The following is a 137274-nucleotide window of genomic DNA, read 5'->3' as shown; positions in this document are numbered from 1 at the left end:
CTCTAAATCAAGGTTTTGGGTTGGAGTGGAAGCACATGATAACTTTCTAGTGGTCAGTGTGGAGACAACCAGACTACTACACTTGTTATTGCAAGGATCAACCTGGACAATTAATTTTCTAGCCAAGATTCTCCAGCTAATGATCAATCCCCAAGTATGTCCTCTTCCCTGTCATTATTTTTTGGGAAAATTGTTAGATATTAGTTACAATACTAGTGGAGGTCGGAATCCTTGATTAAAAAGATTTGTGTTAAATTTGTTTATCACAATCTTTGTTTTTAATTAGATAGTTAGATTAGTGGATAGATTAGGATAGTTAAAGGATTAATTTCCTTATAAATATAAGGGTTAAGGTAGAAGGAGCAGCAGCTTAAACAGCAACAGTTTTTCAACGTAGCAGCAGAAAATTTCCAGCAGCAAAAATAATAGTAACAGACGAAATAGCAGCAGTAGTTCTAAACCCAGCAGAATATCCAGCGACAGTGTGTTAAAAAAATAATTCAGCAGCTGTTTTAACAAATAAATTAATAATTATTGTTGTTATCTATTTTTAGATTTCTATATAAAAAAATAAAAATATATATATTTAGAAGAAAATAAAAAATATTAGGAGAAGAATACGCTGGAGCACCAAAAAAACAACTAAAAAAATTTAGTCGAGGGATTCAAAAATATAAAAATTAAAATTTAATAATATATTTTTGATTAAAAAAACTGTATCAACAAAAAAAAATTCAATTTGAAATCTAAAAATAATTAAAATATCATCCTTTTCCATTACAAAACAACATCTCCACCACATCTCTTCCTTTCTTCTTCTTTTTTATGCATAGTAACCTTTCTTTTCCATTACCATATGACCCAACAAAAACCAAAGTCACCCATCAATCTCCTTTTCGTGAATAGCTTCTTTGTCGAACAAACAAAATTTTAAGTCATATACATACTATCTCTAATTTCCTGCAGTACTTAATATAGGATTTGGATCACTCTCTCTCTCCGTAGTGAAAGATCTTTTTGGAGCTTAAAACATGGATGGAGTTTCCTTGGCTTCACTTCTACATTAACGACCAGATAGCTGCTTTCAATTCCAGATTCTCTTGAGACGGTTTTTGAATTGATTTCTTGTTTATAGATTCTTTATTAGTCCTGGATTACAAGGGAAAAAATTGACAGTGGGTGTTATTTATCAGTCCACGTCAGCATTAACATCTTGATTTGGACAGAAAGACTTCTTTGAGTAATGAATGGTGAGTAGAAGGGCCACGCTAAAAAAAATCAATTGATAGGGACGACATTAAGAAGATTATAAAGGTTGAAGGATCTTTGAACTTGTTAAACCACCCATTCTATCTATACAAGTCTCCCCTGGCTAGGCAAGCAAATCAAAATTCTCAAGGAAAGATCCTAGTAACCTTCCAATTGACTTCAACAACTTTTTAGTGTCATCATACGGAGATATTTCCTCGTGACTTCTGTCTTATGGAAAGATCGTAGCTCGCTCATGGAATCCAGTGAAGAAACAAATTATAAATTCAAATACATTAGACAATTCTGGATAAATAACCTCTTTTCCCATCTAAATAGAAAAGAAAAAAAATAATAATTTCACCATAATCTCTTAATTCATGTTTTTAAGGGTAAATATGAACTTATATCTCACTAATATAAAATGAGAGCTTTGAATAATTATAATAGAATTTATTTTTATACTAAATAATTTATCATGAACTTAGTCTTACTGTTGCGAGAATTGTTTTCAAGACAAAACTATCATCTATCTTACAAAAAAACTATTGAATTAACAATAAAAACAAAAGTCAACTATAGCCATAACCAAGTCAATAGTCATGTTCTAGACAATCACTCTCCCATTACCACCACCAGTACACCACCCTCTTAACCTTCCACCATTCCACCGCCAGCTGCACAACCCCTTCTGATTCCTCCAACAATGCACCCCCTCGTCACCACCACCACCTCTTTCCTTCTCACCCTCTTTCTCTCCCTCCACTTAACTTTTATATAATAATGTTAAAATTTTTAAGCTTTGAGGTTTGCAAGTTTCTTTTATTCTTGTTCTGTTTTTCAAATAGAGAAATAAAAGTCAACTGTAGGTAAAGAGATGTTGGCTAATAAGTATATAAATTTTCTTCTTGTTTATAGCTTCTCTCCATAGAGATGTAAAAATAATATTTTAGTAGAAGAAAAGGTAATTTAGCTATTCAAATAATTATGTCACTGTATCTGTTAAAATTTAAAGTAATAGCTAAAATGACTCTATTGCTTTTGATTCTCAACATCTTTCCAAACAATTGACTTCAAATCATAATCTGGATGACAAAATTTAACAATGAAAGGCATAATAAAAAATAATCCATGATAAATATCATATTAATAGCTTTGCTTTAAATATTTATATTATTTTTTCACATAAAATATACCAATTAGCAATTTCAAGCTGCAACATGTACAATTTCTACGAGTATTTCACGAATCTAGACGAAACAAACCGAGTGGTAAGTGCTGACTAAAGAGGCACAAGATCTAGCCAAGCCCAATATTTTATCTTCTTCTGGTATCTTAGTAACCAACTTCCAAAGCCCTTTTCTTTCCTTTTATTCCAATGACTTCGAATTTTTCCCGGTTTCTTTAGGTCAAGAACTCGTACTGGTAAGTTTCCTGGATTTTCTTACGGATCTTTTTCTTACACTGCAAGGAAGATGGACTTTCGGTGGAGAAAAAGTAAAAAAAGAAATGAAAGGGATATCGAACGCGCATTGGGCAGCAGAGGTACCGTCCTGTCAAGAGCAGGGGTTGGGCCACACACATCAGCTTTTTTTTTTTTTTTTTCCTGTGAACATGTTACACGAAGATTTATTTTTTAAAAAATATATAATAATATTTTAAAAAAGTATTTTAAAATTATATATGCAATAAAAAATTAAAGATCATGAAACTTTATTTTAAATGTGTTATTATGTATTTATAGCCTACAAATTTTATTTTTTTTATAAAGAGATCTTTATAATATTTAATGATAGATAAATATTTTTTATATTTATATTAATATTTGATGATATATAATGAATCCTCGTAAGATTTTTATACATTTAACCTAAATGATATTTATAAATTAAAATTCAAGAGAAAGATACTCTGGCGGGAGAATACAAAGCACAATGAAAAGATTGAGGCATTCACGTTGAGCTATCACTCTCTTATTCCAAAGTGGTATTCATTTTCAGATATTAAGAAAAGGAACAACTCATTTAACAACAGATTAGATCAAGGGGGATTTGATGGTATATACGAATTAAGGGAAGTTGCTAGCTAGGTGGTCGTCTTGTGGCAGTAAAAGTCCTCACTAAGTTAGAAACTGATGAAGAAGAATTTATTAATGGAGTTGCAAGCATTAGTAGAACTTCCCATATAAACACACTTTGTCTTTTGGGTTTTTGATATGAGAGGACTGAAAGAGCCTTAATCTATGAGTACATGGCCGATGGATCTCTCGACAATGTAGTGTTTGGCATGGTCGATAAGATAAAACAGGATAAAAAATTCATTAATTCTTTTTATATATATCTTTTTTTTTGTTGTTGTTAAAAACAAGATTATTTTAATTTTTTCTTTTAAATTTGGATCAACCTAGATTGATTTTATCAAATCATGAGTGCTCAGGCCTTACCCCTGATCGATCCTAATGTTAGGATTTAAAACTATAAAGAATAACCATTTTTATCTTTATGATGCTTTGAGTTAATCCGAGTTGACCATCCCAACCCTTGACCTGGGCCCTGCTCTTGGTCGACTTTTTAGTTGAGTTTTAAAATTATGATAATAATTATATTTATTCTTACGTTAACTCGGGTCAATGGTCGATCCAGTCCATGACCCAAGTCTAGTCTCGGGTCAACCCCCAAGTAGGGTTTTAAAACTATGATGATAACTATTTTTATCTTTATATTGGCCCGGGTTAATGGTCAACTCGACCCGTGACTCGAGCCTAGTCTTGGGTCAATTCTTGAGTCAGGTTTTAAAATTATAATAATAATCATTTTTATCCTTACATTGACATGAGTCAAAAGGCAGTTTGGCCTGTGACCCGGACCTAACCTTAGGTTAACCTCCAAGTTGAGTTTTAAAACTATAATAATAATAATAATTTTTATAATTTTTATCTTTATGTTGACTAAAGTCAATGATCAACCCGACCTGTGACTAGGCCCTGGTCCCTAGCCGACCCTCAAGTCGAGTTCTAAAACTATGATAATAACCACTTTTATCCTTACGTTGACCCAAGTTAATAATCAACCCAGCTCGTGACCTGAGCCTAGCCTCAGGTTAACCCCTAAGTTGAGTTTTAAAACTATGATAATAACCATTCTTATTCTTATGTTGACCCGAGTCAATGGTCAACCTCATCGTGACCTAGACCTGGCCTTGAGTCGACCCTCAAGTTGGGTTTTAAAACTATAACAATAACTACTTTTATTCTTATGTTAACTCGGGTTAATGGTCCCAACTCGCGATCCAGGTCTAGCTCTGAGTCGACCCTTAAGTCGGATTTTAAAAATATAACAATAAACTACTTTTATCCTTATGTTAACTCGGGTGAATGGTCCTGATCCGTGAGCCGGGTCCCGTTCCAAGTCGAGTTTTAAAACTATAATAATTACTTTTAACCTCAGTTCGATCCTTGAATCGAGTTTTAAAATTATAATAATAATTGTTTTTATTATTGTCCAAGATATCAAACACTACCTTAGTTTATATCTTATAAAGAATTCGAACAAATAAAATAGAAAGCATACCTTGATGAATAACAATCTATTTAAGAAAATGCAGTCCTGAATTTAATTTGATGAAAAGCTTTGTTTCTCTTCTGAACTTCAATTATTTTCAAGTATGTTTTGATGAAAAAAGATGTTCGATAAAGATCAGTTTTCTTAATAAATTTCTTATCCCATACATTCATCAATAGTTATAATAAAAAAACCACTTTTCAAAATTAATCATGGAAGAGCCCATTAGCTATTTAGCTTATCTATATCCATCACATCTTACACCCAGCTTTCAATTTCATGTTATTACCATCATGCCATTTGACTTTTCCAACCATGCTAGAATATAAGCAGTCTTTGCTTGTCCTTGCAAGTCTCCTTGACCAACTGTGTTCTGTATGTTCCGAGAGAGTGATGTGCAGTACATAGACTTTATTTTTCCAATAAAAGCATAGCGGAGATTAATGTGCTCATACCTTTGCATTCAAGTCACCTGAGCATATATTAAATTTTAAATAATGCATTTATTTTTTATGTATTTATTTTTGTTACTCATCTCTTTATCCTATGAACTTTCCCAGAAACAACCAAGCCCATTTCGCTAACACACAATTCCATTTTGAAACCCAATGTCACGCAATCGGTTTCAACCTTCTATTTAATTTAATTTAATTTAATTTAATTTCTATACATCTATTTCTTTGTTTACTATCCCAGTCCATACTCAATGTGCGTTTTTTATTTGTCATAGCACTCCAATTTGATGTCCAATCCCTGCAAGTTGTGGCTTGTGGGATATCACGGTCCAATTTTTTTAATATACAACATTTTACTGACATGACCATACCTTTAAAGCAAATAATTCAATTTTACCGATTTTTTTTTTACTCCAAAAGGTTTTCTCAAACTAATCTACAATTTTCTCAGTAATTGTTAATTATAAATACAAGTTTGACAGTTGGAGGAGGGCTTGTAATAGTTATTAACTAGTTTGTTGGCACCTATATAAAAACATTTAAAGTAATTTTTTTAATTATTATTAAACTTGATTTAATATGTTAATCTTGAAATCTTTTTACCTAACTTCTTATCTAACTCAAATTTAAAATTAATCTACATAAAAATTATTTCAATATGACCTGATTTACTTGTTGAGTTTAAAAACAAATAAGATGACTAGTAAAAAATATGATTTGGATTAAAAAAAAAATCGAGATGGTATTTGTTTTTTAATATTAAGACACTGGTATATTAGATTGACCTGAATTTTATAGTTTTACTCGTCAACAAACTTGTGATTTAGATTATAGATTCTATTGAGTTTAACAATTTTTGTTTTTTTTTAATATTTTTATATGATAACAAAAATAAATACTTTTAAAATTGAGTATCAATCAAATATGAAAATATTTTTTTATAACTATGATAATCTTATAAAAATACAAAAAAAAATTATAAAATCAATTCAAAATAACTCACTTGTTGAAGAATTATATATATATATACGAGATAAGATGCCCGCGCGTTTCCGCGAGCTTATAAAACAAATGCACTTGATAGTGTTATAATTATGAACCAGCGCTAGATAAGTAATAGAAACTAAAGGTATGATGGAACAAATATTTCATGACGGAAAAAAAGGTTGTGTTGGTGATCAAAAACTTAGAGACTGAACAAAATGATTTGTAGCAATCCACAGTGTTTTGTGAGGAAAGATACAGTGCTTTTGCCACATGATTTAGCTTTTCTGTTAATAAAAAGCAAAAAAAATTACAAAACTAAATTCTCTACCAATTTAATATTAAAAAAAAACCAACAAAGATATTTTTGGAAGGAAAAAAACCCATAAGAAAAAACGTTGTAGCAATTGACAATGTTTTGTAAGGAAAACTACAGTGCTTTCCCCAATAAAATAAAATAAAAAACTATTTAGAGAAATACTGTAGCAATCCACAGTATTTTGTGAGAAAACTATAACGCTTTCCCCATATGATTTAGCTTTATTATAATTATAATTCTTAACCAACTCAATATTCAAAAAAAAAAAATCAACAAAGATAATTTTGGAAAAAATCATATGGGAAAACACTGCAACAATTCACAGTGTTTTAAAGAAAAAAAATTACAAAGCTAAATTGTTAATTAGCTCAATATAAAAAAATAAAATCGACAGAGATAATTTTAGAAATAAAATAAAATAAAAACACCAAAAAAAAGGGAAAAAAATCATGTTAGAAACACTGTAGCAATTCACAGTGTTTTGTGATGAAAGCTACAATGTTTCCTCACATGATTTAGCTTTATTTGTAATGACTTGTAATTGTAATTCTCAAACAGCTCAATATTAAAAAAATAAAATTGACAAAGATAATTTTGAAAAAATTATAAGAAAAAAAAAACCCTGTGGAGAGATACTGTAGCACTCCACAATGTTTTGTGAGAAAAGCTACAGTGCTTTCCCCACATGATTAAGCTTTATTACAAAGTTAAATTCTAACCAACTCAATATTAAAAAAAATAAAATCGACGAAGATAATTTTAGAAAAAAAATATTACAAAAAAAGAAAACACAAAAGAAACTGGAAAAAAATCATGTGAGGAAAAACTGTATCAATCCATAGTGTTTTGTGAGGAAAAACTTGTATTTACTTGTAATTGCAATTCTTAACTAGCTTAATATTTAAAAAATAAAATTGACAAAGATAATTTTAGGAAAAAACATAACAAAACAGAAAAAAACCATGTGGGAAAAAACATTGTAGCAATCCACAGTAATTTACGAGGAAAGTTACAGTGCTTTTCTCACATATTGTAACTGTAATTTTTAATCAGCTCAATATTAAAAAATAAAATAAAAAAAGATAATTTCAGAGAAAATCATAAAAAAACAAAAAAAAACCTTGTAGAGAAACACTGTAGCAATCAACAATGTTTTAAAGAAAAAAAATACACAACTAAATTCTTAATCAGCTCAATATTAAAAAACAATCGATAAATATAATTTTAAAAAATAAAAAAAATAAAATAGAAAAACGAAATTTTTAACCAACTCAATATTTAAAAAGTAAAATCAATAAAAATAATTTTGAAAAAAAATTAAATGAAAAAAAAGAAAACAGAGGAAAGTTGAAAAAAAAAAAGTAATTTTGAAAAAAAAAAAACAGGAAAGTTGGGAAAAAAAATAAAAGAATGCAAAAAAAATAAAATAAAAATTTAAAAAGCGAAAGAGGAATGCACACTTCATTGTAATCCACGTTATATTTGGGTGTGGGGAAACAGTGATTTCCCCCACACCTTTTGATCTATTTCTATTAATAAGTTGGTTTGTGATGATATGTTATATCCATAACCATATCTGCCTATCTGGAATTAAACCAACGCAAAGGGTCTCAAACCATAGATAAATTCTTACTTTACAATATTCCCGATTTCATGTTATTATCATCAACCACATATATAATTTATTTTCCAAGCTATGCGAGGATTTTTTTGCAAATAGAAATAGATCATATATTTGACCGATTCTGTTCTCTTCTTTTAGTCCCCAAGACAGTGATGCATCATAGCATACAAGATTTCATTTTGCAAAAGAGGCCTCGTAGAAAGAAATTCATGTGGTAGCCCTTTCCCAAGAAAAAACATAAATTTAAAACTTTGAGTCCACCAAGCATTTAAATCCAAGTATTGCGTTCCCATCTATCCCTTTCTGATGTATTTATTTACCTGAAATTGATAATTAGCACCTCAAGACTCATCTCTTTATGCTCGAAACTATCCCTCAAACAACCAAGCCCACCATTTTGCTACCACACAATTCCATTTCTCCTATATGCTTCTTCCTCTTGCCAGAATGAATTCCTCGGCCTTTTCTTTTCTTTCAGATTTTGTTCTTGTTTTGTTGCTCTTCATTCACGTTCCTTCATCCTCGAGCAACGATGACCTGTTCACTGCCTGTAGTAAAAAGTTTGAATGTGGGGATATCTCCGCGGATTTTCCATTCTGGGGAAATGATAGACCACGTGCCTGTGGCGTTCCTGAATTGGAGCTCAGGTGTGAGGATAATATCGCCAAGATGAATATCAGTCAGGTTGCATATCGTGTTTTTGAAATCTATCAGCATGATGGAATTCTCAGGATTGCAAGAGATCAGGACTACTTTGTTGGATTGTGTTCACCTCAATTTATGAACAGCACGTTCAATCCTAAGGTTTTCGAGTATGTTGAAGGTTACAAAAATCTTACATTCTTCTATGGTTGCAAGGATGCTCCTACAACCATACCTTTCACTTGCAAAATAAATGAGGTTAATGATCAAAGTGTTTATATCCAAGTAGGAGATACTGGTCCTCGGGAATGCAATCGTAGTGTCATAGTGCCAGTTTCTACAACAAATTGGCCACCGCCACAAATCCGGAATATGCAAGCTTGGGAAGAATACCTGAAAAAAGGATTTGAGGTAAGACTGAAGGTCGATTGGAAGGCGTGTTTGGAATGCTTCAACTCTTCCGGAGCTTGTGGTATTGACAAAGTAAATCAAACAACTTGTTACTGTCCAAATCAATCAAGAGGATCAAAAACATGTACTATTCCATCTCGAGGTATGTACCTCAACTTCTCCTCGAATCAGTTTATGATGAACTCCAGTCACTTGTTGATGCTTCACACACCTTAGTTCCGTTCCTGTTTTGTTATTTTAACTTTATTTTAAATAGACTTGGACAGAAGTAAAAATCAATATGATGATGATGATGATCTCTTAGAGAACCCACTTGAATAGTCGACTATTAGGGATGCTCAAACTGCAGAACTAGACCACGGGAATAAGGGACAGCTTTCTGGTTAGGAAACGGTCACACCATAGTTAAATTGATTCCCATGGTGTCTTATCATACAACTAGTCGTAGGAAATCTTGATGGCATGTTCTGCAGAATTTTTGAACTGACAGAGAAAATTATATTTGATTTTTGTCAACTAATTGATCATAGCTAAGAATTTAACTTGTCTGCTTTAAGAGTTGCCTAAATTATTTATTCAGTCCTCGTTTTATTAGAAAAATAATTAGTTAGTCCATCTGATTAAAAAAAAAAACAATATTATATCCCTATGTTTCATTTCCATGATATTTTAATCTCTTCACTAAGTGTTTGTTAATTAAGAGTTGAGTCGTCATCTATATAACTTTTTTTCTCCAAAATATCCCCTTTTGAATTAAAATAAATTTATAAGACTCGATTTGAGGTCAATCTTCTTAAGAATCAAAGCTTTTTTTTTAAAAAAAAAAATATATTCTTAAAAGGAAATTGTTTTAGGTTTTTTTTTTTTAAAAAAATAAAAAACATCATTTAAAAAAAACTGAATTCTCCTATCAACTTGGTCTAGGTTAAGCCTCAAGTCAGCCAGTTATAAAATTGACCTAGGCCGAGCAAAAATTATAACTACGGATTTTTCCATTTTTAACATGCATGTGATTGTTGGCTCGTGGAGCTGTTCATATTCCTTGATGGCTGGACCGGCAAAGTACCAGACAAAAACATACAATAACAGAGGATTTGTAAATTCTTGCACCAGTCAGGGGGGGCTCGGAGAGTGGTGGTCCGAGACTCTCTGGCATATTTTTACCTTAGGGGAGATGAGATGGTGATTTAGGAAGGATCTCATCTGACAAACAACCTAAACCCCGAAGAAATAATTTATTATTCGATTGGAATTAACAAATCTAATCAACATAAGAACATTTGATAATTAAAATATGGGGAAAATAAGGTAGGATAACACCAGGAAATTCACAAGGTGATCCAGAAATCGCGTCCACATCAGAGACTTGGTCATTTTCTTCTTTGTTCTGTTTCCTGGAATAATCTTTCAACTGAAACTTCAAATTCCCACCTATGAAATTAATTTTAAATAATTCACACGTTTACTCTAGGAATTTAAACACAGAGCACCGTAACATCACAAAATTCTTTTTCCTTGATTCGTCATCGTGCCATATAAACTTAATCAGCCAAAATAATAGCACAAAGGATATCAATATAAGGTTACAGCAACTCATATTATTACAATAAATTATATTTAATTTTTATATTTTTATAATGTGAAAGTAGTGATGTGTTTATGATTCTTTTTTTTTAAATAGATTTTCATTTAATAAATTCAATTAGGATCTTAAAAACTAAATAATCTAAAGATATATCACGAAATTTCATTATTCAATATTTAACGTGACGGTTTACAATTCATGAAACTAAACGCGATAAAAAAAAAACTTAATAAATCTCAGATAAACAAACAGTTTGGCTAAAAAACCTCATTTTAAAATGAACACACCGATGCTTTAAAAAAAATCATACAACTAACTATTTAAATAATTATTTTATATATATATATATATATATATATATATATATATATATATATATATATATATATATATATATATATATATATATATATAAAGGCTTCTAGCAACAATGAAAACAGGAATAGACATCTCTTTAGCGCGTGCCACAGAGACGATTAAAGTAAGAAATGGTTTGGTGTATAAAGGTCTACCAAAAGTGCTATGCAATCGCTTGTGTCAAGTGGCCACATCACCTTCCAATTTAAGCCAAACTCAATAGTCAGCTCTTAAATTCTTGACGAAGCCTGTTCTCGGTATTTTGTGAGTTCCGTTAACATGATTTTCTAGCTAGCTCTTAAAAGTCATAATCATTTTTTAGTAATAAGATTTTAATATTACATATACAAAAATCATTTTAATTTTAAAGTAAAATTTTAAAATATAATTTATATTATTTTCTAATAATAAATTATTTATTCAATAAAAAATTCAACATCATTCAGTCAGGCAACTATGCTAATACTTATCAGTATAAACATAATATAGAATGGTTTGAAAATGTAATAGTTATTATTTTTTAAAATGTTTTTTATTTAAATATATTAAAATAATTTTTTTTATTTTTTTAAAAATAACTTTTGATATTAATATATTAAAATGATCCGATGATATTTTTTTAAAAATAATTTTAAATAAAAATAAATAAATTTTAACCACTTATGTAGGAGTTCAATCCCAAATAGACTTTTACTCGCAACATTAACAGTACTGTTATGATGGGATACTTTATAGCAGCCAACCTCTCTGTCATTAGTACGACTGATCCCAGCTTAATCAGCTACCTGACAACATGCAACAATTCTACCCAATCCCACAGTTTCTTGAAGCTATTAATCAAGGTTTTGAGTTGGAGTGTAGTGCAAATGATTCATTATGTGATACATGCAAATCTATGTCCTACTCTCCTTTCCAACACCTCTTTGAATCCAAACCTCTTGAATTACACTTCGGATCATGGTGAGGTAACACTGTTCTATGGTTGCCCTAGTCCAAGCCCACCAGCGTTATCATCTCATTTTACTTGCAACATTAACGACACTGTTATATATGATGGGATACTTTATAACAGCCAACCTTAGTGGGACTGCTCCAAGCTTAACCAGCTACCTGACAACATGCAACAATAGTGTTAAAGTTCCTGCCCTTCAATCAGCTGTTATGCCAATTCTAGCCAATCCAACTGCAGCACAGTTGCTTGGAGCTATTAATCAAGGTTTTGAGTTGGCGTGGAGTGCAAATGATTCATTATGTGATACATGCAAATCTTCTGGTGGTCTGTGTGGGTACAACCAGACCACTACAGCATTCACTTGTTACTGTGCGGATCAACCTCAAGATTTTGAATGCTCAGCATCACCACAGGTACCTAGTCAATCTACAAGTATGTCCTCTTTTCTTTCTTGATACCATGACTGGATAGATAGAGATAGCTGCAATCTAAGATATGCCCTCCAGGCTAGGTGATGTAGGAGGACCTCTGGTAAAAGAAACAGGTGTGAATCGTTCCTTTGAGTAGAGGGAGGAACCTAGCTAGCTATTAGGAATTGTTCAAAGCTCCATGATCCTGAAGAGAACACCTTCCTCGACCATTTAATTCCAGTATATCAGGGAAACAAAGACTTCGATTAACTGACAAAGACTTTATAAAAATAATATTTTATAAAAAGAGATACAATAAAATAACCTTTTCGTTTAGTCAAGTCAAGTGAGGCCTCGTCTCTATCACTGAAACCCAATGTCACGCAATCGATTTCAACCTTCTATTTAATTTAATTTCTATACATCTATTTCTTTGTTGACTAGCCCAGTCCATACTCAAAGTGCGTTTTTTTATTGGTCGCATGTGGGAAATCACAGTACAGTTTACTTGCATGACCGTAGCTTTAAAACAAATAATTCAATCTTACAGACTTTTTACTCCAAAGGGTTTTCTCAAACTAATCTACAATTTTCTTAGTAGTTGTTAATTATAAATACAAGTTTGATAGTTAGAGGAGGGCTTCTAATAGTTATTAACTAGTTTCTTTGGATCGGATCAAAATGTTTTTGAATATAGAAAAATAATAATCTCAAGCCACATCGAAGTTACATTGTTATTAGTTCTGTTCGGTATTTTTTTTGGTTATGTTATTAATTTTATTTTTTATTTTTATTAGTTAAAATAAAAATTTTATTCAATTTTATTCTTTATTATTATTAGGTTAATGACAAATCATTTTTTGTAGTTTTTATCATAAAATAAAATAAAATAAAAGATTAATCAAGTTGAGTTCATAACCTTGATCACAAGTTTGACATATTGACTAAACATTAATAAAAGGGTCGGGGTTGGGGTTTTTTGATATTTTTTTATATATATATCTTTTGATTTTTTTTTTGTCAATTCTATTATTTAATGTGAGATTTTTATTAAATTTTCTCATTCAGTGTTGGGTTAATAATAAATTAATCTTGGTATTTTCTATCTCATAATAAAATAAAAATTAATTCGATCTAATGGAGTCCCCAATCCAGGTCACGGGGTTGACAAACTGACTAAATATCAATAAAAAAAATTGGATAGGAATTTTTTCAAGTTTAAATTATTATGCCAAGTTTAATCACAATACCACAAAGTTCTGAACAATCTAAATATGGTTTTTAACATTTCAAAAATTTTGTGTTTAACCCACACCAAAAACGCCGGTTGATAAACCAATAGTAACCAAATCGATGTAGCATATGTTCATTTTCTAGCTTTACGTCTTATTTTGTATGTAAATTAAAACTTGCAATATCATTTTAATATTTAAACTTTATGCTTTATAAAAAACAATGAGCTTTTTATTTTTCAAGGATGTAATTCGATTATAAATGAAGTGAGGAGAGGAGAAGTATATATTTTGAAAATAAAATATAATAACGTCAAATTTAATGTAGTTTTAGTTTGAATGTACAAGGTTACATATTAATAATTCAACCTCTAAATGAATATACCGTGTCATATATATGTCATATAAATAAATCTAAGAATTAACATTATTTGATGTTACAGAATCTTCTTGGAGTCGTGGGCAACTACATATTGCTGTAGGTAAATATTATCATAAGAAATCCAATCTTCTCGTTTGATGATGATGGTATTTTGATGATGATGCATCTTAAATTACAGGCATATCAGCAGCTGTGGCAGCGATAATAATTTTTTCCATAATTATAATATGTCTCACTAGAAGAAAAGGTTCATTTAATGCCGTCATAGCAAAGATCATCAGGCCGAAGAATTCGCAACATGATGACAGTGTTGAAACATTTATGATGGACTACCATTCTATTACTCCCAAGCGTTATTCATATTCAGATATCAAGAAAATGACAAGCTCATTCGTCAATATACTAGGTCAGGGGGGATTTGGTTATGTATACAGAGGAAAGTTACCAGACGACGGTCGTCTCGTGGCTGTAAAAGTTCTAAAAGAGTCCAAAGGTGATGGAGAAGAGTTCATGAATGAAGTTGCAAGCATCAGTAGAACTTCCCACGTGAATGTAGTTACCCTTTTGGGTTTCTGCTACGAGAGGAATAAAAGAGCTTTGATTTATGAATTCATGCCCAATGGATCTTTAGATAGGTTTATATCTGATAAAGGATCCCCACTTACAAACTGTCGTTTAGAATGGAAAAAATTATATGAAATTGCAGTTGGTATTGCTAGAGGTCTGGAGTACTTGCATAGAGGGTGTAACACTCGGATTGTGCATTTTGACATAAAGCCTCACAACATTCTTCTTGATGAAGACTTTTGTCCAAAGATCTCAGATTTTGGTCTCGCGAAGCTATGCCAGAGCAAAGTAAGTAAGATTTCGATGATAGGTGCACGAGGGACTGTTGGTTACATAGCACCTGAAGTATTCTGCAGATCTTTTGGAGGAGTAACTTACAAGTCTGATGTGTATAGTTATGGAATGATGGTTCTTGAAATGGTCGGACAAAGGAAAGACTTTGATATGGGATCGTTGGAAACCAACGAGATGTATTTCCCGGATTGGTTTTATATGTATCTTGAACCAGGAAAGATTTCAACACTTCATGGAGGTATAACGGAAGAGGAAGAAGAGATTGTTGAAAAGATGATCTTAGTGGGTTTGTGGTGCATCCAAACCATTCCATCACATAGACCGTCAATGACAAAGGTGGTAGAGATGTTTGAAGGCAGTCTTCAGTCTTTGCAAATTCCACCGAGACCTTCCTTTTCTTCTCCTAGAAGGTCCGCTCAAGAGCAATCTTGCACTGTATCATCACTGCCTTGCGTGTCATCGCAGGGAGATGAGGTAAACAAATTGCCTGCTGATGGAAGTGACTTGTAATCGGAAACTGAAAACTTTTTGTCCATGATGATAACAAATTCTAGGATGTACTTGATGTTCAATATGTGGGAAGTGTAGAATTGATCTCTGTTCCTGCTTGCTTGTCATTGTTTATAATTTCAAGGTTTAGACAAGACCAAGAGGCCGAGCTTTATTATTGCTTATGGTTAATGTCGTCGAGGCTTCATTGCAATTTCAAAGTTTAGATAAAACAGATTGGCGTGTCGTCGCAGGGAGATGAGGTAAACAGATTGCCTGCTGATGAAAGTGACTTGTAACTGGAAACTGAAAACTTAATGTTGCCTGATAAAATTAATCAAACCGGTATTTGTTCTTCATCTAAGAGCTGCTCTAGGCTGAACTATTTCGACTTTGATATAGCTCATGTACGAGAGGACACTCGGTCAGTGCTGGTAAGAAAGACTACCCTCTCACCTTCTCTCTCTCTCTCTGTTTTTTTTTGTCAATGATGTAAACCAATTCTAGTTTGCACTTCATGTTCAATATGTGGGAGGTGCAGAATTGATCTGTTCCTGCTTGCTTGTCATTGTTTACAATTTCAAAGTTTAGACAAGACTCAGAGGTTGAGCTTATTATTACTTATGGTTAATTTCATCGAGGCTTCATTGCAATTTCAAAGTTTAGATAAGACTCCGAGGTTGAGCTTATTATTACTAATGGTTAATGTCATCAATGCTTCATTACTCAGATGTTCAATATATTTCTTACTCGTATTCGTATTTTGCTTGAGCAGCTGAATTAGAATGGAATCGTCTATGTTCGAAACTATACCACAAAACTTCAGGAAAGTGAACATAAATCTTCTACTCTTCATCAATAAGTTTCCTGTAGTCATTCATGTGAAGAACCGATACCAGTGTATGTTTGTAGGGAACATAAATCTTCTACTCTTCATCAAAGGCTTGTGAAGATCTTTCTGCTGTGCTTATTGGGGTCAGAAGTAGTCGTTCCACGATGAAGTCAATTTGAGCTTTCGGAATGTGTAACAACCAACCAATCTTCCCTTGGTAACATTAATGCCAATCTAAGCAGCTTCTTGGGATGTGTAGAACTAGTGTTATTTTCCCGGCATTTCAATCAGCTGCTCTGCGTATAGGTAGCAACACTACTGAAGCAGATGTGATCTAAGTGTTTAATCAAGGTTTACTGTGTCCAACATGATATCAAACTTTGCCAAAAATCATCATCATGTTATTATAGTTCAGTTCTTTTTTTTTTCGTGAATGAGTGATTTCATTTATCGAAGAAGAAATGGCAGGAACCAAACCCTGCTTACAAGGCTTCAGGGAAAACGAAAACAAAAGGAAGGGAGGCTGTAAAAGCACTTTACAAATAACCGTTCCTTTTCACCTGCACCTGACAGGCAAAAGAAATAGGGTCAAGAAGCTTGCTGGTAGTAGAATATAATTCAGTATGACATCTAGCTAGCCAAATGAAGTACAAGTACTTCAATTAATTCTTCAGGGTTTAATTTCTGTACTTTTGAACAGACATGCGCGACTGTAATACAGCCATCAAATTTCTATCTTCCTTTACCCTTTTCAATATCCAATGGTGGCTCTCACATTTTCTTCTTTTACAGTTGTATCAGCTACTGTACGTGGTAGTGTTATTAGCAGTCTATGTCATTGGTACGTTTCACTAAAGGAGAAGGATTATTAGCGGCGAGACAATGACCCTCTGGCGGAAGAACACGAAGCACAATGAAAAGATTGAGGCATTCATGGTGAACTGTCACTCTTTTATTCCAAAGAGGTATTAATATTCAGACATTAAGAAAATGGACAACTCATTTAACAACTAGATTAGATCAAGGGGGATTTGGTGGTGTATACGTAGGGAAGTTGTTAGAAACTGATGGAGAAGAATTTAATAATGAATTAAGTTGCAAGCATCAGTAGAAACTTCCCATACAAACATAGTTAATCTTCTGGTTTTTTGCTATGAGAGAACTAAAAGAGCCTTAATCTATGAATCCATGCCCAGTGGATCTCTTGTATCTTATAAAGGATCCGCTCAAATAAAATGTCATCTAGAATGGAATACGTCGCAGTTGGAGTTTCTAGAGGTCTGGAGTACTTACATAGAGGTTGTAACACTAGGATTGTTCATTTTGACATAAAGCTTCACAACATTCTTCTTGATGAAGATTTTTGTCCAAAGATCCCTGATTTGGGTCTGCAAGAGCAAAGAGAGTAACCTTTCAATGGCGGTTGCAAGAGGGACTGCCGGCACCAGAAGTATTCTGCGAAACTTTTGAGAAGTTTTTTACAAGTTCGATGTGTGTATTTATGGAATAAAATATAATTTTAAAAGTATTTTGAAAAGTGGTTAAATAAAACTGTCAAACAGAGATAATGCTTTTGTCATCTCTTTCCTGCCAAGTTTTGGTTCATCATTTTTCTAATAATAACCCTTCTCCATGCTACCTTTGCCAATGATGACGAGCGATATTAGTTATCCTTTCTGGGGATCCAATTGGCCTGCATACTGTGGCTATCCGAAGTTGGAGCTCAATTGCAGAAACCAGGATCTGGAGATCACAATCAAGCAATTGACATACAAAGTCCTTCACATACAAAAACCAGTCACGGACTCTCAGCGTTTCCCGGTCAGATTGTGCAGAAAACATCTGCCCGACACTCCTCAGCACCACTTGGATTCCCAATTTTTTGGACTACACATCTGATGATCATAGCATAACGATCTACTTTGGTTTCCCCACTCAAGGTTAACCAACTTCTGCGCTTTAAACTCAGTTTCCCTGCAACATAAACACCACTGAGATGACGGGGGCTACTTTTTACTGAAACGGCCGACTTTTCTGCCCTTGGTAGCTCTGCTTCTAACCTGATCAGTTAGCTGGCATCGTGCAACGATAGCATTGAAGTTCCAGTGCGTTAATCAGCTCTTAAGTAAATTATAAATAATCCAACTGTAACACAGTTGCAGGGAGCTCTAAATCAAGGTTTTGGGTTGGAGTGGAAGCACGAGATAACTTATGTGATACATGCCAACTTTCTAGTGGTCAGTTTGGAGACAACCAGACTACTACAGCAGCATTCACTTGTTATTGCAAGGATCAACCTCGACAATTAATTTTCTTGCCAAGAATCCACAACTTATGATCAATCCCCAAGTATGTCCTCTTCCCTGTTATTATTTTTTGGGAAAATTGTTAGGTATTAGTTACGATACTAGTAAAGGTCGGAATCCTTGATTAAAAAGATTTGTGTTAAATTAGTTTATTACAATCTTTGTTGTTTAATTAGATAGTTAGATTACTAGATAGATTAGGATAGTTAAAGGATTAATTTCCTTATAAATATAAGGGTTAAGGTAGAAGGAGCAGCAGCTTAAACAGCAACAGTTTTTCAACGTAGCAGTAGAAAATTTCCAGCAGCAAAAATAATAGTAACAGACGAAATAGCAGCAGTAGTTCTAAACCCAGCAGAATATCCAGCGACAGTGTGTTAAAAAAATAATTCAGCAGCTGTTTTAACAAATAAATTAATAATTATTGTTGTTATTTATTTTTAGATTTCTATATAAAAAAATAAAAAATATATATATTTAGAAGAAAATCAAAAAATAATAGGAGAAGAATACGCTGGAGCACCAAAAAAATAACTAAAAAAAATTAGTTGAAGAGATTTAAAAATATAAAAATTAAAATTTAATAATATATTTTTTATTAAAAAAACTGTATCAACAAAAAAAAATTCAATTTGAAATCTAAAAATAATTAAAATATCATCCTTCTCCATTACAAAACAACATCTCCACCACATCTCTTCCTTTCTTCTTCTTTTTTATGCATAGTAACCTTTCTTTTCCATTACCATATGACCCAACAAAAACCAAAGTCACCCATCACTCTCCTTTTCGTGAACAAACAAAATTTTAAGTCATATACATACTATCTCTAATTTCCTGCAGTACTTAATATAGGATTTGGATCACTCTTTCTCTCCGTAGTGAAAGATCTTTTTGGAGCTTAAAACATGGATGGAGTTTCCTTGGCTTCACTTCTACATTAACGACTAGATTGCTGCTTTCAATTCCAGATTCTCTTGAGACGGTTTTTGAATTGATTTCTTGTTTATAGATTCTTTATTAGTCCTGGATTACAAGGGAAAAAATTGACAGTGGGTGTTGTTTATCAGACACGTCAGCATTAACATCTTGATTTGGACAGAAAGACTTCTTTGAGTAATGAATGGTGAGTAGAAGGGCCACGCTAAAACAAATCAATTGATAGGGACGACATTAAGAAAATTATAAAGGTTGAAGGATCTTTGAACTTGTTAAACCACCCATTCTATCTATACAAGTCTCCCCTGGCTAGGCAAGCAAATCAAAATTCTCAAGGAAAGATCCTAGTAACCTTCCAATTGACTTCAACGACTTTTTAGTGTCATCATACAAAGATATTTCCCCGTGACTTCAGTCTTATGGAAAGATCGTAGCTCGCTCATGGAATGTGAAGAAATAAATTATAAATTCAAATATATTAGACAATTCTGGATAAATAACCCTCTTTTCCCATCAAAATAGAAATGAAAAAATAATAATTTCACCATAATCTCTTAATTCATGTTTTTAAGGTAAATATGAACTTATATCTCACTAATATAACCAAGTCAATAGTCATGTTCTATACAACCACTCTCCCATTACCAACACCAGTACACCACCCTCTTAACCTTACACCATTCCACCACCAGCTGCACAACCCCTTCTGATTCCTCCACCAATGCACCCCCTCACCACCACCTCCTCTTTCCTTCTCACCCTCTTTTTCTCCCTCCACTTAACGACATCGCTTCTTTCCAATGACACTAGTAATCTTTCAAACTGCAATCAAAACTTCTCCTGTGGTGACCTCACAAACGTCACCTACCCGTTCACTGGTGGCCTACGTCCATCCCACTGCGGTCCACCGGAGTTCGGCCTCACATGTGACGATGAATCAGTCACCATCCTAAAAGCTAACTCACTGAGTTACCGAGTCACTCATCTTGACCAGACCAGCCAAACCTTAAGACTCTCACGTTCAGACCTCTACGACGACGGAAAATGCACCCGCCAATTCACTAACACCACTCTGGATGACAGAATCTTCAGTCTTGGTTCCAGCCATGAACTTTATTTGTTTTATGGATGCAAGAAGATTAACGACTCTGGCATGGGATCAGATCCGCTGCTAAAAATCTCTAGGTTCTCTTGTGAAAATGATGGAGTTACAGAAGAAGGGTTTTTCTCGATTGTTTACCCTAACGGTACTGAATATTCTTTTCCGAATACGTTTGAGTGTCAAACTAATATTCGAGTGCCAATTCCTGAGACTCGGGCACAACAGCTTCTTGAGAACGGGTCATTAGTTGGTGAGGTTTTGAAAGAAGGGTTTGATGTCAGTTATGGTAATCCTTACAGTGCTAATTGTACAGAGTGTTACAAGAAGCACCCTGGTGGGTATTGTGGATTTGATACACAGTTGGGTAAACCTATTTGCATTTGTCATGATCAGCTCTGTCCTGGTAAGCAAAAATCTTTAGTTTTCATGAGTTTGTTTGGTGAAACTTATTGGGGAAATTGATGAGAGGAGGTTCTTATCAAATTATATAATGCTTCACTGATTTCAAGAATTGATGCTTGAAAAGGCTCCCAAATCCATTAATTTTTATTTATTATTAGTAATTAATCAATTATAGCATTCCTGGTTATTTGTAATTTGTTATGAGGTTCAATGTTCAAATTAATTAGGCTTTTTTGCTCAAGTCTTGTGTTCACTCTGCCCCTTTAAGGTCAATAGGGTTATAAGGTGGATTCAACGATCCACTTCTTGTTCATGAGATGTTAAGTAAATCTTGTTTAAGCTGAGAGAACAAAATTGAAATCAGTCACAAAATTGGTTCCAAAAGTTGTGTTAAAGATCAATTTTTTTTCATGTTTGAATGCTTATTAATGAGGCTTGATCTAATTTTTTTATTATTAAAAATTGAAAAGTATAAAATACTATAATTTTAAATCTTTAAGTAACAGTATTTCATAGTCTTTGCAAATGTTAACGCTCATAGCAGTCTTTTATCTATAGTGTAGATAATGAGAAAAATGAGGCTGTAACCATAAAATATTAGTCTATTTGTTTGGGTTAGAGACGGTAACTATCTTTGTATACAAGTTCTTTTGAGTGTAGTTCTAACTTGGACAACTCCCTAACATTATTTGATGTCATGTTACAGGATCTTCTAGGAGTGGTAGGCGACTACAGATTGCTGCAGGTATTAATATAAATTATATAATTATAAGAAATCCAATATTCTCTTTTGATGATGATGATGATGATGCATCTTAAATGACAGGCACATCAGCAGCTGCGGCAGCGATATTAACTTTATTCGTAATTACAATATATCTCACTAGAAGGGAAGGTTCCTTTAGTGCTGTCATAGCAATGACCTTCAGGCTGAAGAACTCGCAGCATGTTGGCAGGGTTGAAACATTTATGATGGACTACCATTCTCTTACTCCAAAGCGTTATTCGTATTCAGACATCAAGAAAATGACCAACTCATTCGTCAATACACTAGGTGAGGGAGGATTTGGTAATGTATACAGAGGAAAGTTACCAGACGACGGTCGTCTTGTAGCTGTAAAAGTCCTAAAAGAGTCCAAAGGTGATGGAGAAGAGTTCATGAATGAAGTTGCAAGCATCAGTAGAACTTCCCACGTGAATGTAGTTACCCTTTTGGGGTTCTGCTATGAGAGGAATAAAAGAGCTTTGATTTATGAATTCATGCCCAATGGATCTTTAGATAGCTTCATATCTCATAAAGGATCCCCACATACAAACTGTCGTTTAGAATGGAAAAAATTATATGAAATTGCAGTTGGTATTGCTAGAGGTCTGGAGTACTTGCATAGAGGGTGTAACACTCGGATTGTGCATTTTGACATAAAGCCTCACAACATTCTTCTTGATGAAGACTTTTGTCCAAAGATCTCAGATTTTGGTCTCGCGAAGCTATGCCAGAGCAAAGTAAGTAAAATTTCGATGATAGGTGCCAGAGGAACTGTTGGTTACATAGCGCCTGAAGTATTCTGCAGATCTTTTGGAGGAGTAACTTACAAGTCTGATGTGTATAGTTATGGGATGATGGTTCTTGAAATGGTCGGACAAAGTAAAGATTTTGATATGGGATCGTTGGAAACCAACGAGTTGTATTTCCCGGATTGGTTTTATATGTATCTTGATCCAGGAGAGATTTCAATATTTCATGGAGGTACAACGGAGGAGGAAAAAGAGATTGTTAAAAAGATGATTTTAGTGGGTTTGTGGTGCATCCAAACCATTCCATCACATAGACCATCAATGACAAAGGTTGTAGAGATGTTTGAAGGCAGTCTTCAGTCTTTGCAAATTCCACCGAGACCTTCCCTTTCCTCTCCTAGAAGGTCCGCTCAAGAATATCACTCTTCCACTGTATCATCACTGCCTTGCGTGTCGTCCCAGGGGGGTGGGGTAAAGACATTGTTTGCAGATGAAAGTGACTTGTAACTGGAAATTGCAAATTTTATTTGGCCTGATAAAAATAAAAAAACAAACCTGTATTTGTTCTTCATCTAAGTGCTGCTCTTGGATGAATTAATTTTTCTATGATATAGCTCATGTACAGCAGGAAACTCTCTCAGCGCTAAGAGACACTATCCTCTCACCTTCATTTTTTTTTTTTTTTTGTCCATGATGCTAACAAATTCTAGTATGTACTTGATGTTCAATGTGTGGGAAGTGTAGAATTGATCTGTTGATGCTTGTCATTGTTTACAATTTCAAAGGGTAGACAAGACTCAGAGGTTGTGCTTATTATTACTTGTGGTTAATGTCATCAAAGCTTCATTGCATTTTTCATAGTGAACTTCTATGTATTTCTTACTCGTATTCTTATTTTGCTTGAGCAGCTGAATTAAAATGGAATCGTCTAACTTCGAAACTTTACCAGAAAACTTCAGGAAACTGAACATAAATCTTCTACTCTTCATCAATAAGTTTCCCGTAGTCATTCCTGTGAAGAACCGGTACCTGTGTATGTTGGTAGGGAGCATAGAGGGAAGGTCTTCAAAGGCTTGTGAAGATCTTTCTGCTGTGTCTATAGGGTTCAGAAGGGGTCGTTCATGACGAAGGCAGTTCGAGCTTTCAGAATGAGCCAGCATCTCATAGGAGCCTGTGACAGCAAGTGGAAGAATGGTCGGAAATGGAAGGCTTCTAATTTTCCTCCTAAGAAAACAACAGAGACCTTTAGGTTACCAAGCTGGTCATGAAATGAATATGAGATGCTCTAGGTTTTCTTCTACTAGTAGCTTGACCACCATGGAGCTTCTCACCCTAGAACAAGTCACACTACGTATTTGGTAACCATTTTATAATACTATGTGATGAGTGGCCTTTTGATGTCTACTTGGTTATGACTAAAAAAAGGTCAATTTGCTCTAACACCTGCAAATTGTCCCCGTAGTCTCTCTTTATCTGTGAAAATGCAATCCCAGCTCTTTCCAGCCATGTCTTTGTTCATCATAATCATAACAATTGTTAGAAAACGTGCTTAGAACTGCTGTTGTTGGAGTCATAAACATTGTTTAGTGGTTTGAAATATTTCAAACCTGTTCCTTTTTCTTTGTTTTAAGTTATTTCTTTTGTTATCCATGATTGTGATCATGGCGTAATCTTAGGACCATGATGTTAGTGGGTTGTTATTAATCAAGCTTTAAATTGTAATGCTTCAGACGTTAATTGTATTCAATTTTTCAGCTTCAAAATATATTGCTCTCATTTTCTATTTTCTTTACTGCAGCAATACTCTGTTTCTTCTTTCTTTATTCTAAAACAACTACAACAATAACCTTTTTCTTTGTTCATCTCTTACCCGTCACTGTTTATAGCTTCAAATTAATTTAGACAAGAAGACATGGAGTTTAAGCTTTATTATCACTCATGATCAATGCATATATCAGCGAGGATAATTTAGTTTTCACATAGTTTAATTCCTGTCATAGATCTGATATTCTGTTCTGCTGCATCCGTGCGAATCCTCACTTTTTTTCTGCCTCCACTGTAAATGCTGCATTTCTACAGTTAATCCGTCACTGCATATCTGCCATTCTGTTATCTCAAGGCTGTTTTTATGCAAGTTCGCAATTCTCTTCTGCAATAATCCAAGTCTTGTAATTTATGCAACTATAACCTTTTTTGCTATTTTTTTTTAAATCAAAGAACTTCCTTAACGTGGTTGAAATTGTGTTTTAGACCTGTCGAGAACTAATATGTAATGAATTCTTTCCATTAAAAATAAAAACTTTGTCAGGATTCCATGAATGACGTTTGGATAAATGAAAGAAACACAAGTACTACCAAGAACAAATAAAAAAGGTTAGCTGCCAGGCTCAGCAGCATTAGAAAAGAGAGTAATCTGCGTGTTTTTAGCAGTAATATCATTTAAGATGAGTAAAACCCAAGATAAAAAAAAAAAAATGAACCACGGTGAACTATCACTCTCTTATTCCAAAGTGGTATTCATTTTCAGATATTAAGAAAATGAACAACTCATTTAACAACAGATTAGATCAAGGGGGATTTGATGGTGTATACGAATTAAGGAAAGTTGCTAGGTGGTCGTCTTGTGGCAGTAAAAGTCCTCACTAAGTTAGAAACTGATGGAGAAGAATTTATTAATGGAGTTGCAAGCATTAGTAGAACTTCCCATATAAACACAGTTAATCTTTTGGGTTTTTGCCATGAGAGGACTGAAAGAGCCTTACAAAGGATGAGTATATGCCCGATGGATCTCTGGCTAAGTTTATATCTTTTAAAGGATTCGCACAAATAAAGTCATCCATGTTGTAAATAATTCTTTAAATTCCAAAAAAAAACAATTAAATATAAATTTTAATATTCAAATAATTATTTAGAGGAAGCATACCTTGTCAATAACAAGCTTTTTAAGAAAATAAAATCCCAAATTTAATTTGATGAAAAATTATGTTTCTCTAATACCCCTCAATTATTTTCCCACATGTTTTTGACGAAAAATATTTTTGATAAAAAAATTACTTTTCTTAATAAACTTTTCATCTCGCTCGTTTATCAAATGTGTACTTATAATAAAAAATAACTTCTTAAAATTTACCAACAATTTTAACATTCATATTTATTAAACCATTTAATAACCTATTAACTAATCTATATCAATTATGTTTTAAAACTCATTTATTTTTGTATTTTAAAAACGTTTTTGAAAAAAATAATTTTTAATGTCTTAAATTAATTCTTTTTTTATATATTTTCATATCGTTTTGATATGCTAATATTAAAAATTAATTTTAAAAATAAAAAGAATATTATTACGATATATTTTCAAATGAAATATACTCTAAAAAGCAAACACTACCATAATACTAAACGGGTTACATAACTTTCAATTTCATGTTATTTCCATCATGCCATATGACTTTTTCATATATGTAGTGTTTGGGATTGTAAAATTAGTGATTGTTTTTTAAAGTATTTTTTTATTTTTTTTAAATTTATTTTTTATCTCAGCACATAAAAAAATTAAAAAAAATTAATTTTTTTTAAAAAAGAACCTAAAAACAATCATACCCATGGTCTCCTTCACCAACTGTGTTCTGTATGTTTCATGAGAGTGATATACAGTACATAGACTTCGTTTTGCAAATAAAAGCATAGAGGAGAATAATGTGCAAATAAAATATACAGAAGACTCTTCAAATCAACTAAGCAAATACAATATTTTATAATCACTCTAAATTTTAAACTAAGGAAATGAATTTTTAATTTTCTTTGTTCTTTTATATCGTAAGTTCAATATTCTTTTTCTTTTAATTTTTTAATTACAACCTAAAATTCTACTTCACAAAATCAATTTTTAATTCATCGTTGGAATATAGCTTGACACTTCATATATGACAAAGGAAGTAAAGTGAAAGAAATCTTGACACATAAAAGCATGCTAATTAAGTTGGTATGATGAGATTGCCAACAAAATTAATAATCAATAACTGAAATAAAAAAAATTAATTAAAATATGCTAAAAGAGGTCGAGGTTTCCCTGTAGTAATTTTTATAGTTGCTTTAGACTGTGTGGCACTATGAATTGGAACGATAAAAGATTATTTTGCCTTGTACAGGCCCCACACACGAGCTTTTTTTTAATGGACTAGTTGCTTGGCTGAAATTTTTTTTTTTAAATTTTTCTTTTTAAAAAGATATGATTTTTTTATATGATGATCACTGGAGGTTTTCATGATCGTTAACTTGAGGGCCCGTTGAATTAGTCGAGCTGCGCGCAAGCTGGCCAGACACTCACGTTAGACTAAAAAAAAAAATAACTGAAATAAAAAATTAATTAAAATATGCTAAAAGAGGTAGAGGTTTCCTGTAGTAATTTTTATAGTTGCTTTAGACTGTGTGGCACTATGAATTGGAACGATAAAAGATGATTTTGCCTTTGGTAAGGCCTTGTACAGGCCCCACACACGAGCTTTTTTTTAATGGACTAGGAACTGGTGTTTTTTTTTTTTAATTTTTTCTTTAATCATGATTTTTTTAAATGTATTTTTTAAATAATTTTTAAATTTATATTGAAATTAATTCCCTTTCTCTTTGAATTTTTATTTTTTGTATTTAGTCTTTTTTAAATAGTGGTTGTTTTAAAAAAAAATTGTATGTGCTTAACTTTTAAAGAGATTATTCTAATTCATCTATAATCTTTTTTTTATATGTTTTATATAATTAAAATTTATTTTTAAAGATGAAAAAAATTTAATTGGATAGTATTTCTAACGAATACAACCTTGCAAGATATTTTTTTCTTTTAATTTTATTCAATTAATTTTATGTGTGTATCTATTTTTACAATCATTTGATTAAATAAAAAAATAATTTTAATAAACAGAGTTATTGAACACTATCGAGTGAATGAATTGTGTTGCAAAATCAAATATACTAATTTACATCAACCTCTCGACTTTTTCATATACATATTTAGTTACTGTTAATGATTATTTATTTATTTATTAATATAGATAGTTTTTAATTTATTTAATTAGATATCTGTATAAATTTTTTAATTTACATTTAAAATTATTTATATAAAAAAATATTTTGTAATTATCTTCATATTTTTTTTATATAAAACAAATTATTAGGCCCGTGAAAGACAAGCATGATCTGCTGGCCCAGTTGAGTTCTGTATTTTCTTTTTATTGGAATGTTCAATGGGCCTTGTTCTTGACAATTGAGCAGCCCTCTCTCGTGCTCAAGCTCTCTTATGTCAGATTTCAGCAACTTTCAATTTCATGTTATTACCATCATGCCATATGACTTTCTCAACCATGCTAGAATATAAGCAGATATACAAGTCTCCTTGACCAACTCTGTTCTGTATGTTTCATGAGTGGTGTACAGTACATAGACTTCGTTTTGCAGATAAAAGCGTGGTGGAGATTAATGTGCATGACCTTTGAAATATATATATATATATATATATATATATATATATATATATATATATATATATATAGAAGACTTTTCAAGTCAACTAAGCATTCATTATTGTAAGTAGTGCATCATCTAGCTATATCGATCGCCTCTTGATGTATTTATTTTCCTAATTTTGATGGCTATCATGTCGCTACTCATTTCTTTATCCTCCAAACTTTCCCGGAAACAACCAAGCTCACTTAATTAATTACACAACTCAATTTCTCCTATACTGCTTCCTCTTTGCCAAAATGAACTGCCCAGTTTTTTCGCTATCTCCTTCCCCTTCAGTTTTTGTTATTGTATTGTTGCTCTTCGTTCAGGTTCCTTCATCTGTCAGCAACAGTGCCCTGTTCAATGACTGTAGTAATAAGTTTGTGTGTGGGAATATTTCCGCGGATTTTCCTTTCTGGGGAACTGGCAGACCACCTGCCTGTGGGATTCCTGAATTGGAGCTCAAGTGTGAGACTAATATCGCCAAGATGAATATTAATCAGGTTGCGTATCGTGTTTTGGACATCAATCAGGATGATGGAATTCTCAGGATTGCAAGAGAGGACTTCTTGGTTGGATTGTGTCCGCCTGAATTCGTGAACAGCACCTTCAATCCGAAGGTTTTCGAGTCTGTTGAGGGTTACACAAATCTTACATTTATTTATGGTTGCATGGCTGCTCCTACGCCCATTCTTGTTCCTGGACTATTCACTTGCAAAATAAACGCGGTAAATTATCAAAGTGGTTATATCCAAGCAGGAGCTACTGGTCCTGGCGACTGTTATGGTAGTGTCTTTGTGCCAATTTCCATTACAGATTTGTCACCAGTCGTTATTATGCCAGATTTGGAACAAAGCTTGAAAGAAGGATTTGAGGTAAGATGGAAGGTCGATGGTGAGGCTTGCAGGGAATGCAACAGCTCTTCAGGAGTTTGTGGTATTGACTCTGTCACTAATCAAACAACTTGTTACTGTCTGAATCAATCAAGTGGATCAAGAACATGTGCTCTTCCTGGTTCGACACCAAATGCTGATCCTGCTATTCCAGCTCCAGGTATGTGCCTCAACTTCTCCTCAAATCAGTTCATGAAGTACTCCAGTCACTGCTTGATGCTTCACACACCATGGTTCCTTAATTCCCTGTTTTATTCCTTTAATTTTATTTTAAGTATACTTGGAGTCTTGGACAGAATAAAAGAAATCTTTATCATGTTTTATCAATATGACGATGATGATCTCTTGGAACCACTTGAATAGTCTATTAGGGAGGCTCAAACTGCAGAACTAGACCATGGGAATAAGGGACAGCTTTCTGGTTACGAAACGGTCACACCATAGTTAAATTGATGCCCATGGTGTCTTATCATACAACTAGTCGTAGGAAATCTTGATGGCATGTTCTGCAGAATTTTTTAACTGGCAGAGAAAATTATATGTGATTTTTGTCAACTAATTGATCATAGCTAAGAATTTAACTTGTCTGCTTTAAGAATTGCCTAAATTATTATTCAGTCCTCGTTTTATTAGAAAAATAATTAGTTAGTCCATCTGATTAAAAAAAAGACAATATTACATCCCTATGTTTTCATTTCCACGATATTCCTAAGTGTTTGTTAATGGATTGTTGAGTTGTCACCAAATTTTTTTTCCCAATATCACCTTTTGAATTAAAATAAATTTACCAGGTCGATCCTCTCAAGATCTAAGTCGTGGGGGTTAAATAAATTGAACTTGGTCAATCCAAGTTTTTTTTTAAAAAAAAAAAAACCCAGATATTATAACTATGAATTTCCCCATTTTTAACATGCATGTGATTGTTGCTTTCTGGAGAAATGCATATTCCTTGACGCTGGACCGGCAAAGTACCGGACAAAAATATACAGTGATGAAGGATCTGTAAATTTTTATGCCAGTAGTTGTTAATTATAAAAACAAGTTTGATAGTTGGAGGGCTTGTAATAGTTATTAACTAGTTTCTTGGGATAGGATAAAAATGTTTTTGAATATATAAAAAAAAAAACTCGAGCCACATCGAAGTGACATTGTTATTAGTGTGGTTGGGTTTTTTTTCTTAGCCATTTTTTTTTTTGTTATATTTTAATTTTTATATTTATTTTTTTAGTTCATCAGTTAAAATGAAATTTTTATTTTTTATTATTAGATTCATGACACATTATTTTTTATAGTTTTCATCATAAAATAAAATAAATTGATCAAGATGAGTTTATAATCTTGATCACGAGTTTGATATATTGACTAAACATTAATAAAAGAGTGGAGTTTAAGGGTTTTTTGGCATTTTTTTATATATATCTTTTGGTTTTTTTTTTTTTGCCAATTCTATTATTTAATGTAGGGTTTTTATTGCATTCAGTATTGGGTTAATGATAAATTAATCTTGGTATTTTCTATCATATAATAAAATAAAAATTAATTTGATCCAATGAAGTTCATAACTCAGTTACGAGAATGACAAGCTAACTAAAAATCAATAAAAGAATTGGATAAGAATTTTTTCAAAGTTTTCCAAGTTTAATAATAATACCACAAAGTTTTGAACAATCTAAATATGGGTTTTAACGTTTCAAAAAATTTGTGTTTAACCCACCGTGAAAGTACAGGTGAATAAACTAGTAGTAACCAAATTGATGTAGCATAGGTTCAATTTTTAGCTTTACGTCTTATTTTGTATGTAAATTAAAACTTGCAATCTCATGTTAATATTTAAACTTTATGCTTTATAAAAAACAATGAACTTTTTATTTTTCAAGGATGTAATTCGATTATAAATGAAGTGAGGGGAGGAGAAGTAGATATTTTGACAGTAAAATATAATATCGTCAACTTTAATGTAGTTTTAGTTTGAATGTACAAGGTTGCATATTAATAATTCAACCTCTAAATGAATATACTGTGACATATATATATTCCATATAAATAAATCTAATAATTACATTTCCTATAAATACACAATCTTCATTCCAACAATTAACGCAGCCCCAACGAGAACAACTCCCTAACATTATTTGATGTCCTGTTACAGGATTTTCTTGGAGTCGTAGGCGACTACATATTGCTATAGGTAAATATTATCATAAGAAATCCAATTTTCTCGTTTGATGATGATGGTATTGATGATGATGCATCTTAAATTATAGGCATATCAGCAGCTGTGGCAGCGATGATAACTTTTTCCGTAACTACAATATGTCTCATTAGAAAAAAAGGTTCATTTAGTGCCGTCATAGCAATGATCATCACGCCGAAGAATTCGCAGCATGTTGACAGTGTTGAAACATTTATGATGGACTACCATTCTCTTACTCCAAAGCGTTATTCATATTCAGATATCAAGAAAATGACCAGCTCATTCGCCAATATACTAGGTCAGGGGGGATTTGGTAATGTATACAGAGGAAAGTTACCAGAGGGTCGTCTCGTGGCTGTAAAAGTTCTAAAAGAGTCCAAAGATGATGGAGAAGAGTTCATGAATGAAGTTGCAAGCATCAGTAGAACTTCCCACGTGAATGTAGTTACCCTCTTGGGTTTCTGCTATGAGAGGAATAAAAGAGCTTTGATTTATGAATTCATGCCCAATGGATCTTTAGATAGCTTTATATCTGTTAAAGGATCCCCACATACAAACTGTCGTTTAGAATGGAAAAAATTATATGAAATTGCAGTTGGTATTGCTAGAGGATTGGAGTACTTGCATAGAGGTTGTAACACTCGGATTGTGCGTTTTGACATCAAGCCTCACAACATTCTTCTTGATGACGAATTTTGTCCAAAGATCTCAGATTTTGGTCTCGCGAAGCTATGCCAGAGCAAAGTAAGTAAGATTTCGATGATAGGTGCACGAGGGACTGTTGGTTACATAGCACCTGAAGTATTCTGCAGATCTTTTGGAGGAGTAACTTACAAGTCTGGTGTGTATAGCTATGGAATGATGGTTCTTGAAATGGTCGGACAAAAGACTTTGATATGGGATCGTTGGAAACCAACGAGATGTATTTCCCGGATTGGTTTTATATGTATCTTGAACCAGGAAAGATTTCAACACTTCATGGAGGTATAACGGAAGAGGAAGAAGAGATTGTTAAAAAGATGATCTTAGTGGGTTTGTGGTGCATCCAAACCATTCCATCACATAGACCATCAATGACAAAGGTGGTAGAGATGTTTGAAGGCAGTCTTCAGTCTTTGCGAAGCCCACCGAGACCGACCTTTTCTTCACCTAGAAGGTCCGCTCAAGATCACTCTTCCACTGTATCATCACTGCCTTGCGTGTCGTCCCAGGGGGGTGGGGTAAACACATTGTCTGCAGATGAAAGTGACTTGTAACTGGAAATTGCAAATTTTATTTAGCCTGATAAAAATAAAATAAAAACAAACCGGCATTTGTTCTTCGTCTAAGTGCTGCTCTTGGTTGAATTAATTTTTCTATGATATAGCTCATGTACGGGAGGAAACTCTCTCAGTGCTGGTAAGAGACACTATCCTCTCTCCTTCTTTTTTTTCTTGTCCATGATGTTAACAAATTCTAGTATGTACTTGATGTTCAACATGTGGGAAGTGTAGAATTGATCTGTTCCTGCTTGTCATTGTTTACAATTTCAAAGGGTAGACAAGACTCAGAGGTTGAGCTTATTATTACTTGTGGTTAATGTCATCAATGCTTCATTGCATTTTTCTTAGTGAACTTCTATGTATTTCTTACTCGTATTCTTATTTTGCTTGAGCAGCTGAATTAAAATGGAATTGTCTAACTTCGAAAATTTACCAGAAAACTTCAGGAAACTGAACATAAATCTTCTACTCTTCATCAACAAGTTTCCCGTAGTCATTCCTGTGAAGAACTGTTGCCTGTGTATGTTGGTAGGGAGCATAGATGGAAGGTCTTCAAAGGCTTGTGAAGATCTTTCAGCTGTGTCTATAGGGTTCAGAAGGGGTCGTTCATGATGAAGGCAGTTCGAGCTTTCAGAATGATCCAGCATCTCATAGCAGCCTGTGACAGCAGGTGGAAGAATGGTCGGAAAATGGAAGGCTTCTAATTTTCCTCCTAAGAAAACTACAGGGACCTTTAGGTTACCAATCTGGTCATGAAATGAATATGAGATGCTCTAGGTTTTCTTCTACTAGTAGCTTGCCACTATGGAGCTTCTCACCCTATAACTAGCCACACTACGTATTTGGTAACCATTTTATAATACTTTGTGACGAGTGGCCTTTTAATGTCTACTTGGTTATGACTAAAAAAAAGGTCAATTTACTCTAACACCTGCAAATTGTCCCCGTAGTCTCTCTTTATCTGTGAAAATGCAATCCCAGTTCTTTCCAGCCATGTCTTTGTTCATCATAATCACAACAATAACTTTTGTCTTTGTTCATCTCTTACCCGTCACTGTTTATAGCTTCAAAGTAATTTAGACAAGAAGACCTGGAGTTTAAGCTTTATTATCACTTATGATCAATGCATATATCAGCGAGGATAATTTAGTTTTCATATAGTTTAATTCCTGTCATAGATCTGATATTCTGTTCTGCTGCATCTGTGCGAATCCTCACTTTTTTTTGGCCTCTACTGTAAATGCTGCATTTCTACAGTTAATCCGTCACTGCATATCTGCCATTCTGTTATCTCAAGGCTGTTTTTATGCAAGTTCGCAATTCTCTTCTGCAATAATCCAAGTCTTGTAATTTATGCAACTATAACCTTTTTTGCTATTTTTTTTTAAATCAAAGAACTTCCTTAACGTGGTTGAAATTGTGTATTAGACCTGTCGAGAACTAATATGTAATGAATTCTTTCCATTAAAAATAAAAACTTTGTCAGGATTCCATGAATGACGTTTGGATAAATGAAAGAAACACAAGTAGTACCAAGAACAAATAAAAAAGGTTAGCTGCCAGGCTCAGCAGCATTAGAAAAGAGAGTAATCTGCGTGTTTTTAGCAGTAATATCATTTAAGATGAGTAAAACCCAAGATAAAAAAAAAAAAAAAAGAGCAGCACAGAGTAGCATCAGTGAGAAAGGAAATACAGCAAAAACGTAAACAGTGAAGAATCAAGCAAGCCGACTTAGTTGCAGCAATAACAGGTTCTTAAGTAACTGCTTCATGTGTCAGGTAAATTTGGAGAACCAAATCATTAAGTTTTCCGTGTTTCGTGTCATTTGATAAGATGACACCAGAAAGAGACTTTTCTTTTTTCCACCAGGAGCAATACCAAGTGGCTCTGATAGCATCATCCATGCCATTAGCAGAATTGTACTTTAATCAAGTCAATTCTTACATAAAAACTAACATTTTCTTGTTCTTCTTTTGACTGAATATTTAAGGATTGTTGACCTGAATTCTGATCAGGTGGCTGGTTTGAATCCATTGCTTGCACACAACGCCAATGTATGAGCTCTCATATTAAAATTTGTTTTTTAAGTGAATTTGTGGAGATTTTTATTGTTTGATTTTTTTCGTCTTACCACGAATTCCATCAATAAACTATCTGCTACGCTTGAAGTCAACAAAGGAAGAGTGATTTTTCCTTCCCGGTAAATTGGTGAGCCAAGTTCTAGGATAGGAATGGCAAGACAGAAATCTGAGTTGTCAGATTGAATGAAAAGAACATTTTGTTTTACACTTGGAATTCAGTAGACCGGTTGGAATTGAGCAACCAGTTAAATTAAATAATTTGGTTGAATAGTTCAAAAAACGATCAACTAGTTAAGTTGGTAGAACTACGTTTACTATTCAAATTATGACTTTCTTTGAGTAGTTTAATTCTTTGTTTGTCTAGAACTTGAGACCTATAAATAGGCTTGGTATAATCGCATTGAAAGTTATTTCTTAAAGAATAGATTTGTAAAATGTCCACATAAATATACTATTTATGTAAAGATAAAAGAGAATGATAATACTCTTATTGTATGTTTGTATGTGGATAACATGATCTTTACAGGAAATAATCCAAAGATGTTTGGAGACTTCAAGTAAGCAATGATCAAGAAGCTTGAGATGACGGATATTGGTCTTATAACATACTACTTAAGGATTGAGATCAAGTAAGGAGAAAATAGAATCTTTGTGAATCAAAAGAAGTTTGCAAAAGAGATTCTTAAGAAATTCAAAATAAAGGATTGTGTAAAAGTGAATACTCCAATTGAATATAGAGTGAAGATGTCAAAGAATAATGAAGAAGAGAATATAAACTCTACAACATTCAAGAGCCTAGTTGGGAGTTTGAGATACTTGACATGCATTCTTCCAGATATTCTCTTTGGAGTAGAATTTGTGAGCAAATTCATGGAGACATTAACTATAACACATTTCAAAGCATTAAAGAGAATCCTTTAGTATATCAAAGGTATTGTTGATTTTGGCTTGTTCTATGGATACTCTAACAACTTTGAACTTGTGGATTATAGTAATAGTGATTGGTCTGGAGATATGGATGATAGAAAAAAAACAACATGTTTTGTTTTCTACATGAAAGACACAACATTCACATGGAGTTTAAAAAAACAACATGTAGTCACATTATCATGGCTAAATATGTAGGTACTACAGCATGTATTGTCATTTTATATGGCTAAGAAAATTATTGAAAGAGTTGTGAATACCACAAGAAAAGCCTATAGAAATTTATATAGATAACTCAGCAACCATTACTTTAGCTAAGAATCAAGTATTTCATGACAGAAATTAAGCATATTGACATAAAATTTCATTGCCTATAAAATTGCATTATAAACAAGGTAGTTAAAGTCTGTAAAGACTCAAGGTCAAGTCACAGATATTATTACAAAGCCACTCAAATATGATATTTTTATCAAGATGAGAAATATACTGAGAGTCATAAAGAAATCAAGTTTAAAAGAGGATGTTGAAAGTAAACTAGATTTCTAAAGAATAAGTTAAAAAGGTTGACCACTTGGGAACCGATAAACTGATTAGAATAGAGCAACCAATTAAATTAAATGAATTGGTTGACCGATTCAAAAAATGATAGAATGGTTAAGTCGACAAAACTATGTTTCTTATTCATATTAGGATTTCATTTTAGTTGTTTAATTCATTATTTACCTAGAATTTAAGTTCCATAAATAAACTTGTAATTAAAAATATATTTAATAAATATAAAAAGAATCCACGAGAGAAAAACACTTAATAAAATTATCTTTCTCAAACTTCTTCTTATTATTTAGTTTTTCTTATTGCATTGATCCCGTTTCTACCACACTAATTTTCTTTCGACACTCTAAACGATCTCTTTACCTATCATACTCGTAATTACCATAATCACAAGTCACATGCCAATATGAATCTGGCTACCTGATGAGAGATATCTAAACTGAAGCAGTTCATTTGAATGTGGAAACATTCAGGGCATTACCCATCCTTTCTGGGGAATGGACCACCCGGCATACTCTGGCCATCCAGGATTTCACCTTGATTTCAGCGGTGATGCCCCATTTATGAAAATTTCAGAACTTTCTTTTCGAGTGCTTAAGCTCAATAACGTGTCACGTACTCTGAAGGTTGCTAGAACAGATTACACAAAAAATGTGTGTTCTATCTTCCCTGTCAACTCCCTTTTAAATCCAGAAATTTTCAGTTATGCTCCAAAAACTATAAGAATATAACACTACTGTGGATGTCCAATAATTCCAAGTTAAATTTCACAAACTATAGGGTATTTCAATAACCATCTCAACTCAAAAAATTAAAAATATTTCAAGAAATTATTTTATATTACTCTGTAGCAACTTGAAGTTGTGTAATATAAACACTATTCTTCCGGCATCTAGATCCGCTCTTCAGTCTATGGAGACGAGGCCAGACATAGAAAGTTTGAATTTTGCTCTCGAACAAGGATTTAAGTTGCAGTGAGCTGCAAATGATTTCTTTTGTGACGAACGTAAACATTCTGGTACTGGGCAATGTGGATACAGTACCAACCCGAACAAATTCACTTGCTATTGCCAAGATCGGCCTTATGCAACCGCTTGTGAGAAAGGTATGTGATTTCCCCATTATGTTTGTGATAGAACATTAATATTTTTTAAAAAAAATGGTCTTAAATGATTATATTAAGTGATCTTATGAAATTTTATGGCCCTAAATTGGTTAGATCGGTTTTCATACATTGCAAAATTCAGAAATGTTTATGCCATGCCAGTTATGTTTTCTCTGCAGTTTCTGATTGACCAACACATTATCATATCTTACATTTTCTATTTGTGCGAGAGAAACTTCAGGACTACTTCCTCTTGATAACGTAAGACCCTTTTTGTTAATTAACATGGTCTTGTATGTTATCTGTGAATGAGAATAAAGTACTGGATGAGCTGTCCATAAAAAGCCTTTCCTATATTCTCCTACAAGATCACCTGAAATGGAACTTTACTCAACATTTTCAACACACTGCACATTTTCATAAGTAGATAAAGGATCTTCGTAATAGATACATGTTTAAACTGTAACTATCTGCTTGATTTCCCATGATTTTGTGTACCAATTGTTGTTCCTATTCTTAAAGTTCAATCTCCATAAATTGTGATATAGGACTGCCATTTTAATGTCCTTGCTTTTCTAGTTTTAAATCATTGATAAGAAGGCAAGAGAGCTTAAGCTTTACAGTATTTAAGAATATTACAGAACTCGAAAATATAATAAATTCTTACTATGATCCAGCACCTGAAAAATTGGAGCTCGCAGAATAGCATTTGTAAAGTAGAGCATCTAGAAACAATAGAGGATAGTTGGGGTGGCACAGCCAGAGAGACTAATAGTGGCAGCGTAGAAATAGAAGAACACCAGAGTTAATATATTCAGCAGAAGCAGTACGCAACACATAAGGTTTTTATCGTTATAATAAGCTTCAAATCAGCATCATTTGCCTGATGTTTCTCACTATACAAATTTATTAGTCATGTGGAGAAAAGAATTCTTGTGGTTGACTATATGCATAAATAACATAAGTTTTCTATGTTTCCTTGTCATTTGCTAAGATGGCACTGGAAAAGGACTGGCTTTTATATATATATATGGCTTTTTTTCAACTCAGAACATGATCAAAATAACTAAATATAACACTGTTTATGCCATTGACATTACTATATAGTAATTGAGTAAATTATTTCCTATAATGTAACATTTTCTTCTTTTTTCTTGCTGGAAAATTTAACCAGTGTGGACGAGGAAGTTGAGGAATATTTAGACAGAACATTTTATTTCAAACTAGACTCAAGAAAGAGTGTTTTCACAAAGCTATGCATTCTTGCTGAATTTTCTTGTCTTGATAGACAAGTAAATCATAGTTAATTGAATTTGGCATGTTTCAATGCAAAAAGAAATCTGAAAGTATATTAAAGAAAATGCGAGTCTTGTGTCATTCGCATTAGAACTCCAGTGAATGAACAGGAAACTTCTTGTTGCAGACTAAGTCATATTAGTGAGTCAAGAGTCAAGAGTCAAGACATCTGATTATCTTATGTTTATGAGAAATAAAACCTAGTTAGCTCCATCTGCTCTCTCAGGATTCGAGAGTTCTATACCTGCAGCCCCTTCCCCTCACCCGTAATCTCCAGAAATGCATCCACATCTCCTTCAAACCATCTCTTTACCTCTCACAGTAATTACCATCATCATTATTGCAATTCCAATTTCTCTATGTGAACCTGATGAGCGATATCTAAGCTGCAGCAAGTCATTTGAGTGTGGAAACATTCAGAATATAACCTATCCTTTCTGGGGAGTGAATCGTCCTCAGTACTGTGGCTACCCAGGATTTCATCTTGATTGCAGTGGTGACGCCCCAGTGATTAAAATATCGGAAGTGGCGTACCAAGTCCTAGAGATCAAAAGCATGTCTCGAGTTCATCTCATTTCAACAGAGTACACAGACAACATTTGTTCTATCCCCCCTGTCAACTCCACTTTTGATTCCGACCGTTTCAGTTATGCTTCAAATACTAAGAATATAATGCTGTACTATGGATGTCCAACGATTCCAAGTCAATTTTTACCAACTTTAGGGCTATCCTATCAGTTCAGTTGCAACATAAGCAGAACTGATATGGTAGGTTACTATCTGACAAGGAACCTGAGCATGTCAGCCACTGGTAGCTTTGCTGCTAACATAAGCAGTTACCTGGAGTCATGTAATCACAGCGTTCTCATTCCAGCATATGAATCCGCTGTTCGATCAATAGAGAGCCATCCAACTGCTGCAAATTTGACAAATGCTCTTCATCGGGGTTTTTGGTTGCAGTGGACTGCAAATGATTCCTTGTGTAACAAATGCAAATTTTCTGGTGGGCAGTGTGGATACAATACCGATACTAGTAAATTCACTTGCTATTGTCAAGACCAGCCTTATGCAACTACTTGCAAGAAAGGTATGTCGTGTAACCTTTTATTTTTGTGAAAGAAGATTAACTGTCCTGATGTAGACAAAAATTGGCCCAAACAAGATTTATTGGATTTCTTTCCCTTATCGCAAAATTGAGAAGTGATAATGCACTATTTTCATTTCCTCTATTTTGCTGGAAAGAAAATTCATAACAATTTCCTTATTCTTTATTTAATTAAGATGACCTTATATGATATGTGATTGCATGTAAAATATAGAACAAGTCTGTACTTAAAATAAGGTTGCTTTCCCTTGCAAGTTTCCTATTTTTAACGAAGATAATTAATATTTAAGAATTTTCTTTGTTTTAAATTTCCATTTCCAGGGAAAGAGTACTTGACAAAAACCTTTTGAGTTAAGAAATTAATCAATTTGTTCTTGTTTTGGTCAATGGTTGGATTTTGCAACCAAAAGAGGTCTCTTGTTCACCTAACATTTTGGATAAGAGGGATCCTTAATAAATTGACAAGACCAGATGACCCCGTTAATATTCTACTTGGCACCTGAAATTTGATTTCAAGAAGCTGAATTTTCATGTTTTAACGTACTGCTGTAGCAGTAACAAGATACTTCTGCTCTGTCGTGCGTGACTGTAATTTGGCTTGGGAAAGTAAATGTATTTAATTCTGTCTTCTTGGGGCTACTGAGTGTTGATATGATTTGATATCTTGTCATAGATAGAAAAAGATAACTAGACACTTCAAATATAAATCAAGGGTAATTTCATGCTTAATATGTCAGGAAACTGAGTTATTTGCTGTTTGTCTTGCAGAGTCTTATAGATGGGAATATAAGCTTATTAAAGGTAAGAAAACCATCAAATACCCTTCTTTTCTCCAATCATTGCATGAATATTTAGTTATGACATGCTGTGAATATCTATGCTTCTTGTTAGCAGATAGCATACAACTCACATGAATCAACTGTGATACTCTTATTTCAGTTGTAACGTTAGCTATGTACACGATGATAGCAGTCACTATCATTGTGCTCTGCTCTAGAAGAGGATTATCTAGAGGCCGGATGACTAGCTTTTGGAGGCAGAATGCTCAACATAATCTAAATATTGAAACGATCATTATGAACTCGCATTCTCTTACTCCAAAACGCTATACATATTCAGAAATTAAGAAAATGACCAACTCATTCGTGGATAAACTAGGTCAAGGCGGATTTGGAGGTGTATACAAAGGAGAGTTACCGGATGGCCGTCCTGTGGCAGTAAAAGTCCTGAAGAATTCCAAAGGTGATGGAGAAGAGTTTGTTAATGAAGTTGTGAGTATTAGTAGAACTTCTCACGTAAATATAGTTACCCTTTTCGGGTTTTGCTTTGAAAGGACTAAAAGAGCTTTGATCTATGAATACATGCCGAATGGATCTCTAGACAAGTTCATATATCGTCAGACCTCTCTTCATGGAAACCATAATTTACAATGGGAAAAATTATATGAAATTGCTGTCGGCATTGGTAGAGGTCTTGAGTACTTGCATAGAGGTTGTAACACTAGGATTGTTCATTTTGACATAAAACCTCACAACATTCTCTTAGACACAGATTTCTGTCCAAAAATATCTGATTTTGGTCTGGCAAAGCTATGCAAGAGAGAAGAAAGTATGGTTTCAATGACAGGTGCAAGAGGGACTGCAGGGTATATAGCTCCAGAAGTATTCTGCAAAAACTTTGGAGGAGTTTCTTACAAGTCTGATGTGTATAGTTACGGGATGATGGTTCTTGAAATGGTTGGAGGAAAAAGAAACATTGATATCGGAGAATCTCAAAGTAGTGAAATATTCCTTCCAAATTGTATGTATGAATCAGAAGAGGTGTCTAGTCTCCATGGTGTTATAACAGATGAAACAGAAGAGACGATAAAAAAGATGGTTACGGTGGGTTTGTGGTGTGTTCAAACCAATCCATTAGATAGACCATCAATGACAAAGGTGGTGGAGATGTTAGAAGGCAGTCTTCAATTCTTGCAAACTCCACCAAAGCCTTTCCTGTATTCTCCGACAACATCACTGGAAACGAACCTCACCGCATCAACCTCAAGAGCATGTGCATTGTCACAAAACGTAAGTGGCATGGCTGCCATTAGTTAAAGAAGCTTCATAACAGGTACCCTAATCATGTTGTAAACCATCACTTGATTTCCAATGATTAAGTCAATCATTATTGACTCTTGCTTAAAATTTAACATGCTGGAAGTGTGGGCTTGATCTGTCACTTTACTGGTCATCACTGGTCCACATAGAAAAGAAGACAGATTTTAATGCTTTCTGCAAAAATACATTTTCCAGAATCCTTCAACATAATACTTCGGTTATATTTTTTATCATTGTAAAGCTTTTTTGATGTACTTGTGATAGTATAATCTTATGCCACTCAGTGTATCAAATTGAGAGTTCATAACATTCACATGTATTTTGCTGTTAGTTACCTGATGCTACTCAAGTGGTCAGCAAGTTCACACGGAATTCAAATTCAAGTTTATTTTCCTCGTCATCTTTTTCTTACTGATTCTTGACTTCGCAAATTCAGATCCCTGATCCGTTGAAGCCTGAATTGACCCTGTCGGCTTTTTGCACTTGGTTTTCAGTAAATAGCAGCTCGGAGATGGTCATGTCCTTTATAACCTTAATGATTTTGAATTTACTTTATAAACTTTTTTGGATCATGGAAACCAAGTGCAAAAAGCCAAGTGACTCTGTTGGCTTGCTTTTTATTCTTCTGGAGTCGTTACAAAGATCATCAAGGGAAAGTAGTACAACCTTTGGAGATGGCCATGTCCTTTCTAGTATTCCACGTACAAGAATGTTGTTGCTCACTTACCATATCCCCTACAAGATACATTTCTTTGGTAGAATTTGCTGCACAGTTTATTTAATCTAGGAAGGGCTTGATCCATCTTAACTTATTCATGTATAATTTATTTATTTTTCTTTCTTTTTTGTTGATGAATACAAAATGAAATTCCAATAATGCAGAGATACAAAACAGATTGCAACATGGCGTAACTAACTGAGACATTACAAAGCAACCAGAACTTTATGAAACATGTATGCATGTTTCTCCAAAAGGACCGAACTAAATAATGACGCAGCTGAATTAAAGAATAAGAATCAAAGAACAAGAACGATGGAGTTTTCGAAAGAAGGATCACTAGAAACTTTAATTCAAAGTTTTATTACTGAATAATTCTTTTCTAATAATTTGCTCTTAAAACAGGGATTACAGCCTCTTAAATAAGTCTTAAACCAACGTCTATAAGATAGGAAAATCACAATTCAAAAAAGAAAAAGAAAAACAACATAAAATCCAAAATTAAACAAGATATCTGAAAACAAAAAGAAAAATAACAAAATTAGATCAAACAACCTAATTTGAAGGCTTTTCAAATCCAAATGGTAACAACAAGCCAACCCCTTGTAGAACTAAGTTTGTAGAACCTCTAGATGAAATTTGAGAGCAATCCAATGGTTAAAGTGAAAGTAATGAGTTTTTTTTTTTTTGTCAGACTAGTGATTTCACAAGATCTGGCCTCCTCTAATTTTAGTTTTTTCTTATTAGCCCATAAACAAGTCTATTGAGCTTCCTACGTGATTCAGTTGTGGCAGATTGGCAGCTTGACTGTTGCAACTGACTGTTCATTACCATCAGATCCTTTAAACCTGCCTCCATCAACAATAAGCAAATATACTCAAAAATGAAATTTTTGCTCCAGAAGCAACTAGTAGAGTCAAACCTGAAAGCTGCATATGCTAAGAATAGTTTTCTAGCCATGTTCTTCAAATCTTCTTAGCCTGCGTTCCTTTTAGTACATAAAGTGTAATTTAATTTTTTAAACCAATTAATATGTGTTAACAGCATCCAAAAATAGTCAAGGGACTGATTTATCTTCTTGAAATCCTTGCATTGGCTTTAACCTCTTAGCTGACAAGAAAGATGAAATGAAAATCTCATCCTCTTCAAAACCCAAGAAACCTTAGAGTCTCTAGATTGTTCATTTCTATCGCTTTATCTATCCAATTCCCTAGATGATTCATTGTCTCCTTTTCCTCATTCTCTCATCTGTCACGGCTGACGATGTTGCTGTCATGCTGAAACTAGCTAATTCCCTGAACCCATAGCCATCAGGCTGGTCCAATGTGTCCTCCAAAGGCTTCTGCACCAACTGGATTGGTGTGCAATGTGAAACCTCTGGTAAAGACTCCTCAATTAACCTCTCTGGCACCCTTCCTTCAGAGTTGTCTAAATTGACTCTTTGCATTTACTGGGGATTCAGCATAGGCTTCAACGAAAAGCAAGTTTGCTAACAGATGATGCCATCAAAGACTCCTCAATTAACCTCTCTGGCACCCTTCCTTCAGAGTTGTCTAAATTGACTCTTCGCATTTACTGAGGATTCGGCATAGGCTTCAATAAAAGGCAAGTTTGCTAACAGATGATGCCATCAATGAAAGCACATCACATGTTTTGGCCTCAACTTCAAACAATCTAGCTTACCCTTTCATTGTTCCATATCAAATTGTTAATGAAACATGCCATCAGTTCAGGAGATTGTACCCAGATCTCTTAAACAAGAGGATGGTAAAGCATTACATGAGTTAACAAGCAAATCAGCCTAACTTGTCTGTAAGATCTAACTAAGCTACAAGTCAAATGGTGATGCATACGTGTAAATATTGGGGTATTGACCATCACAATTGAGCAGAAAATTTAAGTTTGTCAACTTCATTAACATACCTCCAAGAAGCCAAGAAAGTTTACCAGGAATTTTCTAGTATGGTATTGAAGAAGTGGAGAAGTCCTCCCTATCGAAAATCTTCACTGCACTCCCTTATATCATGAGGAATCACTATGCAATCCACTATCAGCTTAGAGTGTATCACTTTTAAGATGTTTTTCCTTGGATCCATGAAGCTCTACCTGCAAAATTCAACAGTAGACAATTGGTTAGGTCAAAATAAGAGGCCATTTTATTCTACCTCTGTTTCATATTTTTTAAGGATCTGTCTTCGTGGAAGATAAGACCAAGCTCCTGACAAACCATTTTAATCTGATCCAGTAGAATGATTGAAGAAATATTCATATGAAGAGGAAGGATAAAAATATACCAGTTTGAGTTTCAAATCTGAGATCACACGCTCTCTCTGATTTGCAAAATACTTCAACGACTGGGAGTCACCATGAATGCACCCAAAAAATAGAGAGAGAAGAACAAGGAGAGGAAAGAAGAGAGTCAGGCTCAAATTCATCAAGTAAGAAATGACGGTGCAGGTTGGTGCAAAGCTAATGGAAAAACAAATGCAAGTGACATGTTAGCAAGATGAGAAGAGTTTTACTTACCCCAACTCTCTGAATTAGAAGAGATCTCTTTAATGCTTCTCTTTTAGTTAAAAGATTCTTCTTTAGAAGCCTTAGAGGGCGTTTGTAATTTTTTCCACGGTAAATAATTATGGCATGACCTTCTTTTAGCTTGTCCACTGAAACTAGGATCCCGTCACTTTCTGCTTCAAGCAATGTTGCAGTGTGAATGACCTGGGAAAACACTCTCTGCATTGTAATCACCTTCACCACTTCTCTGTGCTTCCAGTGCTGATGCAGACCTTCCATAACACCCTCAAAGACCCCACGCCTCCCTGAACCCACCATCAAAACAAAAAAAAACCTGAACAACACACCCACACAGATACAGAAGGGAAGGGTAGACTAAGCAGAAAAATAAATGTTATTCGTGGATGGAAGCGTTGTAGTTCAATCCAAACGTGATTAACCAACACTAACCCCTTCCCTTTTTTGGGAGAAATTATTGCATGAGCCCGGTTCTGACATAAATGATGTTTAACCTACCATAAAATGACTGAGACCCACCACTTTGTGAGTGAGCATTCAAGGTGAGCCAGGCTCATGTAATAATTTCTCCTTTTCTGGACCAATGAAAGCCCTACTTCATTCTTATGCAACAAAACTTGAGGAAATTCTGTTTCAGCGTATGAAAGTCAATGCTCTCACTGCTATTTCTCAAAAATGAGCTTCTTCACACAAAACACTTTTTTAACGGGACCAAGGTAAATTAAAGGGAGAAAGGGGAAACCAAGCAACTCATCTAGCATGCAGATCAACCAAAAGGAACAAATGAAAATAATCGTAACCAATGACTCAGATGTTCGAATACCTAAAACTGAGAGACAACTATGCAGAAAAAATATGGCATAATAAAGCTATCTGGAAACATTTTTTTTTATAAAAAAAAGAAGAAGCAATATTTCAAACAGGGTTCATAATGATAAGCTTTTCTTTACCAAGCACTAAGCTACCACGTAGCTTCAGTCCTATCTTCCGGAAGCATTCTCTTTCCTCTTCTGTCATTATTCCTTGGTCTGCATCCCGTGGACTAGGTACCCATGCAGAATTCAACTTTGACAAGTCCTTCGCTGGCTTCTCTATCTTACTTTTAAGCTGCAAAATCCATGAGGATTATTTTCCAAACCAGCATTGCAGTGATCCTGAAAAGATAATGAATTGAATCTTACAATGCGAAGCCTGTATTCTTGATTCCGCAATTCCCTCTCTAGTTTTTCCTTATAAGCTTCTAATTGAATTTCAGAGTCCCCTTTCGCCGTCTTCTGAAATTTGATTTGGAATTCCTGAAATTCATATAAAGTTCCACATCTGCTTGTGTTGGTTGGTCCGCCAGGCATATAAGAAGTTTCAATTGCTTTCATTCTTGCACCTTCTTCGTTGGTTTGGCATTTTCTAAGGGCAATTTCTCTGTCCACTATTACATTTGCAACTTGGCCAGGAAGAAAGTCTTTGCCTCTATAAAGTATTATAAAGAACTTATTCCGAAGCAGCAGAACTCCTCCAGTGAGACTCTGCGTAAACAACATCAACATTAGAAAAATCTATCTCTGAGATGTCATTTATAGATAAGCGTGCCAAGTGCATGTTCAAGGCAACACTAGTAAGTGTGCCCAGTTGGGCACGGATCAATATGTAACTCCTCGGACATCAAGCTTTTGAATTAATGATTCAAATAATATGGGTGATCCACTTTACTCAGATCACTATATCAGTGTCCTGGCAACAAATGATAACAGAAGATGTGGTGCTTCAATCAGAATGAATTTCAACTGAATACAATCAGAAATGGTCCACCTTGCTCAAAAATCCAGGCTACCAAAGCACATAGAATAAAAATAGGACAACTTCCATACAGACATAACATAAACAAATAATAATTCAGCAAATCAGTAAGTATGATATATGTTGCTTCTCGGTATCGAACTTGCCTTAAGCTCATCTGCCATTTGCTCATTATTGGTATTTGGAACTCCCCACTTCACAGCAATTTTAGCTATAATAGTCTTTTCCCACAACTTTAAGATAGCAGCAGCTAGGCCTTGAAGTCTTCTGTTCCTCCCTACAGAAAATAAGCAAAACTTTAAAAGCCTTCGTGGTGCAAAACATTCCTACATGCACACAAGCCTCTAGCATAGCCCAATACATATAATGTCATGCAACATTTCAACCAAATAACTGTTCATGCCTGCCAGACTTTTTTCTCAATCAATTCTCGAGCACTATTTAAGAATGTTGTTTCTTAATATGATAGCATATTTCTCTTTTCTCCTTGTTTCAGTTATCTTATGCATGTGATGTGTTCATTGTCTGTCTATACTCTGTATTTGTATGAGTGTGTCTGCTTTTGTTCATAGGGAAAAAACGCAATCGAAAGCTTTATACAGTAAGAAAATACCAAGGACAAAATGTGTGGGTAGAGATTGAGCAAGCTTTCTCAAGTATGTCAGTTCATCATCTTTCAACTTTGATCTCATTCGTGGAGGACAAAGCCTTGATGGAGACCTGAATCCTTTAACTACTTCTGGAAGCAAATCTGCATCTACTGGCAATGGCTTTCGCATCCACCAATCAACAAAACGAGGTCCTAAGCCATCTAATAATCTATCAGTTTCTCTCTCAAACAGTGATCCATTAATTGGTTGTGTATTCAAATCTGCTTCCATTAAGATGCCAGCTGATATAGACTCTTCTTCTCCACCATTTCTGGGAAAACTTTCCTCGATTGTAGCTGTATTAAAGTTTTTCTTCCACTGATAATTGCATCCTCTATAAACAACATGAATATCTTTTCTGGTCCAAACAACCAAGCCTCCTGTCTTCATCTGTTTACAAAGGAATGAAAAGAATGCAGTTGTTGCATTTTGATTGCTCCAGGTGTACCAGCAAATTTTAAAAAAGAAAAGACAACCCATAAACAAGTAGCCTTATTTTAAAGTTGCAACAAATACAAACAAGAACATCCGAGATAGTATGCCAATCTCTACAATATGAGCAACAAACCATTCACCCATATACTAAGCAGTACAGTTTACACAGATCAATCACAAATAACCCTTTTCCAGGCAGAATTCTTACATCGGCCCAAAAAAGGGTCAATGAAGCTTTGCATAGAAAATGTGCTAAAAGCAGCAAGATGAGCAATCTGAAAAGAATTATTACTGCATAGTTTAGAAATTGATCTTCTTTTCTTAGGAAAATAAGTTTAAAATTTGATCTTCATTTTCTTATGAAAATACGGTCTTTTAAACACAAGTTCTTAATCAGGGTGGAAATCAAGCTTCTGAACAGAAATCATGTCTTTCCATGAATTACGAACACTTATCTCCAAAGTAACTTCCAAAAAAAAAATTACAAGAATCAATAAACCAGCAAAAAATGAGTACAAAAAAGTAAACCAACTAACCTCAACAATATCTCTTGCTCTATTCATATTTCTACACAAAGGCATATAGAATTTAATCATGGCCAGCTCACTCGTTCTCCAAGTCAATCTTATCTCATCAACTACACTCTGTGTCACCCCAGCTTTCTTCACCTTTACCCAAGTCCTCATCTTTGCAGCCTCTCCTCTCAATCTCTCAAGTAACTCCTTATCAAGACTCAACTCGGCCTTGCTAACCACCTTCTCTTTTTTCATTCTCCAATTCCCAACTCTCTCTTCTCTCACCCATGGCAGCTTTTTTTCCCTAAACCCTAAAACCCCATCTCCGTTAAGCTGTTTTAAACCCTCTCCAATGTCAAAACCCCCAGAATTCACTGGGGTTTCCTTCAAGTTTTGATCTTTTTGGAGTTTTTCAATACTTCTTACAATCCTTTTATCACCGAAAACACTTAAAATCCTTTCTTTTCCGAGCTGCTTTAAACTCTCTCCACTCTCAGAAATCTCTTGGGTGTCCTTCAAGTTTTCATCTCTTTGCAGTCTTTCAACACTTTTAACAATCTGTATCATTGCTTTATTGCCTCTAACCCCACTTTCTTTAGCAGTCAAAGCCTTGTCATCTTTTTCAATCTTGTCATTCTTTATTGGCTTCTTGTTTTTGGGGTTGGTGAGGTTAAGGAGTTCGTGGGGTTGGAGAATGAGAGGACCCTTTATCCATGGAGGTGTTGGCACTGTAACAGTGGTGGTGGCATTGGATTGCGAAATGGGGTTTGTTAACACCGCAAGTTCTTTGTTGTTGTTGTTTGCAAACATAAATAAAGGGGTTGTTATCTGGGCATTGTTTAAGGTAGTATTACCATGCTTTTTTGTTGTTGGGTTTAAGGCAGATGTTATAGGAGTGTAAGAGGAGAAAAATTTGAGACACAGAGCTGACGAAGCCATGAGTGGTTGATTCACTTGTGAGTGAGCGAGCGAGAGTGGATTTTTTTCAATAATGAGAGGATGCCGTTTTCTACAGTAAAAACGCTGCTAAAAAGATTCGTCATTAAATCATAGGCTAATCAGTCGAGAGACCCCTGAGACTCATGGCCAAATCCAACTACGCCCCTGAACTATTAATGTTCTGATTTTAATCCCTTAAACTATCAAGTCAAGGCAGTACACTGCCTTCTTATGGGTCCTTAAGGTTTTTTGCATGAAAATTGAGAGGTAATAGTCATAGACGTTCAAATCACATGCTAATTAATGGGGATAATGGATGGAAGCCTAAGGAACCCTATTGCCTTGACCTGATGATTTGATGGATCAAAATCAGGAAATTAAACGTTCAGGGATCTCTCCTCCAATTAGCATAAAATATAGCTACAGTTCACAGGCTGAGATGTAATAGAGTACAAAAAAAATTTTCTGATATCCAAAAATTACCTAACCGGTTAAAAACTCAAGGTAATCTATATTTCAATATAAAAAATAAATTAAAAATTTATTTATTTTAAATAAAAAATTTAATCAAATCAAAGTTATTTTAATTTTTAAAAAAATAATTGGATCAACTCATATCAATTTTTAAATTAATTATTAAAAATATAATAATTATTATTTTTATTTTTACATTCCCAAGTTGTATTAACCCTTGAGTTGAATTTTTAAATTATAATAAAAATTATTTTTATTATTATATCAAATTTAAAATTTATTTTAGATCGATTTCTAAATTAAATTTTAAAATTATAATAATAACAATTTTTTAATTAAAAAAAATTAAAATTAAAAGTTTTGAAAATATATAGTGGTCCTGCAGAGTCCTGATAATTGTGGACTGTTTCTTTTGTTTTGCCAAAAGAGGTACAGTAAAGAGTCTGCTCTGAAAATAAAAAAGACATAGTGGTGAGGAGACAAGAGAACCTGCAAGAAATAAAGGGGATTAGCATGATGTTTCAAGTTAGGATTTATTATCTCAATTTATTCTTTCAAATTCTATTCTTTTAAACTCGGTAATTTCTATTTCAATTGTTACAGTTTCATTTCAGATTCAATAAAGATATCCCACCAATTCTTGCTTTTCAATTTTCATCATAAGAAACAATAATCTAGAATCATTACAAAATCATATTTTAATAAATAAAAAACAATATATATTACTTTTAGAAAAATATCTCGAAAGTATAAAAATTCATTCAAAAATATTTATTTTTATATTTATCTTTTCAATCAAATACATTTTTATCTTCTCCGTCTCATTTCTATTTCCAAAACAATAATCCTTGAATGGCATACTGCAAATGTATAATGGACAGAAAAGTTACCAAGCAGTGTCACTCGAACCCTCAACTCTTTCCTTTTCCTGTTTTTTTCCCGTGTGTCTGTGTTGGGAATGATCCCTTAGCTCCTTAGCTCCTTGGTTTGGTTTCAATCTAGAACAAATTAGCCAAGTACAAATCCCCCTTTCTTTCTTTTTTTGGTCTCAAAGGAAAGAAAAGGTTCGAATTTCATATACATTGGGAAAGAAGAGGAAACTAATGTCAAATTGAGCTACAGCTTGTAAAACAAATTTGACAGCATAAAACCAACCTCCTTATCACTTCATAGCTGCTGCACTAGTCTCCCCGTTTGAATACAAACATAAACATAGAGAAGATGGGGGAAAAATAACACTTCTGTGGCACAGTTTATTGATTGAAATTATAGGTATTCAAATACTACATGCATGCCTACTGCACCTTCTGCGCTTTCTGGCATGAATCATCCTCAGGGTCACGAAGGGTTCCCAGCATCCAATCCATCCATATGGTATAATGGCCATAGTTATGCTTGTATGTAGTATGATGAATTGTGTGGTACCCAGCACCCATTATGGGCCATAGGTTGCCATTGATGCAATCGTGAATGTTGGCTGTCCATACAGCCTCGATGAATAAGAGGGCTATGTGTGACCTAAAATGGATTGGCACAAGAAAGAGAGCTATAACATGTGGTACAGCTTGTAGAATCCCATCCAGTGGGTGAAAAGCCAGACCTGAAATAGACAATTACTTCTACTTAGTGATCCAGATTAAAAATTCTGATTACAAGGGTACATTAATAGGGATATCCCACTAAAATAAAAGTAATTCCAAGTAGTTAACAATGCTAAAATATGACTTGATTCAAATAAAAGCAATTGCTTAATGTGAAGTCAACAACACCTTCCCCTCAAGGGAAATCTTTCACTAAATCCCTCACAACCACCACGCTGAATTCTGAAATTCAGTGGTATAGAGACTAAATAAATCCCATATTCCTTGACCACATCACCAAATGTATGGAACAAAATTTCAACATGTCGTCGAATGTATGAGACGAAAGTCCCAAAAACATAGTGTTTTCCCCTGTATAGAAGCCACCTGATGTTGATGCAATTATCAACAAAGTTTCTACCAATTCATCAATGATTTACTTTTACACTCTTCTAATAGAGGGCAGCTTCTACATTTTAAACTAACTTTTTGGAACTTTGATCCCACAGATTCATTAATTGAATCATACAATGTGGAATTTTGTCTAGCACGTTCAGTGACTTGATCACACAACATGGGTTGTTTCAGTTGTATCACTACCAAAGTCGGGAATTCAGTGTGGTGTTTTTGTGAAATTCAATGAAAAGTTGGTCAAAGAACACAATTTGCAGCAAATTAAGTGCATTTCGAAGGTCATGCTAATAGAGCAAAAGAAAAAAGGTAAGTAGTCAACATTAGCAGAAGAATAAGCTTGTATTATAACCTAATCCAGTTATCTTAGTAAATAGTGAAAGTTTTGAATTTGTACGCAAATATGAGAGCAAATCAAGCAAAGCACACCTTATAATAAAAGCTTTCAGCAATAAGCTACAACATTCGTGTAGCAGCAAATTCTGCAATGCCTTCCCTGTAGGCCTTTTCCAAAAACATCACACTTCATCCACAATTTTTTTCACTAAATTCTGCAATTTTTACACTACATAGTTGGTACCGATGTACCATATCAGGTCACCTTCAGGCCAGATATGGATTGCTTATTGTTGAAATTGAGCAACAAAGAAGGCAGTTCTCTAATAGTCACATTTTCTTTAATTGTAACAAAGTACCGTAACTATACTTTTCAAGGGATGGAATTATTGTTTTTGTCAGTGCCAAATTTCCACTGTTACAAAATAATATCCAGCACAAACCTCATATCCAGTCAAGGTGTTACTGGCTATGGCCATGTTTGGTAACACTTGCAAACTGGCATTGAACCTCTTGCAAAATGAGATGAGAGATAGCATGGGGGAGCTAGATTTGGATAAGGAGTTTTTAGGGTATTGTAGAATTTGTTTCATAAACAGTGGAACTAAATAGACTGGATTAAGAACATACCAGCAAATGGAGAAAGAGTGTTCTGTTTGTTGTAGACGTGATGGGTTGCATGAAGATGCTTGTACAAACGTTTTATATCATGTAATTCTCTATGCATCCAGTAAATCCCAAACTCCACAATAACAAGATACATAGCCAAATACGTGATGTAGGCAAACCAGCCAACTTCAGATATGCTAAAGAAACACTTTGTCCAGCCATTTTCAATCATGTATTCAGAAACAGTTGGAAGCAGAGTGTACCATGGCATCGCCTTCATAGCAACATATATTTGTAAGAGCATGGCTCTATTTGAAGGGATGGCATCTGCAATGGGAATATGCAAGAGATCAAAAAAAGGTGTAATCTTGAGCCTGATAAGGAAACTAGCTCAACATCTTCCCAAAGTGAATGATACAGGATTCCAAATGAAACCCAAATAATACCTTACATATGAAAACCTAGTATGACCATCTTACATAAGAAAACTCTACCAATAAATCAATCAACAACTTTTAAAAGTCAAGCTTATTGGTTGAAATAGCAGGGCAACCTTATTAAAGAGATACGCACATGCTATGGGCAAATAGGAACAGGAAAAAAATTTAACATAAGAAATAAAAAGTGGTAATTTCCCTGCAAATAGGGACAGATGGTGGAAAGACATGAAAAGCAGTAACTTCTCTACACATCGTAACTCCTGTTGTCATAATCATGTAATGAAGTAATGTTATTTTATGTGGCATTCGGGCTTCAGCACATCATGCTAACTAAATGGCTATGTGAAGCTCAAAAAAAAACAAAAGGGAGCAATTGCAGTGAATATAACTTGCAGAAAAAGAGGTAAAAAATATTACATATTTCCTAGAAAGTTAAAAAGAGGTAAGCATGGGGGGCAAGAATATGGTATAATATGTAGTTATGTTTAAAAGCAAAGCAAGGAAAGCAAGCAATGTAGCTAAGGAAACAAAGGCATGGGATGGCCTTTAAATTGACAAAATATGCATCTTATGGGGGAAAACAATTAGAAGGTTGACATAAAGATCGAAAACTAATAAATAAAGAAACTCAGATTCACATTCAGGAACATTTACCCTCAAAAAAATTAGAAACATTTGATATCTATATCGAACACTTGAAAGTTTAAATGGAGGAGGCAGGTATTCGCACTGCATCAATCAACTTAAAATTTTCACTGCAGATCTGGAGGTGGGAAAAAAAGGAAGAAAACCCAATATAATACAGTAAATAGATCATTAGAAAGAACACAGGCATTAAACAACTCAGACATAAACATTAATTCACAATTGAGACACATTCAAAATTCAAGTGAAAAAAATTCTTGAAAAGTTCAGAATAAGAATAGATGATACAACAATCAAACTTGACAGCAAAGCAGATACTATAAATAAGCACCTATGCAAAAGCAGCCAATAATAAGGTCATCAGTGGACTATAAACAAAGACCCAAACTTTACAACTAGCCATCCACTCTCTGTTGAGAAAAGCAACAGTAACAGTACAAATGATTCGAGTTCGAGCAATACCAACTCATCAAATCTTCCAACCACAAATGTATCATCTCACAGTCAAATTGCAAAGCTTCAACAGTAACAAAATTAAGAATCCAGGGAGGAAAAAGGAAAACAGCATGATACCAGTAACATCAATTGTCAACCATGAAAAAACATAACAAAACAAAAATCCAGATTCAAAATCAACAACTGGATCGACCCATTACTTATCAATCATAAACATCACAAAAGAAGAACTTTTAAAACCAAAAAAAAAAAAATCAAACCATATCTATTAATTAACTAGAAAAACTAAGCCAGTTATTCCGAAGAAACATCTAGACAGAATTAAAATAAAAATAAAAAATTCATACTCCAGAAAGAAAGACAAAAAATTGGACCCAAAGTCAAACAGTGAACGACGAAAAAAATAAATAAGCAAAACCCAGATTCATGAATTCAACAAGTGAGCAAAACCCATCTCACATCAAGAAAAACATCAAACAAGAAAAAGAAATGTGCCCATTACCTTTAGGAACATAAACGTTGCGTTTCAAGTAATAAATATAGAAGCACCAGAGAAGTCCAGAGATGAAGTAAAGAAGAGTTCCAGCAACGAAGTTACGAAGCCAAGTCTGCAAGAAATGAGGTAGCGTGACCCACCAACTGGAGGGTAACAAATGACGCAAAACAATGTTGTTGAACATTGTTGTCTCGTCCAAGAACTGCTGCCAGTACTTGTCTCCCTCCATGTTTATGGTCTTTCAGATTCCCGACGACACGCCGCCGGCGATATAAGATTGAGAGAGAGAGAAGTGTGATATAGATGTCTGATGAAACAGGGAACTAAAACGTGCGTGTGCGCTGTTCTAGTGAAACTACCAGGAAGTAGGAGTTTGGAGTAGAAGGGGGTTTTTGTTTTTTTTGCCGTACTGCACTGTGCTGTGAGACTATTTTGTATACATGTTGTGTGACGTAGTGTTGAACACTTGAACCACATCCTTGCCACAGCCTCACTTTTTTCTTTTATTTGTTAGGGTCCTTTATTTACTGAAAAATAATTTTTAAAAAAAAAACTTTCAAAAAAAATAAATTTTTAAAAAGTAAATTTATTCTTGATATTTGGTTTAATATTTTTCAATGTACGGTTATATTATAAAAAATATAATATATTTGATAAAAAAAATATGTTTTTTTAATAGAATTTAAATAACTATCTTCATATAAATATCTATTTAAATTATAAAAAAAAACTAAATAAAAATAGATTTTAAAAGCTATACACCGTGACAACAAATAGTAATTTTATCAAATGAAGATGATGATTTATTAAATACTGATTCAATTGATAATTTGAAAAAATTATTCGTAACTACAATCGGCTACTGCTTTCTTTTTTAAAAAAGAAAATAAAATTGAAGGGGAAAGAAAGTACTTTTTTAATTTAAGAAATCAGAATATTCAGGTCGTAGTGCTGCCGTACAGAAGAGTCTCTAGTAGAAGCCACGTGTACAGCTCTCCTGACAAAGGAAAAAAAAACAAATATCAGCGAATTATTCGAGGCATGTCTGGTGTCGCAACAACCATGCCGTGAGGAAACATAAATCATTAGAAAAAAAAACATTGCAGATTTATGTCTAGAGCAGTCAACAAAAGAATAATTTGTTTTTTTTTCCAGTCAAACTTGAATAACCAGTATTTCTTCCAGCCACTTGGGAAGGCCCTTTTCTAGCCACGTGTACCGTGTCCAAGCCGCTGGAATTTTCTAGCCTATCAGTGGACTCGGTGTCCAACCTTATGGGCGTTACTTTATATTGTAAGCGTGTTTGTGAGGATATTAGCTGTTATTTTTTTAATATATTTTATTTGAAAATATATTTAAATGATATTTTTTTATTTTAAAAAATTATTTTTAAATATCAGTATATTAAAATAATTTAAAAATATATACAAAATAATTTTCAATAAAAAACAAAAAAATTAAATTTAAAAAAAAACACAGTTTAAAACAATTTTTCAAACGAACTTGCATACACATGATTTTTTTTCTAATTTGAAAGCAGTACAAGCACATTTTGTCAACAAATTATCTGCAATGGCACATGAGAACTAATTAATCTACACAATTTAGCAATGTTATTTTAATGTTTATTTTTGTGTTTTAGAAATGTTTTTAAAAAAAAAAAAAATTTCAAATTAATATTTTTTTTATGTTATAGATTATTTTAACGTGTTAATATCAAAAATAATTTTTAAAAAATAAAAAAATTATTTTAATATATTTTTAAATAATAAATACTTTATTTAAAAAATAATCACAGTCGTATTTCCGATATAGTGCAGACAGAAGGTTAAGCATTATAATATAATATTAGATGTGTCATAATCAAGAGCAAAGAAGGAAGACAGAAAGTATGTCTTGGCCTTTCGGACAACAAGTACACGTAAATAGAGAGAACCTTACCTCTGAACTGTGTGTGAGTTTGTCGACAAGAGTCATTCACAGTAGAGTCCGGACTTTGAGCGTTCGCTTCGCCGAGAAATTTTATTGTATTACTACTTATTTTATGTCATTCATTTTAAAAGGAATACTAGTATATTAGCCCACGGATCAATATTTAATTTTTTAAAATATAAAAATAATATTAAATATATAAAAAATATTTTAAGCATTTTATATCATGAACAAATCCAAGAGTTTTAGGTTTGGCAACCGGCAGATATGTCAGACCCAAGCGACTTGGGTTTAACAACCATGTCATATCTAATTTTCTTGGGTCTGGCACCCAAGTAAACGTGGGTTCAGCGCAGCTTTTTAAATTTAAAAATAATAAAACAATATCAAAATATCAAAATATCCCCCATGATTATAGAAATTACACAAAAAACTGTGTGAAAAAATACCCCCACTTATTTTTTGTCTTTTCCAAGACTAAAGATGTATTTTAACTATTTAATAGTTTGTGAAAAACCAAAAAACTCATGGGCAACAGGTCTTAATTTTGTTAACTTTGGGAATAGAATAATATTTTTACCGTGTAAATAATTATCAAAAGACTATCATACCCCCACTAAAATGTTTAATATCAATGAACTTATGAAAAATATTGGAATACCCCCACAACCAGGGCTTCAATTTTTTCAACCAAATGGCAAAATGATAATTTAACTTTATATGAAAAGACAACATGAGCCCCATCTTAAGCCTTCAGAGCTTGGAAAATCCATTGTGAAAGTCTACAGTGTATTGTGTCTTGGTCCACAGTACACTTGCATAGGGCTGTTAGCCCCATAAAACTTGGGTTTGGCAATCATGTTAGACCCGTGCTTGGGTCTAGCTCCAAACATGGTTACCAGACCTAAGACTTTTGGGCCTGACATTGTTGCCAGACTCAAGGACCTTAGGTTAGCGTGGTATCTAGACTCAAGTAGCTTGGGTCTAATGTGTTTGTCAGACCTAAGTAAACAACAAACAAACAAAGGACAATTGTGTACTTTAGTGGTCAGGAGAGAGAAGAAAGAAAAACACAATCAATCGATCACTGCGCAACAATCCAACCATGATATGTCTACACGTGCCACACCATGTGGAAGAGGACACGTCTGTGCATCTAGTTATATGGCGAATGACTAGATTTGGACACCGAGAAGCTTCTAACGCGTCTCTTTAATGGTGCAGATGCCGCCCACTTGTTGGAGGGTATGGAAGATGCGCTAACAGCTTTTTGATTAAAAAAATAAAAAACACTCATGGTCCTCTTAATTACACAATATACCCATATAAATTTCATTATCGCAATCCACAATAATATGTGTCTTGAGTTACAGTAAAATCCTATTTAACTTTCTTTATAATGAACAAGGATAAAAAAAAAATATCTTGTATTAATATCATAGCCTTGTAAAAACATGGCCGATTGATCTAGTCATCTCGAGTTATAGGTTGAGCATTATACTATAATACTAGATACTTCACCTACACTTCGCCTAAAGTTAAATATTTATATATATATATATATATATACATGTTTTTATAGTTAAAAAAACTCTAAATAAAAATAAAAAAATTTATGTATACATGTAATTAAATAAATTAAAAACTATGTGTGGTTAATAAATGAGAAAAAAAGAAGAAAAGAAAACATATAAAAAAAGCATTAATTTAAATCATTAAAAAAAATATTTTTTTTTAAAATACTGTTAAAACACAAAAAAAGCTATTTCTAATTATGTTTATTATTAAATTATTTTTTCCATCTTGGTCTGTTTTGAATCACTTGAAAACACATTAATTAACTCTCTTCATAGTTATTGATTTCTGGGGTTTACTTCTTTTGCGTTCTCCTCCATAGCTTTATTTGTTTGTCTCTTCGTTCATAATCAAATTCTTCTTCTTCTCAGCTTGAAGCAAAAGGTGGGTTTTCAATTAAAGTAAAACGTTTAGTTGCCATTGACGGAGAAAACTTTTTTTTTTTTTTTTTCATGTTTTGTTGGTAAGTTTTAAATGATAAGTTTTGCTAGCAAGATTTGATGTCGCGGTGAAAGCAATTTTTAAAAGTATTTTTTTAATTTAAAAATATATTAAAATAATTAATTAATTATTTTTAATATTAATATTAATATTAATATTTTAAGATCATAAAAAAACTAAAACAATATTATATATATATATATATATATATATATATTTTTTTTTAAAATATCTAAAAATAAAAACTACAGCACTTCCGTGCATAAAACTCACTCACTCATTTTCACACTATTTCATGCAAATAATTTATTTAATGATCGCATTTCACAGTTATCTAAACAATTGAAATTATTTCTTTTTTCTAATGTCCAATATCCCCTTATTAACATAAAATCAAACATTATTCCCTCAACCAATAAAAATCAATCATAATATTTATTATGTTTCTTTTGGAATTGACCTGCTTTACATTTTAATTGAGTATGCATTATTATGTGAATTTATAATATTTTTTAAGAATAGGTTAGACTAAATTCATGTGAATTTATAATATATTTTGAATTAAATAGGTTCTAATTAAAAATTATTGTTTTTTATTTTTTTTTATAATAAAAGCTCTCAAGTTCTAACATTGGAATGCTTCATTCTTGTGAGGGGTATCATATTAGCTCTAGAACTAAAAACGCATGTTTTCTCGCCGTTTTGGGCTATCCAAAAGAAAAGGCTTTTTGAAACGCACCGTTTAAGTCTTTGATCTTACAGGGAAGAACGCCAGAAGATACCTCCAAAAGAGAGGAGGAGAAGGATAGGTGACAATGCTTAAGAAAGGAGAGGAAGAAGACGAGAAAAGAGAAGAAGCTATAGCATCAAACCCATCTTTGCAGCCGAATTTCAAGCCCAAACGTGTCACTCAAGACCAGCTTTCCAAGCTACAAGTATGTATGATCGTTATCTCTCCTTTTATTATAGATACCTGTATGTAACGATATGCATGTGCCAATTTGAAATCTTTTGATAGTTTAAGGACTAAATATCTGATCTATAATGTATTTTTCTGAGTGGGTGATTTCTCTTTTGTGTAAAGATGGTCGAATAAGGTGTGTGGAAGTGAAAGTTGATTGCGTTGTGATTGGTTTCTTATTAGAATGCTTTAATGTAGCAAAGTTTTGAGATTTGTGTGTATCAGATTGGGGGTGTGTGATGTAACGTATAGAATTTCTGGGTTCTTAAAGAAGTTCAATGTCATGGATTTTTTAGTGCATTTTGTGAGTTCCTGAACAGTTTTTTTCTAGGAGGTATTACAAATTGGGAGTAAGACATTGTCAATTCGTGAATCCATATTTCGAATCGGTTATTTTTGTTTGCTTGAAGCGATTTTTCCAAGTCATGAGCTTTTCGATATATGTAACATGCATTTCTAAGCTACCATCATGATGTAGGATTTTGCATCGGCTTCTTGTTCGACTAGCATGCAGTTATGAGTTGTTTTCCCATGAAGTGGTGGACTTATCTAGTAAAAAATGCAAGGGCATAGCTGAAGGGATTGTTGTGAAAGACATGCATTCACTCGCTGACTATGGCCTGCATTTGGTTTCTTATTTATTATCCATTATTAAAGGCGAACCCTTTTTCTTGATGGAATCTCATGATGGAGTTTTGGTTATGTGTGGAGTACACACTGTGGAAAAGAGAGTGCTCTTTTGGGCTTTGTTAGTCTGGCATTCCCTTTTGGATATCCTAAAATCAAAGGAATAGCATGAAGTGAGAAACTAAACGTTGAGAATGCTAGAGCCTTGACTAAGATCATCAAGTTAACGTCCTTAAAACTCAAAAGAGAATGCTTAGTTGAAATCAACTCTTTCCAAATCCTTTTGTGACACCTGAAATTTTGACTTCTGTGATATAGGAGCTACACAAAAGGCGCTTACAAATAAAATCAAAGATTCATAAGAAATCAAAAGGTGTCATTTTTCATATTACCTACTATGAAGTTTTTCATACGGAATTCTTACGCTGTTCTTATCTAATAACCTTTTATGGATTTCAGATGGTACTGGCAAATCTCATGGAAAAGACCTCAAAAGCAAAAAATCTCATGGAAAAGACCTCAAAAGCAAAGATACGGGCACGAACATTGAAGACTCAGGTGCTCCTGACTTGAAACCCCTTGATGACAATGCCAGTTTCTCTACTCCACAAGACAATGTGTCGGCACATCATTCAGAAAAGAAACGCCAGAAATTACACTGGGGGTATGTTCTGCTATTAGTCCTGGGTGTAATTCTGAACTATGCTTGTAGGACACGTTCAAGCGGGTAAATGTAGCAGCTCACACATGAAAAATGAGATGTTTCACGGGTGTTTTATTTCAAAAGTCGCTAGCCATTCTAATTTGACGTGCACTATAACTCCTTGGTATGAAACAGAACCCACTTGTGGAGTGCTAAATTGTGAGTTATGCAATAACGAGGCTATATTACAAGTGTGTGAGAGAGTATGCATGCTTATACATACATTAGTTAATGTGACTGCATTAAAACATGGATGTCACACCTTCTGTTCTGACGTGACCCTTTTTTTTTCACATCAATGTGGGTGGCTTAGTGTTGCCATGTTTCTTCCCCCCACCTTGTATCCTGTTCTTAATGGTGTCCTATGTGTTACTTTGTTTGCAGGCTTGATACAAAGGAAAGATGGGAGAGAAAAGCCAATATGTAGACGTCACTGGTTGTTTGAGACGCAGGGCACTTGATCTGAAGTTCGCCTCTCAAAATATTTGCAAAAGGCGCCTGAAGTTCCGTTCCTATATTGGATTTCATTTACAAGCATCATCATACACAAGCTCTTAATGATGTAACGAGGAATATATTTAGAAGGGCTGGCAAATAAGGACTAGGTGACTTGGAAAAGATGGAATAGAAAGTGTTTGGTTTGAATGTAAATGATTCTACACGAGCAGCATCATCCATAGCAATTATTTTTTGCCATGGTTATAATACCCGGCTTGAGGGGTTAAACAACCAAAATACCGAGAGCAAATATAATTTCAATCAAACTATAAAATGCTAGGGATAATTTTCCCTTTTAATCTTGATTAGCCAAGTTACATAAGCATGATTATGAAAGTTTATTGCCTTTCAGAAAATGTTCGGTCAAACATCATTCAGGAATACAACCGTGACATTGTTGTGATGCGACTACAAGCCACCTCTCTAGTATCATTATTTTTCTTCTCAGTTTTCGTGTTCCCTAGGCGGATGCCTCTCTAAATGCAATAATGTCAGAGTCTCTCTAACGATATGGACGATAAAGCAACATAACAAGCCAAGTCCCGCTACCTGTTCCTTTCAGATTATGTTAGCTGTTCAAGTTCTTAACTCAGAGGTATATAGGCATGTGTATCATTTACCAAGGCTTGGAAGCTTAGCTCGACAATGTGCTAATCAGTCTGCGGAACGGCTATGTAAATTTTCATCCAAGAATCATATGGAAAAGAATTTATTTGTAATATTTGACATTCAGCTTTGATGAAACAACTGATTATTGGTGCCGCAGTTCTGATATTACATACAAAAAACAGCCAGTTCACTAAGCTGGTTACACTAGGGACTTAACTTCGAACATGTGGGACTATAGCAAACCCAGTGACAGTTCCTGCAAAATGATGAACCCTCCAGGGGTAAAAAGCACCATGGCGACGAGCCGGGGTGACATTATTATCAAGTGCACTTTCGACAAGTATTCCGGTTAAATTGCAGGGTCAAGAGCTCGTTCTATTTCTTCTAATGAACGTCCCTTCGTTTCCACAACATTAGCTGCTATGTACAAGACACCAAGAAGACAGATGCCTGAAAATCCTAAATATACAGAGCTGATCCCAAACTTGTTCACAAAGCTCAAGAAATACAGGCCGATGACAAAATTTGCAGCCTGTTACCACAGCAAAGCAAGTCATTATTAGCATGTAATGTCAACCAATCAAACATTCTCAAAAAACAAAAAAGAAATCAAGTAGATTAAACATAAGTTCCATTGGCATGTACCCACTCGAAGACAAGTAAAGAATACACAAAAATACATGACTACAAATATGCCCAGAAAACTCCAGAGAAAAGAGGCATTCTGTTGGTATTATCTCTAAATCAACCATGGGCTCCCCTACAGAAATGCATGTGCATTCATATTTATACAAAATGAACTATTCAAAGTCATTGGCAAATGAAATGATGACTTGTTTTGCGGTCACCATCTTAATTCCAGCCAATTGCATATCTATATGTTCAGGTTGTGTTTTGCTCTTATTGCATAGCAGTTTTTGAAGGTGGAAACTAGAGGCAAAATTGCAAATCATTCCACACTAGCACACTGCTAATTCTCTGCAGTTGGAAAACCATAGTTTACAAATGTTCTTCTTCATGACTTACCCAGTGCATGCCCAAGGATAAGGCGACTGCTTTTGCTCTAATTCTGGAGGCAAATATCTCTGGGAGAAGAAGAGCAGGCACAGGACCAGCACCAAGTGAAAACGACAACACATAGCTGTATTAAGAGATGAGAAGTCACATTTAGATTTCAACGTCCAAGTGGACAAAAATAACACACACCAGAAAAAGGAGAAGCTCAATTAAATCTCATTTTAACCCCTCTCCACCCCCTTCTCCCCAGACACTCATAAACAAGAGGAAAGAAATGAGCTTGACTGATCTCACAAAATAATTGACTTACCAAACTGTCCCTAGAACAGCTAGGGTTCCAGAATATGGTGCTAGGGCCTTCCAAGTGAAGGACAAGGAAAGCAGCAGCATTGAGGCAGCCTTCATAACCAAAGACACAGAAATGGAAGTGTATTAGATACAATATTATCCTACACATTCGAAACATTTTTCCCTGGGAATAGAAATGTTTGTAATGAAAGATGCACAAAAGATGTACTTGGAACTTGGACATGTGGAGGGCTTCTAGTTATAGAGGGTTGAAATTATGTAACCAAATTCTATGCCATGTGTGCTGGAAGAAGAAAAGGTAGACAGACTAGAAATACTAATATTATCTAAAATAGTGCATCGATAATGCCTAAGCAACCATCAGCTCATCAATATGTTTTATAATGCCATCTATCAGTCACCAAAGACAGAGAAGAAAGGAGAGTTCATGACTCAAGAATCCATTCAGGTCACAAAATAAGACTTTATGATTGGAAACCATTAATGCACATCTTACTTTCAGCATATAAAGGTGACTAGTATGAACAGACCAGACCACTAAACCCTTGTCAAGATAACTTCTTAATGTAGATTGGCCACTGTTTCTTTTACTTTTTCTGTGTTCTCTTAACTCAATAATTCCCGACTAGGTATTGGACCAATAGGATTGAAAGTCAGTTTTATAACAATTCTTAGTAGAAGTACTTGATTATAGAAAATCAAGTTCATCAGTGTGGGCTGAGAGAGAGAAAAGGATAATGTGTAACCGAAATCAGATGCAGAAGGTAGTTAAAAAGGGTGTCAGCTCTGTTCTTGATGATCATAAAAATGCGACAGAAAATTATGTTTATTTGATTAAGAAGAGTGAATGGTTTGAAACTACCAAATAACCTACCATTCCAAAAAAGCTAGTGATCAGAAGACTCTTCCTTCCTTGCCTGTCCATTAAGGAAGATGCAATAGTTGTACCTGGAAAAAGCCATTCAAATTAAAACATTTGCAAATTGCAAAGTTATACATGCACCTAATTTCATGGGGAAAGATAACAATTTTTTTACCAAAGACGTTTGATGCCCCAACAAGAGCACTGGCAGCAACATCTGATTCAATGCCAGCACTACGGAACACGGCAGTTGAATAATACACCACAGCATTTATCCCAGCCATTTGTTGGAAAAAGAAAAGTGCTACACCAACGCTCACAACTGCATAAAAATTAAAAATAACTCATTTACCCTGACAAATCAAACTTACTAGCTGTACAAGTAACATAATAACAAGTTGCAACAACAGTAAGCTATAGAAGATTACTTTGGACATTATTTTACTTGTGAAAACATTATTTTCCAAATAGCTATAATCACTAAACATGCTTTTAATACAGATATGCAGGGTGAAAACCGTGAAATTTTATCCCCATTCATTGTTTTGGCAATATTGGCTTGGAGGGTTGCGGGGAAGTACAATCTTTGATTTTCAGAGAGTCCATCAAACCTTTATGCAGTCAAGCCTGAAGTAGTGGATTTAATGGAGGCATCAACAACTAACTAAAACACAAAGGTGCAGTCATGAGTATGTTCAGAAAATTTAGGAACATTAGAAATCTTTTAAAGTGGCAAATAATGCTTCAAATCAGACAAAGATTTTATCATTTGATCCAGATTATTGTTTGGAAGTCCAATAACCCAAGATCTACATTTTTTGTTTGAACCCGAGACTTATGAGTACCTTTCCAATAGCGGCTGCTAAACAGGTCAAACCATCCAGCTTCTTGCTCAGCAGAACCTTGACTAGCCACATTTAAATCGGTCATGACATCAGCAACTCTTTCTTTTCCATAAAGCGTCATTATGGATTTTTCAGCTTCAGAAAATTTTCCTTGCTTCAAGATAAAGAAGTTTGTCAATGACCTCTAAATGAATTATTAGTTTAGATAAAAACGTGTGCAATTAAATCCAAACTCTTATCAAATGTACAAAAGCTCATTGACATGAAATTAAATACTACAACAAAACCTGAAAAAGCCACCGAGGACTTTCTGGAGAAAATGCCATTCCCAGTGCCAATAGAACAGCAGGAACAGCTGAAATGCCAAACATTGTCCTCCACCTGAAGGAGGCATATAAATAGACTCAAGTAAATAGATAGTCATTAATTAGATGAAAGAAAAGGTTGTTAATGAAAGATGATTTCTAGTAAAGAGCACTTTATTGGCCATTTAAGAAATAATCAGCATCGAAACTTCAACTTGGTGCCACTCATTTTAGTCTTATTGATAAATTGTGCAGAAAACATGCGTTCTTTTGACATGACAACTTCAATTTTGCCAAACACGTATTGAATGGATGATCTGAACTTCTATCTGGAATGCTAACAAGACAACAGCTTATAGTTACATTTTTTTTTATCAATAAGTCAATGACACAGGAGCATTAATTTCAATTCCTTCTGTAATATTCTTCAATGCTACACAAAACTAAAGCCAGGTTTAAGACTCTTTCTCTTAAGGTTCCATCCAAACTTGTGCACACACAATACGCACCTAGAAAGAATCTGAGCAAAGAACTCAATGTGCATGCAATTGAGCATTGCTAGAAGAGTTAGTTAAAGTTAACTAATACGGCATCGTACTCTTGAGACTAGGAGATATCATAACCTTTGAATGAGTTCACTTTAAATCTTCACAAAGTTAAATTTCCAAGATCAAAGAATTTTCAAAGCCAATCATGAGGGTATAATGTTGTTGCTGAATGCATGTCTTGAACTCTTTAGTGTTTATTCTCTACTCCTAAAAAAGATATGCTCAGTTTAGGTTATCTTCATTCGGGAAAATGCCCCCAGTACCACATCTTTTTGCAACATCTATTCCTTTCCATTTCAATTAATTTTACCCACTCAGACAAAATGCGATTAGTTTATCTCCAACAATTGATGCAGTTACCTAATCTTGTTCACCTAGATCAAAGTTTTATAAGAGATATTAATAACAAATACGGGTTGGGGGGGGGGGTTGCAAAGGATATTCCAACCTCAACTCATTGAACAACTATCTAAAACAACACCGACGAGAAAAAAAAAATCAAGAAAGGCGCTAAAAGGGAAAAAGAAAGGCTTAAGAAATGAAGTCATGGATGGAAAGCTCATGAACTTAACATTCTTCCATCGCTCGTTTCATATGTACAACTCTTCATCACATAAATCAAAAGATTATACACAACCTTGTCATTTTGCCTTGCTGTATTCCAGAAGAGCTTATGTCAAAAATCACATTAAAATTTTGTCTGGCATGAGGGCTAACCTCATTAACTTTACACAACCTCGTATACTAGTTCTGTTCTCCTGTTTTCAAAGCATGTTGAAACCCATCTTCTTGCTGGCACTTGGATTTGGTTAAGATTCAGAAGATCAATCACTTTCTAAACGTATCAACAACTTGCCTTTTGAGCCATTTAGATAATGAAGAGAAGCAAGGATAAAATGTATTGACTGCTCAACTATTTTTAAACTTTCCTAATGCAAAATGATTGCCACTCTCCAAATTCCAGACTAGCAGACAGGTTCTATTCAGGCCACATGTCATGCCAATCTGAGAATTTGAAAGGTCAAATTCAAAATTGATCTCTCCTTTCCTTATCTAAATCATATTCCACTTGGCAACGACAAGTATAAGAATCAATGAGTACCTCTAAACAAAAAACCAAAAAACACAGTAGATAATTATTTGCTGCTTCCCAGTATGACATATCTAAGCAGCTAAAATTCCATTGCTCCATCTTTGAAGTCTATCATCAATAGCTTCTACTCATAAAATCCAAAAACTTTCTTGTGCACAAGGAAGAAATCATTCTTAAAGCAGACCAAAAGCTTTGTTGTTTATATGGTGAGGTATTTAAACCTATGGCTTACTAAAAATGCTTATTTCTTTCTTCAGGTTGATTAAACATAGCCAAATCGAATGTGCAACCACTAAAGAATGCAAATAAAACATACCATATAGGATTTCCTGCCAATGGCAATCCCGCTACCAATGCCAAAAGAATCCCAATGCATATAAAAAGTTGGTTTACAGACCCCAGCGCACCACGGATTTCAGTTGGCGAGATCTGACCAAAACAATAAGTACACTGCTAGATTAGCTCTTGACAAACTACAAACACTCACAGTGACCTTATGAAAATGAAGTAAGTTACAACCTCAGATATGTAAAGTGGCACGATAGCAGAAGAAATACCAATTCCTATACCAGCAAGTAGACGCCCAATTATCATAGTCTGTACACTCTGGGCCGTAGAACTGAAAAATTTTATAGGACCACTTGAAACATAGCTTTTGCAAGAGTATTGAAAATCAGTAGCCCAAAATATAAAAGATAAAGAGCAAACCAGAGCACAGCACCAATTGTTAGCGGAATTGCATCCAGCTGAAAAGTCCTTGTTCTCCCAAACTTATCAGCCAATGCTCCCCCAGTAAATGAACCAACGGTAGCACCAGCAAGCAATGTGCTAACAATCCATCCTACTCAATCATTAGAATGCCAAGAATTATAAGCAACCCAGTAACGGCCAATTAAATAAACAAAAAAACAGACAAAGAACCGCAGCCATGTCTAACAAACCAAAACATCTCTGTTTTACTAGTTTGGCAAATGGCATTCTCTGTTTCCTTGAATTAAACTCAGGCAATCTACCAGCAAAGCACGGAGCTCTTAAAGAAACAACAAACAAACTCCCATTTATGAATGAATGAATGAATAAACAAACAGCAGTTCCTTGCCTTGTAAGACAGTATTTTCAACAATACCAAGATCCTTGGCAAGATACTCCAGAGCACCATTCACCACCCTGAATCAACATCATCATTCAAAACCAATAAAAACAATTGAAAATATGACTAATAATCATGGAAAATGCAAATTAATTACTTAATTACCCTAAATGATAACCAAACAAAATAGCTCCTAAACAAGCAACTCCAACAAACGGCAAAACCGAAGCTTTCCCTTGCTGCTGCTGCGGCACAGGCACAGCGCAAGTAACATCATCCTCAGATTTTAATGGCCTGACTTCTTCCACATCTCCTCCATCTAAAAAAAAAAATTAAATCCAAATCAAACACGTAACTTCACAAATAAAATAAAAACAATCAAAACGGACGGACCGGAAGCGAGAGCTTTGAGGACAGGGCGGGAGTGGAAGAGAGAGAGCGAGTGAGTTCGGTTGCCATGGAGGAGGAGGAGGAGAGTGAATTGAGACGCAATCCAAAAGAAGACGAAGATAGTTGAGAGTTTCTATTGCTGAAATCAAGGGAGGAGGTGTAGTGCTGCTTTTGACTTTTTAGAGCTCTAAAGCCTACTGCTAGGCTAGGCTTTTGGTGTTAATGCTGCCTTTGACTCCTCCGCATCCGCCTCCGCCTCCCCCATACATTACTACTGCTTGCATTTTACTTCAAGATTCAATCACACAAAAGTCAATGAATAAATAAATAAAAACACTCAAATTAAAGAGAGCAGAGAAAAAGCTAAAGCCAATGAAGAGAGAAACATTTAAGGCGTAAAAAATGAAATGATCGAATCGAAGTAGTCAAGGCGGAAGTTGAATTACCGAGTGACTCAGAGAAAAAGGGATGATAGGACCACTGATGAGTGAACACGACTGAAGTTGCTTTTCTTTTTTCTAGTGTAAACTGTTTGGATCAGAGGGGGAGGCTTTGGGAATTCCGTTGAGAGTGGAGACCGGGAAACAGTTGCTGTCCGCTTACTGGGAGCTTACCAGACAAAACAAGAGAGTGAACAGAGTTGGTGGAGATTTCAACTCTCTTTCCTTTCGTAATCATTTCCTCCGTGAATAATTAATTTCGTTGGTATTTAAATAATCAAATAATTAATTTTTTTTTTTTTTTTTTGACAATAGTAGCAGTGTCCTACAGTGGATAAAATGCGGAGGAGGAGGAGATCTGCGCTGGAGGGGTGGCAGGAGGATGGATCCGCATGTGACGAAAGGCAGGTGTCTGCGTTTTCTGTTCCCTCTGGTCATTTGGCAGTTTCTGTTCGCTCTTTCCACGTCATGTAAGGATGTCAAGATTCGGTTGTTGAGCTGGAAAAATAAATATATTAGCAGAACCTGATTGGTGTGGGAAAAAGCCAATGAAGTAGTCCTGGAATTCTTTGAGTTATTTAAATCTTTTCATGATTTTTTTGCACTGCTAAATTACTTACTTATCCTGGAAAGAAAAAAAATTAACTTTTGCCTGGGAGCTTTTGAGAGATTTTTCTTTTTCATGCACATTGTAATTACTCTATTATTCTTTAAGCAAAAACAATCTTAAAGCCTAACTTTAAGCGCTTATTTATTATTTTATATTGGTTTTTTTTTTTACAATAATCAAGTGATTTCAAGGGCGATTAAATAATTTAATTAATAATAATAATAAAAAACATTGTTGGCGTGTTCTTTGAAGACGCCAACGAGTGAGCCACCCCACCATCTTCGGGCGATACATGTTGTGGCTCGTTAAGACGAGAAATGAGCTTCCTATATGTTTTCCGATCCGTCATGGTGAATACTATTATTTTGAAGAGCACTGATGCCTAAATTACCTCTGGTTTGGTGGCAGATAACTTTCTTTTTTTTCTTTTTTTTCTTGGTTTTCATGTATGGCTTTGCAATATTTCAAATTAGCTCCTTAATTTGTTTTTCACTAGGATTTGATTCATGTTCTTTTAATTGTTATTTTGCTTATTTAGATTAACTTATAGAATTGATTTTCCCCCCAATTTTATCCTCCATCATTTTTTTAAAGATTCAAAATTAGTCTTTATTTTTTTATATTTATTTTACCTAGGATAATTTTAAAAATTGATTTTTTTATTTCATCATTTTTTTTATTATATTACATATCATATTTAATTCTTGTATTTTTATTGCTATTTTTTTTTTACCTTAACAAGCTTTTTAAGTTGATTTTTTTTTAATTTCACCCTCCAATATTAAGTTGAGTTTATTAATCCAGTCTAAGATTTAAAAGGGTGAGCTTAACAAATATTTGGGAGATTCACTAGAGTTCTTTTTTTTCTCTCTTTTTAAAACTTGTGCTTTTTAGTTTCATCAATTAGCAATTGATTTGATTGAATATTGTGCTCCGCAAATTATTTATGTTTTTGACTTGTATAGAATTTTTCATTGATTTTTAAAATTACTCGGATTATCTCTGGTCATTTAATTTGTTGTTTTTTGTTAAATTTAATTTCTTTTTAAAGAATGTTTTTTTAATTAAGTTAAATTTATTGCTCAATATTTGTTTTTTTAAATAACATCCAGTGTATCATCAATTCCTATTTTTTAATAATTTTTTAAAGGTTATACAAAAATATCCGGCCCATGATGCAGCACAAGATAAAAAATTATTTTTAAAAAACTTATAGTTTTATAATTTTATCATTCAAGATTTGATTTATTTGGAGATTAGAGTTCTATAATTTTGTTTTTGCTTTTTATAGAATTTTTAATTAATTTTAAAAATAATTCGAGATATCTCAATTAGGATATTAATCTTAAGTTTTTAGAACAAAATCTCAATCCCACACAAACTGGCATACATCATGTTGAATTGCTACGATCTCCAAGAAATCAATACAACATCTCAATCTCCTACACTTATGAATTGATGAATTTTCAGTGGGGCACTTCCCTTTCTTTTTAATAGTTATCTCTAACCAACCTGTCTTCTCAATGGACACTTATCTTTCTTATCAATGGCCGCACCGCCTAGCCCTCCCTCTAGTACACCACCTATATAATTATTCTCCATCATTACTCCACATGGTATTTACAACTCCATGCTCTGCAAAATAAATTCATGTTTTTAACCATTTTTAAAGTGTATTTGCAGTTGTTGTTTATTTTTTCTTAGGGCCATTGACCTGCCTTTTGGTTATGTGGAAAACCAGAGAGGAATTAAGGCGAAGAACTCAAATCGATCCAAGTCCTCGGAAAGTTATGGTGTGATGACACACACTTCAAAGCTAGCTTGTTAACGTATAGTTCCTCCAGCCCTAACAACTAATACTAAGCATTGTCACAACCATTGCATCTGCTTACAAATTCTTTGAAGACAAGTTCTCCTTCCAGATTTCAAAGCTTCTCTGTAGAATTAAACATGCACAATTTTCCTTTATCTGAACCTGCTAACATGTGGGCACAGCGACATCTACCTTTAGGGTTCTAGAACCCTGATCTCGGATCCTTATTTTATCTTCTCGAGCTCTACATAAAGCAACAGAGTACTGTACCTAGTATGTATGTAAACTTGTTCGCACAAGTACCAACAAGCTTCGTTAATTGAGATAAGAGGATATTGGTTTATAATAAATAATAATCGTGGAGAACCTTGCGTTAATATGTGTTTTAGTATATGTCATTCCTCCTCTCGTCAGATATAGGTATAGTTATTAAAACCATTTCCGGAGTTAACCCGGCACAAGGCCCGGGTTATGAGTCACACGTCAATTAATTTTTTTTTAAATAAAATAAAATAGTTAATTCAAATTTTAATTGAACTATAAATTAAGTCGCAAGATTGTTAAAGAAATTTAAAGATTAAAAAAAAAACAATTGCACCGCAGTACCAAAAGTCATGACTACACTTATTATTAGAAAACATTTGTGATTTGTATACAATGTACATGCTACATTCCATGGAAAACGAATTGGATTTGTACTGTAAGAACCAATAATAACTTGGAGGTGGGACAATTTCGGTGACTTGGGCAATCTTCCTATGTTAATGTCTGCACGATCAGTTCAACATCAAATTAATACTACAAGAAATGTCAAATAATGACTTCTAAAAGAGTAGTTTACTGATTAGGTGGGAGGCATATGTTATCACACGACTTTACGAGAAAAACCAAAGACCTTTTCGAGCAACAGTTGAGACTTACATCAAAAAGTTTCTATGTTAATTGGGTGCTTCCAACATCCAATCCAACTTCCTAATCACTCCTTAATTACTGCACCAATTAATTAAAAAAAAAAACCCAGAGGAAAACTAAACCAAGATGAAATATCATGATCAATCTCCATGAACAGCCAAGTGTTATATCATGATTTGTATGAAGTGATTGGTGATAATTATGCAGCCCACATTTTCAATTAAACACAACGGATTATCTTGCCGACCCCTACATAGTTACCATGATGATTTAAATCTTTGTTGATCTTGATGTATGACAGTACTGAATCAAGAGACTGTTGTTGGATCACGATCCCATACCTTACTTGCGTGTGATGCAAAACCCTAATTGATGTATACAAGTTCATTGACAAGGCAACTATAACGTATAATTAATTTGTATGGTTGGCCATCCAGTCTTATCTCGATTATGTATCTCTAATAGGACAACATTACATGGTAACTGAACCACTGTTATAAAACCCGATCTGTCCTAAGATTTCAATTAGCTCACTCAGTGTCTATTCAAGATCTTTTTTAAGAAAAATAAAATGATATCATTTTAAAACAATAATCAAATCAAAATTTACCCTAATTTATTTATTTATTTTTCTTATTAATGTGGGTGTCCAGGCCAGTTTGCGTGCACCTTGACTAATCCCACGGGCCCTGAAATTAACGACTATATAAGCCTCCAGTGGCTCTGAGGTTTGTTGGACTCGAATTGGTGACCTCTACGAAGCAAACTTAGGGTCTGATCAGTTGAGTTACACTTTTTAGGGTTAATTTTAATTGAATTATAGATTGACTTGTTGGATCGACCGGATTTAACCATGTCAGTTTTTAATTTATTTTAACACAAAGAGGGTGTGAAAACAATTATATTTTTAAATATTTTTATTTAAAAATAAATTAAAAATTTCATGAGCGTGATCTAGGGCACGGGTACCCGTGATAACCTGCTGAATAAGGTTTCTGAAAGATGCCCTGAACTGTGTATGAGCAAATTAAAGTAGGATTTATTAAAGATAGGGTTGTGAGTAATGCATTGAAAATTCTATAATTTCTGCGTAGATGACCGGATCAAAAGGATGTACGTTCTCACGATTTTGGGAACTGATTTTGAGGATATTAATCTCCAAATTGACCAAAACAAAGTTTTCTTACTGAAAAGTAAACATTATCGTCTAGTTCTTCAGCACCACAACTCTCTTCTCGTCGTGATGACTGCTTGTTGCTAGTAAAGAACACTAGGTCAATTATTATATATCTTTAAACTAGGTCCATCCAGCTAGATAGGCAGTACTAGGCAGATCAGACAAATGTCATGTGGTTTTTAATTAAGGAAAGCAACAAATGGGGAAGTTTATCAGAAGCCAGCCGTACCATTATTGTAGCTACAAGGAAGAGACATGACGAGACATTAATTTGACGTTCTATGATGACTTTTGGCAGGTTTAATTAATTAATTAATTAATTTCTTTATTTATTTATTTATAAGATGATATGCATGATCGATGCCATTCTCTATTCATTTTTATCAACACTGACATATACCAAATATCTTTCTTGATCACAATAAACTCGTTAATTCAAGTGTATAATTTAAATTTATGATATAATGATAAGAGTTTAGAATTAAAAATTTTATTTTTTTTATAATTTTAAGTTTGAATTTTATAATTGTTAATATAATGATCACTGAAGGTTTATATGATCGTTAATTTTAGGACCCGTAAAATTAGTCGAGGTACACGCAAGTTAACCCGGACATTCATATTAATTTAAAAAAAATTATATAAAACGTAAGAGTTTGAGAATTTAAAAATTATTTCTTATAAGCAAGATTATGATCGATGCCATTCTCTATTCATTTTTATCAACACTGACATTTACCAAATATCTTTCTTAATCACAATGAACTCGTTAATTCAAGTGTATAGTTTAAAAACATTATATATAACGTAAGAGTTTGAGAATTTAAAAATTATTTTTTTATAACCAAGATTTTCCGTCGTATTCTTAAAACCATAAGGAGAATTTCCAAACATTAAATATATTTTAAAGATAAAAGAGGAGTTTTATTATATATAAATCTTGATTTTCGTAATTTCATGGTACCTAATTAGTATTATTGTGAAGAACAATCTTAGATTAATTAGTTCTCGTGTCACAAGACTAAATCCACCTTTTCAATATAATTAAAAGCAATATATGAACATTGAAATCAGAGAACTCATTAATCCAACTAGACTAGCTAAACAGTTCAAACCACATTTCGTCGTTGAAAAACATCACATTGATGCTTGTTATACAGTGAAAACGAAGTTTCAATGAAGCGTAATAAGTCTATAAAACGTCACACAACTCTCTTTTTTTCATGGAGACAGAAGAACATTGGATACTTCTAAGATAGAAAGTGCTTCTAATTGTTTAACAAACTTGTAGTTTCTTCCACTTATTATTTTGTCTTTTAATGTGATAAATCAATGTCCCATTATCCCTACTTGTATAATATTTTGAACTTCTATTTCAATATAGATATCATAAATGTTCGTATAAATATTTTTAGATATATAACCAGAAGAAAATTAAATAGTTATTTCATGTCTAATAATTTTATTTACGTTTAAAAAATTGGATATTATATGCAATATAATACGGCCAGGAAACTAGTATATTATACAATATACTAAAAGATATTAGTTTTTAACATCACTATTCACCTTCTCCTATAACATGTGAATTGAAATAATATCTTTTTTTATTTTTTCTTTGATCCTTCAACTTCTTTTATGTAATTTAACCCTTTTCAATCTAAATTAACATTCAATTGCATATTTTTTTAGAAAGGAAGGTTGAATTAAAAAAAAGGATTGAAGTAAAAAAGTGGTGAGTTTGAAACTTGTTATAAAAGCTCATTTTAGTCCCTTATGGTTTTTAGCTATTAGGTAATCGGTGCTTTAATTTTTAAAAGATCAATTTTGATACCAAATTTTATTTTATTCATTTTTTAGTCATTTATAGTGGATTACGGCGTAGAAATAGAAAATTATTGTTGGTGACGATTACGGCCACCAAAATGGTAGATTTTTGTGTCAAATGATTTCTTATGATGAGGGGAGTTATGATGAGGCAGTTTTTGACCTTGAAAGTGTCTTAAAAAACAAATCTGAGCTTGGAAAGATTTTGAGTTTCGGATTGATTTTGGGTTTTATGTTTTTGAAGGCCATAGATTAATTTAACAAAGTTCATATGGTGTTTTCTAGATGTTTTAGGTAAAAAAAATAAGTTGAAAATGAATTTGTTTGTATAAAAATCTAGGATCCCTGTTTTTCCGACAACCGCAATAACCGGATTCTAGGGATTCTCAGACAACACATTGTCTACTGATACATGCATAAATTTTTCGATTTACATCTGAGATTTTTTTATATAAAAAAACACATTGTAAAATTTTGCATGTTTGATTTTTTTATTATGTTATGATGTTTTAGATTCGATTCTTATTTTTATGATCTTTTATTTTCTTTACTCTTTTATACTTCATTTATGGTTATTTTATTTTTATTTGTTTTCAGGGCATTGCCATGATAATATACATAATCTGTTTCAGTTACCACAATTTTATATTTTCTTAACTCATTTTAAAATATTGATATAACATGAATATTTTTTTCATATTGATAAAAAAATAAATCGTCCTGCAAAGTTGCGTGAAACATTTATCTAGTACAAACTAAAAAGTTGGGGACCTAGCTAGTTTCACTATTTGGACACCCATTAAAGAAATAAAATGAAGACGAACATGATATATGTTGGATTTAGCCAATGTTTATTTGTTTTTGGTGAATATTCACGAGAGTACTCCTAGTTGATGAAGTAACATTATTGCCAAATTCCCGTTCATGCGTGTCAAAACAAAAGGAGAGGAGAGAGATATTGCTCGTTAATTCAAGTATATTATCGTTAATTCAAGTATATTACAGTAACAAGATGTGACATCGGATATTCTAATTCAATCCAAGATTTAAATTATGAGTTTACTAAATCTACCTTAAAATAATATTATTTTAAATAGTTAAGGTGATGAAGAGTCTGTTTTGAGAGTGTTCTTGTGATTATTTTTTAAAGTTTTTTTTATATAGAAATATATTAAAATGATTTTTTTTATTTTTTAAAAATTATTTTTGATATCAGCGCATCAAAATGATCTAAAAACACTAAAAAAATATTAAATTAAAACAAATAAAAAATAAAAAAAATTTAATTTTTTTCATAAGCAGTTTTAAAATGCAAAAATAAATAAATCTAAATTTCAACCTAAAATAAATTCTGAATTGACAAGCTATCAGACTAATCTATACAGCTGGAACAAATTTAATAACCAATCTCTTAATCTCACAATCTCACACAAATTGTCGACATGCATTCGTGCTCCTCTAACATAATCATTCGGAATTAAGCAATAATCTCCCATTATCAGCCATATTAGCTTCAATAATAATAATATAAAAAGAAAAAGAAAAAGAAATAGTGGTAGCTAGTAAGATACGAGGAGATCTTCTCTGAATAAATAAAGGCTAGATTTCAACGTCAATCACGCAAACATCCAGGATTTATGGCATGCATAAATTGTCCCGGTGGTCCCTCGTCCACTCTCGAACAATTATGGGAACCGTTCTTTCCCTCCATCTTTCTTCCTGTTTGACAATCCTTCCACCCTGAAGGATGAGAACTAATTTCTCCTCAACAAATCAGGTTAGGTTTCATTTTTCTAAGCTAACCCCTTTATTTGAGGTGAAGTGTTTGAACTTTGATGACTCGAACTAATTATTAATTTAAGCACGCATCAAATCTACGGTTATAGATACTATGAACAATTAGCAAAATACTCTTGAGAAACATGGTGTGTTAAAGTCATGTTCTGCTGATCTTTGCTAGTGTGGGATTCAATTTTCTCGGTAACATGTTCACATTGGAGGCTATAAGAACATGCTTTTAAGTTTAATCTCTAAGTAATGGTTTTGTTTTGGAGTTGAAAATGATTTTTTATGTTTCAAGTTTTTTTAAAATTTGATTTCAGTTTACGAACTTTGTACCTTTTGAATATTCCATTAAGTTTTCAGAAACTCTTAATTTATTTTATAAATATGATTGGGTTGGAAATAATATTTTATTTGATAACTTTTATTATATTAATTTATAAAATAATATCACTTAAAGTTTAATGCATGTTCACACTGGCATTAAAATATGTATTATTAACGAAAATTAAAAGATACTTACCATAGAGAAAATTAAAAGATTAGTAAATAATATTGAGATATTTAGTACTCTTGATTTTACCGACTTTGAAACTTGTGTGGATTGTATTAATGAAAAGCAAACTAACAAGTCAAATAAAAGTTAAAAATTATATCTAAATATACCTTATTTTATTTGAGAAAATTCATTTGTATAGGACTAAGAATAAACATAGAATTTATCCGTTAAGTAAGGTTGTCACATATAGAAATACCTAGGAAATTATATGCATTGTGCTACAAGTTTTTGTTTGAAGTAAACATATCGACATCATATATAGACTTTTATTCCCTGAGCTAACACACTAAAAATATAGATTTTTATCTATAGAAATACACCGTTAAGTGCATTAGAGTTTAGAAGTATCAAAACCTTAAAAGAAAAAGTTATTGTTTTTTATCAATGTTAGGAGGTATATTTTGATTTATTTATATAAAATCTAATTATAAATTAATTTAAAAATATATTTAGATCTCTCAAATCTAAAGGAAATACCCTCGTTATTCTAAGCCTGGCTTATATTACATGAGAGCTAGCTAGTCAATCGTCGCAGAGCCTGGCTTCTCTATTATTGTATACGTACAAGGAGCAAATGGTGCCCCTTCAGGGCAAGCTATATAATAATCTATATATAGGTTTAGGTTCTAGTTTTCTTGCTGTGGTGATTTTCTTGAATAGTCCTTGCCTTCTCCTCCTCTTGTCCATGCGATTTTCACAACCAACTAAAGCTCCCTTTCTTTTCATGTCTCAGCTTCTCGATCAAATTCTTTTTCTATAGATTAGACGTACACTACTGTTTTAACCTTTTTATATATCCTTTATAAGCACTCGCACACATATGCGATCACCCCCTAGCTCACTGATCGTCATAATTCGAACTCTTTTTTGCAGGCAGGCTCTCTCTTTTTCTCTCATGGATAGTATTGGCTGTCTCACAAAATCTAGTACCATCACTAGCAACAACACAACCCTAAAACTATTTGGCTTCAACATTTCAGAGAACACCCCTACCGTACCTTTAGATTCAAGCAAATCTCCATCTGGGTCACAAGAACCAGAGAGTAGTTTCCAATCCTCCAAAGGGAGGAAATATGAGTGTCAATATTGTTACCGTGAGTTTGCAAACTCTCAAGCCTTGGGCGGTCATCAAAACGCTCACAAGAAAGAAAGGCAGCTTTTAAAACGTGCACAAATGCAAGCCACCCGCCGCCTGGCTTTAGCTTCCTATGTTACCATACCAAATTCCATGTTCTCGACGTTTATTCCATCGCCACCGCACCTCCTTGATCCGGCTGTGGTTCCGGTGGAAGCAGCGAGGCAACAACACGCCCACTCTCCTCCATGGTTTTACAAGTCCTACTTGGGCCGCATGTCGCGTGACGGCCGATACCTTAACGGGCCTCCTTCTATTCCCGGAAGGTGTCTGGATGGAAAGAGCAACTTGGTTTGCAGTGAGGCTGGGCTTCGTGCTAGAGCTTTTCCTGTGAGTGGATTTGCTAGAGAAGATGTTGAGCCTCATCACCGTCACAAGGGATTAGGCTTGGATTTGCATCTGTAGTGGTCTTGGACCAGATATGCATCTATTTTTAGCCTCTCTTGTAATGAATCTGTGCTGTGGTTTCCTCAAAAATATGAAGAAGGAAAGCCTAGAAGTTGCAGGCGGTACACTTTCCAACTTCCAGAATTACTATATATAGTTCATCTTCAAATTTTTCTTTTGGTCGTGTATGCTTTCATATATTGGCAGCCATTAAACGGACATCCTTTGTATTTGGCGTTTAGGAACGATAAGGAAAGTGAAAATTTTAATAGAAATCAAGCTCAAGTCTCAGCATTATAAAAGTAAAACTATTAAAAGAAATTAAAGGAAGAACAAATAACAATTAATGGGTAAATATTTGGTATTTTATGAAATAAGAAGGATATCTCTGGAGTTTTAATCCCATATATTTATCAATGAATCTCTAGAGTTTCAAATATCAGTTGGATTTTTTTTTCTCTTTAAATTTCAAGATATCACGTGCCAGGGGTGTTGAGAATTGTTTCGGGTTTGCAAGGCATGTCAAGTCTTTGGTGAAGGATTTTTTATGGCTGTAAAAATAAAAATAAAAATAACGATGACCAAAATGGACTTTGACAATACACGACAAACTCTTTTCCATTTTTCACGAGGCGCGTAAATCTACACTATTGGTCCTCAATATTAATTTTCTTTTACAATTTAAAGGGACAACTTTTTTATACTTATTTCAAATTGTTAAGAGTTCTTGGGTATTGATTTTAATTGCTTACAATTTCTATGTAATAAACAGCATGGCTAAAGATAGAAATATTTCTAGTAAAAAAATAAATTAATAAAAAAGAGAGAATTTATGTTAACAACTACATTTTTCTACATAATACATGTTATTATGATTTTAATGAAAATCCATTTTTTATTTCCATATAAGTCTTTTGTTAACTTTAACAATTGTTTTATGATTTTTTATTCATATAATTTTCATTTTATTCATTAAACACACACACTGTTTTTTAATTTTTAATTAAAGCTTTTCATGATGTAAAAAATATATATATTCACAATACCTGCATATTTTTTTCTCGTGTAAAAAATTAACTTAGAGTTCTATCTACAATAAACACCAATATCTAGTATATGTTTTATTTTTTTAAATAGAATAGTTAATTAAAAATATTAATGGAATAGCATAATAATTTTTTTTTGATAAAATAGCACAATTTATACATGTCACAATTAAAAAACATAACTTTTATAGCTTGACGCTATTCAGAATAGCGACTTTCAATAAAAAAATTAAATTGACAGGAGAAATGAGAGACGAGAGAGAGGAAAAAAAAAGACGACGAAGACACATTAAAATTCCGATTACGACACGACTGGTACAATTAAATTTTTTTAAATAGAATAGTTAATTAAAAATATTAATGGAATAGCATAATAATTTTTTTTTTGATAAAATAGCACAATTTATACATGTCACAATTAAAAAACATAACTTTTATAGCTTGACGCTATTCAGAATAGCGACTTTCAATTAAAAAATTAAATTGACAGGAGAAATGAGAGACGAGAGAGAGGGAAAAAAAAAGATGACGAAGACACATTAAAATTCCGATTACAACACGACTGGTACAATCAAAAGGAGACAAATCCAACAATATCAAGAAATGTCACAAACAGTAACCCTAATAGGTCATTTTTATCTTCCAAAAATAAAGGGTGACTCATTTGTTTTTGGTAAAAAGTGTAACCCACTCGGGGTCATCACTAGTGACCCTTAGTGTTTTTAGATTTGGTTTGTTGAAATTTTTTAATGATATCAGTGATAGTATAATCGAAGTTTTGGTGTTTTTTCAAGATTTGTTTTTCGTTATTTTTCTTTGTTCTCTCTTTTACTCATTTAAAAAGTTTTGTTATATGTTGTTATTCTAAATAATGATAAAATATAAAAACCACGTTTTATAGCGGTGAGAGGTATGATTCATCCATTTTTTTATAATTATCTTATTTTATCAGTACTTTTTAAAAATGCGCTAAAAACAAAAAATGGCCATTAATTACCTGGTCTTGTTTGTATTCTAATTTACAAACATTTGGATGTATCCTTTAAGAACTGGGGCCTGAATTGAAGTCCCATCTGCATAAAAAGAACAAATACACTCCTCCGATCGATCTCGAAAAATAATATCCAGATGTACCAGTTTCTGTGGAAAGGAATCTACTCCACGTGTCCTGAGTGTACCTGTGTCTCCATTTCATCGGACCTTTGATTTTCCCAGCAAGCAATCTCCTAGGGGCCAAGACTGGTGGCAGGACGGTTGAGCAGGAAGAATTTCTTGAAATGATGGCAAAATCGAAGGGATGGATCCGATCACCTACGCAGGATTATAGGGCTGGAGTGCCGGTAGGGCTTAGTGGTTAGGGCAGGCATGCTACATAAGGCACGATCCCTCAAGGTTGACTTTTACTATAGCTATACAAAGTCTAGATGGTTAGAACTTACTCGTGGATTGGTAGGACTCCCACTTGGCCACTTGGCCATCTAAGAGTCCTAGTCTTGAATTTTCTTGTCCTACGCTAAGACCTCGTATTTCAAGATGGTAATGTAGTCCCTCGACTCTCTGTGGTGGTCAGTTTGGTCCCTAATGCCACCTACAAACAATTAATTGCTGACCATACCACTTGTTTGGAATAAATAAATAAATAAATCAAGAATTTGAGACTCTCGTATTAAAAGAAAATTTCAAGATTGAGAATAGAATAAAAGCTAAAGTATAGTTATCAAAGCAGACAATTTTCTCAGATTTCATGCAACTACTAAAATATGTTTTTCTATTTTACATGTTATTAAACATGACATAACACAATTTTTTTAATAAAAGACTGTTGATTAATTTTTAGTTATGTATGAGTTTTAAAAAAATCAACTGGAATTCATCTGATTTAGACATGGTGAGTCAATCCGTTATTTAATAAAAAGTTATTAACATTTCTTTAAAAAAACATATATTATTTTAGATTTTTTTTAAAATAATTTTTTTATTAACTTTAATTATTCTGTCGATTTGTAATCCAAATCTTACATCCATGCTTTCACCATTTTAAAGATTTATACTTCTTTTTAATAGCTTATTGTATATTTTGATTTCATTCTATCAAACTAAAGTAACATAATGATGAATAACATATAATTGATGAATATTGTAAAAAACAAAATGATAAATGCACGAGTTATTTGGTATCTTATGCCTGTTTAAATCAATTTTTGCTTTTGTTTTAAAAAAATTTGAAAACAAAAATATAAAATTTGTTTTTTTTTTAAAAAAAAAGGCAAAACCTTAACACCGTTGGGTTTTTAAGTTTTTTAAAATAAAAAAAGTAATAGTTTTGTTTATAAACAGAAATTGTAATAAACAATCCCATAACGTTAATTATTTTATTTTTTCTATCATGGGCATAATTCTAACTAAATTTTGGTTTCTTTATAATAATGCGACTCCGTAAAGTTGGCCTAGCGAAGAAGAATTGGGACTTAACAATGTGTTTCTGTTCAAGATTCCAGGTTCAACTCTTGCCGAGTGCAGACAATTTCATGAGGCCATTGAAGTTGGTAAAGTCTATGAATTAATTGTGATGTATTTGCAGGAAACTCCTTGCCGGGAGTCTGTTCATCGCAGGAACAGTTGGGCCTCGGCCTGGATAACGGTGCTAATCCAAAAAAAAACACAAAATATCCATAACGCGTGCTTCCCTAACCCAAAACACAAGCTGACTTACAAGTGGCATCTCCCTGTTCTGTCGTCTTGAACACCACGAGAAGATAGATTTATTTCATGGAACAGAGATTTGAGAAGCTCAATTGTCTTTTGTATTTCGTACTTTGTACCCTTTTAAAAAACGAAAAGTAAGGGTGTATTTGCAACTGAAACAAGGCAGCAATAACCAATTAATTATGCCAAGAACACAAGAGGTTACAGTAACATGGAACCCAAGTACTCATGGCTGTCTTCGGTTTGTAGTAGGTGAATCGAAAAGCCTATCTTTAATCCGTGGGTCCAACAATCACTGTCATCAATTCATCATTATCGCTTTCATCACACCTCCATCCATGTTATCTAATTGACAATTTATCCCCAAGTCTCGTTGTCTGTCAACATCCTCCTTGTGTTGGCTTTACACATCTTGAGCTAGTTCATTGCATTGAATCCATTAATCTAGTTTTTTTATGTTGTTAATGGTGGAGAGAATAAAAAATAATTGAGATGTCAAGCAAAATCTACACTGGCTAGCTCTATACCTCTTCCTTATCCTTTATTATATTTGACGATCGTATTGGAGGTACCAAAATGAAAAGGGAAAGGTTAACATGTTCGATTCTTATTTTATTAGCGAGGTCAACTCTTAACAGCCTCTGAATAATTACTCCATTAATTCTCTTGATGGGCACTGATGAACTGTCATTTGAATCGGAGAAATAAGTTTTTGGTCTTCCCTTTTGATTTTTATCAATGCAGATTTAAGATGGTATTAAATGCTAGATGCTTTACGTTTAGTATCCTGGCAAGTGCTTTGGCTTCTAATTTCGTTGGGTTGTCTTCTTCAAATATGGTAGGAGATATAAAGGATGGTTAACATGTGAAACACATAGAAGAGTGCCCTTCTTTTGTCACCTTCAATCTTCCTCTTCTCTTCATTGCCATAGCCAACGTGGTTTGTGTAGCCACGTTAAACTTTCCAGTTTCTTACATCATAGGCAAGGAAGGGTACCTTCCCCTCCCCCACACACCACCCCCAGCCATATAGGCACAAGCCACACGAAAAGAAAGGAAAGTATCTTCAACCTATCATCAATGAGGAGTATAGCGACCTGCTACAGTGAACATGCCATCAAAGTTTCCGATTCATATTGCTCAGGTCCTTCAAACCAGGCCTATGTCTCCCCAAACATTACATCTTCGATCCCAGATACAGTTTCCTGTACATACAAAGTGAAACTCTCCCCTCAAAAGCACCTCTTGATCACCCTCACTTGGTGCAACAAATTCATATTCCAAGGCCTCAACATCAATATTAGCAGTGATAACGTCTCTTCTCCTTCAAGAAAAGGTGCTGATTCCGGCCACCAGCTTCAAGAAATTAAAGGCACCAGCGCATTCCAATCTCGCAATTCAAAGATTGAAGTCTTTTGGGATCTGTCCACTGCTTATTTTGATGCAGGCCCTGAGCCGATCAGAGGGTTTTATGTTGTTGTTTTGGTGGACTCAGAATTGGGTCTAGTCCTTGGAGATATCAATCATATTGAAGAAGTCAGCACAAACTATTCGAAGACAAGACTGCCATCACCGAGGCCCTCATTGGTTTCTCGAAGTGAGCATTTCTCAGGCAAGACAATGTATTCAACCAAGGCACAATTCTGTGATACAGGAAAGGCTCATGACATCTTGATAAAGTGTGGTGGAGATCAAGAAGATGGATCAAAGAACCCAGTATTGTCAGTGTGGATTGATGATAAGAAGATTTTCCAAGTGAAGAGATTAAGGTGGAATTTTCGAGGGAATCAGATAATATTCTTGGATGGTTTACTGGTGGATGTGATGTGGGATTTGCATGAATGGTTCTTTAAGGAAGAATCTGGGTGTGCTGTTTTCATGTTCAGGATTAGAAGCGGGTTGGATAGCAGGCTATGGCTGGAGGAGGAAGACAAGAATCTGGAGCACAAGGGACAAGAGAGGCCTGAGTTCTCACTGTTGATCTGTGCTTGTAAGAACCCTGGGTGATTCTTTCTTTGGACTGTATAATAGAGCTAATCCTCCTCTCATCACCTTGTTCTAATCAAACAACCTGTATTTACTGGGATTTGTAAACTTATGAGATACACAGCAACTAGGCTAACTTTTCTGTTTGTTTGTGTGATCATTTCTTTTATTCTTTTTTTTTTTTCTTTTTTAATATGTATATATGATTACATACACATGGAGTGGTCGGAGGCCGGAGCCATTGCCCACTGTAAAAAAATTTTTTCCCTTTGATACTGTGATAATTTGTGTTTTTTTTATCAACCCAAAAAGAAAAAACTGTTTCATTAATAGTTTCTTATGTCTGTTAATTTAGAATTGTGATAATTTTTATTTTTTATTTAATTATAAAAGAAGTTGTTTGTTGAGCAAAATAATTTTTATTTTTTCACTGACCTTCACATAATTAAGTTTCAAATTTTAATTTTATAAGAGTTAAAATAACTTGTTTTTTATTTATGCCAACCTATTTTTTATTTATTTTTCATCTCATAATAATTTTAATTAAAAATCTATTTTTTTAAAATTATATCTAAAAGTGTTTTTCTTAAATTTATTTTTTTAAACCGCAATCACAAAAACTTCAATACCCAACACATATTTAAATCTATTAATTTTAAATCATAATCACAAAAACTATTACTATATTAAAAACAATAAAATACGTGGTTGATTGTTATTAGAGGTTGAGAAAGTCACATGACCACTTCATGCACTTAATTAATGTTTGATGGATAATTAATAATTTCATTCTACAGCTCCTTAATTTATTATTATTATTAATAATAATAATGTGAGTGTTCGGGTTAACTTGTGCGCACCTCGACTAATCCCACGAGCTCTAAAGTTAACGACCATATAAATTTTCAATGATCATCATATTAGCAACTACAGAGCTCGAACCTAAAATCACAAGGGAAACAAACCCTTTAGTCTCAAGTTCTTACCACTAGGTCCCTACTAGATGGTTTCGTTAATTTTTTATACCATATTCAAGTGGCACCAGTAATTTAAAAAATGGTTCGTTATCATCATCACCAACGAATCACTCAAAGCTAAAAATCTTAGTGCATATAATATAAAATAAAAACACAAATAATTTAATTATGCTTTTCCACTCATATAAAAAACTTAAATATATATTAAATGAGAAGAATAGTTAAAAATCCATATTAAATCACATGAAGAACCACTTATTATTGTTAAAAACCTCTTATTACATAATAATTCAAGAGTGGCTATTTAGAGATTTTTAAAACCAACAAGCCTGTACTTGCCGGCTACAGCTTCTACAAGCCAGCAGCTAGTACTCAACGTTTATGCTTCAAAGCTGAGCTCTTTGATTTATTGGCTCTCTCTCTTCCTCCAAGCAACTTAAGTTTATCTCTGTATCCAAAGTATCCAAAACACATAAAGGGTTAGTTCATTTCTTCTTTACCAAGCTTTACTTTTTGAGTTTCAAATATGGAATGCCTTATCTCTTTCTCTCTCCTTTTGAACTTACCATGTTTTAACTCTCTCTCTCTCTCTCTCTCTCTCTCTGTATTGTGTTTGTCAGCTCAGAGATTAATGGAAATGGGTTTTCTTTTTGGAGCTTTAGTTTGTGAAAAGTTCAAGTCTTTTTTAGTGCTTAAGTAGCAGGAATTGTAGTTACTTAGCTCACAAGATTCTCTGATTGTTATGATGTTTATGGCCATTCCCCTTGGTTCTTGCCTGTTGGCAGTTCATACTTTATAATTTAAAGAGCTCATTAATTAGATGGTTTATTGGTATGATTGAATTGAACTCTTCAGCAAATTCTCACGTGAATAAAACATATACAGTTTTAATAATTTCTATGCAAGATTAATATGATTGAATCATAGACAGGCCATGGACGGCCGGGCTGATACGGCTGAGGACAAAAAAATCTGCCTTTGTCTCGTTCTCCGTCAGCCTAAAGATTGGGTCCTTTTCAAGCTGATTGGATAAGAATCCTTCATCGACGTCAAATTGCCATTGAAGAAAATATTTGGATAATGCAGTGAAGGATTACGTCACTGCAAGCATATGGAAAACGACGAAATGGTGTCGCATGTACTTAGATCATTGCCTGGCTGTGGGTCGGATGGAAATCTCTTTGAAAGTACCCAAAAAAAAAAAAATTAAGATGCTGTTAATATATTTTTTTTTAAGTAGAAAAACAATTATATGAGAATTTAAGTAATGTAATATAGTTGACTTGACAGGTTTAAAAATAATTTGGACAGTCAATAAAAATATAGTTTGATTTTTTTAAAAAAAATCAAGATATTTTTTTTTAAATATTAAAATGACAATATATTAAAGCAGCTTGAAATAATTCGGGTTAACCTGTCAAATCTTATACTTAGATCATGAGACCCTGATAACCTTATAGAAATCAAATAAAAAAAATATTAAATTCAATTCTCAATCAATTTGATGTTAAATGATGAATTAAAAACAAAATTCAACTAAAAAATAAATCGAGTCAACTCGGGTTAACCTGCCAAACATGTCATAGGTCAGATCAAAATTTTCTTGGATGTAAGAAAAAATATACAGGTGTTGTTGATGTGTTTTTTTAGTAGGAAAATAATTGAAATATAAGGGGATTAACCTAATGTGATCTAGTTGACTTAGTAGGTCTAAAAATAACTCGGACGACCGATTAAAATATAATTTTACTTAAAAAATAAAGATATTTTAAAAAAATTAAAATGACAACATATTAGATCAACTTGATTTAACTTGTCTAATCTGTTAACCAGGCAATGAGACCTTGATAACATCTATAGGAAGAAAAAACAATTATTAAATTTAATTCTCTATCAATTCAATATTGAATGATGAAATTAAAAAAAAATCAATTAAAAAGATAAAAAGAAAAACCCGAGTTAATCTAATTAACCCGTAAAAATCACAATTCGAGTTATGAGATCATGATAACTTTATAAAAAAAAAATTTGAAACTCAATTCCTAATCAACCAAATGTTAAAAGATCAAATTGAAAAAAAAAATTGATTAAAAATGACAAAAAAAACTCGAGTCGACATGGTTAATATACAAAACTCACGACTCGAATAATGAGATAAAAATAACTATATAAAAAGTAAATTGAAATAAATTATAAAATTTAATATTCAATAAATATAATATTAAAAGATTAAAAAAAAACTAAGTTTGAGGTTGAAAAAAAAACATCATTGAAGATCAAAGCAATAAACCTGTTCATTGCTACATTTAAATGTGAAGGACTTTTAATATATATATTAATAGTGGATGCTTCTATAAAAGATTCTTGTACCCCTTAGGTTTTTAATCTCCTTTCTCATATCCCATAGACATGCAATTTTATTATATATTTTTTTAAAAAAATCAAGATAGATTTTTTTAAAAATTAATGTTTTTAGATCATTTTGAGATACTATCTTAAAAATAATTTTTTAAAAATAAAAAAATATATTTTAATGTATTTCTAAATAAAAAATACTTTGAATCACAACTACTACTACTACAATCTCAAATAAATCCTTAATAACTAACCTGATGTCAGAAAAATAAAAATGTATTATTTTTTTAAAATAATATCTTTAATGTTTTTCTTAAGGCTTTGAAACATCAGTTTAAATTTGAAACATCAGTTTAAAAGTTTTTAAAAAAAAAAATAGGTTGAAGCTCACTCATTTAATCAACTCGAGCTTCAAACTGAGTTGATGTAAATTGATTCTTGTAATCATGGTTTGCAGCGGATCATCTGTTTAAATTACCGGTGGATTTGTAATCCAATATGTCGGCAGTATCCAATGCAGCAGGCTGCCTGCCATGTGTAAAGTCTTGGAATAGCCTCTTTCCATTGGTGATGACATCTTTTTTAATTAAAACAAAAATCAGAAAAATAATGGAAAAAAGAAAACCCTTTTGCTTTTTTCTTGCAAATGGATAAAAAAATTAAAAAAACTCTGTACCCAAAATCAAATGATAACATCATCTTCAACTCAATGAACCTTTCCCATGATCCTGTTTTCGATCCCACAAATGGATGGCTCTTGATCCACCACAAAACACCAGTCAAAACCATCGTCTAGAATCAAACGGTAGATCTAGAATCCAATGTGATTCAACAACTTTAATCCCTTTTCAGAAGGGACCCACCTCAACAATAACGTTGTAGTGGGAAACTATTATAACAAAAACCTAAAAGGGTTTCCCTTTGTCTCTCTGTTTTTTTGACCGTTGCAAAATCAAATTCTTTAAGCAACTCGAAACCTTGAAACTACCAACAAGAATTAAAGAACAGAAAAAAACAGAGAACCAAACCCATCAACAATGGCAGATACTAACGGTTCTCTGAATCAAACCTATCAACAAAACCCTAGTATGCAATCTCTCTTTCAAGCCCTTGATCCTATCTCTCTCATTCTCTCTCAAAATTCTGCAGATTCTGATCATCCGGTGCCTTTAAGGCTGACTACAGAGAGTTATATCATGGAAAGAGGGCCAAGATACGGAGCATATGCCGATTTAAGAGAGACAAAGCTAAGAATGAAGATGTTAAGGCAACAAGAATACGAAGAGAACGATATTAGACAGACCCCACCGAAGAAACAAGTGAAGTTTCTAGAAAATTTGAGGCAACAACAATGTGAAGAGAATGATTTTAAACGAACCCCACCAAAGAAACAAGTGAAGTTTCAAGAAAACTTGGGGAATTCAAGAAAAGGGCTCTCTGTTTTGGCTCAATCTGTGCCTGATTTCTCTGCTACTTTAAGGAAAGAAAACCGGAAGCCACGGCAGGAATTGACACCTCCTTCAAAGAATGTGCTGAAAATGAATAATGGGCTTTTATCAAACTCGAGAGGGAGTAAGTCTGCTAATGCAGGAGAGAAAAGGAATGGTGGGTTGTTAATGGCAAGGAAGAGTTATGTAAGTGTTGAAGAGCTGAAAGGATTGTCTTTGGCTGCAGCAAATGCTATTAATGGTGAAAACAGAGGAAACAGAGGAGGTAGAGGTATTGGTACTGGCAAGACTGTTTTGGGGTATAGACAGTTTTGAGTTTGATCAATCTTGTTGCAGTTTCTTAATTATTGTGAGACTTGTTGATCTCTAAATTGGGTTTCGTTCTTTTCTTTTCCTAGTTGGATTTGATTTGATGAAGTTTTTATCACTGCTACTGCTATTTCTGTAAGTTGTATTCTTTGATTGGTTGTTGATTAGGGATCTGTGATTGTAAAGCTCTGGATATAATCATGTTTTACATATGATTATAATAAGTAATACTGGAGATACTTTGTCTTTCTACGATAAAATTGCTTGTTATTATTTGCACAGCAACTGGGTTTCTTCTTTTGTTTTCTTTCTTCCTTCCCTTTTTGGCTGTAAAGCCATGGGGAAGAAGACACTCTTTAATGGAACGGCCAACAAGCATCCTAAGAGAGAGTTCACTGCATAAAATGGAACCTTGAGTTCATTTTCCAAACTTTGCCTCGATGTCCTGTATGTTTTCTAATGATTGCTGCTTATAACTAGCAATTGATGAATATGGAAGCACACAATTGCATGAAAAACAAGCAGGTCTGCTACCAATACCATTTCAGGTTTGAATCCAAAAGAGAGAATTTCTAACAGATGCATTTGTGAAGGTGTAAATGGCATGCCTGTGACTTTACCATGAAGCAACTTGGTCTCGGTATGCCTTGTATAGGGAAAATAACGTTCGGTAATTGATCTGGAGAAGAACGCAGGAAAAGTGGTTGTTTTGTGTGAAACCTAATTATAAACAGTGCTTTTTTTTCATGGGTTTCACAAAGTGATCAAATCTTACAGGATAGCAACTACTAAGAAAAATTACGCAGAAGACCATTTGAAGCTGCTTTTCCATTTGAAAAATACTTGCTCATCTACAACATCTAAGAGCCCTATTAAATTAACACCACCCGTCGTTTTGGACAAAAAAAAATGCCACTCATGGTACACACAGGTTAAGTAGTGGCATCATAATAGAACAAAGTACACCTACAAATTCCAGTACGTTAGCCACACCTCAAAAGGAATCCACCCTGCACCACTCCCAAAGGTCAACAGCAATTTCCTCAACCAAAGTCTGAAGGATGTCCCAGTCAATTTCTGCACCAGTTTCAAATCCTTCAATTTCAAAATCTGTCCATTTTCCCAAGGAATGACTCATCTCCCAATCTATTATCTCATCAGGTATCATCCCAGCAAAGTCTGACCACCTTCTTACCTCCTCACCTATCTCTTGAATCAACATCTCTACATTCATGCATGAAGGTACTCTTTTCCATGCTTTGAATCCAGAGTAACAGTACCGGCTGTATTTTGAATCTAAGCATTCAATCTCACAATCAAGAAGAAACCGTCTGAGTTGAATACCATCTTTGCTGTCTTCAAAACCAAGAAGGCAATTAAGATTTTTCCACATGGCACCAGCAAGAGCTTCATGTCCATCAAGCAGAAGGGAACCGATGAGAAATCTCTTCATTCTATCTGAATTACATAGAGTTGCATTACCAAACAAGAGTTCAGTATTCAAGATAACCTCCTTGGCATGACTGAGCTGATTTCCAGTTAACCCTCCACCAGCAAGATTGATGCTCTGTAATATCCTAGAAACATGGTTGAGAAGATCAGTAGCTATCCTGCTACCTGTTCTCCCTGGTATCAAAGAGGTTGCACAATCCAGAAGATCAGCATGAGTGACTACTGGTTGTGGTTGATCATAGGAGTAATCCATGGAGTCTAGCAGCATCCTGCATCCTAGAATCACAGGCCAAAGTTTTATATGTAAAGAGTTCAAAATATTTGATATAAGATTAGATTAAATAGTGGTGAATGAAAACATAACTTTTTTATCTATTTCAGAAAATTCATATTCAAGGTTCCAAGTTGTTCCATAAAAGAATGCTCATGAGTTTCCTCATTCTGCATTATCATAAAATTCAACTTTCTTACCTGAACTATCATCCAGACTGCTTGAAAAGCAACTGTCATTTGAGAAAGACGCTTCAAGCACAGATCCAGGACTAAGATGATCGCCATCAAGTGATATTCCAACTGAATTCCTCCTGATTTTTCCTTCCTTCTGAGCAGAGTAATAACACAAGCTAGATTTGTAAGGTCCAGAAATTGCCAAGGTCCATTAAACACAAAACATTGCATAAATGTAAGGGATGAACCAGAAATTTATTTTAAAAATCACAAACCTAGAACATAAAACACCATCAAGGAAAATCTAGCTTCATATAAAGCCAAATGTTAATTTCATGATAATGCCAACCTTAAGCCAAATATGAAGTTCAATATAGAATTTGGTAACATTGGCATACATTGCAACTACTTCAACAATTTCACCAGTTCCACCACATGAATTCCATTTATAATCATAGCATACAGGTTTAGGGTTCTTAGCCTCAATATGACCTTGAAATCCTAGGATTAGTTCCATGAATCCTAGTATTTCTGTTCTGTCTATGCATTTCAACTCCAACAAGATCTCTACCTTCTTTGACAATGCGAACATTCCCCATTGCCTCAAAATACTTAAAAAGGCAGCTTATCATTGCAGCCAATAACTAAAATTCAAATGTCTCAGTGCAGTCATATTATTTTGAACTGCGACCATCAAATAATGCATTATGTTAATTTGAAGATTTGCTTGCTGAGGCGATCACTTCAGTGAACCATAGAAAACACCATTTAAGACATCCCTTTGCCTTGCAAACTTTCAATCAAAGCATGTTTTGCCTTCTGACATCATTGGATGCTACCTATAAGCTTATTCAATTCCCACAAATGCTTTCACTCCATTTCTATTAGCTTTGTCCTACGATGTACCATCTTCACCACATCCAATAGTAACATATGTTAGGAATGAGCACCTACAAACCGTTGGACTTCAATTCATATTCTGTACATTTTAATTTATACCCAACTCTCAATCACCAGCTCTACCCACTCTATCTTAGTTAAAAATGCCCTCTTTATCTTACATTCTCCACACCAGTCCGCTGCCTGTTTCCCATATTTAATCATTGTTGTGAAAACCCAGAAAATGAATAGATAAACAAGCACATAAACAAATTTAACATGGTTCGGCTAATTTTCCTACATCCAAAAACTTCCACCATTATTAAAATAACAGTACAACTTCTAAGAAACCCTTCCAAGAAAATAAACTTCTCGATAAATTAAACCCTTCAATTAATCCTCCTAAGAAAACCCTTCAATAAAACCACTCAAATAGATGCTTTAAATGCCATGCAACAAAATCTTCAATTCTTCATACAAGAGTCTTCTAATAATCTTAGGGCCAAAAACTTCTTATATTACTAACCTCTATTTGTAGAGGTTATAGAAACCCTGCTGCTTGTTGCACAAGGAATCCATACTAAACAAGAAATCCCTCTAAATAATGAAACCTACACTAAATAGGAAAACCTATATAGTTTTTACTAATTGGAATTTGATACTTGATATTCAACAATCAAAAAGTTGCTGGACTTCAGTTACCATGACATTGGCTATGAAAATGTAGATTCTAGAGAGTTGGACTGCACTTTTTGAACCTAATCTCTATTATAAACCAATATTTTCATTGAAACCAATTGAGAGGGAGGGAGAAAGGAAAGGCCAACATTTTCATTGAACCGAATAGATACAGGGACTTATTTTGTTTAATAGAAAATAGAAAATAGAAAAATGAGGACAAAACCAAAAGAGTTTCAACTTCAAAAGCCCTACATCTAACCATTGACAACTACTATCAACAAGATGCGCTGTATGGTATACAAATTTCAAACAGCAACTCTACTATTCGGCAAAGTCAAATTTGGCAAGCTTCCTAACTCTAACTATAAAACAAAGACAGCAAGCAATGGGATGTTATTCATTGAGAACCCCTCGAATGAAAAGGCAATCATTAAACAATTTCACTAATTTCTCAGTTTTGTTTGTCTTGATTTTGCCAATTGTATAAGAATTTCAGCCAACAGAAGGAAGCCCCAGAATCAGTTTTCTCCACGCAGGCGTACAGGCTAAAACAGTTCAAAATAGTGTAATATCAAATATGTAGAGCTAATGTAGGCACCAATATCAGAGGGGGAATGACATTGCCATAGTTTTGGTTTTAAGCATTGATGCTTAGTCAAGTCAAAAACCAAAAGTAAATATGAACACAATGTCTGGACCATAAACAGCTTAATAAAAAAGACATCACGATGCCAAAAGATAGAAAACCAACCTCGCAAGTTTTGTCTGCATTAAAAACATGAGCATGTGGAGACATAGGCTGATCTGCAGTTAAAGCGAATATTAGCTCCTGAAGAATCATTGCAGTGGATTTCTTCAGGTGACTGCCTCCACTTATCAATTCATCCTCTTCTTGAGAGGCTAATTCCTTCAATTTTTGCTCTAAAATAGTGCTAAGCGCATCTCCTTTCAATGGCAATTTATTCTGCAAAGATGTTTTGCCATCATTCTCATCCAACACCAGCCTCCTTCTTTGGTAAGAAGCGTTCTTATCAATTTGGTGACTCCTCTCTTTCAGCCCCAAGGAAACAAAATTTTTGTGCCTCAATGGAGAATTAAATGTAAAAGATGCGACATCATCCTCCCTACAGCAATTATTTTTATTACATTCTCCATTAAGTGATCCATTTTTTATACATGCACAGTCCATGGAGCGAGAGCTGGATGCAACCTCTTTTCTACTCACTATATCAGACTTGGTGTTCCTTTGTCTTGTAGACATTGGATTAGCAAATCCAGTACTTTCAACTTGAGCATTGACACTGACTGTCCTCCTCTTGCGCACTGGGCTCCTAAGCTGTGACATGGAATCATCTCGTCTGCTGCAAACTTTTCTGTCTTTGTCAATTATAGAATTATCAGCTAAGGTAGATGCCCTTGGCCGGCCACGACTGATTATTCTTCTGTTCAAAGCAACAAAATCTGTAGCCCCACTAATAGCATTTGCAGATGATGAAGCTCCCTTGCTTCGCAGATTATTTATTTTGGCCCTTGATGGAGTTCTATTTCTGCTTACAAATATCTCATTTTGAGTCTGGATCCTCTGCTTAAATGTAATAAAAGATGACTCTTGCTGTTGAGGTCTGCACTGCTGGCTTCTCGATTGCCGCTGTGATTGACCTTCTTGAGACAGTGGTTTGATAACTGTGATGGTTTGACTTGGTACACGAGTGTTATCCTGTTTTTTCACAGCGATGGACTGTTGGTCCCAATGTCTCTGATAAATTACATTTCTTTCTTGATCAGGAGTGGATGTGGGTAACCTAGGCTTGGTCATTTCTGATTCATGGGAGGACAAATAATTTGAACCCGTGGATGGACAAACAAACTGCTGCTCCTTCAAATTGGGTTCGTCAAACAAATTACCACAATTTTTGTAAGAAGTTTGCCCTATAAAAGATTTACCCGCACCCTCGTTACAATCTTCAATATCTTGTTGTTTCACAATGTTTGGTAACATAATTCCAATCTCCTCTGCCAACACTTCATCCCTGGGACAATAATTCACAGAACTTGAATAAGTAAGAGCACTTTTTGCCCTATTGGTAGCTTGCAACCCAGGTTCCAAAATTCTAGTAGCAGCATCAATCAACCTAGACGTCCTAGATGCATTCTTGGAAGAGGAATTCCTCGGACTCTTAACTGGTGGTGCAAGCTTTGGATGATGATGCTTTCTAGACCTTGACAAAACACCCTTCATTTGCAAGGCCTCAGCTCCAAACCTAGTCACTGCTCGTCTCTCAAACTGTCCTGTCTTTTGAAGCTTTTGAGGCCTAGATTCAACCTTTTCGCTCCCTTTCACCACATTCAAACCATCCCTATCAGATCCACTGCGGCATTTGTTAACAAATTTCTCTTCTGTAACATCACAATCAACAGAATTTGAAACTTTCTTGTGCTTATCTCGATGAGCAGCTGGCAAAGAATCAAGGCCCATCAGCCTAGCAACCAAACCAGGAGCTCTCATTTCATGCTTTTGCACTACCATATCACCATTACAATTTTCATTTTTCTTTACATTTGGAAAACCCCCTTTATTCTCATCAGCAATCTACATTTAAAGCACAGACAAGAACCCTCAATAAACTACAGAATAAACAACTTAAGCTCAGTCACAAAGTTAAATCTTTCTTTAGTTAGATAAAAGTAAATGTCCCTCAAAAACATCTATGAAAATCAAGATCCAACTTTGGAAACCAAAATGCGTACCAGGTGGAGCTTTGTTTTGGGCCTCTTCTCATCCCCTCCAAACTTCTTTGATGGCTGTTTTGCACGAGCTGAGCAGCAGCAACAACACAGGCATTAAACAACCAGAGCAATCAAATTTTAAGGATTCTTGGTCAAATGGGTATTTTTGGTTTTGAGATAAATGTACTGACCTGCTGGAAGCAATTTCCTGGAGAAGAGCTTTTTCTTAGCAAACCTCCTATTCCAATCAAATAACTGAAAGAAAATACCAACACAGCCACCAGGCCTATGAGCCTTTTTCTCTGTTATCGCTAAACATGTCCCTGCTGTTTCATTCATCTCTCCAAGAAACCAAAAATCGCTCTCTTTCAAAACCAAACACACCCAAATCTCAAAAACCATCTATCTGGCAAACCCATGTGAAAAAACCCCTTCTTTCCAACAAAACAATGCAATGTAGCTAACCAAGTTAAGTTACCCCAAAACAGCAATAGAACACCAAGTGAGCAAAAAACCAAAACGCCCTACAATGATGTAATGGGAAGGAGTGAAAAGGACAGGAGAAAGCAAGAGAAGACAACCAAGAAAACCCTGTAGACTGTAGAAACTAGAAAGAGAAGAGAAAAAAAGTAGATTGGCCTACCTGTACTATTCCGTTACTCAATAGTAGTAATAGTATTATATTATCTACATGTCTTAAAGTAAACAACAGGTGATTCTCTTGAACAAAGAAAGGGAAAGATCAGTGAATGAAAGATGTTGATGACGGAGAATAAAAAATGAAAAGACGTGAAAGAAAGAGAGAATCATGTGAGAGATTGGATTGTGCGCAGAGACCAAGAAAATGAAGCTCGAGGGAGTGAGAGAGGGACTGACAATGTTTCGTATCAGAGAAAGAGTGAAAAAATTATAAGAAAAGGTTGTTCTGTTCTGTTGCTTCTGAGCTATGAAAAGGGCTGGTCATTCGTCTCTGGGGAGAGGGAGGGAGAAGGAGATGACGCACGCGCAGTCTAGTGATTCACGGAGGTGGTCAAACGTGAGAGAGCGGCATAGGCTATAGATACTGCTGTGTCTGTGTCTAAGTGACCAATGCTCTCTTCCATGTCACACAGTTTCTTGTAGATTTTTGGCAAGACAGCTAGCTGGTTACCATTATTTGTTTTTGGTAAATTATAGAAGGGAAGAATGATGTTGCTCTTAAGATATTTTCTCACTGTTGAATCGGCTTTGATGTATAGAGATTACCATGCCACATTGAGATTAATCACATCAACTGTCATGCTATATTATTATTAAAAATATTTAAATAAAAAATATTATTAATGACTTGTTGACAAATAGCTAAAAATAAAAAAGGGAAATCATCGTCCACGATGATAAAGTCACTATTGATTGCTTTGTCGGTGTTTATTTTATAAAATATATAAAAAAAATTATTAAGATCATAAAAAAAAAAATTATAATGTTATCGACTAGAGTAAAAAGAGAAATTTTTAAATCTTTTATCTTGGATTTTTACCTGACGTGAGTCTTTAATAAAATATATAAAAAAAATCTAAATGATTGTTTTTATTTTAAAAAATTAATATTGAGCGATAAAATTAAAAAATATATAAAATAAAAACTAAAAAAAGATGTCAAGCTACGTAAATTTTTCAAACCAGTAACTCGGAATACTAGATCAAAAATATCATATATAAACGATGGAACTTAATTCTCAATAAATCTAACATTGAATGATGAATTATCATTGTTGTTATTATAGCTATTATTATTCTCATTGTTATTATTATTGTTGTTGTTACTACTGTCATTGTTACTACAGCTATCATCATCAATGCTATTATCATTAAGTAATATTATCATTATTATTATTAATGTTATTATTGTGATCACTATTATTACCATTGTTAACCTTATTATTGTAATTATTAGTATTGTTATTGTTAATACTGTTGTTATAATTATTATCACCGCCACCACAACTAATATTACTATTATTTTTATTCTTATCACTATTGTCGTTATTATTATCATTGTTATAGCCATTTTTACCGTTATATATTATTGTTGTTGTTGTTATCAGCACTACTATTACTTCCAATATTATCACTGCTACTACAACAACTATTATTATCATCACCATCATTATTGTTATTTTTTTATTTTTTATAATTAAAATAAAAAAAAATCATAAACTTGATTCAAATGATAAAATTAAAAATCATAAAAACTTTGACAAAATAGCAAATGAAACAAATCAAAAAATCAAAATAAAAGGAACCAAACTAAAATAAATATTATTACTATTGAAAAAATTCATAAATTTGATTTGAATGATAAAATTAAAAACTAAAAAACCTTTGACAAAAAAGCCAAGGGAAAAATAAAAAATCCAAAGCAGAATGACCGAATTGAAAAACATCATATACAAAAACCATAATTGAAGGAATAAATTGAAAAAAAAATGAAAAAATAAATTAAAAGAATAAGGACTAAGACTATAAAATGAAATGAAAAATTAAAAGAATAATGACTGAAATGAAAAATAAAACACATAAGAAATTGTAATTGAATGGCTAAATTGAAAAAAAAAATCTATACAACGAATAAGAACGAAATAAAAAATTAAAAGAATGATGGCTGAAATTGAAAATCAAACAACAAAAAAGACAATGATGTACCTTAGTTGTCAAGAGAAATAAAAAAGAGAAAAAAACAAAAACAAATGATCACCAGCGACAATCTGACCACTGCACGAACCACACCATGTGGAAGAGGAGACGGGTGCATATCCAATGAGACGACGAATAACCAGATTTGGCCACCAAATGACGTCGCGCGCGCCATCTGAATGACACGAAAATCACCCACCTGCTAAATGATAAAAACATAATTTCACTATAGCAATTCACAATAAAACTATGTGTAAAACTATAATGAAACTCTCATGCCTTTTTAAGTTTTCTTTTATTAATCTGGAATAATTATTTTTCTTTATTTTTTTACCATCAAACTTTTTTATTTAATTCTTCCATGTTGTATTGATATTAATTGAACTTGATAATTTATTTTAAGTTAGTTTATACAAAATTATTATGGTATAAAAAAAAATTATCTTCATATTGAATTGGTGATCAATTTTTTATAAAGAAAAACTGTTTTTATCGTCTGAGAAATTTCGAAGATTCAAGTACCATTATTATCAACTAGGGAAGAGAATAGGTTTTTCCTTTGTGGTACTATTCATCCCGTGCTTTAAAAAAAAAAAAATAACTGCTTGTAGGATTTTTCCAACTTCAATTTTGGCCCTTCATTTTGAATTTTATTTTTTTAATCCAAAACTTTATTTTTTTATTTTTATTTTAGATTTAAGAGAGAAAAAAAAGCAAACAAAGAAGGAGAAGAAAATGAAAAAGCTAAATTTGATGTTATTGTATTTTTCTTGTTAATAGGAATGTTATTAAGTTGTTTTTCAGTTTTTTATTACTAAAAAAATAAATCGAGATTGAGAAATAATTTTTTATTTAATTTAATGTTTTAAACTAATTTAGAGATGTTTTAAGTTGAGAAAATAGTTGTTGAGATTTTAATAATGGTTATTAAGTATTTTTAAATAAAAATAAACTAACAAATAATTTTTTAAATCCAAAAAATACCATTTCATTTTTTACAATCACCTTTGTGGTCGAAATATGAGCTTTCGGGTGATGTGTTGTTTATTTTACTTTTAAAAATAAATAAATAAATAAAAGAGCAGACAATATATCTTAGGTGTTGCTAGCCTCTTAGCAAAATAATGATTTAAGACCAGGTATGCGAACCTAGGCTTGCATATCCACGTGCACTGTACCTTCTTCTTTTTTATATCAGGCCTGAGAAAAAAACTGACAAATTTATTATACTGAAAATATTAAAAAAAAAACTGAACAGTGAAAAAAATAATTAAACTGATTAGAAAAAATTTAAAAATTTCGGTTCGGTTCGGTTTCATTTTACCCAAACCGAACCGATTCAGATAGAAAAAAATAGGGGGTGCTATAAAAAAAAAATAGGGGGTGCTATAAACCCTACGTCCCGTCCCTAATATTATAGCCGCCCCCTCCGACTCCCAAGCTTCCACAAGCCACACCCAACCTTTCAAGGTTTCAATTATTCTTCAATCTTCATCTCCATCCTCCAGATATAGCAAACCATCAGCCGTCCCCCACGCTCCCCCACGCCACACCCAGCCTTTCAATCCTCATTCTTCAATCTGAATATGAAGGGAGGCTGTCTCTACTCTTAAAAGAAAATGGGGTGGATGCTTTAACTGGGTGAACTACGGTATGGATGATGTGGAAGAGATGAGGAAGATAGTGGTGTGGGTTTACAATTTTTCTTGGTAGGAGGACGATGAAGAGGGGAATTGATTCTCTGGGTGATGAAGTTGGCTATGGGCATGGTTGATAATTGCGATGGAAAAAAAAGGAGAGGAAGGCTAGGGACGGTGAGGATTTGGTGGATAAGGTTAGCTTGTGTGGCTGCTGGACAATGGGTTTTGGAAGAATGGCTGTTGTGGCCTGCACTGTAGAGAGGATTGATGAACAGTGCTTCGTTTTTTTCTTCTTCTTTTTTTGTTTTAGGTTTTTACCATAAAATAACCGAACCAAAACTAGTCGGTGAACCGGTTTTAATTTAATTTTTTTTTTTAAAAAATGGTTTAATGGTAAATCAAACTGAAAATAATCACTGTTTTCTACCAAGATAGCTCGCCCTGGATACTTGGCCATGCATTTGTCCTTTTTGGCTTTTTCTATGTTTTTTTTTAATTATAAATATCATATTTTACAAAGCATCTGGAACTTAAAATCTTTACCAATTATTTTTTTAATGCTTTGATTTAAAAAATAAATAAAAATCAGAAAAAAACAAGGAAGCAAACTATTAGATATTGATGGACAAATAAAGGCTTAGATCGGTTTAAGGCATCGTTTCCATAAAAAAAAAAAATTTTTATTAAAAATTAATTTTTTATATATATTTAGAATGTTTTAATAAGCTGATTATGAAAATTATTTAAAATAAATAAAAAAAATATTATTATAATACATTTTAATATAAAAAATATTTTAAAAAATAATCACAATTACAATCCAATCCAAAAGAAGTAATAAACATGATAACGTCGCAAAGTAGTATAGTTTTCATGTTATCCATTCAAAGATATTTTTTAAGAAAAATCCTTTTAGTTTTAGCACAGATTTCTAAGAAATTCAATGGTGCAGATTTATATAATCAGCCACTAATAAATTAAATTTTCAGCTTGCAATTGCGTTACAATCAGTGTTTTTTTATTAAAATTTATATAAAAAATTATTTAAAATTAATTTATATATATATTTAATTTTTTTAATATATTAATATAAAAAATATTTATTTTAAAATAAAAAATATAATTTTAAATAAATAAACAATTTAAAAAATAATTACAATCAAGCTCAAAAGAACTAGTCCGAAACACTGTCCACGGCTGTTAAAAAGGTGTCAAGAGAAATAGTAATTAAATTAATCGCATCTATCTTATCTTTTCTGGTTATTTTTCTTTTGTCTTCGATATCTTGGAGTCTACGCCTGTCTCCTACTAGCAGTTGTTACTTGTTCCTACTTCCGGCGACAGAGTACCCTCCCGCAGGCTATAAGTAAGGATCATGTAAAATATAATCCTTCAAGTTTTCGAAGTTAGATGTCGAATCAAATTTCAAAGCCTCTCAACCTTTGAAAATTTTATGGTGTTATATTATTTATTTTTTAGATTTTTTTTTTAAAAAATAAAAAAATATATAACCTATCAAAAATAATAAAAATATATTCATATAGGTTTTATCTTCTAATTGTATCTTTCTATTTTTTTAAAGTATGTTCCAAGAAATAACTATCCGAACATTACTGGTTACTTTTTAAGCACTAATAAAAAAAAATTACTAACCCACTCGCAATAACAAACCACCTCGTGACACTCCCCCACAACTACAGCTTCAAAGTTAGATATCTGGCCTGCATTGTGTTGTGGATTTAATCAACTTTTTAAAACATTAAAAAAAATATCAAAGCATTGCTAAATAAAAAATTCTATTTGAAAAAAATTAAATCGTGTGAAAATTTATTCAACGTGACTCGATTAATTTGACAGGCTCAAGTACAACTTAGATGACTAGTAAAAACATAGTTTAACTCAAAAAAAAATTAAGATGATATTTTTTTAAAAAATAAGTTGAGAACATGTTGGATTAACTCGTGTACACTAATGTTAACTTATCAAATCGACAACTCTGGTCTTCAGACCATGATAACTGATGTGAAAAACCTGCAGCAATTATAGATGAATATTGCAATAAAATAGAAATTAGAAAGAACTGCAAGATTTAATGTGGTTCGATGATATATCTACGTCCAAAGAAGCAATGAACTTTTATTGTTGCTATATCAAAATAAGATTACATTATAGGTATTTATAATAGACCCTAAAACGCCTACGAAATCCTAGTCGTTCAAGAAATATTAATAATTTTTTTATAATACTAATTTACCGTACCACGAAAGTGTTGCCCTGCACCCCCAACCTATTAATTGTCTATGGCAACAAAACAAGAAATAAATCCCAAAAAGACAGATGTTATTATTCAATTTCACTTCGCTTGTTACACTCCACTCCAACATCTGTATGTGAGCCACAAACTATAACAATAACCGCATAAGAAATAAATTGAAACAAATTATAAATTATAATTTCAAATCAACACAATGTTGATAAAGATAAAAATGAAGAGAAAAATAAATTAAAAAAAAAACTAGAGTCAGCCAAAGACTTCGATCATAAAACCGAGATAACCTTATAGAAAATAAACTTAAAAAACAATCTAAGTAAATAAAGACTAACATGACAAACTTACAACTTAAGTCATGAGATTATAATAACTCAGTAGAAAATAAATTATGAAACACAATTCTCAATCAACTCAATGTTGAATGATGAAATTGAAAAAAATGACCCGGGTTAACCCACCAACCCCTCAACTCGATTAATGAGGCTGAGATAATTTATAAAAAATAAATTAAAATAAATTATGAAATCTAATCTATAATAAATTAAATATTAAAAAATAAGATGGAAAATAAAATATTGAAATGAACTTTATCTTTTTTATAACGTTTTGCTATAAAAGCATATGTAACTTTTTTCCTCATTTTTCCATGCCGGTCCAGTAATAGCATATTTGTTTACTTTTTTTCAGAGAGTTTGAATTTAAATCATGGTACTCTATATTTTATGATTTCATTCTTTGAGAATATTTGGAATTTCAACTTTATATAACCACGCTCATAATATCATTTGTTTATGTGTTTATGTATGCTATAAAAACAGTCTGCTTGTCATATGATGATGGTATTTTATGCATAGTTATAATAATATCGAAGTTGTCGGGTAGCATATCAATTCATGGGTTTGGAAGTCAATTCATGGGTTTATTTTTCAAATAAAATATTTTTGTATTTTTCAATCAAAACTACATAATTTTAATAAAAAAAATATTTAAAACGAAAATCAATCGAAGCTAGTTGGCGATAAATCATCAGATTGAGCAGCAGATTTCAACTATGATTTTATATGTATGGTATGGAGCTGGAAATTAGTTACCGTATGTTTGGAAAAGTGGTTGAAATTGCATTCCTTTAAATTTTAAATTTTTTTATATTAAAAATTAATTTTTTATGTTTTTAAATTATTTTGATATGTTAATTTTAAAAATTAAAAAAAAATATTATTTTAATATATTTTTAAATAAAAAATATTTTAAACCATAATTACAATCATAATAATCTTAGATAGAGGTAAGAATACTTGGTCAAAGTGAGAAATCGTAAACATAAAGCAAAATAGATGTCTTAACGTGCGTTTCCATGGGAGAAGGTAAGATGAGTGTCGTCTTCATTGATAAGGCCGAGGGAAATGTGTGTGGTTATGACAAGTTAACGTTTTTTTTAGGGGTGAGTAAAAAAACTAGAAAATTGATTAAACCGAGAAAACTGGAAAAAAAATAACTGAAAAAACCGAATCGAAAAAAAAAACCGATTAAATTTTTGAAAAAACCGGCCGGTTCAGTTTCGGTTTTATAAACAAAAAACCAAACCGAACCGACAAAAAACCGAGCCAAACCGGAAAAAACCGAGCCAAAACCGAGAAAACCGGAAAAATCGAGCCAAACCGGTTTGAACCGGTTTTTGCCCTAAAAAAACCGAACCGAACCTAAACCGGTCGGTTTGACCCGGTTTCGGTTCGGTTTCGGTTTTTTTTTTTTAAAAAAATAATTTCGGTTTGGTTACTTTTTTTGTATAAAAACCGAACCGAACTGAAAATGATCACCCCTAGTTTTCTTTTTTATTATCTTATTTACTAAAATAAATGTTCAAATATTTGTTTTTGGTGAGGAAACTTTGGAGGCCATAGCTGTCACGTTAAACAAAAAACTGGAAAAACACTGCACACAGAGACAATGCACCGTGGATGGCAATTGTTTTGTCAAATTTTATGATTGATCTTTTAATTATTATTTTTCTAGGCTGGGATAAATTTTAAAAATTGCATCTTCTTTATGACTCCACCTCCCTTAAGTTTTTGCCAAGTAGATTTAATTCTCATTTTTTTTAACATTTTATTGGTTTGAATTTGATTTTCATAGCCTGTATCTAAGATTTCACATGTTACAGGTTTTAAAAATTATCTTGACTTCATGAGGTTTTTCTAGGATTTTTTTTTATATATAAAAAATTATTTTTCAAAGCTAATGTTTTTTTTTGTCTTTTAATATTTATTTAGTTGGAGATTTAACTCTCTTTTTTTTTTGCATGGTTTCTATGATCTTGGTTTTATCATTTTTTTATATTATTTAATGAGTTACCTAAAGTTTTTTTATTTGTTGTTTTTTATTATGTGTGTTTAAAATTAAATTTTACTATTGAACTAAATTGAATTGATTTATTTAATATAGAGGAATACTTGTTTTGTTGGATTTCTTGTTCATGGTGGTTGCTCTAGCAACACCATGGATAACAATTTCTTCTCATGTTGTTATTTAAAATTTTTCTTTTAGGTTTGAATTTTCTTAACAAGTTTTTTTTTATGCAAGGAGTGATGTCATGGTAAAATAGTGGTGAGTTTTCAATGATTTTTTTTCTTTTGCTTCTGGATGTTATATCAATAGCTCATTTGTTTTGGTTGATTATTATCAAACATTTTTTTTATTATTCATATGTTATCAATGCATATAATTTAAATCACATTATTAGACTACCAAATCTTATTAAATGCAGTCGAATTAATGATTGTAGTATGGATTTTTCTTTCGTATGTTTGTAAATGCTTGACTTTTGTTATTGTTGGTTTTTGTGTTTTAAAAGTATTTAAAATAAATTAATTTTTTTATTTTTTATTTTAAATTAATATATTTTTAGTATTTTTAGATTATTTTGATGGACTGATATTAAAATTATTTTTTAATAAAATAAAAAAAACATTATTTTATTATATTTTTAAATAAAAAATACTTTAAAATACAACTGCAACCACGCTTCCAATCAATCTAATCTTATATTATATTAAGGATAACCATTTAACTTGATTACTATTCATGCATTGATTTTTAAACACACCATCTTTCTATTTTTTTTTTATAAAAAAATTATGATTCAAAACTAGGAGCACGCTCTTAATAAGAAATTCGTATCCTCTCAGTCAAGGCATCCACCTTCACTTATTTTTTTCTTTTATGATAAAAATATAAGAGCCCAGGAGACATTTGACCAACCAATCTCATAATTCGACCAAAAATCTATGAGAACAAAAGGTCCCTTGATTCTTGAAATGTCTCAATCTACTATAATTGTCATAAATGATTGATAGTATATTTTGTACAGGGATAATAATTATTTTTTATTTAAAAATATATTACTATTTTTATATTAGTATATTAAAATTATATAAAAAAAATTCTTAAAAAAATAAAGTCCAATTAATTCATCACCTACTTGGCCACTAGAATAGAAAGAAAAACAACTTTTATATAAATCCTCATAAATATAATTCAATTGACCAGATTTTAAGTTTGCTTTTTAAAGATTACTGATTCGAGTGTCACAAATCTCAGAGTCATTGGAGACTTACATGTTATTAACTTCAAGATCTCGAAAAATTAATTAAGATACATATAAATTAACTCGATACTAACAATTAAAAAAAAAAAAACAACTCCTGTGCACGAGAGAGAGCTCCCTCTTTGGGTTGGAGCTAACCCACCAACCATGGGGAATCTGGCGAGCCATCGTCAATGCCATTTCCAGAGGCATGGGACATAAAAAATAATTTGGTCCCAAGTTTGGTACACCTATTTGGTATAGTCCATCTGGATACGAGTAAATGACCAAAAGGACCTTTCATGTTGTCATACACGGTGGAAAAAGACAGATAATATCATCATATCATCTGGTTCGTGCTAGATGTTGTGTCTTGTCGGCAAAGTGAGATAGATCACTGTTTGATTTGATCAGTTATTAATCAAGCTCTCTCCCTGTGTTGGTTAGAACTTAAAAGTAGCTTCATGTTTAATCATGTCAGGTGTTAGGTTCAACTAATCCAGACAGTATATTCTGTTTTTTTAAAGTAATTTTTATTTAAAAATTTATTTTTATATTATTACATTATAACAATTCAAAACATAAAAATAATTAATTTAAAATTAAAAAAATTAAAAAATTAAAAAGCATATTTTGACCGAAATGACATACAAAATTATTTGTTTCTTTTGGAAGAGCCATGCTTCAATTGATTGTTAATGGATTTTTTTTTTAAATAGCACAATTAATAAAAATAAATAAAATAGCATACCTAAAAGAATAACATAACTTGGATGGTTGTTGAAAAGTTTTTATTTTTTTTATTTTAAATTATTTTTTTTTATTTTCAGATCATTTAGATGAGCTAATAACAAAAATAATTTTTTAAAAATAAAAAAAATATTATTTTAATATATTTCCAAGTAAAACACTTTAAAAAAACAACCAAAACTACATTTCCAAATAATAGCACAACTTAATAGGTCATGCTCTTTTTAATACTATAATTCAATTGATAGCTACTAAAATAAGCACAAATAATGCGTTGCGTTGTTAGAAGTAGCATGATTTCTCAAGCTATGCTATTTTTTAATTTTTTTTATTATGATAATTTGTAAAATACTTTTAAGCCTGTATTTTTTTTTGTTTTTTTAATAAATATATTCCGAGATACTTTTAAGCCTGAAGTCCTGGGCTAGAAAAGGTTGTGTATTACACTTCACAAAAGGTCTGCTACATTAAATGCGATCATGAGATTCATATATTGGCTTGCTACATTAGACTGAGTATGTAAGTTGAGTGAATATTACATCTTAAAGATATTTGATCACATCACATCATGTGTTATTAATCTTTTTATATTTAATTATGAGGCCAAAAAACTGTTTTTTAAGTATTAATTTCAACTCTATTTTTCTTATTGTTGAACTCAGCCACACCCATTGGTTCACCCTGTCGACCTTCTTCATGGACAAGGTTGAGTTTCAAAGCAAAATGGGTAGGAGTTGACTAGTGTGGCCCAGCCAGGCTAGCGGGTATACTCGTTGCTAAGTCAACTCGATCAAAACCTGATTTATCTTTTTAAAAAATTAGAAAAATAAAAATTATGCTAATTTAATGTTTTCTTTATAAAAAGAATTGGAATGATGTTGTTTTGGATAGACACTAGTCAAAACAGGTAAATTCACTCAACCTGTGACCTAGATCATGACCCTTACCGGGTTTGATAACATTTCCTTTTCAAATCCATTATTTTATCTAATTAAATGATTATAAAAAGAAACATTTGTATAAAAGACAATAACAAAATTATTAAGGAGAAATATATGTTTTCAATCTAAATTTTATTTTCTTTTTAACGTATCTCATTTTGTTATAATGAAAAAAATGTTTTTTTTTTATTGTAAGCAATGTTTTTTAAATAAAAACCCAATGATGTAAAAAAAAAGTTTTAAAAAATTATAAAATAATGTCAATATTTTTGTATGCGATTGAAGGGAAAAATTAATAAATATGATCAAATCATATTATAAATCAATCAAGAAAATTAAAGAACAAAAAAATTATTTTCTTTAAATATTCATGAGCAAATTTTTTTTTTCATTTTTATATATAAGGTGCATAATAATTGAAAAAGAAATTGTTAACATTCTCCTGAAAAATCTATAATATTATATAAGAACTATGATAAAATTGAAAAATAATTTAAACATCATTTAAACATATTTTTTTATAGTGTATTTCAAAGAAAAACAAAATCTTGGAAAAAACCCCATAGAAAAGGCTAGGTATCTGGGCCAAAGTGATAGGGCCTATGCTCCCGGTTCAACAAAAAGAAAGATCATGTGTGTAGGGCTGCATACTTAGACTTTTTATTTTTTATTTGTTTGATTAACAGTGAACGATATATCATTTGCTTTTTATTGTGGTTTTTTTTTTTTAAAATTAGAGCAGACAATGCACTGTTTGCAAATCCAGATTTGGATCATTAGAAATGTGATAGAAAAATTGAATTGATGTTTTTTGGATTCTAGAAATCATTGTTTAATCTATTTTAATTAAAAATTACCCTTAGAATTTTAATAGACTAATATATATCTTATCCTACAACACTCCTAAATTGGTTTCTATATATATATATATATATATATATATATATATATATATATATATATATATATAAACATTGGTAACCTCGATCTAGTTTTTTTTTTTGATAATATAGAAATTTAAAAACACCTCATGACATTCTGCTAATTTAGAAAAACACATTAAAGGACACAAAAAATGCAAAGCACTATTAAAATCTATAGAGTTTTGTGAAAGGGTTATAGAGTAATCCTATGTTTATCTGTATCTGTATTTGTAATTGTAATTATAATGTAACGTGCAAGCTTATATAATTCATTAGACAATGAACTCTCTTTTCTAGGCCATCTCTGATCATGAACCAACAATTCTAAGGCCATAGTCCAATCTCATCTTTTCTTTTCTCCTAAGTTTTCTGTCCTTTGCTATTTGTTCTTGTAACTCCAAATTCACAACACATTACCTCACACAAAATTTAATTAAGATTCACACAATATTATTCTTGCTTTCGATTTTCCCACCGAAAGCAACGACCCGATTTGATTCCAAAGAGTGCTCGCCATGGATCGAAGGAATTATTATGTTTCCATTGTCAAACGTAGAAGGGTTAGCACGACCATCAAGAGTTACGTTCCTTAAGTAGCATTGTTGGTATCTTACGTTCGAATCCTCTAGTCCTCACATGAATTAATACTTTCTCATAACTATCAAGATTGTAAGAAAGTAAAACACTTGTCAATCCTTAATCTGCAATTCTGCACTGAACAGATCGGAGACTCTGAGAAGGTGACAAGGTCGTGAGCTCTAGAGACGAAAGATATTGTATAGAAATGCTTCTGCGTTGGGATTGCATGGATCTTGGGCCTTTCCGTAGGTGCTACTCTTGTTTTTCTGGGGCCTAGGCTCCTTCTATAACCCTAAATTAAAATATCAAGCTTATTATACTTTCGAAAGACTGAACTTGCGCATTGCATGTCCATTGCTTTCTGGCTGTTGTGATGGGGCCTTAGGCTCCTTTTGTAACCCAAAATTAAAAAATCAAGCTTACTATACCTTTGAAAGACTGCACTTGCTCTTTGCATGTCCATTGCTTTCAAGCTGTTGGGAGCCATTTTGTAATCATGGGCTCTGGCTAACTTACAAATGTATCCATCATTTGTCTTCAAACAGATTCAAGGACAAAGTATTTGTTTTTGTTTTTTGAAGAAAAGATTCAAGGCTAAAGTTGAGAGAGCAAGAGTGCCTAGATTCAAATATCGTAGTAAACTGGAATAAGGTCCATCCAAAGTGAAGATTAGTTTCATAAATGATTAAACCTTTTTTTCGTGTAAATGATTATTACAACCTACTCATTCGTTTGATGACTAAATGATAGCTTTTCCTAAAAAAAAAGAAAAAGAAAAATAACCACTTGAAAAAATATTACAGAACAACAAAAATTTATCCATCTAGCTCGATCCAATATAATTATTATTGACGAACAACCTTTTTTCTGCATATGCTTTTTGCTCACTCAGGTTAGCAAAAGAAAATTTTCTTTTCCTAAAAATTGGTAGCAAGAAATTTTGAGGGAACGAGAATGCTTACTGCATACCATTTTATTAAGAAAAATTTAACTTCTGTTACACTTATGAAAGTCCTCTGGGACTAGTTTTCTACTTCCGCAAGGATTGATATAAACATCTTCACGCCCTCTTGGACTGATTTTCATTTCCATTTTGATCACCACAGGCACCTGCAGCACACAAGAGATGATTAGTTCGCATGGAATACAATTAATTGATCGATCTTTATTGCCATGTATAATCCTGGCCTGAGTATTAATATAATGGCTGAGCGATCTCTACCTCCTGTTAAGAAAATGATTTCATGTTGTCTATGCGCGCATCCTAGTTCCAAGAAGAGTGTCTTTGATTCGATTCAGTTCAGTCACAACATCGCCAATGTCCATCCTCTCTCTTGGAAGTTCTACTGAACAAGCAACTCCCATCTTGATAATTGTCATCAAACATGCAAATATTTCGTGAGGTCCAATATGGTACAGGTCCATTTCGTCAGAGGAATTGACACTTCGGATTTCTCTCACAAGTAACGGATCCACGACTTCGACAATGCGGTCTGGCAGTGCCATTTTAGCATAGCTGTGAAGGTTCAGCCCATCTTTGAACATGCCATCTACAGGCCTCTTTCCTGTAAACATCTCCAACAATAGGATGCCATAGCTGTAAACATCACCGTAAGTGGACACCTTGCCTCCGATACCATATTCTGCGATTTATATACATGGTTGTGTACAAAGTTATTTATGACCTTGAAGACTAGTACTAAGATTCAAAACATGGGGCATTTCTTAACATCCTAAATCCATCACGACGGAAAGAAATTTCACAACCAGTAAATAATGAAAAACTATGAACGTTACCTGGGGCTGCGTAGCCGATGGTGCCTTTCAAACCAACAGAGCTAGTTTGATTTGAAGCTTCTGAATGGAACCTTGCTAATCCAAAGTCTCCAACATGAGCAGTCATGTTAGTGTCTAGAAGAATATTGCTCGGCTTCAAATCGCAATGAATGATAGGCATTTGACAATCGTGATGCAAATAGTCCAGTGCGCTAGCCATATGAATTGCAATGTTTAACCTATGCATGAGATCCAAAGCTTTTGGCTCGTTTGCCTCGTCTGATGTTTGAACTGGATGCAACCACTCTTCTAGACTTCCATTGACCATGAACTCGTAAACTAGAGCTTTAAAATCATTACCTTGGAAATCAATGCTAGAACATGTAGTCAATAACTTGACAAGATTCCGATGCCTGATGCTCTTCAAAGCTTCACATTCTGCCATAAAACTTTTGGAGGCTCCTTTACGTAGAAGGTTGAGAACTTTCACTGCAACGACTATTTTATCTGGTCCGAGAATTCCTTTGAAGACAGACCCAAAACTACCTTCACCAATTAAATTTGCTGAAGAGAACCCATCAGTTGCCCCGAGGAGATCTTCATAGGCTACTCTAGGAAATGAGGTCTCCAATGAAGGTTGAGAAGCAGCAGGCTTATCTTTCTTCTTTCTGAAGCAATAGAAAAGCAAGAAAGAGATGATCAAGATTACTCCCAGAAAGCCACAAACACTTCCGATTATCCATATCAGCTTGGTGGGAGATTTCGAATTCGTTGGCTCACTGGATGGGCATCTGGTCAGATTTAACTGGGGTATTCCTCCACAAAGCTTCTTGTTTCCGAAAATAGAAATTGCACTTGTATTCTGAAAGGCTCCTTGGACTGGCACCTCACCTTCAAAGTCATTAAAAGACAGATTCAGACTCTCCAATAACTTAAAGTCCTCCAAGAACTCAGGAATTTGGCCTGTCAGGTTGTTGTAGGAGAGATTAAGTTCTTGAATTGCTCTTAAAGAACTCAAAGTGATAGGGATTGGCCCTTGCAAAAAGTTTTCCTCCAAATGCAAACTTTCCAAACTCACACAACTACCAAGACTTTTAGGAATTTCTCCAGAAAACCTGTTTTTAGAAACGTCCAGATATCCAAGATTCACCAACTTCTCCATTTCTATCGGAAGAGATCCAGTCAGCTCATTCTCCGATAGTACTAAGTACATTGATAAGGATGGAATACTAACTAGTTCTTTTGGAATGGGACCACTCAAATTATTTTGCGAGAGAGCCAAGGACAATAACTTCTGCCAATTTCCCAGACTTGGTGGAATGCTTCCCTCTAAATTATTGAGTCTCATGTTAACTCTCCCTAAAGAAGTCATGTTCCCCATTGAAGATGGGATCATCCCAGAGATTTTGTTTCCATTAAGAAATAGATCACTCAGCTTCTGTAGTTTCCCCATAGAACTTGGTATCATGCCAGTCAATTGATTTGTTTCCAACCCTAAAGCCTCCAAGTTGATGAGGTTTCCAATTTGGGTTGGAATGCTCCCACGGATTTGATTCCTCGCAAATGTCATCTTCATTAGCTTTGTGGAGAAGTTGCTTACTATTTCAGGAAGCACCCCTCCAAAATTGTTATCACTTGTATCCAAAGCCTCCAAACTAGTCATGTTATTTGCTAAAGGATAGACAAAATTCAAGTCATTATTTTCACCTTTTCCCAGATTATTATCACCAACACCCAAAACTTGCAAATCATGTGAGCTTGACAGTGGTGGAACTTTTCCATTGAAGTTGTTACTTCCAATTTGAAAAGAAAGGAGATTTGAGGCATTAGAGAAAGTTGCCGGAATTAGCCCACCGAATTGGTTAGTGTGGATATTAAACACTTGAAGGTTTGGAAGAGTTAGGCCTAAGGTATGAGGAAGACTCCCATAAAGCTGGTTAACTGGGAAAGATAGTAGAGTAAGAGAAGAGAGATTGAATATAGAAGGAGGAATCATGCCAGACAGATTATTTGCACCAAGCGAGAGTATTTTTAATCGTTTCAATTGTCCAAAAACATTCGGAATACTTCCTTCCAAATTATTTATGGATCCATAAATTGCATTGATAGCTGACAGATTTCCAAAAGAATATGGTATCTCGCCAACAAAATTATTGAGTTCAATAGTCAGTACCTGCAACTTTGATAATAACCCAAGTTCGGCAGGAAGTTTGCCTGTCAAATTGCCTCTACTGAAATCAAGGATTCGGAGGTTTGCACAACGCGAGATGTTGGCAGGGATTCCACCATCGAACGTGTTGTTCCTGAGGACCAACTCCTCCAGACGAAACAAACGACCTAACTCTTGAGGGATATAAAGGCTTAAGCTATTATTTGCCAAGTTTAATATCCTGAGGAAACTCAAGTTGCCTATGTGGGGAGATAGGCTGCCCACTAGCTGGTAAGAGTGTAGGTCAAGCTCCACAACCCTTTGATGGCGGCGTCCACAAGTAACACCTGACCACTGGCAGAATTGTGACGATTCATTCCACGAGCTTAGCTTACCAAGGGGGTCGCCTGTTATTTGAGCTTTAAAAGTTAGCAGGGAGAGTTTGTCGGTCTCATTTCCTCCATATATCGAGAAGGAAAAAGAAACGAGTAGATATATTTGCAAGAAGATTGGCCACAATATCCATGAACTCGTGCCAGGCAGCATCATTTTGACGCTAATCTCCAGAGCTTTACTAGCACTGATTATTGAAGGTATTGTAAACAATATTGTTATATGATGAACATGGAGGCTTGGAGCTGTAAATTGCTTACTTTTGACTACAGATGAATGGTCATGAGGAAACGGTAGTTAATGAAAAAGCTAGAGCCGACAAAGATTTTAAGAGTTCTATCGCGAGAGAATAATATACTTCATCATATCTTCGTATCTTTCATCTTAATAATTTAAAGAAATGATTCTTTAATATAATATTAAAATTTTAATCATTAAGTAGTTATAAATTTAAATTTTATTATTTTTATTTATTTGATAAAAATAAAATATAAAATAATATAATTTTTTGTAAATTTCAAGTTTAAAAAACTTTTATTTAAAAAATATTTAAAAAATATAAATTATATTATAATATCTTATCTACTAAGCTATTAAATCGAGATATTGTTTTACACGCATGCCCAGGTAGAATTTTGGGAAGTTTGATTTTGCGAGGAATTCCGCTAGTCCTTTTATGTTTACGGTAAACGGCTATTTATTTTTGTATTTTAAAAAAACTTAATTTTTTTATTTATTTTAAATTAATATATTTTTAGTATTTTTATATCATTTTAATATGTTAATATCAAAAATAATTTTTAAAAAATTAAAAAAAAATTATTTTATATATTTTTTTAAATAAAAAACAATTTCGGTAACCAGTCTCCTTAATCAATCATTGAATTCAATGCAGAAACAGGCTACTAGAGCAGAAGGTCTTGGCTTCCATTAAAAAAAAAAAAAAAAGAATATATTTTTCAACCAAGGGTTTCATCACTGGGATCCACTGACATGGATAGGAGTAGGTGAGACGAGCAAATTTCTGGATCATATCATAATTAATTTCTTAATTCTTGAGAACAAAGTCCAAGTCAAACCATCCTTGCCCATTATCTTGTTGCATTAAAACAAAAACATCAATTTCTGTACATTTTTAGCACCAGCGATCGACCATAACTTGTTTTTTTTTTTATATATATAAATTATGTAAACAAAGTTTTTTTTTTTTCCTTTGAACTGGAGCTAGCGTCTGAAAATAGAATTAAATTATTTATTGACACAAATAGCTCATAATTCAAGGTAAGGTTTTAAATAATTGTTAAGTGAAATATTGTAGAGAGAAAAATTAGAGTTTCTTAAGCTATAAAATTGCAATTAAATTATAATGTGAATAATAATAATCTTAAACCATGCAAAAAATAACATACTAATTGTTTTAAATAGAGCACTTAAACTAGAGAACTGATCAGTACAGCAAGTAAGATTTTGAAACCTAACTATGAAAAGAAAATAAAAATAACCATGAAACAATATTTTTTATATTTAATTTGGGTATGATTAGAGTCAGCTGATTCACTATAAAACAATATTTTTTTAGATTTAATTTGGGTATTGAAAAAAAAATGTGTAGTTTGTCTAGACTCAACCATTATATATCCACTCCAATCATTCTCCCCGGCATCTCTTTCCTGCAAAACAAGTTGGCGCGAATTTTAAGGCCGACAAGACATCCACTAATTAATTATTATTAAAATGTAGATAACCGGAACTAGACGCAAGCTCCCTGTGGGATGTTTCAAGAAATTCTACCCCCAGTATCTCCTTTTAATTATGGTGTTTTTGTCTTTAAAAGCTTTGGATTATAACAAATTTTGTTATTCCTTGCTCCTATCTGTATCAGCTGGGAATAAAATTCAACGTTTCTTGATCGTTTTGGTTAGATATTGTAAAAATATGTATCATAACTTATGATTTATGATGGTTAGTTGTTGTGTTTTGTTGAATAATCATAGTTAGAAAAGATCGCAAAACTAGACCTGTTCGGGTTAAAGAGATGAGAAGGTCCCCTATTGAAAAAAAGATATCATGAAACTAGTGTGTAGTTTTCATCTACTATGGTTGTTGTTATTGAAATTAATCCTGGTAGTGAGGTTCATGATGAGGCATCCCACACAAGAGTGTTGTGTCAGGAATCCACGATGGAACAACCTATACAAAATGTTGTGTCAGGAATCCACGATGGGATGACCCACATAATATGTTGTGTTAAGGATCCATGATGAGGTGATCCCCGTAAAGATGTTAAGGACCCATAATGAATTGGATTAGACAATAAAAAGATATTCATGGTGGATGATATTTTTTTATTAAGGTTTGAACTTGAGAACAAGTTCCTTCCAACTTGAAGAGATTGATGCAAGAGATAGACATTCTCTATTTTGTATTATTATGTGTTTTTTTATTTGAATGAAATAATTTTTAAAATATTATTTTGATATATTTCTGAATGAAAAACACTTTGAAAAACAAAGTACTTTGAAAAGAAACCACAACCACACTCCCAAACATGCTAAATTTTGATACACGTAATAAATTGTACTTGAAGAATATTTCTTGTGTTTATTCCATGAAAATGAATGTAAGAAATTAGATTATAATTCAAGATTTTAGGTTCAAAATAATTTAATTATGAACTAGTTTAATTACCATGCTATATTACAAACATCTATTTCAGCCAATGAATAGTGTTATTCATTTTAAAACTTAGCATTAAAAATAAAAATTTGATATATGTACATAAGCCAGTTTATTTAATTTATATAAAAAGCTCACAATGATACATGAAGGAAAAAAATATTTTTATAAAAAAATAAAAAAAGTTTTTTCTTCTTCAAGAAACTATTAATAATAGTGTTGGGAGTTGGGACATTTCCTTTTCTTTTTTTGTTTTCCTCTTAATCTTTCAAAAAGTTTCTCTAGCTAAAACATAAATTAATTTTATAAATATCCAACGACCATAAAAAAAAAAGGAGATCCAAAGGCAAAAAAAAAAAGAGAAATGGATTGCATAAAAAAAGCAAAAAAGAAAAAAAGAAGAAGAAAAAAAAAAGACCACCAAAGATACATTAAATCTTCGATTACAATATTATCGGTATTATCATAAAAATCTTAATAAAATAAACTTGTTGACCATAAATGATCATTTTTTGATGTTTTAGTGAGCCATACGCATCGTCCAAAATCAGCAAATTCTCTTTTTTTTCCCTTCTCTCTTATCTAAGGCTATATTTGTTTCACGGAATTTATTTTCTGGGAAACCACTTTCCAAACTTTCCTGTGTTTGTTTGCCTTTAGGAAAGTTGGTCAACGGAAAACACTTTCCAGTCAAAGGAGAATTTGGTTTGGTTTCCAGGAAAGTGTTTTCCTGGAAAATTTGGGCGGAAAACACTTTCCGGAAGTTGTGAAAAATTTAGAAATATCATATTATTTGTTGACTATATCAAATTTGATCCTCAAACTTTTGATTGCTATATATATTTTGTTTTGAATATTTATTTTTCAATTTCATCTCTTAAAATTTAATTTTTATATTAACTTTGGTTCTCATTTTTATAATTGTTATTTACTTTTCCCTTATAATTTTTTTATTGAAATTTTTTATGTATCAAATTTGGTCATCATTCTTTTGATTGTTACTTATTTTATTGAAATAATTTATGAAATGTTAATTATTATTATTTTAATTTCTTCATCTTTCATTTTTTTTTAGATTTGATATCTATTATTTTGATTATTATTTATTTTATTTGAGATAATTTATGAAATTATATTTTTTTTTCAATTTCATTCTCATTCAACCTTTTAATTTGTAAGATTTGTTTCTTATTATTTTAATAAACTTGAGAAAAATAAAACATTAATAAGTTATTTTCCAGCTCATTTTCCATGACATAATCAAAACACTGAAAACTGTTTTCCAACTTATTTTTCATTACACTGCCAAACATCAGAAAATAATTCATTTTTCTGAAATTCACTTTAAAAAAAAAATATTTTCTAGCAAACAAACGAAATTCGAATTTGAAAACATATTACATTGCCTCACATTGCAATCCAAACGAGACCCAAATTCAAATCAAATTAACCCAATCTTCTTCGTTTCCACTACGAGCCTTAAGTTGGACCACATCTAAATCAAGATTAGTCCATAATAACAGGCAGGTCCACAAGGAAGTGTTAGGAACAAAAATGCGGCCCAAGACCATTATAAACATTAATCCAATAGTAGCGGGCCAGAAGCCTAAGTATTTAATGGTCTCATTCTCTAAAAGTTGCCCAGCAACAAAAGATCAAGTGAATATTTGAATTAGAGAAGAAATAATACGATGAAGTGAAAGAATCTTCATCTTGTTGGACCAGTCCGGTTTGACTCGGTTTAAAATTTAACTTATTGGATAATTAAGTTAATTTAGAAGTAATTGTGTCATTTGGTAAATTATTTTATTCAAAACGTTTCAATTTTTTTTTTTAATTATCCTGTCACATATCAACTTATAGAATTACACAAATTTGTCTAGATTAATGTACAAAATAATTCAAAATGAAACTCTACTTAAATTAGAATTGATCCAATAAATAATGAAACCAGATGAATGATAGTCAAACTTTAATCGCACCAAAGATAGATTTAGCTTGGTTTTGCGTTTTAAATGGGTTTAGATAAAAATTAAATTTTTTTATTTAAACTTAATTTGTTAAAGTGTTTTTATTATTTTCAAGTGTTGATATTAAAAATAATTTTTTTTAAAAAAATTATTTTAATATGTTACCGAGTAATAAATATTTTAAATTAAAAACAATTGTTATTTTAAACATCATTTTACTCACGACATGTTAAAGATATTTTAATGAAAATACTTTAAAAAACAACTCTTATTACACTCCAAAACACATCAAAATGATTTGGAGACACCTTTGCACACATAACCAAAAAAGAAAACGAAGAAGAACTACTCCTGTTTACAGAAACGTTGGTCTTATTTTCTAGAATTGAAACACATCGAGCCTTGACAATGTACTGTAACATGATAATTAAACGGAATACCAGTCCCATAAGATGAATATTGATTGTTACATGTATAGTAAATTGTAATGAAATGAAATATAAAGTAATAGAAGAAGGTGGAAATGAGAATTCGTTTCTTCTTCAAATGATTCATCACATTAAATGATCTACCAGCTGTATGGAGGAGAAAGCCGCAACTTATTCCAGTTCTGTGAATTCATCTTACGACTGTGAGAACCTTTTTGATGACAATGGTATTCCCTTCACATTTGGTACGTATACATCAGAGTTGTTTCGACAAAAGAACGGAAAAGGACATGCGATCCCTCCACATATGCTAGCACGACTCAAGCTACTGCGCCTCTTGAAACGTGAAGATTGTTTCAAGTTTTGTTTCTCGTAGCCGTCCGGTTTATTTCTTGCAGGCTTGATCATCCAACGATTTGAGCCTTTGTTAGTATCTTCATCGTTGTCATCATCAGCATCAAGAAATGCACCTAGTGGTGAAAATGGTGGTGGAATGTTTTTCTTTTTCTTGAATTTGAGAGGAATAATGATTTCCCGATTAAGGAAAGGTTCCCTCAAGGATGAAAATTCTCGATCAATGCTGTTTCCTTTGCTTGTATTGATCTTGATTACATTCAAGCTCTCATGCCTTGAATCCTTTTCAGTTAAGGTAGCATCAAGACATACCTGTGGAGGTGGACATCCAGGTTGTTCTTGTGCATGTGTCATGGGGGGGATAATTTTCTTGATTTCAATAGGGACGACGACCTTCCCATTGAGGAATAGTTCGTCTGCCAGTGGAGATTCTAGATTGATGGTGTCGTTGTGAAAGCAAAAATCTGAATTCAATGAACTTGATTGGGGAGGGCGCTGTTCTATCGGTACAATGTCTCTCTCGGAAAAATCATTAGAAAAAGAGATTCTAGGACTCGCACAAGAATCATCCAAGCATAATTCATTAGCCATCACTTGAAATTCTTCAAGAAAGCACAGCAAGATTTTTCAAGGAAAACAACAATTTCTGTTTTGATGGTAAGCTATCTAGGAGAATGAAAGCCTATCAAATTGCAACAAAATAGAACACTGCAAAGGGAGATTGGAAATGAATTCTATATGCACAGCTACTGTGCAAAAGAGGGAAACTAAAACTTTTCAAGTCGAAGAAAGCAGAAAATAGAGCTATCTAAACAGATGTACCATGTCAAACGAGAAGAATTATCAAGAGATACGAAAAAACACAAGTCTTATAATTGTGTCACAAGTCCGGCATCCTGAGTTGCTGAAACGGCAAGCTGCTTGTTTCTTTTAGGAAGTCCTGTTTTGAGTGGTCATGTACGACAGGAACACAAGACACTCCCCTCTTAGTCGTTTTGTATTTGGTATCAAATTGGGAATCAGTAAAATGATGTTGTAAATTGACTAAAGCCTTGTGATTGGCTCAAGTAATTATCAAAACTATACAGAAACGGGTGGAGGAAGAATAATTAATCGATGATTAATGAGAAACAAACCGAAAAAATTAGAGGATAAGGATTTTTTCAGAGAATACAAGTGTTCAAACTTCAAATACTGGAGGAATGTTGTTACACTTGCCATTTGCCGATCTGAATCATTATTTTTGCATTTGTCACAGATGCCATTGGCCAATTTGAATCATCCACGTATATGTTTCTGCCTGGTCGGTCCCTGAGGACAGCTGCATGGGCCATGAAGCTGGCAATCTAGCCAGCTAATTGACCAATTCTGCGTTGGTTTCAAGTGACCATTAGATGTGTACACAAAATTTTCAAGTGTCAATTTGCATTGAATACTCTAATAGGGATTTCTCTAATGAAAAGATTGCAATATGCTGCGGCTCTGTATTTTTTATTTAGTAAAATATTTAGACGTTGTAAGGGTTTTTTTTTTTAAATCCAATAACTTAAGTTATAGTCTCAATTAATTAAATAAATTAGCTTTATTTGAATCATACAGAAAAAAAAATAGTTAATGTTTTTTTCAAGTAAATCGTTGAACAAGTTAATGTTGCCAACTAGCTGCGAAAGGCTATGCATTTGCAAGCTCTGCTTTTGGTAATGGGTTCGATTCTGCTCCCACAAAAGCTTTATATATTTACATCAAAGATTGTTATGGTAGCCACGTTTAATGACTTAAAATCCCATGTTGGGCAAAACTAGAAGTCAAGTGAGGCACCACAGATTCCCTCTTGAGGTCTATTTTTTTATAGAGTTGAGGTATAAGGTAGGAATCTTCATTGCACGCAGTACTATACTGCCTGTAAGGTAGTTGTCAGGATGGTTCTGAGAACTGGGATCCACACGGCTGTTCTTAACATTGGCATGTGTATTAGTTTTCTCGAGAAGGAAATACAAACGCTGAAGATACCATGTTAAAACATTGCAAGACATGACAAAAACTGATGAGCATTTGGAGGAGAGGAAGCAGAATTGAAGTGTGTACGCCATGAACAAGAGATTAAAAAAAAAGGGACGAGCATGAACCAAGGGTACATGTCTTTGTTTATGACACACAGCATGTGCCATGATTAAGCTCTTCCCTTGGCCCCCCCCTCCCACTCATGCATATTTCCATCTCTTTCGGGTCTGAATGCTGTCGATGTAGTTCATACAGTAGGCTTTCTTAACAACTAACTAGCTAGTTGCCAAGCAGGCAAGAAAAGGAGGAAAACAACAAACAAATAAAAACGACACTTGCTGCTGTTCTTTTCCGTAAGGAAAAGAGATGAAGCCGAGACATTGGACCAGTTTGGAAACATTTCCTCTAGAAAAGAAACATTTAAAGAGACTCCAACAAGATTAAATTACCATTTTCTTACATCATAGCCGAGCTTATAAATTATGCCTCCAAAAACATTTGAAGTGAATACTACCTAAGTATCAATTGGTAATAATTTTAGGAAAATCACTATGAAGTGAATTGGCTAGCTGTTGCTGGTTTGAATCAAAATGAGCAAGGACTTTCCTTTCTACGTTCTTGTGGGCTAGCAGCCTACACTTTTGCATCTGGGGCTGCTAGTCATCAGAGAAAATGCATAGTTTTTAACAAAAAGGAAGAAGAAAACGAAATAGCAAGTTGGGAAGGGATATTTATGTTACTGAAATTCATCTTGAAATCAGTAATTACAATTATTTGTTAATAATTCTTGAATCCAAACAAGAACAACCAACTCATCATGTTCTCCCCAACCGAAAACAACTAGACACCATAGAAACATACCCACAAACTTAAATAATCTCTTCTTGTATAAAATGAAAGAAGAAACCAAAAATCAAATTATTTACAGCATGTGTGAGCAAATACAAAAAGCGATGGTTACCTGTCATTTTGTGCTCCAGAACCATGTGCCTTGAATTTTATCATCTTTCGGCCCCTCAACCCCCTCCACCTTTCAATCTCTTTGTCTTCATGGCAATCTTTTCAAATGGTAAATCATGTAAACAAAAATATTTAAGTAAAGAAAAGAAAAAACATCAAGCCACCAATAAAACAGCATTCAAATTTAGGCTGAAAGTAGTTTTTAATTAAAGCACATATTTGGTAAGTCACTTCTTCATGTTCTTCTTATCTTTTCCATTGAAGAAGATTGAACCTAAACCAAATAGATTCCCTGATGGAACATTCAGAACTGGACTGACACGAACACCATTTCCATAAGGTCCATAGTTCTTCTTCAACGGAGGCTTCTGGTAATTCTTCGTAGACGACGATTGTGATGACTTGAAAAATGCTTGTTTATTCTGCTTATGGTTAGTGTCTTTCGTTAATGGGGCTCGCTTACTTCTTGGTGTTGAACCAGCAGAGTAGCTTCGCGATAAGAGTGGCAAATGACACAAACTTTTTCCATAACCACTGGCACAATTCAAGCTACTACTCCTCTTGAAACTCCAAAAAGATTTTGAACTTTGCTTTTGATCTTCTGCTTCATAATTACTCGAACTCTTCATTTCTTTCAAGCGGTCTTTCTTCAGACTATCATTGCACGAAACATCATCTTGTAGGACTTGTCTTGAGGGCACAGACGAATCCATTTGTTTAGCAGAAGCAGTCTTTTTCTTGATTTCAGTGGGAAGAATTTTTCCATCAGAGAAAAGCTCGTCTGCTGACGATGAGTCGAAACTCTTTCGGACGGCGCAGAAGTCGAAATCAATGTTACCTAATGAACCTGATCGAAGAGGGAGGCGTTGTTCAAAAGGAACAATATCCGGTACGCAAAGATCATGAGAAAACGAAATTCTTGGACTAACACCAGCGGAACTTTCTGGACAGAGTTCAATTGCCATTTCTTGATTTACCCTTCCAAGAAAACAAGAAAATCATTCAAACCCGATAGCAATAACCGCAACCCTATCAAGAATAAATATAACCAAAGGACTGATAGAAAAAGACAGACACCCAAACTTTGAGGTCTTTTCTTGTTAAGAAAGAAGCATTCAAATTTGGAACCTAACAAAAGCTACATTTAAAGGTCATCACAAAATTGAAGACTTTGGTATCTAAGAATTAGCAGGTGAGCACTAACAGAGGGTATCAACAAAAAGAAGTGAAGATAAGGACATGGAAACTGAATGCATAAATAACCAAGCCAAGAAGAAATAAGCCAATAAATAATGGAGTAACTGATTTTAGATAGAGATGGGGACTGAGTCTATTGTTTGAAGGGATAGAAGAGATAACAAGAAGACGTCCATCTAGAGAGATTTTAGCACTAATAACCAGACCTGATGGTGTTTATTGGAGAAAATAATAGCCTGCTACAAGCATGAAACAGGTACGCATGTTTCCTTTGACGTGGGGGGAGATACTTGGAAAATTATGGTCACTAATTTGTTGTGTGTGTGTGTGTGTGTGTGTGTGTGTGTGTGTATATATATATATTGATCAGTCTTGAGTAGTGATAGCTGAGAAAATTTGGAAGTCAGATTGAGCCAACAAGGAAAAATGGGGTGAACCAAGAATTATAGGTTGCCGATTGGTTAGGATGTCTTAGAAGCCCTACATGTATGGTGTCAAGGGCTGAACCACCACCACCTCCATGACAGCTTTGAGCAAAATAAAGTAACCATAATCTCGAGAGTAAACTTAATTAGTTAGATTTTGAGTTTGATTTTTAATGGTTATAAGTTGTTTAATTAGTTAGATTTTGAGTTTGATTTTTAATGGTTATAAGTTTGAGATCTTATTGAAAATTTTCAGGACTCATAAAATTAATTAAAATATCATATTAATAATAATAAAAAAATAACGTAACCATTGTTTTCTGACAGATTTATGTAATAGATTTTCAGAGGCAACCAAAACCCAACGAGGCTGCCTGCCTGTGAGGCCCCAAAGTCAAAATCACCCTGTCACCGCCTGCAAACAAAGGAAGAATAAGTGGCCAATATAGTTCGGGTCGGAGGAGGGATTGGAAAAGCGTGAAATACAAACAAGAACCAAAGTGACTTGAAGTTTATTTAAGATTTATTAATCATGCAAGTCTGCAGGATTTTTAAGCTCCGAACTATCTTCCTCAAATAATGATCAAATCTAGATTCTTCAGAAGTGGTCCACTTGCTATCAAATTATAATTATGGAATTCCTCTCTCTCTCTCTCTCTCTCTCTCTCTCTCTCTCTCTCTCTGCGAATATGATGTGCCTTTTGAGAAAATTAATTGCATCTTTTTAATAATAATTAAAAAAGGATGATGTCCTTTGTATATATAGGAAATGGACGGCAACTTTTTTATTATTATTATTATTATTAAGGTTGTATTCAAAAAATTAAGAATTGAACTAGGGATTTTCTTTTCTTGTTTTTTAAAAATATTAATGGAATGTTTAGAAGTGTGGTTATGGTTGTTTTTTAAAATATTTTTTACTCAGAAATGTATCAAAATAATATTTTTTATTTTTTTAAAAATTTTTTTGATATCAGCAAATTAAAATGATTTGAAAATATTAAAAAAATATTAATTTGGAGTGAAAAAAATAAAATATTTTTAATTTTTTAAAAATATTTTTAAAATATAAAAGTGAAATGGATGTTACCTTAGGATTTGTTATTTTATGTGCGTGTGTTTTATGGCTAAATGACTTTTTAGAGTCCCATAATTGTCTATCCAGCCCGAATCTGACTTGAAAAAAACGTTTTTGTATTATTATATCGTCATGTCAATTATCAGCACTTGATTTATTATATTATCGCTATATCAAAATAAAATTACATGATATATATTTATAATAATAAACCCTAAACTGTTTTAAAAAATCCTAATAGTTCAAAAAATATTAATAACTCACTCCTCGCTCCGCACTGTTCATGAACCACAAATTACAACATAAGCGAAGAGAGATTTGTGATTTGTAGATTATAGGGGTAAGAAAAATCCAAAAAAACTGATTAAACCGATTAGAATTTAAAATAAAAAACTAACCGATTCGGTTTTATAAGCCTGAAATTGAAAAAACCGAACCCAAATAAAAAAAACTGGAAAAAAACCGAGCTAAACTGAAAAAACCGAGTCAAACCAGTTTGAACCGGTTTTTGTTCTAAAATAACTGAACCGAACCGAAACTGGTCAATTTAAACTGGTTCTAGTTCAGTTTCGATTTTTTTTTAACCAGTTTAATTATTATTTTTTAATAAAAATCAAATCAAATAAAAAATGATAACCCTAGTCCGTAGTAAACCATTAGCTCTTTGGATTGTAGCTGTTTATGTGATATGCCGGAAGATCACAAGAAAAAAGTAAACCGTAGAAAGTTTAGTTAAATTGGTAAATGCTAATTAAGAAAGTAATGGGCTATCCAATACGATGTTGATCCAACGGCATCTGTTAAATACATTAAATGTAATGGAAAACATATAATTATGTACGAGGGCAGGAACTGTACAATTAATATTTACATATTTAAAAACTCAACATTTATGCTTATTAATCTAATAATCTTTTTTTTAAAATAACAATTACATGGTACAATAAATTAAAACGTGGGGTTGCTCATATGATGACCACTGGAGGTTTACATGGTCGTTAACTTCAGGGCCCGTGGAATTAGTCGAGGTACGCGCAAGCTGGCCCGGACACCTACGTTAAACTAAAAAAAAAAAAATGGTGGGGGGAAAGAAAGAGAGCCAGAGCTCTGATCGTAGTGTCCACCATGGCTAAATAATAACAATTACATGCTCATGAAGGCACATATGAGAGAGGAGAGCACTGTGCTTCATCTGTTCATCATCTTTATAGATCTTATGTCCACCATGGCTGACAAAGTGAGTCAGAGCTCAAGCATATGGATTCATTCTTTCATCTGGGTTTTGTTATTTTTATCATTATTTAGTAGTAGAAACCCTAAATCTCTGGATCCACCCTTAACTGTCTAGACTGGATTTTGACTACAATTAAGATGCGCAATGTACTTTAATATATAATTTTTTGAACACACCCTAAACAAACAACTCCGCTGGCTTAGATTTGCATCAAAATTATATTAAAATATTAAAAAAACAGGAATTATTATAAAATACTTTCAGGGATGCTGGTTTGTCAACAAAGTGAAATGTAAATTATTAGTGAAAAAACTAAATAAAAATAATAAAATTTAAACTAGATTGGATTTATGTCAAACTTTTTATTTTTTTCTATTAACGTGGGTATCCGGACTAGCTTACGTGGACCTTGACTAATCTCACGGGTCCTGAAGTTAACGATCATGTAAATCTCCAATGGCCCTGAGATTTCTGAGACTCGAACTAGTGACCTTTAGAGAACAAACTTAAAATCTGACCAGATAAACTACACCCCTCGTAATTGAGTTATGTAAACCTTGAGTTAACATGTCAATTTGCAAACTAGTGGACCAATCAAACCTAAATAAGACCCTATCAAGTAAACTTCAAGGAATTTTTTTATTATTAAGAATGATATTATTATAAATTTATTTATTTTTTAAAATTGAAATAATATATTTGTTTTGGGATAAACTGAATGGGCAACTATACTTGATAGTTGATGTTCCAATAATTAATAAATGGTCCAATAATGGACCCATTGAATACTTTCCAACCTCTTTCCATCATCTGTACTTAACTTTTCTTATTTTCCTTTTCCCTTTCCGTCCATGGCCACTTGCATGTGACATAACATTTTGAAAACACTATACTCAGGGCATTTATAATGGGAGAGTTAAAAGAAAAGTCAAAAATAATTTAAAAAGAAATTATTTATTATTTTTATTGGAACATATATATATATATATATATATATATATATAAAATCATATTTATACTATTTAAAAAACCATATAAATAATTTCAATCTCCTTATAGTTCTTACATCACAAATTCTGGCCACTAACTAAAACAAACGTGGTCTGTTGTCCTGGTACCCACGATAAATCACGACACTGGCCATGCGGCCTGCACCTTGTAGTTTTGTCACTGTCCTTTCTGGTCTTTCTGTCTGGACTTTTGGACTGACAACCATGAAGCTCAAGAAAAGGTAGCCAAACCAAATCTTACACGCTCTGATGCTATCTGAGCTAGCCCTGATTGTCGAGCTACACCGATGAGTTGAGCTGTAGATTTTGGGATCTATATGAGAAGCCGGCCTGGCTGTGGACCTGCGGTGTACCATTTCTTAGCTGCTTTAGAGGCTGAATTATTATCGGCTACACTTTCTTGGGTTTTAGCTAGATTTTAATTATTGTTTTCTTCTCTTATGAACATCTCTCTTATCTCTGATTTTTGAAATCATGTTACAAGATGCTTTTGAAAACTAACCCAGTTCTTCTGTAAGATTAACATGATTCTTCAAATTCATAAATAATAGTATTATTACTATCAAGAATATGTCTAGTAAGAAATCAAATGGATGAAAAATTACAAGAAATAGATCTTAATATTCTTTTCATCATGTATGGTAGAACTTCTGCAAAAAGGAGAAGTTTCAAGGAGGTTCATATTTATCCAAACGCTTTTAATATCTATCCTTCAAGTGTTTAACCTCGTATAAGATGCAAAACTACAAACTATTTCCTTCGGTTATGCAATAATTGGGATTTAAATACATGGGGTGATAAAATATAATCACGATTCCATCCCTTGTTTGGCCCAGCCAGAAGGAACAGCAGGCCTCTGCGAGGAAGGTGTAAAGCGAAGAACAGAAAAGGGGCAGAACTGGTCAGCAGGAATATCACAGAAAGTGCCTTATAACAAGTAAGCCATGATGGGTATTTATCCGAATTCCAAAACGATAGCACAAAGTTTCTGCCCAGCAAAAAGTGTTATTGGAAAGAAAAGGGAAGGGCCTAGGAATCCTTTACTTTGATATGGATAAGCAAGCACTATCACACAAAGTGATGTGCTGATATTGTCAACTGCTGCATGTTCGAAAGCCTGTTCTCTAGCTTTATGAAAACACAGACACCACAACCTTTTATAACTAATTTCCTCAGGCATTAGATGGTTTCCTAAACTTGCAGAAAAGAATAATTTTCCAAGTGTTTTGGTTGCCTACACCCAATCTTCTATATCTTCGGCTCATCGGAACCTTGAAAAAACAACTTCGAAAATACGCAAGGTTTTCTCGACATTATCATCACCCATTAAAGGGTGAATCTTTTTCTTCTTTTGCTGGCCGACATGCCATGTCTCTATCCCTTCACAATTATGCTGTGTAATGTTATTGGGTGCTATCTAGGCTTCTACCAAATTGCATGAGCCTTGCATATGCTTTTTGCTTTATTTCTAAGAATGTTTTAATTTAGTTTTTTGGTGGGTGTGTAGAAATGTCAAGTTCACATAAATCCATTAATGTTTTGATTAATGATAGGGAAATTGCAAAGAAGTTTCTCTACCTCTTTGTCCTCCTTCCCCAATCTCCACCAGCTTCATCATTTGTGTATACATCTAATTTCCTTGCCACATTAAATCAGGAACTCAAAATAAAAATATAAGAAAATTCATGATTCAAGAGCACAGAATCTGATGTTCTTAACAATCCACAATCTATTCTTCTCTCTTTTTTCCTCTTCTTTCCCATTTTTCAAGGCCCTAGAAAAGACCACCATGCACCTTATCAGTCCAAAACATTAGGGCTGGAACGTGCCTTCAACTCAGGGCTCCAAATCGATAGCACCAAGAGCTGCTTCCTATATCTTCTTCCATTCATATTAAAAGTCGTACCTCGCCTATCCCTCATAACATGCCCTCCATACCCACCAGTACCACCTATCCTATACAACCCGTCAGCCGTCACACAAGTCCCCTACCTCATCTGGTGTTGTAGGATCCTCCCCGGCATATATACCAAGGATCTGAAGACATTTCTGCAAGTTAATGGCATGTAGCACTAATCATTCCATCCACACCCATATTCCCATTCTGTGGCTTCAACCCAAATTTGCAATGATTTTGTCAAAAAATCGATCAATTTTAGAACAAGGCACTCATCTTCTTTGCTAGACCTTGAGAATCGAATCTAGCCAGGGCATGAAAGGGCACCCCCAATAACGTCATGTCATAAAATAATGGCTTCAATCATTTCTTCTGAGCATGCTGGAGATTGAAAAGAAAAGAAGTTAGCCATTATAGCTAGGTTTTTTTAGTTCAGTAGCAAAATTGGAATATTAATATTATAAGGGTTTTCAGTTCTATAAATTAAATATAATATTAGACCTATAAATAATGTGGTATTTATTATTATTATTATTATTATTATTATTATTATTATTTTAACGGGTATTTTGTAATTCAATGATAATCTCTCCACTAAGCAAAGACACACTTGAATTCAAGTCTCGCATTTAACTATTAGTTTGTGCTAAGATCCAATCTAGGATCTGATTTAGAAAACAATTAAAGCTTAGATAATTACTAGTTTGTTGGATCAATTCACTAGTTATTTATTAAGTGGGGTGTATTAATTTTTTCCAAAATATTTTTGTTTCATTTTAAAAAAACTTTCCTCAATATTAACTTGATTAAGTCTAGTTTAGATTCGTCTAATCAACTAAGTTAAAATCAATTTAATTAAATCAATTAGGTTTTAACGAGTTAATATAAAAAATAAATGTTTTTTAAATCAAAAAATAATTTTATGATTTTAAATTTTAGTTGCAAATTAAGAATCTTAACATAACACTAGTGGCACCAAGTAACGGTACCACTAAACAAGAAAAATCCTTGGTTCGTACGATTAATTAAAGAGATCATCTATTAGTTCTTGATTTACTATGACAATTGTATAGTGCTTTCTTTCAATTTTCAGATTCTTGAGATCATGGAAACCGTAAAACTTCACTCTTTGCTAATAGTGGTGGCTTTTGTGTTGGTTGTTTTTTAAAATGTATTTTTTAAAAATTATATTGAAATAATATTTTTTATTTTTAAAAATTTATATTTGAGACTAACACATTAAAATAATTTAAAAATATAAAAAAATAAATAATTTTTTAAAATACAACAACAAATAAACGGGCTCTAAATATATTAAACATAGTCGTCACAAATGACCTTCAAAAATACAGAGCAATCCAGGGCAAGCAGATATTTTACAAATACATGGTGTCCGACACTGCAAACCAGGTCCAGCGTTGCATTCTCCCAATAGGCTGTTGTTTATTGTTGTTTTGCGGTGGTGGTGAGAACCCCCGGCCGCCGTTTGAGAGGTTAAGTGTTCAATAACATTATAAAAACCATCTCGAAAAACTTCTTGGAAGTGATATCAAAAAAGCATTTTAAGATTAATTCTTTGAAATTAATCAAAAGTGTTAAGGAATTTGTTTGTGCTTGGAAAAATATATAAACTCAAAGGCAATTATAAATATAGACTAGGTGATTGGGTCTTGGTGGACCAGTGCATTTGGCACGTAAAACCCTACAACTTCTCTTCACTGTTTTTTTTTTCCTTAAAAAAAAACTTTGATTTTTTTGGCTCAAGAAATTGATTCAATAACGAGCCCTGTTGATGCATGCACTGACTGACCTTTGGCAGAAGGCCTTGATTAATTTGATTGAATAGTTCATATTCAGATGAAACAGATGTAAAATTGATATCTGACTGATCGATATGAAATCCTTTGCTCTAAAAACAGAATATTTGTTATGGCAGTTTGAAGCTTCATAATCAGGGGCAACAACTCCCACCAGACCCCAAAAAAAACACAAGAAGAAGAAAGGGGGGAAAGGATAGAGAAAGAGAGATTCACCATCACACGAACAGGCCCATTTCAGTGCTTGAATCGGACTTGAAGCTTTCCTTCCCCAAAGTTCTGTTCTAACAAAGTGAGGTTTTCCAAATCCCTTCTCTGTCCATTAGCAGTTTGATGCAGTGGTTCTACACTGGCCACCACAGAGGACAGATATTCAAGAGCAGATGTAACCTTGACTTCATGAAGGTCTGAATGTAACAGCCAAAAGATGCTAGAAATCTGTTCTGTAACCATGAAACAACAGTGAATATATGCCCAATATTAAACCACATCAATGTCATGGAATCCCTTCTGCATATCCCAAATGATTCATTTATTTAAAAGGAAAGGTAAAACATTAATTTTATGTATTTAAACACCAAAGTTGCTTGTTCTCAGCCAAGTAATTGCAGAAATATCAAAAGGAAATGGTGAATAAACACTGCCTATAATTAGAGAAAGTCTGGAAAGAGCAGAAATGCTTATACCATGGCTACAAAGGTTGCTTAACAGGCCTGCAACTGTTGATGTAGATACGTCTCATCATTTCATTTATCTGGTTAAAATTGCGAAGAACCCATCAGAATGAAAAAGGGAAAAAAAAGGAGCAAATATTTGAACTGCATGTAAAAGACTACTCGGCATTGAAACTGAGTGTTCTGACATGTTACGCTGTCATTAGAATTTTATATAAAATAACATACTCCCACAAGCTCAATATCTCATAAATATACTCTGTATTGATTGGGTTTTTAAAGAACAGTAACAATGAACCTTGGTGCCATTCCAAAAGAATAGCCAACATCATATCCATGTCCTAGGATCCATCCTCCTGCATTAGGACATGACTCAAGAAATAAGGACAATGATTTGGATATCAATCAACAAATTCTCCAGGCTTCCATAGGCACTGACATATGAGCAGGCAGCATCACATGACCATACAGGGTCCATGGCAGCTCTCCATCCATGTGAGCATGTCTGCTCAAGCTAAAATGAGACAAAAAAGCACTAAGTATTTTTTGGCTTTTTTTGACCTAAGAATGATATTTCAAATTTTTTCCAGCAGAGTTAGGAAAATACAAAAAGTACAATCAAATCCATCCATTTCAGCATATAACCTCCTATTCTTCTAAAGTAGGACACTAGACATACAATGCCTATCCTCGTCAGAAAACATTGGCAGTTCACAGGAAGTTTCCACATCTCACATGCAAAATAGAGTGATACTTTGAACAACAGAGACATCCGATATTGTAGTCCAGAATACTTCTTATTGGTTCATGTCAGTATTTGACAAGAAGTGTCCACTCAGAAAAAGCAGCCTGTTGTTCACATTAACACACTATAAAAAGTGGAACTTAGCTACAGACCTAAGGCATCAATTTACTAGAATATCATTACAACACACTGGCAAGAACACTTGAACTTCATTTAAACTTAACAATGCAGCCTAAGCCCTAATCTTGCATAATAACAACCAATACAGTTATTAGAGATTCAAACTTGCAGGTTGCAGAATTACCGAATCAATGGCAACAGAAAAACAATCTTTTCCTTGCCCAACCAATCCTGCAAGCATAAATACAAAAAACTACCAAAAATTACCCCACATAGAACACAACCAGTTCATCAGAGAAAATGCTTATCGGAATGCAATTTTGTGATATTTACATTACTATCCTTCACAGACAAAACCAAGCAGCAACAAAAAATTCATACAGAAATTACCTTTCCCCAGTTCAAGAATCAAAGAGTACAACTTGTCCAAATCCTTCACATTCCTACAAACACAACTCAAACTCAAAGAAACTTCATAGGAAACATCCGTGAAATTTCCCGACATCATAAGCTGATCCTTCCAACCAAGCGGATCCGAATAGCAATCCAAAATCTGAATGCTACAACAACAATTATTCAGCCCGCATGTCCCCACCCATAAATCACTTCAAAAATCCTACAATCACACATAATAAAACATTTTTACTCGAACATAAAAGGAAAAAAAAAACTTAATTTTCTTTCCATTTGCTTCACTTTCTCAGTAACCAAACACAGTGTGTACAAATTACCATTTATGAGATGATTTTGCATCAATTCCTCGTCTCTTCAGTAAATCAACGTAAAAGGACGGGCTCCGTGAAAATGCAACAATTACAATACAACTGCAACATCAACAAATCTATTAACTTAATCTCAATTAAATTAATAATAACAATGAAAACGAACGAAAACGGCGTGGTTTTGAATAGGAACCGGGACTGGGATTTGGAGGCTAAAATGAAAGAGGAGAGCTGAGAGAGAACGTGAGAGAAAACGTGGAAACCAAACGGCGAAGCTGTGGTGTCTCTGATTGTGAGGGTTGGTGCTTGCTCCCCTTCTAATGATCCATCTCGGAGAGTTCTACACATAGATTCTGCCATTGTTGAATGCGAGAGATTTTAGGGTTTTTGAGAGATGGAAGTGAAACCCTAATTTTGAGGATTTTGGAAAGATTTGGGGGTTTTGTGATTAGGTTCCTGGATTTTCCTGATATTGCTAAACGGCCCTGAATTCAGGATTTTCGAAAATTCTTTTTATTTTTATACTTTGTTAAAATTACTAATTCATAGGTAGCTATTGATGCTGTGTTTGTATTAACTTTTTTAAAGTATTTTTATTTAGAAATATATTAAAAATATATTTATTTATTTATTAAAAAATATTTTTGATATCAACACATCAAAATAATTTAAAATATTAAAAAAATAATTTTAAATAAAAAAACTTAATTTTTTAAAAAACGTTTAAACCTCATTCTCAAATACTATCATAAATAATCACTGCATCTTATTATTGATTAATTATTAATTACGAGGGAATATATTCCAGCTCATGTTTTCATTCTTCATCAAAATACAAATTAATATATGTAAAAAAAAATACAAGACAAGTATCATGTCCACACTACGTTTATACTAATTTTTTTATAAAAAAAATATTAATATATCATGTCGTGTGTAATACTTAAAAGGTCGTGCTTGGTTGGTGTTCTATAATAGAAGAAACATAATAGATAGAGATAAAATAGATTTATCCATATAATATTTGTAGAGTGAATGTTTGCCCTTTCAAAATATAAAAGAAAATGAAACAAATCTCTTTTATTTTTATTCTTTTCGTTTTTATCTCGAGACGAAACCAAATATTTTAAAATATTACATTTAGTTAGTGTTTCAAGGTAAAAATAAAATAAAAGATAAAAACATGTTTGATTGAAAAAAAATAAAAAAATAAAATAAATCTATCTATAAAATAATTTTAGAAAGAATTTTTATATTTTAAAACATGAAATAAGTAGAAACGTATCTTATTTATTATCATTGTCTCTATTCTTTTTATTATAAAATTGTAACAAAATGTTATCTAAAATAATAATAAACCAATAGGATTTTTTTTTTTCATTTGAGAGGTCTCTTTATCTTGCAATATTTGATTTTGTTTTGAATTTTAAGTTAAATTATTTTTTATATGAGGTCTAGCCTCGCATATTGTAAGGATTTAGTCCTTCAAATTACTTTCCATAATCCAAGTTCCGACGTAGGCTGTAAAAACAATTGTGAAAGCATAAATGTGTGGATGATCTTGAAATCGGGCATGTGAATAATTAGTTTATGCAAACGAAAACTGATCTGGATACCCTAATCATTTTTCAAGGATATAATTAGCATGGATTAATTGTTTAATGTGTACTTATAATTATTTATTATGCAATTTGTTTATAGTTATATTTATTGTAAAGTTTTTTTTTTTGTTTTAATTCACGCGCGCGCAGATATAAACACGGCCACATGGGAATGCTTGGTGAAAAATATGTTTCGACGACCACATGGGCTTTTTTTTAAAAGAAAAATATCAATTTCGTTGATGTATGGAAAAATACCAACAATTTATTCACACACTATATCTAAATAAAATTAACATGTGAAAATTAAAATATATTATATTTACGAAAATACTTGAAAACATCAATAGAAAGACTTGCCAACAATATGCCGTCCGTCCTTTTAATAAAAAAAAAACTTTCTAAATATAAATTCAGATACCGATTGATAACATACACATAAATAAACTTGAATTATCATGAATGAATGAAATAATGTCCCACACTTTTAGATTCCACTAACGAGAGATTAAAGATTTCAAACAAATCCAATCTCATCCATCGAAAAAAAAGAAAGATAATAATCAATATTTTATTTAAAAAATAATAAATATAGATAAAAAAAAACTCACTTATATTATATGATATCAAAATTCATAATAAGAATTTGAAATTAAAGGGTTTGTTTTTTCTGTAGTCTCATGTTCGAGTTAACTTCAGGGTTCGTTGAATAAGTCGAGTTGCGCGCAAGCTGGTTCGGAAATCTATGTTAATAAAATAAATTCATAAATACAAAACAAGATATAAATAACCTAAAACGATGAAAAAGAAAAGGAGAGGGATTGTCCACAGCAGAGACATCACAGTAACTAGATGAAAGCTTTAATTTTGATTTATTTTCACTGCATCAAACATGTGAATTTGTAGTGTCGGTCACTCATTTTACTAGGCTGACTTTTGTGCAGTCAAACTAGATCTGTACAGTCATGTTTTCATTTAAAAAATATTACGAGAGGAAAAATAATTCGTGTTGAAAATAAATTATGATCAGCGAATCAAAAGGAAAGATTGTGGCTCTAACCAACCCCACGAGGCAGGAACTCGCAATCATTGGATCGGACAAAGAATTAAGGTGAGGCCAAGTGATGAACATATAATATTGTTGTTCCCACATAGTTGGAAATAAATATACATGCAATACTGGTCGATTGGAGTAGAGGAAAATAATAATATGTTTTATTTCCCTAATAAATTTAGTATTTTCAAATAGTTAATTCACGAGAGAGTTTTTTATTTTATTTTATATGATTTTTTCTCATGAAACCTCTTGATTTGATTCCAAAAACTAATGCAGCTGCCTACCGCTTCCACATTGAAATGAGAAGGGGAAGACAGCCAGCAATAATTGAAAGGGATATTTTAGTAGTAACGTCACAAGGTGGAATAATTTAACAAAGAGTACGTTTTTTATTGTATCACGAGAAACACATTAATTGTTATAATAAAATCATAATTTTATTTATCTACCTTTGAGGTAAGAAAAAAACCTATAGCTGTTAATTAACTAGAGTATGTTTGTCTTTTTGCCTATTAGAATACACTAAAAGAATTCATTTACCCATGGATTTTTATAGGCATAAGGGGTATTTTAGTATTTTTATATTGAGCAATTAATTTTTTATTCTAAAAAGTTATTTGTGCATGTTTCTCACGCGCCAGTAAGTTGATGACGTTCGCGTCATTTGAGCGGCGTATGAGACGCCACCTGATGACCAAACCTACCTTTTACCGTGTCTTTCGAAGCGTCACCGTGTCTTCTTTCTCCTAGTACGGCGCATGACGGCAGATAATGAGTGGTCTGTTGTCGATAGTCGTTTTTTTCCATTCTTTTCTCTCTCAAGCCTAAAAAAGTACATGGTTGTCCTTTTTATTTTTTTATTTCTCAATTTCAGTTTTTATTCTTTTGATTTTATATTTTCATTCTTAACCCTTTTATAAAAAGTTTTTTTTTTCTTCAATTTAGTCATTCGATTACACTTTGTCATATTTTATTTTCTTCATTTCGGTCCTTATTCCTTTGATTTCTAATTTTTGTTCCTTGGCTCTTTTATTAGAGTTTTATTAGTTTTCAATTTAATCATTCAATCAAGGTTTATGTTGTTTTATTTTTTCCAACTTGACCCTTATTCTTTTGATTTGTTTTTTCTTATATTAAAGTTATTTTTCTTTTCAATTTAACCCTACAATTGAATATTTTATGTTTCCCTCTAATTTACTTCTTATTTTATTTTCACTCTCATTCCCTTAATTATAAAATTTTTAGATCCTTTTACGTCGTTGGTTTGTTTACATGGTTTTATCATTTAGTGTTTGATTTGTTGGAGATGAGGCTTCATGATTTTTTCATTTCTTGTGCTTTTGATCTAATAACTCGGGTCATGATTTTGGAAAGTTAACGTGGTTCAACATCTCCCCCCCTCATTTTCTCTTACGATTTTTATCATTCTACATTATTTTTAAAAAATAATCTTCAATTTCTTTTCTACCGGTTTATCCTGATCTCATGACGTAGATTATGAGTTTTACAGGTCTTTT

At 33.1% G+C, this 137274-nt stretch overlaps 16 protein-coding genes across 41 annotated transcripts; 8 read left to right on the top strand and 8 right to left on the bottom strand.

The window, feature by feature from the left end:
* Nucleotides 1–8637: 8637 nt before the first annotated feature.
* Nucleotides 8638–9564, top strand: LOC18109862 (LEAF RUST 10 DISEASE-RESISTANCE LOCUS RECEPTOR-LIKE PROTEIN KINASE-like 2.7). The gene is made up of 2 exons (XM_052448334.1): nt 8638–9385; nt 9500–9564. The coding sequence occupies exons 1-2, from the start codon at nt 8638–8640 to the stop codon at nt 9562–9564; spliced, it is 813 nt and encodes a 270-aa protein (XP_052304294.1).
* Nucleotides 9565–19771: 10207 nt separating this feature from the next.
* On the top strand, nt 19772–23281 carry LOC18099468 (LEAF RUST 10 DISEASE-RESISTANCE LOCUS RECEPTOR-LIKE PROTEIN KINASE-like 2.4). The gene is made up of 3 exons (XM_024588212.2): nt 19772–21093; nt 21799–21837; nt 21919–23281. Exons 1-3 carry the CDS (start codon nt 20310–20312, stop codon nt 23112–23114), a joined length of 2019 nt encoding a protein of 672 aa, XP_024443980.2. The 5' UTR covers nt 19772–20309; the 3' UTR covers nt 23115–23281.
* A 4917-nt stretch (nt 23282–28198) lies between these two features.
* On the top strand, nt 28199–32449 carry LOC18099470 (LEAF RUST 10 DISEASE-RESISTANCE LOCUS RECEPTOR-LIKE PROTEIN KINASE-like 2.4). The gene is given in 4 exon segments (XM_006383364.3): nt 28199–29159; nt 31149–31187; nt 31264–32073; nt 32076–32449. Coding segments are annotated over 4 exon segments (2019 nt in total). The 5' UTR covers nt 28199–28363.
* A 6072-nt stretch (nt 32450–38521) lies between these two features.
* On the top strand, nt 38522–42512 carry LOC18099472 (LEAF RUST 10 DISEASE-RESISTANCE LOCUS RECEPTOR-LIKE PROTEIN KINASE-like 2.1). The gene is made up of 4 exons (XM_024588636.2): nt 38522–39503; nt 40290–40322; nt 40461–41633; nt 42057–42512. The coding sequence occupies exons 1-3, from the start codon at nt 38696–38698 to the stop codon at nt 41615–41617; spliced, it is 1998 nt and encodes a 665-aa protein (XP_024444404.2). The 5' UTR covers nt 38522–38695; the 3' UTR covers nt 41618–41633; nt 42057–42512.
* A 317-nt stretch (nt 42513–42829) lies between these two features.
* On the bottom strand, nt 42830–49280 carry LOC112325673 (chloroplastic group IIA intron splicing facilitator CRS1, chloroplastic). 3 transcript variants are annotated; one of them, XR_008057707.1, is made up of 9 exons: nt 48286–49280; nt 47278–47704; nt 46811–46941; nt 46052–46393; nt 45821–45977; nt 44865–45157; nt 44633–44692; nt 43864–44444; nt 42830–43738 (listed from the first exon to the last, which is right to left on the bottom strand). XR_008057707.1 is itself a non-coding variant. In XM_052448292.1 (8 exons), the coding sequence occupies exons 1-8, from the start codon at nt 49201–49203 to the stop codon at nt 44394–44396; spliced, it is 2379 nt and encodes a 792-aa protein (XP_052304252.1). In that variant the 5' UTR covers nt 49204–49280; the 3' UTR covers nt 42830–44393. The 3 variants fall into 3 exon arrangements, 1 of the variants encoding a protein (XP_052304252.1); XR_008057706.1 differs by having other exon boundaries at nt 42830–44028; nt 44286–44444; XM_052448292.1 differs by having other exon boundaries at nt 42830–44444.
* Nucleotides 49281–50685: 1405 nt separating this feature from the next.
* Nucleotides 50686–55049, bottom strand: LOC18099473 (delta(7)-sterol-C5(6)-desaturase 1). 2 transcript variants are annotated; one of them, XM_006383367.3, is made up of 3 exons: nt 54657–55049; nt 52635–52940; nt 50686–51277 (listed from the first exon to the last, which is right to left on the bottom strand). In XM_006383367.3, the coding sequence occupies exons 1-3, from the start codon at nt 54877–54879 to the stop codon at nt 50973–50975; spliced, it is 834 nt and encodes a 277-aa protein (XP_006383429.2). In that variant the 5' UTR covers nt 54880–55049; the 3' UTR covers nt 50686–50972. The 2 variants fall into 2 exon arrangements, with proteins under 2 accessions (XP_006383429.2, XP_024444276.2); XM_024588508.2 differs by lacking the exon at nt 54657–55049 and adding an exon at nt 53708–54036.
* Nucleotides 55050–59312: 4263 nt separating this feature from the next.
* On the top strand, nt 59313–61540 carry LOC18099474 (uncharacterized). Of its 3 annotated transcripts, XM_052448610.1 has the most exons (5): nt 59313–59533; nt 60505–60559; nt 60646–60674; nt 60705–60850; nt 61274–61540. In XM_052448610.1, the coding sequence occupies exons 1-5, from the start codon at nt 59414–59416 to the stop codon at nt 61314–61316; spliced, it is 393 nt and encodes a 130-aa protein (XP_052304570.1). In that variant the 5' UTR covers nt 59313–59413; the 3' UTR covers nt 61317–61540. The 3 variants fall into 3 exon arrangements, 2 of the variants coding, with proteins under 2 accessions (XP_052304570.1, XP_024445155.1); XR_008057782.1 differs by having other exon boundaries at nt 59314–59537; nt 60646–60850; XM_024589387.2 differs by having other exon boundaries at nt 59319–59533; nt 60646–60850.
* Nucleotides 61541–62083: 543 nt separating this feature from the next.
* LOC18099475 (plastidic glucose transporter 4) lies at nt 62084–69133 on the bottom strand. The gene is made up of 13 exons (XM_052448333.1): nt 69070–69133; nt 68231–68384; nt 68075–68142; nt 67684–67816; nt 67495–67594; nt 67292–67404; nt 65317–65410; nt 65030–65183; nt 64360–64506; nt 64197–64270; nt 63324–63412; nt 63023–63137; nt 62084–62528 (listed from the first exon to the last, which is right to left on the bottom strand). The coding sequence occupies exons 1-13, from the start codon at nt 69131–69133 to the stop codon at nt 62346–62348; spliced, it is 1488 nt and encodes a 495-aa protein (XP_052304293.1). The 3' UTR covers nt 62084–62345.
* Nucleotides 69134–78169: 9036 nt separating this feature from the next.
* Nucleotides 78170–79276, top strand: LOC18099476 (zinc finger protein 6). The gene has a single exon (XM_024588843.2). The coding sequence runs from the start codon at nt 78396–78398 to the stop codon at nt 79113–79115; it is 720 nt and encodes a 239-aa protein (XP_024444611.1). The 5' UTR covers nt 78170–78395; the 3' UTR covers nt 79116–79276.
* A 4653-nt stretch (nt 79277–83929) lies between these two features.
* LOC18099477 (uncharacterized) lies at nt 83930–84856 on the top strand. Its single transcript, XM_006383372.2, has one exon. It carries the CDS (start codon nt 83930–83932, stop codon nt 84854–84856), a length of 927 nt encoding a protein of 308 aa, XP_006383434.2.
* A 4218-nt stretch (nt 84857–89074) lies between these two features.
* On the top strand, nt 89075–90184 carry LOC18099478 (uncharacterized). Its single transcript, XM_024589130.2, has one exon. It carries the CDS (start codon nt 89205–89207, stop codon nt 89928–89930), a length of 726 nt encoding a protein of 241 aa, XP_024444898.1. The 5' UTR covers nt 89075–89204; the 3' UTR covers nt 89931–90184.
* A 538-nt stretch (nt 90185–90722) lies between these two features.
* On the bottom strand, nt 90723–97275 carry LOC18099480 (uncharacterized). 2 transcript variants are annotated; one of them, XM_024589129.2, is made up of 6 exons: nt 96754–97275; nt 96302–96634; nt 96132–96199; nt 94135–95973; nt 91848–91977; nt 90723–91652 (listed from the first exon to the last, which is right to left on the bottom strand). In XM_024589129.2, exons 2-6 carry the CDS (start codon nt 96510–96512, stop codon nt 90919–90921), a joined length of 2982 nt encoding a protein of 993 aa, XP_024444897.1. In that variant the 5' UTR covers nt 96513–96634; nt 96754–97275; the 3' UTR covers nt 90723–90918. The 2 variants fall into 2 exon arrangements, with proteins under 2 accessions (XP_024444897.1, XP_024444896.1); XM_024589128.2 differs by having other exon boundaries at nt 96302–97275.
* Nucleotides 97276–110411: 13136 nt separating this feature from the next.
* LOC18099482 (probable LRR receptor-like serine/threonine-protein kinase At3g47570) lies at nt 110412–114105 on the bottom strand. Its single transcript, XM_006383377.3, has 3 exons — nt 111271–114105; nt 110696–111116; nt 110412–110583 (listed from the first exon to the last, which is right to left on the bottom strand). Exons 1-2 carry the CDS (start codon nt 113945–113947, stop codon nt 110725–110727), a joined length of 3069 nt encoding a protein of 1022 aa, XP_006383439.3. The 5' UTR covers nt 113948–114105; the 3' UTR covers nt 110412–110583; nt 110696–110724.
* Nucleotides 114106–118791: 4686 nt separating this feature from the next.
* On the bottom strand, nt 118792–122327 carry LOC127904490 (uncharacterized). The gene is made up of 2 exons (XM_052448379.1): nt 122182–122327; nt 118792–120587 (listed from the first exon to the last, which is right to left on the bottom strand). Exon 2 carries the CDS (start codon nt 119808–119810, stop codon nt 119061–119063), a length of 750 nt encoding a protein of 249 aa, XP_052304339.1. The 5' UTR covers nt 119811–120587; nt 122182–122327; the 3' UTR covers nt 118792–119060.
* Nucleotides 122090–123938, bottom strand: LOC18099484 (uncharacterized). Of its 2 annotated transcripts, none has more exons than XM_052448378.1 (2): nt 123862–123938; nt 122090–123158 (listed from the first exon to the last, which is right to left on the bottom strand). In XM_052448378.1, the coding sequence occupies exons 1-2, from the start codon at nt 123897–123899 to the stop codon at nt 122408–122410; spliced, it is 789 nt and encodes a 262-aa protein (XP_052304338.1). In that variant the 5' UTR covers nt 123900–123938; the 3' UTR covers nt 122090–122407. The 2 variants fall into 2 exon arrangements, with proteins under 2 accessions (XP_052304338.1, XP_024444179.1); XM_024588411.2 differs by lacking the exon at nt 123862–123938 and adding an exon at nt 123584–123725.
* Nucleotides 123939–130832: 6894 nt separating this feature from the next.
* LOC18099485 (elongator complex protein 5) lies at nt 130833–133596 on the bottom strand. Of its 19 annotated transcripts, none has more exons than XM_024588576.2 (8): nt 133293–133595; nt 133109–133201; nt 132768–132937; nt 132562–132608; nt 131952–132026; nt 131811–131868; nt 131525–131592; nt 130833–131281 (listed from the first exon to the last, which is right to left on the bottom strand). In XM_024588576.2, exons 1-6 carry the CDS (start codon nt 133457–133459, stop codon nt 131854–131856), a joined length of 567 nt encoding a protein of 188 aa, XP_024444344.1. In that variant the 5' UTR covers nt 133460–133595; the 3' UTR covers nt 130833–131281; nt 131525–131592; nt 131811–131853. The 19 variants fall into 19 exon arrangements, 13 of the variants coding, with proteins under 13 accessions (XP_024444344.1, XP_024444345.1, XP_024444339.1 ...); XM_024588577.2 differs by having other exon boundaries at nt 130833–131276; XM_024588571.2 differs by having other exon boundaries at nt 131811–132026.
* Between the last annotated feature and the right edge of the window lie 3678 nt (nt 133597–137274).

The sequence above is a fragment of the Populus trichocarpa genome, chromosome 17, assembly GCF_000002775.5.
Source record: "Populus trichocarpa isolate Nisqually-1 chromosome 17, P.trichocarpa_v4.1, whole genome shotgun sequence".
Lineage (NCBI taxonomy): Eukaryota > Viridiplantae > Streptophyta > Magnoliopsida > Malpighiales > Salicaceae > Populus > Populus trichocarpa.
The sequence above is the reverse complement of the archived record's forward strand: the minus strand, read 5'-3'. Positions and strand labels throughout refer to the sequence as shown.

Coding starts and splice junctions, on each gene's coding strand:
- LOC18099474 (XM_024589387.2), top strand. CDS start 59,414: ATGCTTAAGAAAGGAGAGGAAGAAGACGAGAAAAGAGAAGAAGCTATA. Junction 59,534..60,504: donor ACCAGCTTTCCAAGCTACAA/GTATGTATGATC, acceptor TCTGTGATATAG/GAGCTACACAAAAGGCGCTT. Junction 60,560..60,645: donor GATTCATAAGAAATCAAAAG/GTGTCATTTTTC, acceptor TATGGATTTCAG/ATGGTACTGGCAAATCTCAT.
- LOC18099484 (XM_052448378.1), bottom strand. CDS start 123,899: ATGGAGGTGGTGGTGGTTCAGCCCTTGACACCATACAT. Junction 123,159..123,861: donor CAGCCCTTGACACCATACAT/GTAGGGCTTCTA, acceptor TTTTCTTGGAAG/GGTAAATCAAGAAATGGCAA.
- LOC18099478 (XM_024589130.2), top strand. CDS start 89,205: ATGGCAGATACTAACGGTTCTCTGAATCAAACCTATCAACAAAACCCT.
- LOC127904490 (XM_052448379.1), bottom strand. CDS start 119,810: ATGGCTAATGAATTATGCTTGGATGATTCTTGTGCGAGTCCTAGAATC.
- LOC18099480 (XM_024589128.2), bottom strand. CDS start 96,512: ATGGTTTTTGAGATTTGGGTGTGTTTGGTTTTGAAAGAGAGCGATTTT. Junction 95,974..96,131: donor CCAAAACAAAGCTCCACCTG/GTACGCATTTTG, acceptor CTTTAAATGTAG/ATTGCTGATGAGAATAAAGG. Junction 91,978..94,134: donor ATGCAGACAAAACTTGCGAG/GTTGGTTTTCTA, acceptor TACTCTGCTCAG/AAGGAAGGAAAAATCAGGAG.
- LOC18099468 (XM_024588212.2), top strand. CDS start 20,310: ATGCACCCCCTCACCACCACCTCCTCTTTCCTTCTCACCCTCTTTTTC. Junction 21,094..21,798: donor TCATGATCAGCTCTGTCCTG/GTAAGCAAAAAT, acceptor GTCATGTTACAG/GATCTTCTAGGAGTGGTAGG. Junction 21,838..21,918: donor GCGACTACAGATTGCTGCAG/GTATTAATATAA, acceptor CTTAAATGACAG/GCACATCAGCAGCTGCGGCA.
- LOC18099473 (XM_006383367.3), bottom strand. CDS start 54,879: ATGGAGGGAGACAAGTACTGGCAGCAGTTCTTGGACGAGACAACAATG. Junction 52,941..54,656: donor CAACGTTTATGTTCCTAAAG/GTAATGGGCACA, acceptor TTCCCATTGCAG/ATGCCATCCCTTCAAATAGA. Junction 51,278..52,634: donor CACTCTTTCTCCATTTGCTG/GTATGTTCTTAA, acceptor TGTCTATTTCAG/GTCTGGCTTTTCACCCACTG.
- LOC18099482 (XM_006383377.3), bottom strand. CDS start 113,947: ATGATGCTGCCTGGCACGAGTTCATGGATATTGTGGCCAATCTTCTTG. Junction 111,117..111,270: donor CATCGGCTACGCAGCCCCAG/GTAACGTTCATA, acceptor TATAAATCGCAG/AATATGGTATCGGAGGCAAG.
- LOC18099475 (XM_052448333.1), bottom strand. CDS start 69,133: ATGATTACGAAAGGAAAGAGAGTTGAAATCTCCACCAACTCTGTTCAC. Junction 68,385..69,069: donor TCACTCTCTTGTTTTGTCTG/GTAAGCTCCCAG, acceptor TTTTTTTTTTAG/ATGGAGGAGATGTGGAAGAA. Junction 67,595..67,683: donor ACAATTGGTGCTGTGCTCTG/GTTTGCTCTTTA, acceptor AAAATTTTTCAG/TTCTACGGCCCAGAGTGTAC.
- LOC18099477 (XM_006383372.2), top strand. CDS start 83,930: ATGAGGAGTATAGCGACCTGCTACAGTGAACATGCCATCAAAGTTTCC.
- LOC18109862 (XM_052448334.1), top strand. CDS start 8,638: ATGAATTCCTCGGCCTTTTCTTTTCTTTCAGATTTTGTTCTTGTTTTG. Junction 9,386..9,499: donor ATGTACTATTCCATCTCGAG/GTATGTACCTCA, acceptor TATTTTAAATAG/ACTTGGACAGAAGTAAAAAT.
- LOC18099476 (XM_024588843.2), top strand. CDS start 78,396: ATGCGATCACCCCCTAGCTCACTGATCGTCATAATTCGAACTCTTTTT.
- LOC18099485 (XM_052448380.1), bottom strand. CDS start 133,459: ATGGCAGAATCTATGTGTAGAACTCTCCGAGATGGATCATTAGAAGGG. Junction 132,938..133,108: donor GCAAAATCATCTCATAAATG/GTAATTTGTACA, acceptor TTGTTGTTGTAG/CATTCAGATTTTGGATTGCT. Junction 131,277..132,561: donor TTTCTGTTGCCATTGATTCG/GTAATTCTGCAA, acceptor GTTACAGAACAG/ATTTCTAGCATCTTTTGGCT.
- LOC18099472 (XM_024588636.2), top strand. CDS start 38,696: ATGCATCCACATCTCCTTCAAACCATCTCTTTACCTCTCACAGTAATT. Junction 39,504..40,289: donor TGCAACTACTTGCAAGAAAG/GTATGTCGTGTA, acceptor TTTGTCTTGCAG/AGTCTTATAGATGGGAATAT. Junction 40,323..40,460: donor GGAATATAAGCTTATTAAAG/GTAAGAAAACCA, acceptor CTCTTATTTCAG/TTGTAACGTTAGCTATGTAC.
- LOC112325673 (XM_052448292.1), bottom strand. CDS start 49,203: ATGGCTTCGTCAGCTCTGTGTCTCAAATTTTTCTCCTCTTACACTCCT. Junction 47,705..48,285: donor GAGCAAGAGATATTGTTGAG/GTTAGTTGGTTT, acceptor CTTTGTAAACAG/ATGAAGACAGGAGGCTTGGT. Junction 46,394..46,810: donor AAATGGCAGATGAGCTTAAG/GCAAGTTCGATA, acceptor TTGTTTACGCAG/AGTCTCACTGGAGGAGTTCT.